Source organism: Chelon labrosus (assembly GCF_963514085.1).
Source record: "Chelon labrosus genome assembly, chromosome: 15".
NCBI classification, from domain to species: Eukaryota; Metazoa; Chordata; class Actinopteri; order Mugiliformes; family Mugilidae; genus Chelon; species Chelon labrosus.
The window spans coordinates 409,376-543,087 of record NC_140348.1 but is presented as its reverse complement, the minus strand read 5'-3'; the positions used below and the strand labels follow the sequence as shown (position 1 = coordinate 543,087).

The following is a 133,712-nucleotide window of genomic DNA, read 5'->3' as shown; positions in this document are numbered from 1 at the left end:
TGCGTTCCCATAAGATTGCTAACGTTGTAAACTAGCTTCCAAAAAATTCTCAAAAAGCTAATGATAGCAACAGAAACCACACCATACCTGAATTTGTTTTTTCACATTAGACCAGTAGTTCTCAAATAGTGGGGTCAGTATTACTGTCTTTATTAAAGGAGAACTCGGCGCAAAATGAACCTGGGGTTAATAACACATGTGTACCGAGTTCGACCGTTCTCTGGTATTTGTTTTCATGCATTTGTTTTGTTAGTCAAATGTGACCAGTTTTCTTGCAAACCGCTAATTAGCGTATAACGCTAGCCGTCGTAGCACACTTGCACATAAAAAGAAATCGCTATTTCTATACCACTAACAAGGCTCACAATATCGCCACACTTACACGGTAGCATAACTAGGGTCTCTACATGTAAACCGAAGCAATGAGAACTTTGTAAGTATACAGGCAGTTTATTAAAAAAGGAACACAGTACCGTTCATGTCTGGCTCGCAAATCCAGGCGGGCGCCATCTTGGGGAAACTGAACTGTCTGTTGCCGGAAGAAAGCACTGAGAGCATAGAGAAGCACTGAACGAAGAGAGTTCAGTTTCCCCAGGATGGCACCCGCCTGGATATGCGAGCCAGACGCCAACGGTACTGTGTTCCTTTTTTAATAAACTGCCTGTATACTTGCAAAGTTCTCAATGCTTCGGTTTACATGTAGAGACCCCGAAGGCTAGCGTTATACGCTAATTAGCGGTTTGCAAGAAAACTGGTAAAATTTGACTAACAAAACAAATGCATGAAAACAAATACCAGAGAACGGTCGAACTCGGTACACATGTTATTAACCCCAGGTTCATTTTGCGCCGGAGTTCTCCTTTAATGCTTGAACGATAAACAAGCCTCCAGTCACTACGTGGCAGCAGAGCTCAAACTAACCAACAGGCTGCCTGTTCAAAACAGTAGAAGAAGAACACAGGAAGCGCATTGTCGACTTTCCTTCCGATGCTCTAGTCATATCCAATGGTCATATCCGATCCGATCATGTCATGTCTTTTACGTCTTGTCATCCGTGGAAGTTAAAATAACGAGCCTGTTTTTCAAATATGAGGAGTAGAAAGTACAGATATTTGTGTATAAATGTAGGGAGTAAAAGAAATACTCAAGTAAAGTACAGATACCTGAAAAATCTACTTAAGTAGGCTACAGTAACGAAGTATTTGTACTTTGTTACATCCCACCTCTGATGATAACGCTAATGCATTTCCCCGTTGAGTCCGGAGTTACCGGTTATCATCCGGGGTCTGTAGACCCTGAATGATAATAACAGGCAACTCCGAACTCAACGCGGAATAGCACTAGCGTATCATAACAAAAATATTGGCGAAGACCTTTTTCCCTCATCTTTGCTGACTGCGTCACAGTATTTTGCATTTGGCTAGAGTCAGTGTCACTACTAGTAGCGTGAGGCGATACCTGGACCCTACAGAGTTTGCACAGGCAGTCCAACTCCTCCAGGATGGTACATCAATGCCATTGGCACCACAATGCCATTGCCAGGTTTGCTGTGTGTCTCAGCAGTCAAGAATATGTAGGATATTCCAGGAGACAGGGCAGTCACTTCAGGAGAGCTGGACAGGGCTTTAGGAAGTCCTCAACCCATCAGCAGGACCATCTGCTCTTTTGTGCAAGGAGGAATAGGATGAGCACTGCCGGAGCTCTACAAAATTACTTCCAGCAGGTCACCTCCATCCTGTGCTTTTTACAGATGAGCAGGGCCGTTTCTTGCTTCGTGGGAGCCCTAAGCAAGATGCTGTTTGGGGGCCCCTAGTTTGTCAAACTACCATGAAGAGATTCCTAACCCTTGGTCCACTAAGACGCCACAATCTATTACACTTCATGAGCAAAACGGGCTACAGTAAAAATTAAACATCTTAAGTTGAGCCCCTCAAGCCAGTTAAACTGATAAAAAAAAAAAAATAACACAAGGAAAACAACAATCCTCTATACGTCAATAAATAAAACAGATTTTGAGTGTTTATAAAAATGTTTACTTTAAATATTTAACATCACAGTCTCACACTTATCAGCACAACACCTAATATACTTTATCAAAGTAATAACAGTTTGTGTTTATGTGATGGTTCAGGCGGTTCCTGGTCAGAAGGAGGTCCTGAGGAATATGATTGACCTAGAGGTTCCTGGTCAGGAAGTTCAGGAGATCCCTCTGGCTCAATGTCTGGAGCTCCAAAATATTTTAGAATTGCTCCTGCAAAGACAAAGGTCCTTAGGTTATCAAGCAAAACACATCATTATTTTCTTATTTAAAGTAAACACTTTTATAAACACTCAAAATCTGTTTTATTTATTGACGTATAGAGGATTGTTGTATTCCTTGTGTTATAGTTTTTTTTTTTACCAGTTTAACCGGCCTGAGTGGCTCAACTTAATTTTTACTGTAGCCTGTTTTGCTCATGAAGTGTAATAGATTGTGGCGTCTTAGTGGACCAAGGGTTAGGAATCTCTTCATGGTAGTTTGACAAACTAGGGGCCCCAAACAGCATTGCTTAGGGCTTCCACAAGGCTAGAAACGGCCCTGATAACAGGTAACTCCGGACTCAACTGGGAATAGCAGTAGCGTATCATAACAAAATATTGGTGAAATGACAGAATTTCGCCAGTCACTCCCACTATATCGATAGACTTGTCCTTTCCAGGGTGTACCCCGCCTCTCGCCCAATGACAGCTGGAATAGGCTCTTTTTTTGAAAGATTCACATTATAAATCTTTCAAAACTACTGCCATTATAAAAAGAACAAGAAACATGTCAGATAAAGCACTCCCATAAGTGTAACTGAAGCCTATCCTCTGTAATTAATAAACACTGACCTAAAACTCATAATCACTTCAGGTAGCCTACATAGACTACAAAACCTTGGGAGTCTTATCCAAAACAAATTGCATGCAAAATGTATCCAAAAAAATGTATGTACTGATAGTAATTATTTATATATTTATTTTTATTTTCCTTCTTCCAGAGTTTGGATATGGGGCAGCGTTTGTAAAGTTGCGCACGTTAAAATGAATACGCAATTTTTCCCACGTTTAGCTCCAAAAACATTTTAAAAAATGAGGGTGAATTTTTTAATGTCACTTTTATATCACATTTACAGCAATATTTATGGATTTTTACACATTTACTGTTCTTCTAAAATACATATTAAATGTAAATGTAAATGTTAAATGTTATATAGTGCGTGGTGAAACTAAATATTTAGCTAATATGCTAATTCACGCTTATTCAGCATATTAGCTAAATGTTTAGTTTATTTAGATTAGAACATTTAACATACTAGTGCAGTGCCCGTCGGAAGTATGTAGGCCTATTCCTATAGTGGGAGCCTACAGGTGCTGTGTATGAGGATTAGTGGAAATATTAGAGCGGAGAAAACCTATTTTACCGATATATTTTACATTTCTTATCCAAACAACGTCAAACTTAGCAGTGCATATCTTCGTGCCCGTAGCGAGACACCTGCCCAGTTTCAAATCAATCGGGCCAACGGTTCGCGAGATATGCGTGCCACAGACAGACAGACGGACAGACAGACACACACACACACACAGACGCTTCTTGATTTGGCAACCGCTCAGCGTATCGGTACGGCAGCGCGGCGCTCTGACATTCATACGTGTGACCAATAAAAGCTCAAGACACAACCATTAGAGCACTAAATACTAAAATATGTTTACTGGTACAGCGTATAAGATGTAGCTGATTGAGTTTGACACCACTGTCCTAAACAACCAATCAAACCACAATAGTCTAATAAAATAGGCTATGCCCATGAACTGACATCTTCTGGTAAAAGCACAACCCGATAGGAAATCAATCATATCATAATGTCCCATACCGTATCAGTCTCAGAAGATGATTGGGGATGAAGAACGTTTTTTGAGGAGTATCGGGATGTAGAGGACATTTTTAAAAGGCGCGGGTTATGTGAGCAGCGCTGTGTGTGGTGTCTGTCTCTAGGCAACAGTGACAGGGGGAGTGGCTACAGTCAGACGGAGCAGAAGAACGGTAAATGAGTAAATGCTTGTTTTAACGATATCTTTAGTGTTTATGGTCCAAAAACCACGAAACTTTGCACTGCACTCCCGCGAACCATTGGGAAGATACATAGCAAATTTGAGGTAGATCGGATAAGTGGTTCGAGAGTTATGCGTGGAACAGACAAACAAACAAACCAACAGAGTGACACACAGACAGACGCTCCTTGCATTATTAGATAGATAGATAGATTTAACATTTAACGTCTAGATTTAACATCGAACATTTAGATTTAACATCTACATTTAGATTTAACATTTTGTAAATGTGATAAAAAAGAAGTGACTTTGAAATTTGAAATTCACACCTATTTATTTATTTAATGTTTTTGGAGCTAAATGTGGGAAACCGTGTTCATTTTAATATGCGTAACTTTACAAACGGCGCCCCGTATTTGGACTTATCATTTGAACTTCAACAACTCTCCACCTGATGTGCAAATCTGTGTCTTGTCTACTTCCTATTGTCCGCTCACAAGACAGGTTCATGTTTGCAGGAATGGAACACTGTACATCGTACAATCGAGGTTCCAACGAGGGGAAAACACGGCGTTTTATTTTGAAAATCCTCACCCAGACGTATTACATTTCGCTTCCGGGACAACAGTCCTCGTGCCTGCACTGAATAGTCTGTTCACAGTATATGGTAATTCGTACGGCTTTGTCGAGGTAGGTTACCATGTAACATACATAGCTGCGTCATATTAGAGTTGGCAGTTTTTGTTTGACAAACTGTTGTAACGATGTGTGTTTGGTTTTAGTGCTATGGTGTGTAATACTGAACCGTAAGTTGATGCCTTAAACTCTACATGAGGAGTCTTGTACGCGAGTCTTGGACCCGGACTTTACTGAAAACACAGCAAACACTACATAATCTGAAGGCAGCAACAATTACGTAGTGAACGCTATAGTTTACTTCCGGAATTATTGGAGAAATATTTGTCTAAGTCAATTTTGCATAGGCCCGTTGGTTTAGATCATAGGTCACTAACAGGCGTACCACGGTCCAGGTCTTTACCCAGACACCGTCCCATGCGGACCCGGACCTACAGCCAAAACAGAAGGTTACGATTTAAAACGAGGCACTTCAATTTTAACCGGCACAGTTTTCGGTACTCGGATGAGGAAACGTACAGACCAATTGCAAGCTAGTTAAGCCACCCCACGTGATAACGCTCAGCCAATCAAGTTTGTGCATTCTGGACACATAAAGAGACGCGGCTGGACATAAAAAGAGTGACAGATGTTGAGAAACAGACTAGTGAGACGGAGAAAGGAAAGATACGGACGAGTGTGCAATTGTTTAAGATGTGTTGAGATTTATTATCTGTAAAACTGGTTGATACTGTTGATTCAAGGTGTGAAACAGAAAGGGGAATATTTAAGCTTTTCCTCCTCTATTTTATTTTTCTGAAGTTAAGCACTTTATTTGGTCACTCACAATTTTCACAATTTATTATTTTTCTCTTATTTTGAAATGCACCTCACTTTTATTCAGTTAATGAGGGAACATTATACAAACACATCTGCAGTCATATATGTTAAGTTCAATGTTCTATATGACAATAAATATTGTCAAAACGTTTTCTAATCATGCTGAATTCATTAGAGTAAAATCTGAACTAAAAGGACAGATGCTGGGCCAAAGAAAGCGAACAAAGAATGCACTGTATGTTGCAGACGGGCATTGGGGAAAAGACAGATTTGTGTGAGTATTGCCATTATACAGGCAGACTTCAGTTAGTGCTGTGAGACTTTGGGAAACATGTCATTGCTTAATAAACTATTACTTGAACAATTAGTTTGGACATATTCTTGTAATGGAATACTCATTTGTAGCTTAGATCAACATTTTAACATGATGAGGTGACAGCGTAGTTCTGCCTTTGGAATGGGCACTGCGAAAACCAGTGCTAGCTTCCAAATCAAACACTTAAATCATACAAAGCCACGAGTATTATATTGAATTCTTTAGAAGAATGCAAATAGAAGTGCTGTTCTCATTTCATTTTAAATCAAGATTTGAAAGTCAAGATATAGCCTACATATTTAAGCCTGGTGATGCACCATAAATGTGTCATAAATATAAGAAATATTCTCAACTCTGGCTCACAGGCCTTTATGAGTTCACAGTGTGTTACAGCTGAAATCCTTTAAAATAGAGCATGTGAACAATGAGTTTAGGATATCACTTACTGAGGCCCGGTTCAGACCTTGCATTAACCAGTGACTAGCGTTTAGTACTGACTACACAGTTTGAAGGCAGCAACAGTTATGTAGTAAACGCTATAGCTTACTTCTGGAATTATTGGAGAAATATTTGTCTGACTAAGTCAATTTTGGATAGACCTGTTGGATTAGAGATCATAGGTCACTAACAGACGTACCATGGTCCAGGTCTGGACACAGAATGTGTTCAGACCTTAAGTACGTGTGTTCTCACCAGGCATTAAAATGTGTCTCCACTTGGGTCCCCAGCGAGCACTTGAGATCCAATCTCACTTTCGTGCTCTGTATGCTAATGAACACAGACATCATATTGAGCATACATAATATTGTATACAGCTGCTGTCTGCAATAAATCTCTACCATAACAGTAGAAGAACCATTGACGGCTGTTAATTGGAATAAGCTGTGCAATGTCTCTAGGCCTGTCAGAATAACAAATTTTGCTGGACGATATATTGTCCCACAGTTTATTGCCGATAAACGATATTATTGTCAACATTATTTTGAGACCATTTTTTCACTAATGTAATAACAATATGGCATAATAATGCAAGTACATCCTTACAAAAGCAATAAACTTTTATTTCTCAGGAGTATTTAACATTGTAATTGGAATGTCAAGAACTTTTAAATATCCTAAATCAGTGATTCCCAAACTTTTCCATGCCAAGGCCCCCCAAACAGCATTAGCTTCTGGCCGAGGACTCCCTTTGCAAACCCACAGACAATGCTACAAAATATGTAAAGAAACATCAACTATTAGAATGTTTTTTTCTTACTTTTATTCACTATTCACTATTACATTTGTTTACCATATGTGCTACCTCATATTTTCTGATTTTAGTTGGCCAGGAGTTCTTAGTTGTTGTTTTTTTTGCAGCAGTGTCCTCCACAGCAGGGCTGTTGGTCTGTTCCTTCAGTCTCTTTTTTGTCAAAAACCTGTCACAAACCGCCAGGTCTACACAGATTATGAGGTCATGAACGGAAAGATCAGAAAGATGAGCATGGCAAATAACATTTTGATATATCGAAATTATTATATTATTTTATATTTTATTATGCTATGAAAATGATTTAAAAAATAATTCGATTCTATTTTACAACAATGATTAAAAATAATTAGAGAGTGTACTCATGGTAAGTAACTTCATAAAGTACTATGTAGGCCTATTTAACAGCTTCAAGAACAAAATATTTTGTATTATATTTCATTACTAATGAACAGACATCACTTATGGTGTTTTCCCTTTTCAGGTGATCATTTATTAGTGTTTTTTCTGACTGAATGAGGCAAAACTCCGTTTGCACCTGACCACCTCTGGTGGGTAGGTTGCCCTTAATTTGACCCAGGATGCATTGTGTCAGACCCAGACCTCATTCAGATGTGATTTGAGATCAAATCACTCAAATGCATCTTCAATACATCTACTTTAGGCTGGCCACTTGCAATTGGATTGTCCAGAACGGATGTTAGTACAAGATCTGAAGTAAAAGTTCGGACTGTGGCTATGACTGGTTGCATTTTGTTGCCCATTTCATTGATCTCAAAATTGCATTAATGATAACTGATGTTCTCTATTCTCGTGCTATAGAATTATGTGATAAGAGTAAAGGTATTGTTTGGTATTTTACCTCTGCATCATTGTGTGCAGTTGCATTTGGCTACATAGAACAAAACTGCTTATAAGTTATCAGAGATTATATATTTATGTATATTACACTCTGTAACTGGATTTGGAGGGAAGTTAGAACATTACACTTTAAACTCTTGTTTTGAATTACTGTCCTGCTACAGGCTCAAAAAGCACAAGCATGAATAATCGAAGTGGTGGTTCCTTGGACAGTCGACTCAGACAAAGAGTGGAGCAGGTACAAGTTTATCTACATTCTTCTGAGGTCATATGTTATGAGTTCAATCAGTTGAACTCATAGGGTAATATGATAACCGTGTGGCTATTAGAAGCTTAAGTGACTTAAGTGACACTTAAGTCTTTTTTTTGCTCTTCATAAATTTAAGTTATTGTTCGTTTGTTTGTTTTCATTGTGACTGGGTTTGCATTTCTCATATCAATGTCCAGACATCTTGATTATGCTTTATTGTGAATACTATTCTTTCTTCCAGTATCTGGGGTCAAGCAGCAGTGAATATGTAGACATTTCAGCCATGGCTCTGGGTCTTCAAAAACAATACAGGCAAGTGATTTTTATTCTGGCTCAAGTAAAGTTGATTATTCTGCTTAAATTTCTATCTATCTATCTATCTATCTATCTATCTATCTATTGATGTAGATATTAAAAAAACTTAATGAAATATAATCAAATAATATACTGTATTATGTTTAGAATGGACTATGGCAGAAGAAGCAAGACAGCTTTCAGGATTCAAGTAGAGAAAGGTAAGACAAAAAAGTTGTTGTCTTTATGTAATTCTGGCAATAGTTAGATCTACATGTGCTTTCAGGTTGATTATTTGTATGTATGTATTTGCCTTTCATGGAGGTAACCACTTCTCTACAGCTTTTGGTGATTATGCACTTCTCTTAGAATACAGTTCTATTTGCACCTCTTCAGAATGCAATTACATTTCTGCATAAAATTTGTTCGTAACATGAAAGTCATGAAAGTAGTCAAAGAGAACCCAATCAAACAAAGGAAACTGAAATATTATACTTGAGCATTTATTTAGTCTATGTTATTAAAGATTTGTACATCTCTGAGTTGCAAAAGTGTGTGAACCCTTGTTTCCAGTGTTTGGTGTGACCCCCATATGTAGCAATAATATCAACCAAACGGGTCTGGTAACTTCTGATCAGTTGATTATAGTGACTTGGAGGAAGCCCAAATTTTGCCGAAGACGAGTCATACAAATGTTTGTATTTCCGAACCTCCCCAGTTAACCTTTCCTTGATGTGTTCCATCTTTGATCCAGAAACAATGAATTCGAAAATTGCAAAGATTGAAAAGCAGCCAGAAATACTAAAGTGGACCAATCACAGCTCTTGCGGTCTATGCGCCCAATTCCGCCGTGACGCATAGTTACATTTCTGGGGAGGTATATATATTCTGGGATTCTGCCCTAACTCTGGCGTCAGATTGATGCAGAAGTATAATCCGCGCATTAGTTACGTAGAAGTTCCTGGGTCCCTTGCAAACAAAGTTGCAGGATCCCTATTGATTTTGTTGCCATTTTTATTCTTATAATAATGATTTATCTTTTTCTGCGTAACTAAAGTGTCTGGACAAAGATAATGAAAAGTTCTCAAAAGAACTTTATTAGGCTTATTAATTACAAAGTTAATGGCCAATTAATTTTTATGGCGTACAACGGTATAACTCAAAAACTAATATTTTGTGAAGTATATACCCAAACTTAATCAAACTTCTTACCATTGATAACAATATGATTCTGTTCAAGCACCCCAACGTTTGTGACCCTTGGTTTCTAGGGGCGCTACAAAAGCAACATTTCAGTATCTCAAAAACTGCATCAGCTAACTTCATGAAATTTTACATACACAATCTGTAACATATGGTGTAGACGCCCATCAAGTTGCGTGACGTTACGTCTACGGGGGCGCTACACATGACACGCAAATATTTTACATGACTTTAAGGTCTATAACTTTTGAAGTATTCACCCAGTTCTTATGAAACTTAGCAACCATCATTATAATATGCTTGCGTACAATCATGCCGACTTTTGTGAAATTCGGGCTGTAGGGGGCGCTACAACCACTACATGTTTATATCTCACAAACCACCACAGTAAACTGCATTTGACAATAATAATCTGTGGATGACTTCTTACAAGCCCACCACATTTCGTGCAATATGGTCTATAGGGGACGCTACTGGTGACTTATACCGCCGCGTCCTGCTCGCGGATGCCTTCGCCACGGCATGGACCCCTTTATGATCGTTTGCGATCATCTAGTTATTCTTCTTCTTTGCCTTAATGATTAATCTCCTTCTGCCTAGCTAAAGGACCAACTGCAAGGGCGAAAGGCATCAGACCTGGTAGCTTGGTAGAAGTCCTGCCATTCCACTTTGCCAAGGTGTCGATACACATGTCTACGCCTAGGTGGCGCTATAATAAGTCACTTTTTGTTTTGGCTCAAATCTCAACAAACGTGTAGCCTGGTCGTTACCATCCTACGTTTCCGCCCAAAATTTGATTTCGATCTCGCACGTTAGTCTGGCCCAATGTAATAGGAATCTGTCTCCGTAATGGGCGGATGCTTATTTTGAGGTTTAAAATCATTTGAGTTCCCTTAACCAATCAGCAACGTTTGGTAATGACGTATATTGTGCGCCGGAGTTCAGGCTCTTACGCTTACCACTTCCGCTTCCAGTTAAATAAATCACACTTTTCCCGAAGCCAGTTGGAAGGAGAGCTACGACGTCCTTAGACAAGACAAGCCTCTTGTTCTGGTTTTAATTCCGTGATGCTCTCGAGAGTTGAGACAACTTCGCGGGTGGCTTCTAGCGTCTCTTCCTCCGTCGCCATTATTGCTATGCTGTTGAACTACAAGCTTCGCTGGACTACAAGCAACTCGGCATGCGAGTTCCGCGTCATCACTCAACTATTCGCTGATTGCCGCGGTTACACGCGAACCGCGGAAGTGCAATTTGGCCAGACTCCGTGCGAGACCGAAATCAAATTTTGGGCGGAAACGTAGGATGGTAACGACCAGGCTAACAAACGTGTGCCCTAGAAACAAAATTCTTTCTCCCTCTGATTCCTTATATAGCCCTGGTTCAAATGGACTAGGCCTCACATTATTCTTCGTCTTTTTCGCCTTCGCCTTCATTTTCTGCTTAGCTACAAGTGTCTGCCCAGGACAAACTGCAATGGCAAAAAGCATCTAACCTGGTAACTTGGTAGATTTTGTTGCAATTTTTAGGGGTCCATGCAACGACGTTGCAGGATCCCTATTGATTTTGTTGCTATTTTTAGGGGTCCATGCAACGACGTTGCAAAATTCATCAGAACAACTATAGGAGGGTTATTGATTACCAAGTTAATGGCTAATTAATTTTTACGGCGTGGCACAGTATAACTCCAAAGCTAATATAAGTATATACCCAAACTTAATCAAATTTCATATTATTGATAATAATATGATTCTGTACAACAGGGCTATTCAATTAATTGGGAATTGGGCCAGCTCATGAAACTGAGACAAACTAAGGGGCCAGAGAACATCAGTAATCACGGTAACAAATAAAGAAATTACAATAACACACCAAAGGAGTCAATATATTCTATTTTGTAAATGCATTATCAGCCTAGGTCAGCTATATATAGATATTTAAGATTGAACTCATTTAAGTAACAGGCAACACCAAATGTATCTGCACTGACAAAAATAAAACTAAAGTGCATAATACGGTACAGAACAGCATTACAACAACACAACAGTGCATGGTATTTTATCAGGCAATGGCAATGCATTTCAAATTGCACCCAGTTTAGGTGAGCCATATTAGTTATTTACATTTTCATTCATTTACCTGATAAACAGCTTAAATTCAAAGTGCACCAACAAATGCAAAACAAAACTACATGGTATGCTTCTAATAACAACATAACAGTGAATGACACTTTATTATGGCAAAACATTTCAAACTGCGTTCAACTATAATCACTTCACCATATTTTAGCCCTAACATGAGAAAAATAACTGTGACAGTCCCTTAGCTGACATCTCTTTACATTTTTTTCTTATCTGTCTATATTCAAATTGTAATCACCTGAATATGCAGTTCAGTTGAGCCATATCACATCAAGAAAAACATTAAGTACATAATATGAGGTGAATAACATGTTAATTGCATGATACTGTTCACAAACCAATCCTCATTACTGCTTGACTAACATATCTGTTACCTTGCATGTAGTTTGCCAACATTTGCCATCTAATGAAATGGCATTTTTTTGACTTAGCAAGAGCAGTGAAGTCAGGTGTATATGTTGTCAAATTTCTCTCGGCTGATTTTATGGGTCCAGAATTTTTCAAAACCTGCCTGCTGCAATGAGTGTCACAAGTCATCTGACACCTGAATGTCAATGAGTTCCAGTTTTAAACAACCCTCATCCAATGGTGGTACCAGCCCCTTTCCCTTTTATGCAAAGTCTGCCTCATCATTCACACATAAAGGGCTCTTAACAAATCTCATCACTTCACTGGAGATGCTGAGATCATCAAACCTGGTAGCAAAGTTGTCTTTCAATGAGTCAATAAAGCCTGGCAACACCTCAGTAATTTGCAGGCCAGATTTCCTTAATGTGGGGAAGTGGAGCATCTTCCCAGGACAAAGATCAGCAGAGAAGAGTGAGAGCTTTCTTTGAAAAGCATGACGTCTCTCCACAAGTTCTGTGACCGTTTTATCTCTGCCGTGCAACTCCATGTTAAGTTGGTTCAAATGATGGAAAACATCACTCAAAAAGCAAACCGTGGCATTAAACTAATCATTTCCCATCAGAGACAGAAACTTGCCAGATTTTTTCACTTTTAAAGACTGGAGAAACACCAGAATCTCCTTTTAGTTTACAAAAACGTTTCAGTGCGTTTGCTTTGCTAAGCCATCTTATGTCATTGTGAATGAGCAAATCTTTATATTCTGCAGACATGTCAGTCAACAGCTTGCGGAAAAGGCGGTGCTGTAAACTCGAAGTGCAACGGATAAAGTTTATAATTGCCATGACAGAGCCATGGTCTCTTTCAACTCAACAGCCAGAGCCGTTTCTTCCTATAGGCCAGTGGTTCCCAAACTTTCTGTGCTGGGCCCCTCTTTGGTACATAAGAAAATCTTCATGATTAGTAATTAATACAAACCTCAACCTTTTTTGAACAACTAAAAGTAAACTTTACTGTGTAATTATGTTCAGGGTAACAGGTTTGCATGGGAGCCCTTCAAAAACTTGTCCATCTCATCACTAGCAGTGTCCTTTATTGATTCATTCATTCCATCTAGAGGGTGACACTGGAATCAGTTCACATGTGTTCAGGGTCAACCTGTTCTCATCTGCAGAGCCGTTTCTTCCTAGACGAACTAGGCCAGGGGTCGGCAACCTTAACCACTCAAAGAGCCATTTGGACCCGTTTCCCACAGAAAAGAAAACTCCGGGAGCCACAAAACCCTTTGACATTTAAAATAAAGATAACACTGCATATAACGTTTTTTACCTATATGCTATGTATGAACAAACTATAGTATGTTGAATTTATGAAGTCAATGAACTGCTACAGAGAAAACAAATTTAATTTCTCCGTGCAACAAAAAAAAAAATTAGTTTAAGCTTACTTTTAAATATAATACTCAATGTCTATTTGAGTCCTTTTTTTTAAGCCGTCATCTGTCAGGTGTGAGCAATGTTTGTTTTTAATGCAGTTCATGTTAGAGAAGACCTGCTCACGTATGTGGATCCGATCGACAGGACTCCAAGAGCCTACCTTTTTAATGTTAACATTAAAGTCGGGGATAGTATCCCACGGGTCGAAAAGTTCAAGAAATCGCATGCCGGGGGTGTCGCATATTGGCGGTTGTGACGCATATAAAACTTTTTTTTACACGTTTTATTTTGATTTTACAAGATCACCACAATCTTTTAATGTAGAATTACATTTTAAAAACTAACAAACTAAAAAATAATTTTAATTAAGTACTGTATTTTCAAAAGCCACTGGGAGCCGCAGCAGAGGGAGGAAAGAGCCACATGCGGCTCCGGAGCCGCGGGTTGCCGACCCCTACTCTGGGTCCATTTTTTCTTTTTTTTTTTTTTTATATCAGTTTAACTGGCCTGAGGGGCTCAACTTAAGATGTTTAATTTTTACTGTAGTCTGTTTTGCTCATGAAGTGTAAAGGATTGTGGCGTCTTAGTGGACCTTCTAAGGGTTAGGAATCTCTCTTGACAAACTAGGGGCCCCCAAACAGCATCTGGCTTAGGGCTTCCACAAGGCTAGAAACGACCCTGGCAGAGAAACACCAGACTGCTCTTAAAAGTCTCCAACAATGTCATGCGATCACCCAGCTTTGTTCGTTGTTGCCAGGTCCAAGTACAGCCAGAGGCGATGTTACAGCCAGCTCTGTGCGAACTGCGCAAAACAAGGACTACCGATTCTGCTGCCTCATCGTCATCAAGTGACGTGCGGAAAATCTTTGGATCATCTGCAACTCTTAAAACATCTTGTGGATGTTAAATACTGTACCAAAGCATCACTCGTATAAAAGCAATGACGGTGATAGGGAACTTTTTCAGGCTATGTTTCCTGATCCAACCCTTTCCTAACGTCTCTCTCTCGCTGTGTTATAATCTGTTTAAAGTACACAGTAAACTCTGACGGCCTTAAATCACCACTGGCTCTATTATTGATCTATTCATTGTTCCTGCCAATATGGCCAACTAAATTTTGTTATTTTGAAAGTAATTCTGGGTCTCTGATTTTCCTTATTTTTCGTACTTTGAGTAGGTCTTAAATTTAACCCATAATGATCTTAAAAGTCTTAAATTTCACTTGCTTAAACCTGCAGAAACCCTGCCTATGACTCCCTCTAGTGGCAGAGTGAGGCAATGGCATCTGTGGAAGACTGCATACAAGCCCACCAAATTTGGTTGCTTCCAATCCGCCTGACTCTCATTCACTTGTCAGCCAAAGGATTCCTCTGCAGACACTTTGCCTCCTTTCAGGCCGTGTCCGACCTGCTTATGCCTCTGCGTCCCGCTTGGGGACGACTTCGCTATGGCATGGACCCCTTTATGATCGCTTGCAATTATCTAGTTATATTTCATTTTGTTTTGATTGGCTTCTTTTTGTCTACTACTTTTTGTCTTTCAAGACTAGTGTGAAAATTCCTTGATGTTTTGACCCATTGTTATGCAGAAATGTAGATAATTGTGAGAGGTGCAAATACTTATAGGCGGCACTGTATGTACTGTGAGTAGTACAGATTTGACTTGTCCCTCTGGCTCTGTTAGTATATGAAGCAGTCATGAAGGAATCTGGGCTAAATGACCTGGAGTGCAAACACTTGCATAAGAGAGCCAAGCACAGCCACAATCAGACTGGGTAAGGACACCGTTTACTGTCTGGTTAAATCTGCAGTATTATGCACTTCTCCTTAGGCATTTAACCAGCCCCCTTCTTCTGTATGTATACTCTCTTTATAAATGTACATGTGAAGTCATACAAACCTATGTGTTCACAGTGATGGTAGCAGCAGCAACTCAGAGGAGTCCTCTGACAGTGATGACCACATTCTGGAGAATACTGTAAGAAATTATGTTAGAAATTTAAATCTGAGAGCATTATGTGGATTACAGTAGAAGTCTGTGGCAATTATACTAGCTCTGCTGTTGGTGAAATTGGAGCTGCTGTAAAGATGAGCACATGACAGACAGCCTTTGACCCATTTTGTCCATTAGACAGGCAGTTCTTCTCTTGGCTCTATTAGACCAACACTTTATTTAACTCCTTACAACTGTGTGTTAGCCTGGCGTAGTGAGACTCAATTCTTATTAGAATATGAGTGTGGTAACACGTCATTTGGATTTCATTGGTGGTTGTGCTTGAAATCATACAGAGAAAAAATACTTCTGCTTGCAATTAGATTGTCCAACAACCAGTCAGAACCATTTTACTGTAAATAAATATAGTTCCACAGGACTCAGGTGACATGTATTGCTGTGTCTTCTGTCCATCACACCATAAAACCTGCCCAAACAATTTGATAGAGCATAATCAGTTCCCAGTTCCCTCAGACAAACTTTCTGTGGCAAAAATGTTTGAATTTCAGTTATCAAACAGAGGTAATTAAAAATAAGGAACTGCCCCAAACGCAAGTCTGCTTCAAATTAGGGCCATGTCCTAATCAAGTAGGGTAAATATAAATGATTTGTGTGGAAATTTGTTTGTTTTACTACATAATTCAACATGTGTTCCTTCATAATTTTGATGTCTTCAGTATTATTAATCTACAAAATAAAGAAAATCTATTGAATGAGCAGGTGTGTCCACATCTTCAACTTGTACTGCATGTAATTGTGACAGAAAAACAACTAGTATATTTCAGAATTAACAGTTAAGCTGAGCTGTAAAGTTATCAGGTATTTCAACTTTAGGTTGTGGATTTAATCTTCAGCTTAATTTAGAACAAAAAAGTCCCTTCTTTTTGTAGTTGTAGGCAAAAAACATCATGGACAGATATTGATATCCATTGTGATTAGATAGGCAGAAAACAATCAGATTTCCTTAATGGTTGACAATTATTATTCATATACTTTGACAATAAGATCTAATAATTTCTTATTGACCTTTTTGGCATCCACAGCCCACCAACCACATGAACAGCTCTCTTACATCTCTGTACCGGAAGACAAACCCTGCTGCTAGCAGTCCTGGCAGCACAACCACTGACCCAGGAAAGCTGCCTTCGACAGGGGGCTGGTTCATCGATAGAAATCGAGGCCCAGAGAGGGGCAGCATCCTTATTGACCTGTGTGAAGAGAAGCCAATAAATGTTTGTACTGTTACTTCTGTTGCATAGAATAAGTTCATTATATGTTTGTTATACTTACAAAAACCAAATCTTAAATTCTTAATATATTTTGCTTTATGCTTGTTTCCTAAATAAATATGTGTGTGTTATTTTGCCATTGTGGTAATTTAGCATGATTTAGGAAAAAAGAATTTTGAAAAGCCCTTGAATGAGTCAGTATTGAGTAGTCCAAAACTCTTATTGCGACTATAAATGTTCAGCTGACATTGTTCAAATCACTTGCTGTCACCAACCACCATGTATTTTTGTCACCAACAGGCAAATTTGTCCATGAAGCCTGAGAAGTTTCCCAAAACATCAAAAAAAGGGACAAAGAACTCAACTGAAACAACTGAGTTTGGCACCCTGAACAAGAAAGGTACTACCATGTCTAGTTTGTCAGTGTGACTAGGAAAGTATAGATTTTTTTGTATTTGTAATTTTGTTTATTATGTTTATTTATTTACAATACATAATCGTTTTATTGCTTTGTCTGTTTAACACGGAACAGACTTATATCTGTAACAAACTACCGTAACTAACAGCAAACTGCTGTAACTAATTTTCTGTATGATTTTTTTTTATTTTTTAAGCAAAAATGAAGTCTCCAGAGCTGCAGTACCCTACTCTGAAGTTTGAAGATGTAGGGGGTAATGAAGACACATTAATGGTTAGTTTCTCTGTCTGTGATTCTATATCAGACTGTCAGCACGTCAAGTATGGGGCTGGTGTGATCCCACTGCAAGATGTCTCTTGTTTACCATGTGGTGAGCGTATGTCCTATAATGCATATTTTTGTTTTCACTCACAATTATTTGACATTTCTGCAGGAGGTGTGTAAACTACTGATCCACATGCGTCACCCAGAGGTGTACCAGCAGCTAGGAATGGTTCCTCCAAGGGGTTTTCTCCTCCATGGACCTCCGGGCTGTGGAAAGACCCTACTGGCCCAAGCTGTGGCTGGAGTGAGTACTGGGCACGACATACTGAGTAGTACCATAAGTGGATATTTAAACACAGACTTTTAAAACTTGTTTCTGGTTGGTTATTATTAGTTTTATTGCATAGCTGGAAGTGAGCCTACTGGATCACATTAACTATATGGTCATCTTAACTACACCGTTTAGATCATTTGATGTCCTTGAGGTTCAGTGGGAAGATGTGCTACAGATTGTGATTGTATTTGTTTTAGGAGTTTTGCTTTTGGCCAAAGCCATCTCATCTACCTGTTTTTCTAACAAGGTGTCAAAGCTTGTGGGTGTTTTGTGTTATAGTAAATGTCAGGCTGTGTTGTATGTTTTTTTTTTAGGAGTTGCAGTTGCCCATGTTGAAGGTGTCTGCACCAGAACTGGTGTCGGGAGTGTCTGGGGAATCTGAACTCAAACTTAGGGAACTGTTTGACGTGGCTGTGGTCAGTAGTGGTTTTCCTCTTTTATATTACTATAAATGTCTATAATGTTAAGAGGTTATACACATGAAGGTTGTGTAGCACATGCAGTTCAGTTCAGTAATAAAAATATACCAGATAACATCTCAAGGCATTTCTACTAAAAGGTAATGTTCTCTTTTAGAAGGTATGGATATCAGTAGTACCTGACACCAAATGTACTAGGTGTTCTTGTGGTGAAGTGAGCCAATGACTAATGTCAACCTCTCTGAATTTTTTTTTCTTTCTTTACAGAGCTCTTCCCCATGTATCCTGTTTATTGATGAGATCGATGCCATTACACCTAAAAGAGAGGTGGCCTCTAAAGACATGGAGAGAAGGATTGTAGCCCAGCTACTAACCTGCATGGATGGTATAATACACTACTTTTGGAGTAACATATAATGGCTCTAAGAAAATGTATGCTTACAGAAACTTGTGCTTTTACATCTACACTGCCTATCAGTGGATGCACTTCTGAAAGTAGACAAAATGAACCCAGTCAAAAATGAAAGAGAAATATTACACTTGTGTATTTGTTTAATCAGGAAAATTTACCAATCTTACATATCTGTAAGGTGCAAAAATAAGTGTGCCTCTAGGATTATAAGTTAAAATATAGTAACATAATATAATAGTAATATAATAATATAGTAAATATAAGAGTAGTTGTACTGGTTGGTGACGTGTGTTCTCACTGCAAATAGATGTGTGTTGTCACTGCAAACAGATCGCTATATGGGGAGCAATTGCAAGCAGGCGGAGATTACTCTCTTTAACCCTTCTTAGCTGTGTTGATTTTCACTCTGTACTTCATACAATGGCGAGCAGAACTGAGCAACGCATGTTGGAGTTGAAGTTAATAAATGTGGATCAACAGTAACTTTCACTGAAATCACTGCATCACAGAATAAGAATAATAATTATATAATAATATTATCATTGTCAAGTAAAAGAACAACAAAATACAGTTTAGAAGCTCTCTGGTTTGGAAGGAATAAAAATAAACAAAATTTACAGTGTATATATACAGTAAGTTAAAGTAATTAGTACAGTGGTGAATGAAATAGAACAGTAAACTGGTATGGCAAAGCAACATCATAAAACAATATGTAAAAACAACTGTCACAGAATGGAAAAAAATTATTATTATTATCCATTATAGTGCAAATGTGCCTATAGTTGTGTGGATTTGTCTATGGAGTACAGGTGGATTAGGAGATGGATAGATGGATAGATACTGCAAGATTCCCTATCAAGACTCTATCTATCCCTCCATCCATCCATCCATCCATCCTGGGGAAATTCAGTGTCCAGTAGCTTCATCCCATAAAAATCAGATATGCAATAATCAAGATCCTTGCCTCTGCCACCGATGTCAGGGACTTCAGCTCTGCCCCTACCACAGAGCCCGCCTTATGTTGTATCAGTTTGTCTAGCCGCAAGGTTTCCTTCTTCTTCTCCCCAGCACACCACAGCATAGAAGTATTAGCCGACCAGTCCAGTTTGTGATCCAGCTGTAGACCCAGGTACTTATAGGTCTGAACCACCTCTACACACTCCCTGTTGATGGTTATAGGCTGCAGGTGAGGCATGGACCTCCGGGAATTCACTACCATCTCTTTAATTTTAGCTGTATTGAGCTGAAGGTGTATCTTTATCCAGGAGGTGGTGTGGTGAAGAGGCTGTATCCATCCGTGTTCCCTGGTAATGTGACTGGTAATGTGTGGCTTTCTTATAGACTTTAGACTCAGACGGACTTTAATCATCCACAAGGGAAATTGCTTGGTCACAGTAGCTTAGTTGCACATAAAAAACACTCTACTCTTGAAGACTGCAAGTAAAAAGAAAGATAAAATAAACGTACAAACGTAAAATGTACATAGTTATCATATGAACAAATGTACAAGAAATAGAGACAGAAGTAAATATTGTACATAGGAAGAATTAATAAGGTGCAATAATGTGCATTAACCTGAATAACTTGGAGTTATCTGTTGCAGAAAGTTGAGTTTTTGTACTGCTGGATAGAGTAGGGTATGAAAGAAGTCCTGTAGCATTCACTGGGGGAGCGAAACTGGATCAGTCTATTGGAGAATGAGCCCTGCTGCTTCTCCATAGTGCAGTGGATGTGACGGATTGTCCTTGATGGAGAGCTATCCAGCCTCTGGACCTTTTCTCTCTGTATACAGAGGGTGGACTGCTAAGTGTGTTTAGATTTCCTGAAGTCAAAGAGAGCAGCATCTCGGTTCCAGACCAGTAAGATTAATGTCATGGAGTGGCCAGCCCAATCATCAGACTTTAATCCAATAGAAAACTCATGGGGTGACATCAGAAATGTTGTATCTGAGGCAAAACCAAGAAATGAAGAGGAATTGTGGAATGTAGTCTAATTGTCCTAGTCTGTTCACAGGTGCCAGAAGTTGGTTGACTCCATGCAACACAGTTGGTTGACTCCATGCAACACAGATGTGAAGCGGTTCTCAGAAACAGTGGTTTCACAAAAAAATTAGTTGTTTGTGTGATTCACGGGAAAGCTAAATCTTTAAACATTCTTCAGTTTATGCTGAAGAATGTTCACTTTCTGTAAAGTAATAACAAATTTGATAAACTTTTACTCAAAAAAGTGAACTTTACTCACTTTTTTAAACACACTCCTATTATTTTTAACAAAACTGTGCTGTGCTGGCGATTGCTGGATTTCAGGAGATAAAAAATCCCAGTTTGTGTTGTCCTTAAAGTTGTGATAGTGGCTGGAAAACTAAACGTATTCCGATCTGCTGTATTGTTCGTGTATGGTAGCTAAAGTACAAACATACATGATCCTGTCGAAACCAGAGGAGCACTGGGTCACTGCTACCACTCTGCCATCTTGCTATAGTAGACAGTTTGTATGAGTCTGAAAAAAGGAGAACTTTCGGTGCTTGTCCAGTCGCTGAGTCACATGAAGAAGGATATGCATTTTAGTCAAATCCCAGCCATTACGGTCTGCATCATCACAACATGTAGTTATATTTCTGGGGAGGTGCACGCTAGATTAGGTACGGCATAGCTCCGGACTCTACGCCGTCGAACTTATGGAAATACAAGAAGGGCCAAAGTCGCCTCCACCTGCTGTGGAGACTGAGGTCTTTGGGGTGTGCAGCACACTACTCCTTTTATAACACTGTGGTTCCATCTGCAACCTTTTACGTTGTGATCTGCTGGTGGTGTTATCTGAGGTCGTATTAAGGAAATAAAAACATACCACTCACTAAAGCTTGTTGAACACAACATGGATTAAAGGTTTGTCATTGATGACATCAGATTTAGTTAGTAAAACTACTTTTACTCAACTGTAGCATTGTTACACAACCCAGAACTCACACCACTGTAAAAGATCAATTCAGGAGCTGGTAGGTGTGGTATATTATGCAAACTGTAAGGTGACAAGGGGGAATTTACTTCTTTAAGGTTTTTCTTGTTGCTTGCTTCCTGGCAGACTTGAATGGTCTGGTGACAGCTCAGGTCCTCGTCATTGGTGCCACCAACCGACCAGACTCCTTAGACCCTGCCCTTCGCAGAGCTGGACGCTTCGACAGAGAGATCTGCCTAGGCATCCCCAATGAAGCAGCTCGTTTAAGGTCAGGCATACATGATTATAGTGAAATCTTGAGCCATGCTATTAGACTAACTGTTATCAGTCTGACGCCTGACTCAACTCACATAACACAAATGACTTTACTTTAACTTCAGTCCTTTGACTTGGCAATTTGTTTCACCTGCTTTTTTAGCATCCCTGACAGCAGGACTAGCCATATTTGGTGATGAATGTAAACATTACAACACATTCTCAAAACTTAAAATTACAACATATACATGGCAGTACGTTGTGTTAACATGTTAATGTTACTTCCTTGACTGAAAGATCTACACATAGTGTATCCAAAGTTGATAAATTTATTTTGTCTATTCAGTTAAATTTTGTTTTTGTGGCGTCCATAACATCCTAGTTAGGGATATTCAACTATTGAGCGAAATTTATGGAAAATATAAAAAGTTCATGGCACAGTGATACCATGAAAGTAGGGCACTTAAGTAGCAGCATACAATAGTAATTTCTTCATTTTCAATAATTAATCGAAACAAAAGCTAACAACAGTGGTGGGTATACCAATACGTCAATGTCTCAATAACTTGTCATGTGTCCTTGAGCATCAATTACAGCTTCACAATGACATTTCATGGTGTTCACAAGTCAACTTATTGTCTGCTGAGGCATGGCATTCCACTCTTCTTGAAGGGCTGCACTCAGGTCATTGAGTTTCTGGGGTGCAGGGTTATGACTCTCTATAGGACGACCCAGCTAATCCCATAGAAAACCTATGGGATCAGCTGGGTCGTTGTGTAATCCCATAGAAAACCTATGAGATCAGCTGGGTCGTCGTGTAGAGGGTTGTGGTCTGGAGAAAGTGTAGGCCACTCCACTTGAGGTACCCCAGCCTCCAGCAGCTGTTCCCTGATGATGCAACCTTGATGAACTGGGGCATTGTTGTCCATGAAGATGAAATCAGGCCTGTGTTGCTCATGCAGAGGCACAATGACTGGATTAATGATATTCAGGTAGTAATGGCTTGTCACTGTACCATTCACAAGGTGTAGGGCAATTCTGTATTGACAAGACACACCTGCTCAGACTGTAACACCACCACCTCCAAAGGCCTGTCTGGTGATAACAGTGGCTGATTCATAGCCTTCTCCTCGACGTCTCCAACAGCGTTGGCGGCCACCTTTTCTACTTGCTGTGAATCGAATTTCATCAGAGAACAACACTGAGGCCCACTGGTTCCTCATCCAGCACAAATGCTCCCTGGCCTATGCAAGATGATGATGCCTGTGCCTGGTGGTGTGGTCAGGTACCCTTGCAGGTCATCTAGCATGCAGACCATGCTGATGTTAGCGGTTTCCCTTAAATGTGCTTGGAGTTGAATGGCATTCATCATCTGGCTACACAGGACACTGTTCAAAATGAAGCTGTCATCAGCATTGGATGTGGCCAAAGGACGTCCACTTCTATGCCTTACTCTTACATTCTCTCTGTGTCTCTGTTGCAATCTGCTGATGACACTCTAAGCTCAGTGGCAACTTCCCTCTGAGAACATCCCATTTGGCCAGGTGCTGTTGATCAATTCTTACGTGACGTCTTGGTCTCATGATGTCATGTGAACAAGCATTATGAAGAGGACTGTTTAAATACAAATTGTCATTGGGCCAGAACATCAGAACATTTAGTGGTCAATTCATGGATTCACCTGTTGTGATTTTCGCAGTTAATCACCTTGTTAGAGAACAGTATGTTATGCAATAAGTACTGAAAGATTGAACAGCTGGACATGTGCATTCAACAGTTTAGACATGGTAAAATTAAGTTTACCTGTAAAGGTTGCAGTGCATTTAAAGTGCATTCTGAATTTTCACATGGAAGTCTAATATCCCTGCAGGATGCCGGATCAGGATGTAGCCCACATCATATGCAGGCCACCACCTAGACAGCAAGCGATGGCATGATGACATATGGTTCAACATGCCATCACTGGTCAGGGCAGGGGTACAGAGAAAACTATGGCAAAGTTGCATACTGATTCACCATTCATTTTAGTGACCAGGTGTCATTATCGCCATGTTTTCATGGTCCACCAGCTTTGGCTCCTGGAAAGCGTTTGACTGCGGTCACTAGAGTCTCTAATTTCACTTTTCACTAAATAGAGCTGCCAATTACCAGAGTTGGTGTATCAGCAGGTGCCTGGTACCGTCACCTAGCTGCCCTGGCTTAGTGTAATCAGACTGACCTAATGTAAATCCTGTTAGCTGGCCCCTGGCTGCTCCTGAACCGTAGCTAACAGTTAACAGGACCTACTTTAGGTCGGTTGGTGTACACTTGGAGCAGTGGCCTGCCACCTGCCCAGCACCCGGGGAAAATCTGTTTTTAGAGGTGGGACGAGAATCCCAGACTCACCAGGTACACAAATTTTACAGCAAGTTTTTAGATTGCCCTTTGGCAGAAGTGCTATTGGTATCTCAGTCCATCATTATATGGTCAACCGAGTTACGCTCTGCCACCTTTTTGCTGAGCAGGTCCTCCTATGGTCCTCCTAGCTGCAGCTGTCCAAAAACCAAAGACATCCAATCACACATATAAACGGTGGACATACATGAAGGTGTTCAGGAGACATGTATTGTTTCTCCACCACATCTCTGAGCTTCCACAGTTGTACAGAACCAAGAGTTTGACTTTATAAGTGCAGCAACTCAGCTATTTTTGTCATTCCTGTACACAATAGCATCCATCCTCTCTTGGAAGATCCTATCTTCAGCTAATGATGAGGTCAAGTATCATGTTCTATTCTGTTCGACTCTCCCATCACATTTGTCTAGAAGCTGCTGATCGTTGGCTTATGAATATTTCCCAGGCATACTTCTCCAACCTCCACCCTCCCAAGTTAGCAGCACCTGCTGTCTGATCTTGTGAACTTGGAAAATCTCTCTTGCAAGAGTTATGCTTGAACACTTGGTGTTAGAATCTCTGAACAATTATTCAGCTCTTGCTGCACTGTGGTGGGACACAAATGAGCACTTTACAATCTAGACACTTGACTTGGAATCATTAAGCTTGTCTTCCTGATGTCTGTATCAAGTGTTGGTAAGGCTTTTTTTGACTCATAATGTCGGACATGAGCTGAGAGTGTGCAGAGTTTCTTTTCTCGTATTCATACTTTTTGAAGATCTGCTCATACTCTCCCTGTTGTAGAGTGTTACTGTGGAAGAGAATATCTCATTGGAGTTAAATACGCTGCCTGGCCAAAAAAAAAGGTTGCCACCAAAAAAAAAAAAAAAAAGGTCACACACACTAATATTTCTTTGGACTGCCTTTAGCTTTGATTACAGCACACATTCGCTGTGGCATTGTTTCAGTAAGCTTCTGCAATATCACAAGATTTATTTCCATCCAGTGTTCCATTAATTTATTACCAAGATCTTGTATTGACAATGAGCGCTGATCCACTCTTTCACAATTTGAACCCCATGAATCCTGGCATTGTCACCTTGGAATATACCTGTGCCATCAGGGAAGAATAGATCCATTGATGGAATAACCTGGTCATTCAGTATATTCAGGTAGTCAGCTGACCTCATTCTTTGGTCACATAATGTTGCTGAACCTAGACCTGAGCAACTGCAGCAACCCCAGATCATAGCACTGCCCCCACACTAGTAGATGAAGTCATGCAGCCATCATGCCTAGTGCCTGTGTGCACTACTTCATCTGCCTCTCTTCTTACCCTGATGCCCCCATCACTCTGGAACAGCGTAAATCTGGACTCGTCAGACCATATGACCTTCTTCCATTGCTCCAGAGTCCAATCTTTATGCCCCCTAGCAAACTGAACCCTTGTTTTTCCAGTTAGCCTCACTGATTAGGGGTTTTCTTAAGGCTACACAGCTGTTCAGTCCCAATCCCTTGAGCTCCCTTCACATTGTACGTGTGTATGCATTGTGTATGCCAAATTTCATGAAGTTGGCTATTGCAGTTTTTGAGACATTGAAATGTTGCTTGTGTAGCACCCCCTAACAAAAGTTGGGGTGCTTGTACAGAATCATATTATTATCAATGATATGAAGTTTGATTAAGTTTAGGTAAATATTAGCTCTGGAGTTGTACTGCACCACGCCTTTGTCCATAAATGATACATGCCAAGTTTGGTGGAATTGGATGAACAGGTAAGCAGGAGTTGATTTTGCTTTGAGGTGCAATTTTTTCAAAATGGCGGAAAGAAATGGCAGACGGAAATGGGCGTGGCCTAGTCCATTAGAACCGGGCCCGTGTAAGGAATCAGAGGAAGAAAGAATTTTGTTTCTAAGGAACACAGTTCTCAAGATATGAGCCGAAATGTAAATTGGTTTATTATAGCGCCACCTAGTTGTAGGCATGTGTATTGACACCTTGGAAAAGTGAAATGCCAGGACTTCTACCAAGTTACCAGGTGTGATGCCTTTCGCCCTTGCAGTATGTCCTGGGCAGACATTTTTAGATACGCAGAACATTAAGGCGAAGGCAATATAAAAATTGCATCAAAATGGACCCCTAAATAAAAACAGGGATCCTGCATCTTGTCTGAAGGTTCTCAGTCATCCAGGTCATGGTATATCCAACAAAGGTTCAAAAAAGGCAACTGGACTTGTAAAGTTTTTTGAGAAGACGTTTCACCACTCATCCGAGTAGCTTCTTCAGTTCTAGGGGACTGGTGAGAAGTCTGAGGTTTAAATAGGAACTCCTCCTGAAAAAAAATTGCTTGTTATGCTAATAACCAGAAACTGGTGCAGCTAATTTCCATTAACGATTGGGTACTTACCTGTTGTTGAGGTGGGACTGTTTTGTCCCCCTCCTCTTCCCTATGAATGGTGCTCCAACGACTCTTGTCCATCAGAGGCTCCAGTGCCCCAAGAAGTTTCAATCTCATTCACACCTTGACACTGGAGCCTCTGACGGACAAGAGTCGTTAGAGAACCATTCACAGGTATACCCTGCTGCTGGTAAGCCCAAGTCGTTTTCTCAACGTTTAGCTGTTTATTTAGCTCATGCCAGCTCAGCAAATAGGTAGACTACATGAGTTTGGATTTTTTTGTCTTACATCACAAAAAACATGCTGTGTGTAGACTTTTTTTTAATATTCCCAGTAAACACAATGTTTTGTGCTTTGACAGAATCTTGAAGACATTGTGTCGAAAGCTTAAGCTACCTGAGGACTTTGACTACCAGCAGCTGGCCCGACTTACCCCAGGTTATGTGGGTGCTGACCTTATGGCTCTGTGCCGCGAAGCTGCCATGACTGCTGTAAACAGGGTTCTACTGGAAAATATGGCATCTCCACAGAAACAAAGCCAGAGCTCTACTAAAGAAATATCTGAAAGCAGAGTTCAGACTGATGGAGTAACAGATGGAGAGGACCGTCAACAGCATGCAGCAGACATAAACCCAGTATCTAAGGAAGGGTCCGGACAGAATGACCTGCAGGTATGAGGAACTCCAGCTCGACAGGCAACTCAGTATGACACTGTACTTTTGACAACAAAAGCTCCCACTCAGTCGTGGTATTCATTCATTGTGCAGGCAGTTATTATTTAAAAATCAGATGGTAATTCCCAAATAAATTGGAAGTTAAGATTCTGCTTCTTATTGGAAATCATGTTTTATCTAATCACCTCAGAAAGGACTTTAAGTGGCAAGGGTTGTTACACATTCGGTTGTTGGTAGTGCTTCAGTTGTATTCATATAACAATAACAATCACAATTATCTTATGACATTTTACAGAACCAACAGCCTCAGAGCCCTCAGAAATTAGGAAAGAATTCCCCTTTAACTGGAAGAAACCTTTTGCAAAACCGAACTTGTAAGGGGCGATCCAGTGACATCTGTCAGGCAAAACTTACAAGTCATCACTTATGACCATAGTGATCAGGTCTCTCTCTCTGTCTCCCTCTTTCTTTCCTGCTCTCTCCCACACTCTCTCTGCCCTGTATATAAAGCTGACAACACACACACAGAGTAGAGAGGATTCAATGGAAAGGATGAAGCGTGCACTTTAAACCCTTTCTGCAGGGTTCTAAATGCTTTGGAACGTAATCACCTTTAAAATAATCTGAAAACAATCATTTATATTTACCATTATTCATTGCTTTGTTTTTGATAATCCCACTCCTCCCCTCAAGTTACTCTCTACTGATGACCACTGCTGCTCCCTTTGTCACAAATAATTAACTCCAGACCTTTAACCTACTTTGATTTCATCAAATTACTTTTTGTAATTTTGTAAGATGGGGCCACATTTTAGCTTCCTAAACCTGTTTCCCTATTTGGATGTGAATATCTTCAGATCTGTGCCGTAAATTAATTTTAAATAGCTTGAACTTGGATATGTTTGATAAACACCTAAAATAATGTTTTTCAGTGTCAGAATATCTATGGACATTGACACCAATGTGTCAATAACTCTACTCACTGTAAAGCTAAAAAAAAAAAAAAAAAAAATCCCCAAAAAAAGACAGAGATCTGTCTATAAATTGTCTGGTTCATACTTTTCATGGGTCACTAAAAACTGGTTACCATACAATCTGAATGGTGTCACTGAGAAATTTTAGCCAGGGTTCTGCTTATCACAGTACTGAAACCACACTAGTAAATAGTAATAAATTATCTCAGAATGAATCTGGTAAAAAGGTTTATATCAGAAGAACACTGCTCAGTTCAACACTGAGTGGTGTTCTTCTGATCCAGTTCTACGTTCATGTTAACATGTCAGGCACACATTAAAACTCTGTCTTTTCTGACAGTGGTGTCCCTGGGTGGCTCAGCATCATCTAAAACTGGGGTATGCTGTACACTGGGATATGTCATGTATACTTATGCCGATAAAAGCCCAGTTGATAAACTATCTTGTTGCATCAACCACATTAATGTGATGTTTATACTCATTATAGATGCCATTCATGATAATTTAAGTCTGCTGTTTTTTGATCACCAAACATTTCATATCATAAAACATATACATTATAATGCCACTAGCTATCTGTTCATTTATGAGTGAAAACATGTTTTTTTGGTCACTTTTTTACTGCTTCTGTGGTCCTGAGAAATTCTGTGCTATATCTGGCAGGGAGAGCTGTGGAACCTCCTATACCTGCTGAAAAACACAAAAATGCTGTCAGATGAAGAATTGGCTGGCCTGTCCATTACCATGACAGATTTCCAGGACTCTCTGGCCAGTGTCCAACCCTCTGCTAAGAGGGAGGGCTTTGCCACTGTGCCTGATGTCACCTGGGAGGATGTCGGAGCCCTACAGGACATTAGAGAGGAGCTTACCATGGCTATACTGGTAAACAACAAAGTTCTTCACATTTTAGATTTAAGGATTTAATTATTATTATTTTTTTTTGTCTTTTGTCATGCTATTGTTTCCTTTAGACAATAGAGCTTGAAAGAAAATTTATTATCCCTGAAAAAAAAAAATTTCTCATGTTTAAGTTCACTTTGATTTAAATCTTTTGTCGTGGTCATCCCTAGTCTTTATCTATTGTTCCATCCAAGTCTTTGACGTGTATTCATTGTGATATTATCCACAACTACATGATTAACTCACAGGGTTGTTTTGGAGTGCAGTGGGTGATTGACCCTGATATAAGCCTGGCCCATATTTGACCTAGTTCACTGTCAGTGGGCTTATTCTATAGAGTGTTAGCATATAGTAAATGAGCTGTTTATATGTGTGTCCCCTGCAGGCTCCGGTGCGCTCTCCAGAGCAGTTCAGAGCTCTGGGGCTCAGTGCTCCATCTGGAATACTGCTGGCTGGACCTCCAGGATGTGGAAAAACACTGCTGGCCAAGGTCACACTAGTATAATTATGGATTTGATTGGGATTTAAAAAACACTTCTGTGAGCTGAGATTAGGGTTTTTAGGGTTTTTGCAGTCTGTGTTTCTCTTTCATAAGAGGAAACCAGAAGAGCAACTGTTGACGCAGAGGCTCTAAATGATATAATTGCAGTTGCTGCAGTTGCTCTGTACAACGGTTTGCAGCTCGCAAACCGTTGTACAGAGCTGGCCTCTTATGAATCATACTGATCAGTTGGTCTACATTTTATTCATTCCATGATCACAATGTTGTGAAAATATTTTTGTATTTAAATATTCAGATTAGATGATGTTGAACAAATGAGGCCTTCTGTGAGCCCTTAGGGCTTTGTTGTTTTATTTACTATTGTCACTACACAGCCAATCAGAGAGATCGCTCTGACTCATTCCATCACCAATTTAACATGCTGAATTCTCTGAAAAGCCAACAACAGCACTCCAAATTGTGCCAAAGATGGGGGCACACCACAAAAACTACAGTCGACAGTGGTAAACGGCCAGCCATTAAGCATTTTAACACAAAACCACGCTATTCATGCCTTAACAGATGTGTTGCTATTGTGTTATAGTTGTGGTATAACTTTTTGGGAGATATTTATGTTTGATGAGAGAGGAAAAAAGGTGATAAATAATGTCTTGTGTGTGTCAATGGGTTGGGTATGAACCTGGAGGCTGGACATGTTTAACTTCTAAAGAATGACAGCTTCCCTGGCTCTGTCTTAAGATTGATTATCTCACTGTGTCTTATGGTATGTTACTGTGCTCTCTCTTGACAGGCAGTGGCCAGTGAGTCAGGCCTCAACTTCATTTCCGTCAAGGGTCCAGAGCTGCTAAACATGGTAAGTGAGGCAGCATGGACATTTCTGCATTGTCATGGAGAATCATAGTAAAAATAAAATAAAATAAGATAAGAAAAACCTTTATTTGTCCCACAATGGGACTCTACCATGTCTCTGAGAGGCTCATCAAGTTTGTCCTGCTTGGTTCCCTTTTATTAAGTTTCCCCTATTTCCCAACCTGTGTTTGCAGTCTAGTCCCAATTTTTTCTTCTCCTCACACCCAGACGTTGTAGAAGCCCTTGGAGAAATAAGTCATCCCTGATCCACTATTAGAGGGGTTAGAATAAGCTAATCCTGTCAGGCGGAATTTATAATAATAATAATAATAATAATAATAATAATACATTTTATTTAAAAGCGCTTTTCAAGATACTCAAAGACACTTTACATAAAAAGAACATCAAATCAGCGAAACAATGTTCAGCATTGAGTCCAGATTTTGCCTATGGCACTTGGATTGTAGGATTATAGTGTGGAGAGGACACGGAGCACAGTTGGAGATGGAATACGAACCTCTTCGTGTTCCATCTTTCTGATGTTGGCGCCTGCTGGTATCGCCACATCTATCACCACCGCCTTCTTCTGCTCTTTGTCTACCAGCTGGATAGTCGAGCGGTTAATGATGTGGACTACCACAGGCAGGGCAGGGTTCGAATCCCAGGTGGGGCAAAATGCCAGTGGGGGCAAAAACACAACTCCAGTGAGGAACCTTGGGCAAGATCCTTAATGTATCACGCCTACCTCAGGAACATGAGAGTACAGACAAATGACAGAGTCACACCGGCTCAGACGTCGTCCGGGTCAACAAGGTCCGCGTCAGGTGCTAGGGAACCAGGGCAACCTGGTGAGAAATACTGGGCTACTGGAACAAGACATAGATGGACAAGGGCGGAAAACACAGAACGGTTGGAATTCTCTCTCTCTCTATATATATACATATATATACATATATATATACAGTCATGGACGAAAGTATTGGCACCCCTGGAACTTTTCCAGAAAATGCACCATTTCTCCCAGAAAAAGTGTTGAAATTACAAATGTTTTGGTATACACGTTTATTTCCTTTAAGTGCATTGGGACAACACAAAAAAGCAGAAGAAAAAAGCCAAATTTGACATAATTTTACACAAAACTCAAAAATTGACTGGACAAAATCAATGGCACCCTCAACTTAATATTTGGTTGCACACCCTTTGGACAAAATAACTGAAACCAATCGCTTCCTATAACCATCAACAAGTTTCTTACACCTCTCAACTGGAATTTTGGACCGCTCTTCTTTTGCAAACTGTTCCAGGTCTCTCAGATTTGAAGGGTGCCTTCTCGCAACAGCAATTTTTAGATCTTTCCATAGGTGTTCTATGGGATTTAGACCCGGACTCATTGCTGGCCACTTCAGAATTCTCCAGCGCTTTGTCTCCAACCATTTCTGGGTGCTTTGTGAGGTGTGTTTTGGATCATTGTCCTGCTGGAACACCCATGACCTCTGATGCAGACCCAGCTTTCTGACACTAGGCCCTACATTACGGGCCAGAATGTTTTGATAGTCTCCAGATTTCATGATTCCTTGCACACAATCAATGCACCCAGTCCCAGAGGCAGCAAAACAACCCCAAAACATCTTTGAACCCCCACCGTATTTGTAAACAGTAGAATGACGTGCTTTGCTAAAAAGCTCTACCTTAGTCTCATCTGTCCACAAAACATTGTCCCAGAAGGATTGAGGCTTACTCAGGTATGTTCTTGCAAACTGCAGTCTTGCTTTTTTATGCCTCTGTGTCAGAAGTGGGGTTCTCCTCGGTCTCCTGCCATAGCGCTTCATCTCATTCAGACGACGACGTATTGTTCGAGCTGACACCGTTGCACCCTGAGTCTGCCAGACAGCCTGAATTTGTGTGGAAGTTGACTGAGGTTGTTTATCCACCATTCGAAAAATCCTGCGTTGCATTCTTGCATCAATTTTTCTCTTTCGTCCACGTCCAGGGAGATTTGCCACAGTTCCATGGGTTAAAAACTTCTTGATTATATTGCGCACAGTTGACAAAGGAACTTTAAGATCTCTGGAGATTGACTTGTAACCTTGAGATTGTTGATATTTTTCCACAATTTTGCTTCTTAAGTCCTCAGACAATTCTCGCCTCTTCTTTCTCTTCTCCATGCTTGGTGTGGCATACACAGGCAAACAACACAAAGGTTGAGTCAACTTTTATACATTCCAACTGGCTTCAGTTTTGATTTCTATATTGCCAGCACCTGTTACTTGCCACAGGTGAGTTTAAATGAGGATCACATGCTTGAAATGAAATTATTTACCCACAGTTTTAATAGGGTGCCAATGATTTTGTCCAGTCAATTTTTGAGTTTTGTGTAAAATTATGTCAAATTTGGCTTTTTTCTTCTGCTTTTTTGTGTTGTCCCAATGCACTTAAAGGAAATAAACGTGTATACCAAAACATTTGTAATTTCAACACTTTTTCTGGGAGAAATGGTGCATTTTCTGGAAAAGTTCCAGGGGTGCCAATACTTTCGTCCATGACTGTATATATAGTGCGTGTATATATGTGTGTGTATTTACTTGTAGCTGTCTTGGATGTCACCTATGTTGCCCTTTGGTAGGTCAACCCCTTGATCATCTTGCCTCTCTTTGAGACCATCCGGCTTGTCCAGTACGAATGTCGTTGCTGTAGATCCTGGTGGTGTGGATCAGTGAGTCGATTTCTCTCTCATTCCTGGCGTACAGCTTGATGTCATCCATGTAGAGCAGGTGGCTAATTGTTGTTCCACTTCGGAATTGGTACCCGTAACCACTCTTTGTGATGATCTGGCTGAGGGAGTTCAGGCCTATGCAGAACAGCAGTGGTGATAGTGCATCTCCTTGGTATATGCCACATTGTTGACATGCTGACTTGGGCAGTTGGCTTTGAGTTGGCCTATAGGGTTGTCTTCCACATTCCTATCGAGTTCTGGATGGTACTTAGGTTCCTGTTGATCTTATACAGTTCCAGACATTCCAGTATTCATGTGTGTGGCATTGAGTCGTAAGCTTTCTTGTAGTCGATCGAGGCGGTGCACAGGTTGGTCTGTCTGCTCTTACAGTCTCGGACGACTTCTCTATCGACCAGTAGCTGGTGCTTGGCTCCTCTGGTGTTGCTACCAATTCCCTTCTGAGCCCCGTTCATGTATTGAGCTACGTGCTTACTCATCTTAGCTGCGATGATGCCTGACAGGGCCTTCCATGTTGTGGAGAGACAGGTTATTGGCCAGTGGTTGGATGGGATAGGCCCCTTCTGGGGGTCCTTCAGGATTAGGACCGTCCTGCCCTGGGTTAGCCACTCCGGGTGGGACCCATCCCTCAGCAGCTGGTTCATCTGTGCTGCTAGGCGTTCATGGAGTGCCGTTAGCTTCTTCAGCTCTTCATCTTTGACATGCTTTCTTGGATGTCTGCCATTGAGGTGGTTACTGGTTCTTGTTCTGGGAGGTTGCTGTGGTCTGTTCTTAGGTCCACTAGCCATTGGGCATCTGGGTTGTGTGATGCCTCTTTTTCCCATATACCCTTCCAGTATTCTTCCACCTCAGCTCTTGGTGGGTCTGACCGGTTGTTATTTCCTCCCTGCCACTGAGAATGCTTCAGGTATGGAGAGCTTAGTGTACTTCCTGTACTTCCTATTCACCATGTTGCCTTTCTGCAGTTCTGTTAGCTGGCTAACTTCTCGTATCTTGTACCGTATCTTGGCCTCTAAATGTATTCTCCACGGTGGATGCTGCCTGTTATGGTTTGAGCCCATCTTGTAGCCAAGCATTTCTAGGATTACTGTTGCTGTACTGTGTATCAGCTTATTGGTCTCAGTGATGGTTCCCGTAGCAATTGTTGTTAGTGCAGCATTCACATCCACTAGTAGATCTTCTGAAGGTACTTTACAAGTCAGCTTCGGTATTCGTCAGGGGTTCCAGGTTTCTAATTGTGCCATGATCTTCATTCTCAGGTCAGCAGCTCTTGCACTGAGGCTGGTATCTGTTGGGGCTTGGTACCTAATCTCTGATTATGGGGGTGATGGTGGCATCCCCCCGCTGACCTGTCGTCCTGGCGCCCCCTTGCGGTAGCATTGTTGTTGTATCTCATCAATCTCTAGTTGTGATAGGAGTTCTCGAATTGCAGATGTTGGAACGCTGGGCTAACAGCTGTTTCGTTGTTAGCCTTGATTGTGGGTTTCAAAGTAACCATTGGTCCCACATTCGCTGCATGTATCCCTTCTCTCTAGGGTTGCTCGTATAGTAGCATTCCAACAGTTCTGTGTTTTCCGCCCTTGTCCATCTATGTCTTGTTCCAGTGGCCCATTTTTCATCAGGTTGCCCTGGTTCCCTAGCACCTGACGCGGACCTTGTTGACCCGGGCGACGTCCGAGCCGGTGTGACTCTATCATTTGTCTGTACTCTCATGTTCTTGAGGTAGGCGTGACACATTAAGGATCTTGCCCAAGGATCCTCACTGGATGCAGTTGTGTTTTTGCCCTCACTGGCATTTTTTTGCCCCAACCGAGATTCGAATATTGTATATGTATGTATGTATGTGTGTGTGTATATATATATATATATATATATATTTAAAAAAAAATCCTGTCCCCCACAATCCCGAGAGAAATACTCCCAAATCCCGTCCCGCTCCCTATGTTGTCTAAAGTTGGGCGCACTCACCGCATTGCAGCGTCATTTTTTAATTTAATCTCCAGCTCCGTCCCGCTCCTGCCCACTCCCGTTGATTATTTGCTCTATCCCGTCCCTATCACGTTACCAATAGTGAAATTGACTCCCGTGACCCGCGGGAGTAGGGCTGAACGATTTGGGAAAATAATCTAATTGCGACTTTTTTCCCCTCAATATTGCAGTTGCGATTTAATATGCGATTTTTTATTTTATCCTCTTTTTTTTCCCCAACAAAACATGATGAATGATTTAAATATGACACAATATTAGATACATTTAGTGTCAAATGTTCTTTCCCATAGGCTGGGCCTATTTGTTAGAATTAAATTAAAAGATGTATCACTTGAAATAAATGACATTTTTATTTAACTGCTCATTACAGAAACATCTGTGGCTCTGCCACTGTGCATTTAAAGGGAAACTACTGTTTTTTACAACCTGGACCTTATTTCTAGCATAAAATACCATCATTTACTCACCAATATCACTTTTGTTTCATTTGCACTTGTTCAGGATAATTAGATCAGCGTATATCCATATAGCGGGAGTGGTCAGGGCATCGAAACGCAGCCTCTAAATAATGCATTATCTGCCGCAAAAGTCCAGCGTTACTGTTATAATCATCCGGGGTCTGTAGATTGACCTACAGACCCCGGATGATCTCTTCTGACCTGGACGATGTCGTCTCTGAGCGGCGCGCGCACCTGCGACGGTCGGCTTGTTTACCTGTAATTTGCTACTGCTATGGTTTGTCCACAACCTCAGAGTCGGACAAATATTCAGCCGTGTTGCAAAAAACTAGCAGTAGCAAATTACAGGTAAGCCGACCGTCGCGGATGCGCACGCCGCTCAGAGACGACATCATCCAGGTCAGAAGACATCATATGCGTCGCCCACGTCACGTGACCATCTTGTAATCGCACAAGTTGCAGTTAGAAAATCGCGTTTTATCATATCGCGATATTATCGCAAATGCAATTAATCGTTCAGCCCTACGCGGGAGTCCCGAAAAATTGTCACCCTCTACTGTACAACATCAAAGTCTACAACATAACAGTATCCATAAACATATTCATATATTTAATCTCTAAATTCCTAGAAGTTTCCTCTCCATTTCTATCCTTTCTCCTCAGACATCGGCTTGTTGCCACAGAAACACCCCTTAGTGTGTTGGGCTTGAAAGTTAAACGTTTTAGAAGCCAGTTTTAATATCAATTGAAATGGTGTAAATTACTATGCGTCGATCTTGAGCACGGCTTCACTAGAAGTCCCAGTGATGCTCAGATGACCTGTACATCTGTGTTGCTGTTACTTTCTTCTTCTCTGAGTGGGATCTAGAATACAAATTTTGGTCGTACATAAGTACAAATGGAATGAAAGCAAGTGTTGATATAAATTATTTTCTTAAATTTTGTGCAAACAATTAAAGATTATATCTGTGCAGGCGCACAATTCATGAATGAGGCCCATTGCTTTGGTATCTGGCATGATATAATCCCAATTAAGAGTGTGTGTTACGGTATAATTTTTAGATCTTGCTGTGCGCTCATGTTTTAGGTTAGAGAGCAAAATATTATTAAGTATTAAGGTTTATTGGGAGTATTAAGGTTTCTTTTAAGTGTGTGATGCAACCTGATTCTAAATCAGCTAGGTCTAAAACTCTGTAATCTTAGCTAAGTTGAAATGATAATTCTATGTTTGTTTGTGCAGTACGTGGGGGAAAGTGAGCGTGCTGTCAGACAGGTCTTCCAGAGAGGACGCAATTCGGCTCCGTGCGTCATCTTCTTTGATGAGATTGATGCTCTGTGTCCTCGCCGCTCAGGCCACGAGGTGAGAGGGATGGGCTTCATGATTCTGATAGGAATGATTATTATTATTTTGACACATCAGATCTTAGAATACAGCGTCACCAGTCATGGGCAGTGGATAACGTGATGAACTTGATCATAACGACAGGGGCCTCATGTACAAAGGGTCTGTTCCGTATGCTCTTGTTCACGGATTTACATTTAAGAGTAGGGATGCACCGAATATTCGGCCACCGAAAATGTTCACCAAAACAACACAGGCAAAACAGGATGTTGTGATGATGCAAGCAAGAACCGCAGCCAGCACGGGCATGTCTGCCGTGTGGACGTATTTCAGTATATAAAGTATTATATAAATATTTTATAAACACCCACTGATAGCGATTTGCATTTAATATATCACCTGAACTCCAAACATCCAAGCAAGGAAGTTTCCCAGTGATGGTGCCAAGGCAAAAGGAGTGCCCAATACATCGCTCGCAATGACCAGGAGATCGTGAAGGCAGTGCGGGTAGATCTGTTGGTCTGATCACTTGTCTGCTGCACCTCCAAAACAAACAGCAAGATAAACGTTCATCTTTTTGTTTTGGTTTTTCACTTTTTATTGTGATGTGCCCCTTCAGCGACACACATCCACAGCCATTCGCACCTTAAATTAAGACTACCGTCTTTCTTAAAGGGACAGCGCTATTTTTCTAAAGGTGCAGTGCACTAATTTTTCTTAATAAAAATAAAAACAAATATGCTCAGTCTAACCGCACAGTGGATCGACGCTGATTTCCAGCTGCAAAAGCTTCTGCTCCATTATTATTTAACATGAGTGGGGTCAAGTTAAACATTTTGTTTTGAATTTTATTTTATATTGTGCATTGTTGGAATGTGCTAATATTTTCATCATTTTGTAATTTATTTATTCTTTGAAACACTAATATTAATTTATGAAATTGCAATGCCTTGATTTTAGTGAGGTTAGTACACAGTTATAGCCATGAGTGCAATTGTACTAATAATTGTCATAATAATTTCTTTCAGTGTTTCGGCTTTCAGCCTTGGGTTCTTCATTTTCGGTTTTCGGTTTCGGCCAAGAATTTTCATTTCGCTGCATCCCTAATCAAGAGTGAAATGACCGCGAACATGTATGTTCCTCATGGCTGGCAAATGCTGGCTTCTACAGCTGTTGATCCTTTGGCGACACTTAGGTGATGCTGGGAAACTGTCATAAATGTGAAAACAATTAACCCGACCGATCGGGACTATGCCGGTCGACCCTGAGCAGAGCCATGCCAGCCGTGTGGGACGGAATTATTCGTATGTCAGCCGGGTATATCAAATACCCATACAATGCATCTGAACAGGTCAACATTAAAGAGCAATTTGTAACGAGAACTGGTTTTCCGAATGTAATCTGAGCTATGGACTGCACACATAAAGCGCTATCACATGATGAATTTGTAAATGCCAACAGGAAACATTTTCATTCGATCATCATACGTGATGTACAAATGCATTTAACCAACATTGTGGCGTGCCAAAGAGTACATTTTTGTGCGCCTCCACTCTAGTGAGTAGCATCTCCAATTTGCTTTCTGTGAAGTTCTTTTTTCCTGTCTTACTCATTCTTATGTTTTCATTTTCTGATCGTGCACAGAGGGAAATCTCAGGTGCAGGGTCAATTTAAATGTAATTATGCTTCTGGCTCTGAGTGTTCGCCACGTTTCAGTAGGAAATCCATGCAAGTACATGAGCCCCCTGGTGACGTTCAGTGTATGTTTATATAAACAGAGTTTGTTTGCATTCAGTCAGGAGCCAGTGTGCGCGTCGTCAACCAGCTGCTTACAGAGATGGATGGCTTAGAGGCGCGACGACAAGTCTTCATCATGGCTGCAACAAATAGACCAGGTACATACGCCTGAGGGTAATTAAAACTGAACCCTGAACCAGACTGAGATGTTCCAGGTTCTTGGTTTGTCAGAAAGGGATAATTTCTTTCCCATTTTTTCATACCTTATACTTAATCCACAGAATGCAGTACTTCTAAACTACCACTATTAGATAGTAATTACAAACAAACAAATGTAAAATTCTTCATAACCAGTGTTAATTTTGACAGCAAATTTTGATTTAGTTTTAGTCATAGTCTTTTGACGAAAATATCATTTTAGTTTTAGTCATAATTCAGTCATCTAAATCATTTTAGTTTTAGTCTAGTTTTAGTCGACTAAAAATCATAGGATTTTAGTCGACTAAATATATAGTAATTTTAGTCGGCTAAAATATAAAGTGTTAACGGTAATCCATGTTTTTTAGATTAACTTGTATTTCTGAAGATAAAATAAAAAACATCTGTTATGGAATGGTATTAATGTTTAAATGCAACGCTTATTGGCATAGATTTCACTCATTCTATTTGAACAAACTGCTATGGCTAACATGCTAACATGCTGAGCTACAGCTCATTAACGTCATAGACGACATAGACGCCTCATTGAGCGGGTTGGCCCGTTGTTGCAATACGTCAACGTCGCCGCCATATTGGAGGAGGCAGCTCTGTCCTGCGAACCAATACGAGTCAATGGAGTGAACTTAAAACACTGAACAGCACACAGTAGTAGATACCGTAAACAGCCATGACATGCATTTTGGAGCTAACAAGCTAACTAGCATACCTTCGTATGGATTTCAGGATAACTCGCTTGCAAGTGTCGCTTCAAGTTCGTTGTGTTTTTACCGGCGATAGTAGGTCCACACGGTTTGCAATGCATCTTGTTTTCAGGAATGGTAAACTGGAAATGAGTCCATATATCTTGCCTCTGTTTTCTCCCCGGCTGTGACATATCGCGGTATTAATAAAAAACTGCGAGTGCATGTATATGATGACCCTTGTAGCAGTCTACCGACCATCAATGAGCATCTTACCGCTCTCCAGAGTTTGTTCTGATTGGTTGTCTTTCCAAGTCGTCCAGCTTCACCATCTAAAGTCGTTCTGATTGGATTTCGTCCTTGTCAAATATTTTAGTCTCGTTTTTATTCGTTGACGAAAATGTCAATAACTTTCGTCATAGTTTTAGTCTTTGAGCACATTTTCTATTTAGTTATCGTCTCATTTTCGTCAGAGAAAAAAAGGTTGTTGACTAAAACTATGACGAAATTTTTTCGTCAACGAAATTAACACTGTTCATAACTTGCGGTATAACTTTTTTTAGGTCAGATGGGTATCAGTAATAAGAAGCCAACAGTGTAAAGGTTTTGATGAAATCTCTTGTTCAGTGTATCACCACCCTACCTTGTAGCTATTCCCTTGTTAGCCAGACATGATAAACTGAACGTTGTTCACTTAGTGGCTGTCTGACATATTTGCTTAAATGTTCATTGACACTTCCGTAATTGTTTAACCTGCAGCAACACAGATGGTGGAGATAGACTCAACTACATTGTTCAGAAAAAATTAAAGGAACAATTAAAACATCAGGGCCCGTATTACTAAAGATTCTTAGCGCAAAGAGTTGCTCCTAGTGGCCAAATTCTAAGAATATTCTTAGAATCATAATGTTTTCTAAGAATTTCCCCTCAAAGTTAAGTGTAGATCTTAGTAAAGATAAAAGGTATTCCTAATTGAACGGCACTCTATGAACGCCTAGCAGCACAAATGAACCAGCTGCTATGGGATGGGTCCCACCCAGAGTGGCTAACCCAGGGCAGGACCGTCCTAATCCTGAAGGACCCTCAGAAGGGGCCCATCCCATCCAACTACCGGCCAATAACCTGTCTCTCCACGACATGGAAGGCCCTGTCAGGCATCATCGCGGCAAAGATGAGTAAGCATGTAGCTCAATACATAAACGGAGCTCAGAAGGGAATTGGTAGCAACACCAGAGGAGCCAAGCACCAGCTACTGGTCGATAGAGCAGACAGGCCAACCTGTGCACCGCCTGGATCAACTACAAGAAAACTTACGACTCAGTGCCGCACACATGGATACTGGAATGTCTGGAACTCAACTCAACTGCTAAGTCAGGGGTTGGCAACCTTAACCACTCAAAGAGCCATTTGGACCCGTTTCCCACAGAAAAGAAAACTCCGGGTACCACAAAACCCTTTGACATTTAAAATAAAGATAACACTGCATATAACGTTTTTTACCTATATGCTATGTATGAACAAACTATAGTATGTTGAATTTATGAAGTCAATGAACTGCTACAGAGAAAACAAAATTAATTTCTCCGTGCAACAAAAAAAAAATTTGTTTAAGCTTACTTTTAATATAATACTCAATGTCTATTTGAGTCCTTTTTGTATTTTTAAAAAAAAAAAAAAAAAAAAAAAGAAAAAAAAGCTGAACTTCAATCCATATTTATCATAACTGGTTAATCTGATTTCTGCTGCTGAACCTCAGCGCACAGCGCCTGCACATCAGGGCTGTACGACGTCACCTTCATCTTCACACAGGACTGTAAGCCGTCATCTGTCAGGTGTGAGCAATGTTTGTTTTTAATGCAGTTCATGTTAGAGAAGACCTGCTCACGTATGTGGGTCCAATCGACTCCAAGAGCCTACTTTTTCATGTTAACATTAAAGTCGGGGATAGTATCCCACGGGTCGAAAAGTTCAAGAAACTTTTAATATCCTAATATCGAGAAGACCTACCAATGGCTGGAAAAGGCTGGACTCAGAAACAGCACAGAGGCACTGATCATGGCAGCACAAGAACAGGCCCTAGGTACAAGAGCCATAGAGGCCAAGATCTACAAGAGTAGATCAGACCCAAGGTGCAGACTATGCAAAGATGCCCCTGAGACGGTCCAGCACATAGTAGCAGGGTGTAAGATGCTAGCTGGGTCAGCGTACATGGAGAGACACAACCAAGTGGCTGGAATAGTGTACAGGAACATCTGTACCCAGTATGGAATAGAAGTACCCAAATCCCAATGGGCCGCACCACAGAAGGTGGCTGAGAACAACAGGGCCAAGGTGCTGTGGGACTTCAGCTTCCAGACTGACAAACAGGTCCTGGCTAACCAACCGGACATAGTGGTGGTAGACAAAGAGCAGAAGAAGGCGGTGGTGATAGATGTGGTGATACCAGCAGACGCCAAAATCAGAAAGAAGGAACACGAGAAAGTTGAAAAGTACCAAGGGTTGAAAGAACAGCTGGAACAGATGTGGAAGGTCAAGGCGAGCATGGTCCCCGTGGTAGTAGGAGCACTCGGGGCAGTGGGGGAGTGGCTCCAACAGATCCCAGGAACAACATCAGAAGCCTCAGTCCAGAAGAGCGCAGTCGTAGGAACAGCTAAGATACTGCGCAGAACCCTCAAATTCCCAGACCTCTGGTAGAGGACCCGAGCTTGAGAAGGACACAGATACCACCCCAAGAGGAGGGTGAGAGGGAGGTGCGACAGATAAATGTTTTAGAATAACATCTAAAACGCGATCTACCCGCACTACCTTTGCAATCTACCGGTTGATCGCGATCGACGTAATGGGCACCCCTGCTCTACTCTATTCCTTTATTTTTTTTGAGCAGTGTATTTCCCAGAACTTCCTGATCTCTGGCAGCCTGTATATAATATACAATATATGAATACACATTGCTGGTTCAAACCAAATTATTGACAGCCAAGGGTCATTCTCCCAGTTGATATGTAAAAGTATTAGATTTTCCCAGTGTATGGTCACTTCTTAAGTTGCCTTTCTGCTCCCTCGGAAGCCCCAAAACCACCCTGACTTATGTCTTCTCTAATAATTAAAGAACGCATTGTGTGAAAAGACAACTGAACTTGTATTGAAACATCACACTTTACCTAGTTTGCTTGACCCATTGATACAATAATACTTCTGAAAGAAAATGTTTTTAAAAGGAAATGTTTCAGGTTGTTATAGCAAATCTGTGATCACAGATCACATTCCTGTGAAGCAATATAACTTAATTTTATTACTTTTAATATATTGAGCACCTATTAAATGCATGGCTTTTGCTAAGAGGATTTTTAAGTCAATATTTGTTGTTAATCTAAACACTGAATTATTGTTACTTTCTTGTTTCCAGATATAATCGACCCTGCCATACTGAGGCCAGGACGTCTAGATAAAACCTTATACGTGGGTTTGCCACCTCCAGCAGATCGCCACGCCATCCTGCTCACCATTACAAAGGTAATGTATATAATAATCAGATACCAGAAATTACCTCAAAGTGGATGGCTACAGGTAAATCTAGTCACAGTGGTATTTAAAAAAAAATTTTGTACAAGAATACATAAATTACAGCAACACACATCATTCCCATGCTTTCCAGTAATTACTCACACAATATTATACTTTTGTAAATATATTTAGATATATGAGCTCTTCCAAGCCTTCTCTCTCTCTCTCTATATATATATATATACACACACACACATACATTTTTAGTTTGTCTTCACCATGGAAAGGATTCTGAAAACATCCACCACTGTTGTCTTCTGTGGACGTCTAAGCTAAAAAACAAAACTGTTCTAAAAAATGCTTGTACAGTGAAATGTTTGGAAGGCCTCGCCGCATGTCAGATCAACTTTGAATGCATAGAAGTGAAATTACTGTCAGTCTTCTGACCTTTATCAACATTCATATGTTGAAAGGGGGGTGCAAAACCTCAGCTGGAGCAGGATGTCAGTCTTGAAGAGATTGCCTTTGATGAGCGCTGTGATTGCTTCACGTAAGTCCCAGCTGGAAACAGCAGTTTCCTTGGACATTTTAAAATGGTCTATATTCTTACTGTACGTTCAATATGATGCAATGATTGAAAGCTGATCCAGTCTAATTGTGCGTTATGTCTTTGATGCAGTGGAGCAGACCTGACTGCATTAGTGAGGGAAGCGTCTGTTAATGCCTTCAGGGCCTACCTGAAATCCCAACATTCTTCAGCTGCTTCTTGTGGTAACTTCACCCTTACCTCTGCATACCTGTTCAGAATTATCATTTAAAGATGGGACCATAAAACTATATGTGACTTGAACAGGTTTCTTTTCAGGTTACGGTATTTTTTCAAAAACAGTTTGTTCAAACCAGAACCTTAAACAATGATAATCAGTTCCTGTATTACATTAACCCCTTAACGCCTGAATTGATTTTTCAATTATATAAAGAAATTCATTATTTGTGTTTTTGCTTACCACTCCGACCGGTCCTACGAGAAACTAGTGCTTGCAGAAGGTTCCTAGGAATTTTTTAGAGTATTACATGCGTTATTTCAGCTGCAGGCTGAGCTGAAACAGTGCGTCGCGTTGAGGGGTTAATCCTCGTTCTGTCAACCTTGATTGTACTATTGATGATAAACTGCTATATAGAATAATTATTATATTACTATATTACATATTGTTTTGTAATTAGGAATGTAGTTTTTGTCAAGAACACTCAAAAATAAAGCTGTTTTAATAAGCTTTACCTGTGTACAGTGAATGTGCAGAACAGTGAATGTGATAGTCAAGCATTCTAGGTCTCTGGGTCTAACTGACAGCTGACCAGCGTCAGGACCCTTACCTACGGTAAAGACAAATGAGTGTAATAGACTAGACTGCAGACTGAGACTTAGAGATTTTTACACTTGTTTCTCAAGTAAGATCATTCTCATGTTGTTGTTCTTGTCTATGTATTTACTTATAGCTATGAACCAAAAACACTCATGTCTTCTGCCAATCCAAAATCCTTCATCCAGGCCCTCACCATCAACTGAAGTGTTCAAAGCAATAATTTCTTTATTTGCACTTGCTAGGGGAATTAAGTACTATTGTGCAAAAGAAGAAAACATGATTCCCACTTGTACAGTGAAATAAACTAAACAGTGTCTTTCAGCTCACATTGTGATAATTAGCTTAAAGCTGTTCATTGTCACACACAGGTTACACATTTGTATCCGGCACTGCTGTTGACATCAGAGTGAGCAAAGACAACTTTGAGGATGCCTTCAAGAAGGTTCGTCCTTCTGTGTCCAAAAAGGTAAGACAGTGTTAACAGTACAGCGATTACTGTGTAACATTTATAACCTGAATAGTTTTGATGGTAAATATAATGACCATTGGATCAATGAAATTGTAACACTAACAACTGACTCTACTCTCCTTCCTGTGTTGTTTAGTTTAGTTTAGTTTAGTTTATTTCGAACATGTGCGAGTAACATAACAAAGTAAACTGAAAACAAACAAATCCATAAGAATAGTCAAAACAACAATAACAATAGGTCAAAACAAAAATAATAATGTGAACCCAACCCAAAAAGAGTAGGATGAAGCATATGCTTATTTAAACCTACCCCTTCTTCACTACTCAATTAGCAATCTTTCTTGCCAAACATATATATGTTCTTTATGTACTCAATGATCAGCTGTTAGTTCTAAGAAGTGAAAAGAAGGGGTAGGGACAGCATTCTTTAGAGTCCACCCTTCTTTCAATACTTTTGAAGCTGTTCATTTTATTTATTTATTTATCTTTTTTTGTGAAATTACAAACATGCAGTGATGCTTGCTTGTTCTCTGTGCAGGACCAGAGGATGTACGAGCAGCTCAGAGATTCCCTCTGCAGATGACTGCCAGACCAAAACCATATCCAAACGTTGTTTATCTTTTACCATGTAAATACGCAATTTCTAATAGATGAATCACAATACTGTTTCCTAGTTTTACAATAAATCTTTTTTAATAAACTCATCTAGCATCCATTCTTTTTATCAAACACACATATCATCTACTCTCCTGCTCCCCACCTCTCACCACCCTCACCTATGTTTACTGCTTCAGTCTTGTGGAATCACATTCATCTACAGGGAAACTCTGGAAATTATATAATTGGCATCACTAGTGTTTTGATCAACTGACTTGAGCATGGACAATACGATGCAATCGATGCTTCCAGGTCAGTTTAGAAAACATAAAACTTGATTTTGTCTTCAGACTGCATTGAGAGTATATTTACTTAACCTATCCCATAACTGGGTAAAAACACTGACCTATAAATGTATACACAAAATGTACTACCACTGTAAATATGTGGATGAGAATTTAAATAAGACTGCAAATGCAACTAAATTTCTTTTCAACAGCAGCAATACTCTGGCAAAAAAAAATCTCCACCTGGATTTAACTAAGCAAATAGGTACGAGCCTCCAGGATAATTACTGCATGGGTGATTATCTTTCAGCTGGCAACAAGTTATTTAACCCCAACTATGTTTAATAATGAAAGTAAGAGCATTTCCACATGTGTAAGGGCATTTCCACAATGCAAAGCGAACTCATGGGACTGGGACTGAACAGCTGTGTAGCCTTAAGTAAACCACTTATCAAATCAAATTTTATTTATATGGCACTTTTCATACTTAAAAGCAATACAAAGTGCCTCACAGAGGCTAAAAACAGCAAGGACAAAAACCCAACCCACCCACCTCTGTAAAAACATGGAGAGACACAGAGACATACAGACACACACACACCCACACACACACACACAGGCTCACACTCCCTGCACACACGAGAGAGAACAGATAACAGGTAACAGATAACTCCATGTTATTAATGTTAATGGACACTACTGCACCTTACACCTTACCCTGTGTATATAATATATATTCTTCCGTCTCTATTTCTTGTACATTTGTCCATATGCTAATATGCTAATTTGTACATTTTTGCTTATACTATTTTATTTTATTTTACTAGATTTTATTTTACTTATTATTATTATTTACGGTAATCTTTCTTTTATTTGCGGTTCTTAAGAGTGTTTTTTATGTACAACTAAGCTACTGTGACCACGCAATTGCCCTTGTGGATGAATAAAGTTTACCTAAGTCTAAGAGACATGGCCGGGCACCGAGACCTGGAGCAAGGAGAAAGCCACCTTTGGGGGCCAACCACACCGAGAGGGCCTCCAGCCCACGGCTACAGGGAGCGCCGCCATAGAGACATCCCCGACCTGGTCAAACAGGAGGCCAGACACCAAGGTGCAGAGCCCTCCAGCCACCTGGGTCAGAGTCACCCACAGGACAGCACCCCCGTCAGTAGACCAGCAGCAACTCCCAGTGTGGTAGGCCCCCCTGAGGAGACACTGGGGCTAAAAACTGAGGGACTAAAACTGTAAAAATAGGATAAAAATGAACAAAATAGATAAAATGCTTTTCAGCTCATAAAATTAAAACATGTAGTTAAAGCATATAATTAAAATAGTACAGAACAGAGATTAAATATGATAAAAAGTCTGATTAAAAGGAATAAAAGAAATCAATTAAATCGATTAAAAGCCTGATTGAAAAGGTGGGTCTTGAGCCGCTTTTTAAAAACATCAACAGTCTCTGTGGTCCAGAGGTTCTCCGGCAGGCTGTTCCACAATCGGGGGCCATACTACTACAACTACAACTACCACTACTACTACTACTACTACTATTAATAATAATAATAATAATAATAATCAGTGAGGCTAACCAGAAAAATGGCTTCAATTTACTAGAGAGCATAAAGATTGGACTCTGGAGCAATGGCAGAAGGTCATGTGGTCTGATGAGTCCAGATTTACCCTGTTCCAGAGTGATGGGGGCATCAGGGTAAGAAGAGAGGCAGATGAAGTGATGCACCCATCATGCCTAGTACCTACTGTACAAGCCTGTGGGGGCAGTGCTATGATCTGGGGTTGCTGCAGTTGCTCAGGTCTAGGTTCAGCAACATTATGTGTCCAAAGAATGAGGTCAGCTGACTACCTGAATATACTGAATGACCAGGTTATATAGATTTTTTCTTCCCTGATGGCACGGGCATATTCCAAGATGATGTCAGGATTCATGGGGCTCAAATTGTGAAAGAGTGGTTCAGGGAGCATGAGACATTATTTTCACACATGGATTGGCCACCACAGAGTCCAGACCTTAACCTCACTGAGAATCTTTGGGATGTGCTGGAGAAGGCACAGTGGTCAGACTCTCCCATCATCAATACAAGATCGTGGTGAAAAATGAATGCAGTACTGAATGGAAATAAATCTGGTGACATTGCAAAAGCTTATCGAAACAATACCACAGTGAATGTGTGCTGTATTCAAAGCTAAAGGTGATCCAACTAAATGTGAGTGTGTGGCCTTTTTTTTGGTGGCAACTTTTCAGGCAGGCAGTGTAAAATATCAGTTACATACAATAAATGTTATTCCTGGCTTATTCCTGGAAATTTTGAATCTGCTCAGCAATTTATGCAGGGTTGGGGAGTAATTGCTTTTTTAAAATACAAAATATGCCCTAATGAAGAGGCTTTAGTGTACCCAAGCCTTTGAAAAGAGGTCAATCTCAACCCAACAACGCTCATTAGGAATAATGTCTTTGAGGCAGCTGTGGCTCAGTAGGTAGAGCAGTTTGTCCATGAACCAGAGGGATAGTGGTTCGATCCCAGAATGTACCACGTGCCAAAGTGAACCGCCAGTTTTTGCTAGTGTGTGCTTGTGTGAGTGAATGGGTAGATGTGTCTCTGACTGTAAAGCGCTTTGAGTACCAACAGGTAGAAAAGCACTATATCAAAACAAGGCCGTTTACCATTTACTTCCTGCACATTGGATTCTCAGAATAAGAGCTATTAATAGTTTTTGAATGTTTTAATAGCATATATTACTTCTGAGGTACAGAAATATTGCCCGCTGCCCAAACACCTACAGACGTAGGTTAGTGGACAGTTCAGGAGGCTCCGCCCTAGCAAAGCAGCCGGCCCAGATGGTCCCTGCTTTCAACTAGGACCTACCCAGTTCCAAAACCTAGACGTAACAGGGGTTCCTTTGCATTCAGTGACAGGCTGCTGTCTCTGCCCTGGTCCACTGACAGATTGAGGAGGTTGTTTGGGCCTCAGGCCGTACAGCTCTACTACACCACCCTGTGAGGACACAAGTGGACTGGTCTTATATATTTTATACATCATTTATATATCTTTATATATTCTCCATAAAATAAGCTAGATATTTGTATATAACACTTTATATCAGACATATATTTGTACTGTATATACATACAATGTACTGTATCTCATATTCACTCCAATTTTTTCTATTTTTATATATTGCGTTTATTTTATATGTACTCTTATAGATGGTTGGTTCTTGACAGGGAGGCGTTGTATAGTCTTATGGCCTGAGGGACAAACGACCTCTTCAACCTGTCCGTGGTGCAGGACATAGACAGCAGTCTGTCGCTGAACGAGCTTCTCTGCCTGACTACGGTGTCGTGTAGAGGTTTTATATTCTAATAGAGCAGTATCCCCTCAAAGAGACATCTGTTGGCTGGCTACAAACAAAGGCCAGTTATATTTTAAATGTCCACATTCAGCCTGAATGTCATGTCTGGGATAAGAGACAGACTAACCAGTTAAAGAACACCTTCTTCCCATGGGTAGTAAGATGTACACTGCTTCTTCCTTGCCTTCCTTAGCATGAAAAAGCATACTAAGTGCAGTAATATCCTGCCAAAAGCGAGGATAGTCAAATAAATTCCAGGAGGCAGAGCGAGTAACGCTGAATGCTATTTTATTTGAAACTGCGGGATGGGGATAAACATAATGTAAGATTGTTGTTCGTCTCACTGGTGACTAGAAAACAGTCACCAGTCACACTTGGTTATGCCAGTCAGAGGTCACTATATTTTTTTGTGTAACTTTGCCTAATGTGACCAGTGATGAGATATTTAGTTGTATCTCGTCATTTGAAAATATGGAAAACACTCTAGGAAAGCGTGGTCTGAGAAATTACATATATCGCAATTTGGTATGGTTTCATATTTAAAAAGCTCTCCTAGTTAATTTAATCAGTCTAAAATCTTTCATGGCTGCTGCTTCAAGATATGGTTCTCTGTATTTTTTCTTCACATTTTCACAGCAGTTCACAGCAGTTAAATTATTCTATATATTTATGTAAATAAATAAATCCATACATAGGGGAATAGTTATCTCTCAGCCACAACATTTAAGCCACTGACACAACAAGTAATTACACTGACCATCTTGTGACAATACAATGTTCAGCTGGGAAACTTCTGGACCTGGCATTCGTGCTTGATGTTACTTAGACATGTACCACCCACCTAGACCAGGCCAGGCACCCCCACCCCATAGCAATGACACTCCCCAGCAGGATGCAGCCTGACACAGGCACACACACAAAAACATGAAGAACAGCACAAGGTGTTGACCTGGCCTCCAAATTCACTAGATCCCAAACTGATCAAGTATCTGTGGGATGATCCACAGAGGCCCCTCCCCTCAACTCCAAGGACCCAAAAACCCCACTAACAACATTCTGTCGCCAGATGAGTCAGAACTGTTTTAGAGGCACAAGGGAGACCCACACAATATTAGGAAGATGGTCGTAATGTTATGCCTGATCAGTGTATACAGGGTTAAAGCGGACTGGTTCATCAGATTATCAGAGAACTTTATTTTTATGGGTTTATGAAGACAGGGAGAGTGCAACAGTGGCCTGAGGTTTTGAAAACTGGTTATTATATCCTTATTCTCTTACAGTTTGTATATTAAACTCATGGTTTAAAATCATGTTTTTTAGTCTAGGGGTGCGATTGGAGGTCTCTGCAAAGACTGTTTACTGAAGTTGATGAAGATATCAAAAGAGACTGAATGAACACATCCTCATGAGAATAATAGAAAACGCATTCCTTGGATTTCACACCCTAAGTCATGAAGCACCTGTTTCATGCATCCAATGTGATGTGGTCGTCAAAACATTAGCCAATTACACTGTGATAGATCAATGCCTGACAAGTGTGTGACAATTGTATTTAATTATTATTATTATTTATTTATTTATTTATTTTGAGGCCTAAGTTGAAAGTTTAATAAAAAATGATCTTTCTTTCTCTTTCTCTTTCAACCATGGAAACCACTCTACGAGAGATTTATTATTACCCATCTCATCGGGAGGTCTTTGGAGTGTGTCCGAGCTTTGCAATGCAGTCTGGCATCACACAGGTGTAACACCCTCACAAATCAATCAACTACAGGTGCACTGCACTAGAGTAGGGTTTGTTTTGAACTGAATGTTGTATGAGTTGCCTGTTAATTTATAGTCACATTATTTCTGTGTTTTCGCAATACATACATATGTCTGTGAAGGTTCTCAGTCATCCAGGTCATGGTTTATCCAAAAAAGGTTCAAAAAAGGCAACTGGGCTTGTACATTTGCAAATCCAAACATAAGGCTATATATTATAGGTCATGGGCTATTTTTCTAGTCTTATTAATGGGAGTAATGACAAATAAAGGCAAATAGTGCTTTGTCAATGTTGCATTTATTGTTTTTGACATGGAAATTGTTTTTACAGCTCCTTGGATTTCAGCATTTTAAAGTACAAATATTTAACTTTTACTGTTGAGAATCTCAAAATTGATCCAGTTACAACTGTTGACTTTCTGTCCATAGTGTTCGGTTTTGAAGTCAAGTGTTGTTATGGAATTGTTGATTTGATATTTACGTACCAGCCCAAAATGAAATTAAATTCTCTCACTATGCTCTCCATTTTAATGGGATTTATTTTTATATTTTTTTTATCTATAAAGAGGATTAGATGTCATTCAGACGTCACATGAATATAATCGAAACATTCTGTTTATTTTTTTGTGACAGATACACACGCATCCTCGGTCTTTAACATAATAAACTCGTTAACCCTCATGCCAGTTCTCTCTGGGGATTTATCATTACAATATTAGGGGTGGCTATTTTGACGTTGATGCAAATGACGGCTGTTGGACTGAGGGTTTTATTGAATATTCATATTTGCCAATTCCTTCGGCTGTCCAACTAGGTGAATGTAGTGCGAGCTACATGGCAGCACGCTGTAGTTACGCCTTACTGCTGCCATTGTAGAGGTGGTAGCCGGAAGCAGTAATCAGCTGATGGAGGAAACACTGTTGGTGAGCCATCTTCCCCCGGCAGACTGACACTTGGGTAGAGCGTGATCAAGAGGGGCACAATTATCTGTGGATCCCCTTATTTGGAGGCATAGACAGCTATAAAACACCAAGACCGACGTCGTCAATCGTGAAGCAAGAGATATGGAGTACTCAGTTGAATTTCTTCACCGTATCTGACTGAGGATATAGAAACTTTTCATGTCAGAGAATCATCTAACTCTGAGGACGGTAAACATAGCTTGGAGCGGGGATTAACATCGAAATATCCAAGCAAATATATGGTAGATAAATGCATAAGGTCTGAAGATATGCAGCGCAAATACGCATGTTGTCCTTATAGAGCGAAATGTGTACCGCATCGCCAGTAAATGTACACGAACAGCTGTTCAAGCTAGCTGAAGTTAGCCGATTGGGGGTTAGCGTTCTAGTGCTAGTGCAACAGCTAACGAAAGGTAGTCAAACCTAAGTAGAACGCAGGGAAATCTAACTGAACAAGCCCGTCGTCAGATTGAAAACAACATTTTATGTCCGTATAATTGTCTGTAACGGATGATGTGTGTTTGAGTTATCCTAGTTTGCAGTTATTTATAAAATGGCTATTTCAGCTAACGTCGGCTAATTGTTATTTCTCTTAGCAGCCTAGTGTATTACCATCGTTAACTGGCGCATTAAACGTGGGACAAAGGAGACATTTGTCAAAACTACCGGATCGTCTGTTTGACATCGACTAGTTTAAAACATTTTGTCGCGAGAGCAACGCCTGGATTGCTTTAATGCTACAATAGCTAATCTAGATATCTAGTGCAGTCCAGCAGGACGACGGGATGAAGAAAAACGACTTCTTGACTTCTTGACTTCTTGAAGATTACTGGCATTACTGGCATTGTTACCCCATACCGCGTTTGTGGGACTCTTTATTGTGTGTTCGTGTTCTTAGTTGCACAGTTAGTGGGTATTTTCTACTCTTAGGGTTGTTCGACACAACCATCGCTTATCTGGGGAGCTTGGCTTGTTTGCTCCCCCAGTTGTAGCAGTTATATATGCTCAAATACACGAAAGGGTCTTCTGTTCACAGGATCAGACAGTAAAGGGAGTTTCCACTTAGTGGAGTGTGTTTTAAATTCATCTTCTAGTTTAGTTTGATTGGATAATGGTAATATATGTGTGTATATTTTCCTGGAGGTTATTCAACACGCCACCCAATTTTCAGAGTTGGAATTATGTAGTTGTGTTTTAGGGCCAGGCAGAAAGAGTGAAGTAAGCTTCTCAGCTGTGATTTGGTTTCTAGTGACCTCCCATCCCCCAGTCTTGATACTCTTTGATTCTTGGACACTGTTTGTTGGGCTTCTCATTGAGTTTTTAGACCAAAGAAAATCTGTGACGTCAAGTCACAGTCATCTAAACTCTGGACCCAATCATCCGGATACATAAAGTGGATGTAATGGAACTAATGTTCGCCGAGTGGGAGGATGGGGAGAGGTTCTCTTTCGAAGACTCGGACCGGTTTGAGGAAGACTCTCTGTGCTCCTTCATCTCTGAGGCTGAGAGCCTCTGTCAGAACTGGAGGGGATGGAGGAAGCAGTCTGCTGGACCGAACTCACCTACTGTCAAGATTAAAGGTTTGAGAAGGACGCACACATACATATACAGTTACACACATTTCGAGTCTGTGTACACTGCAATGCCAGTTTAAAGCTGTGGGACTGGTATTTTCGACTTTAAATGGATTGGCAGTTTTTAAGTTTTCAATCGACTACTTCTCTAAGACTTACTTGCACTGACTCATTTAATCATTATAGCTTATGATGTTATGCAAGTGTCCAGAAAATGTGCTACAGGTGGATGCCTTTCTTGACTGGAAAACATTTTTTTGCTAGGAGCTCTGTGAAGAGCTCTTATGAGTGCAAGCAGAAAATCGATTGGTAGGGCACCTTAAATCGACCTGCAACACAAGTCACATTTTGCCCCATTTTGACTGTATTAATGCCAAATGCTTTGGTTATAAACAGACTTAATTTATAGAAATTATAATGTGCAATTTACTACTAAGGGGCGGCACAGTGGAGAGGTGGTTAGCACTGATGTCTCACAGCGAGAAGGTCCCGGGTTCGAATCCATGGGCCGACTGGGCCTTTCTGTGTGGAGTTTGCATGTTCTCCCTGTGTCTGCGTGGGTTCTCTCCGGGTACTCCGGCTTCCTCCCACCATCCAAAGACATGCTCATTAGGTTAATTGGTGATTCTAAATTGGCCGTAGGTGTGTGTGTGAATGGTTGTCTGTCTCTGTGTTAGCCCTGCGATAGACTGCCGAGGGTCCAGGGTGTACCCCGCCTCTCACCCGATGACAGCTGGGATAGGCTGCAGCAGACCCCCGCAATCCTTAACAGGAATAAGTGGGTACAGAAGATGAATGAATGAATTAATTAATTTACTACTAAGAATATGGGCAGTAGCATTACTGTAATTACAGTACAAGAACCACAGCTTAAAAATTCTGCATCCATACAGTCTAGCATGTGGTATCTGGCTAGTAAAAAAAAAAAAAAAAAAAGAAGAAAATAATACTTTCTTCTTCAAGCTGATGCTGTGTTTTTAACTAGTGTGTCATCCTTAAACTGTGCAGTGTTGACAAACTTTTGGTTCACACAACATACAGTACATATCCACACAATTCTATTCATCCACTCATTATAGGCTGAATCTAAATTGCCCTTAGTATTAGTTACCACAAAGTATGAGCACAACCTGTAATCAAAATGTGATCTTTTTAACCTTTTAAAACTTCCAAAAACTTAGTGTTCAGTGTAACATAACTTGAAATATTCCAAAAGTCAAATTTAACCTTACTCTAAAGTTTTGAAAGGAATCTACCTGTTTGGTTGCTTTCAACGTCAATCAAAACTTTAGTTTAAAGATTTTCTATTCTGTTTACAAGATAGGTTTTCTACCTAGATTAGTGGACTTGTTTTTCATCATGAAGAAAGAATTCAAATTTGCAGATTGCACATATACAGGTATTCGTAAAAATTCTCACAAAAATTTATTTGCAAAATTATTGCAAAATGCAAGTATCTGGTCATAGTCTAGGGGCTTGCTGTGCTCCTCTCAGGCTGCAATAAACTTTTTTCAATCAATTTGTTGATTCTTTTTTTTTTTTTTTCAATTTGTTGATTATTGATTTTTTCAATTAATGTATCAACTATTTTCTGAGTAGGCAACCAATTTCTTTGTTAACAACTAAAATATAACAGAACATTTCCTAATAAATGCTGTTCATACACAACAATGACATATTTGAAAATGATATCCACGAATAAAAAACATTTCACTTGAAGTTTTACCAAATGATACTTTTCTACAAAAAAAAATGTATTTATTGAGTGTAATTAGGAAATAGGTTTTTACTATATTCTGTCATTAATTAGATTACATTATTGTAATTGGAAATGCATCTGTGTTATCCTGTTGAGGGTCACCTTTCATGCTAACATTAACCTAACAGTCAGGTCTTGGTGAGAGGAAACACAGCAGAAAGAGGGAGCACATGTGAACTAATAGAAAATTCCCGGCCAGCCAGCAGGAACCCACAACCTTCTTGTCGATTAAAACCACTGCTAAGTCGCTTCCACCCACTTTACAGGTTTTTTGAGCAGAAACAAACTGCTTACTAAATAAATTTTAATAGTCCAAATATTCAGCAGCCAAACTACAGTTGGAATGGTTTGAATTTGAATGTGTATGCAACCACTTCGTCTTCTTTTTTAGTAGGGCTGAACGATTTGGGAAAATAATTATTTTTCCCCCCAATATTGCAATTGTGATTTAATATGCAATTTCTTATTTATTTTTTATTTTATCCTCTTTTTTTCCAACACATGATGAAATTATGTTACCCCGTGAAGTAGCAACGGAAGCACGGCATGCTCTGCACAATTCAGATTCAGATTCAGAAAACTTTATTTGTTCCCGGGGGGCAATTTAAGGCACAAGTGAGCAGCTTTAGCGCTGTGCAGCATCTTCTTTGTGAAACCAAAATAGTTCCACACCACCGACGTGCTGTTCCTCTTCGAGACTAAAGTCTCAGCTGTGTCAGTTTCTGACTGTTCCGTCGAGCCAGAGGCCATTGTGCAACAGATTAAAGGGCAGCATGAATGTTGATGCTGCCGAGTTCTCCACTCTTTCGCTCACGTCACGTGACCACCTTGTAATCGCTGCGGTTAGAAAATATCATATCGCGATATTATCGGACATGCAATTAATCGTTCAGCCCTATTTTTTAGGGGTTTTAGCAGTTTTGAGCTACTGATCATGTTGCTGCCCTCTGCAGGATAAATATTTTGACTACAACAAACATCTCTCAAGCGTCTGGGTTTAAAGAATTTTCTCACGAAATGTTTGGGTGATGACTTTTTAGTAAACATTGCAGCCGTTCAACATATTCTATGTATATCAATGTAGTCACGTTGTCGTCAAATTGTTGCAGCCCTCCAATCGTTTTGTTATTTGGCTTTACTAAGCCCAACAGATGTAATCTCACAGTGTTCACATAACAGTCTCAGTTTTCTCAATCTAACCTTCTGCATATCTATTGCAATCATGGACAAGTCTACCATGTAGAGCTTTACACATAATCCAGTACCAAGATTATTAACTTTCAAAGTTGCAAATTGCTTTGAAAGTTATTGTGTGCCTTGTGCTTGATAGTTCTCTTTCACCGTAAGTTGAAGAGAAGTTAATAGGGATGCACCGACTATTCGGGCACGAAGATGTGCACTGCTAAGTTTGACGTTGTTTGGATAAGAAATGTAAAATATATCGGTAAAATAGGTTTTCTCCGCTCTAATATTTCCACTAATCCTCATACACAGCACCTGTAGGCTCCCACTATAGGAATACATACTTCCGACGGGCACTGCACTAGTCTATCTATAAATCAAGAAGCGTCTGTGTGTCTGTCTGTCTGTCTGTCTGTCTGTCTGTGGCACGCATATCTCGCGAACCGTTGGCCCGGTTGATTTGAAACTGGGCAGGTGTCTCGCTACGGGCACGAAGATGTGCATTGCTAAGTTTGACGTTGTTTGGATAAGAAATGTAAAATATATCGGTAAAATAGGTTTTCCCTTGTCTAACTGATGACAGTTCTAAATTATTGCGCTGGCTCAAACGCTAGATGGTAACCATGGCAACGGAGACTCAACGTTATTTTACAGTTTATTCATCGCAACAGCAAGACAGACAAAACATGAGTGATTTTATCATCTATCTATAAATCAAGAATTTCTTTTAACTTATTTGGTGAGTTTGTGTGTGTGTGTGTGTGTGTGTGTGTGTCTGTCTGTGGCACGCATATCTCGCAAACCGTTGGCCCGATTGATTTGAAACTGGGCAGGTGTCTCGCTACGGGCACGAAGATGTTTACCAAAACCAGCCAACACAAAGACAGCTTCTTTCCCCAAGCAGTCACTCTGTTGAACACTATTTATTTTTTTGTAAATGTACATAGGCTACTGTATTTCTGATTCTGATTCTACATTTGTATTTTGTATGTTACTATGTGTATATACAAGTAAAAACACTACAATTAATGTCTTTGTGGGGAGGAGACATGGGTCACGACAATGGTCACAACTGAAAAATCTTCTTCAGCTCCCACTATAGGAATACATACTTCCGACGGGCACTGCACTAGTAGCCTAAAATACTGTAAAAATAGAACTAAAGTGTCAAAAAAGACTAAAATAAAAAATAATTTAGGCATGCTTGTTGCGAGTGTCATAAAAGCCAGATATTTTCACAGATTTTGCCTTTTTACGACTATGGTCACAGCCTGTTTAAGTTTAAATGCATTTTTTTTTATTTATTTATTTTTTTTAAATGCGGGAATCTTCGCTCGTTCCTCAGTACAGAACTGCTTCCGTTCTAAGATGTTGGTTGGTTTCCTCACAGGAACTGCTTGCTTCAGGTCTTTCCACAACATTTCTATCGGATTTAGCTTAGGACTTGGCCAGTCCACAAAATTAAATTTGTTTTTCTTTATGCATTCATATGTAGAACGACTTGTGTGCTTGGGGTTGTTGTCTTCCTGCATGACACAGCTCATAAGATTCGGCAGATGGACAGATGTCATGACATTTTCTTTTAGAATTTGCTGGTACAAGTCCAAATTCTTTGGTCTATTAATCCATCAAGTGATGTTTCATTTCCAAACATGAGCCTCTCATCTAAACTAAGCTTTCTACTTTGGTCTCATTTGTCCACAAAAAATGTCCAGGTGATGTTTAACAAACTGTTGATGGGCAGGAGTGTTCTTTTCAGAGAGCAGTGGCTTTGTCTTTTCACTCCGCCATGCACACCGTGGCTGTTCAGTATTCTTCTGATGGTGGATTTATGAACATTAATATTAGCCAATGGGAGAGAGACCTTTAATGCGTGTTTGTGTGCGTGTCTGCACTGAATACAGGTCCAAAAAGACAAGACTGCTGTATTGTTATGACAATGGCGTGTGAGAGGGGGACGGGAGGTGCACACAGTGCGTTTATTGCCTGTAAACGAGAAATTAGGACTTTGAACAAACACACACCAAATAAAGGGGAACTACTGTTTTTTTACAACCTGGACCTTATTTCTGGCATAAAATACGATCCTTTACTCACCCATATAACTTTTGTGTCATTTGTTATCCATATAGTGGGAGTGACTGGGGCACCCGAAACGCAGCCTCTAAATAACGCATCATATGTTGCGAAACTCGTTAATTTCATCAATATTTTGTTAGATATGCTAGTGCTATTCCGCGTTGAGTCCGAAGTTATCTGTTATAATCATCCAGGGTCTGTAGATTGACTTACAGATAAAGCGTTATTTAGAGGCAGCGTTTTGGTACCCCAGTCACTCCCACTATATGTGGATATATGTGGATCAAAACATCTCCCGAAGGACTACAAATGACACAAAAGTTAGATGGGTGAGTAAATGAGAGTATTTTATGCCAGAAATAAGGTCCAGGTTGTAAAAAACAGTAGTTCCCCATTAAGTCCTATCAGTAAAATATCAATCTACACAAGGCCTTACTTGTGCCATTCATTTCAGGTGCTTCTAATGTGTTTAGATTTCAGAGCAGGTTAGGGATGGGTTATAAGACACAGTTTCATTCATTTCACTTTTTTTTTTTTTTACAGTACCACGGTAGTCAATGTGCTTACAGGGTCCCACTGTCGAAAAACTAGACAAGAACTGGTCTACTGCGTTGAGTTTCACTCTGCACTCTGCAAAGGCGATGGGTCCTGCGTAGGGTCAAGGGCGACGCTGTAGCAAATTGATGCGCTAGTATAAGCCATGCATAATATCCACAGTAATGAAAGTCACACAAGTGAAAGATGGAAAAAAAAAAAAACCTGAATTATGTATTATGCTGAATTATGTGATTTAGTGCGTAGAACAGATAAAATCATTCTAGTAGGTGACTTAAACATTCATGTAGATATTGGCAGTGACAGCCTCAGCTCTTCATTTACTTAATTAAACTCAACTGGCTTTTCTCAGAATCCAAAAAAGGTTCAAAAAAGGCAACTGGACTTGTAGAGTTTTTTGAGAAGACATTTTTTTTTTATCACTTAAATTTTTATTGAGTTTTCACATGTATATAGGCAAAAAACAACAATACAGCAAACAAGGTACAAGTTAGAGTAACAATAATAACACTAACATACTGTCTGGAGATACTACTGTTCAGTCCACTGTTCCATTTAGCGTTCGTTCAGCTGGTGTCACGTCTCATGTAAATGTTCCATTTTTCCCAGTTTCTTTCAAATACGTTCTCTTTGAGTCTCAACAGGTACGTCAATTTTTCCATAACAAGGATTACCTGGACAATTTCCAACCACTGCTCCTGGTTTGGAGTATTCACACTGAGACAGTTTCTTGTGACCGCAAGTAATACTTTAGTCAAGTACAGATCTTCTTTCGTTGCAACCTTCTCAATATTCCCAAGATACATCACTGGACAAGTATTTGGGATTTCATATCCCAAAACATTTTTTACAACAGAGTTAACATTTTGCCAGTATATCCTGGAATCTTCTCCATGCTCTTGAGACTGTGCTGGAAGACACGGCAGACCTTCTGGCACTGGCACGTATGTGGGAGTCATTGGACCATCAATGATGGCAAGCCAACCTGGCCAAGATGCTGCAAAATGGGCCCCCAAGGACATAACCATAAGCTGACATGAGTACTTTGGTCTCATCTGTCCACAAAACATTTTCCCTAAAGAACCCTTTTGTGTTAATAAACATGATGACATTTTTTAGTAAGCAGGCTTAGTTGGAGGCAAAACAACCCACAGGAATACTATAGTTAACTCTGCCTAGCGGTTTGTGTTGGCTTGTCAAAAGTTTTTTGTCTTTTTTTTAATCAGAATATAGAATAGAATAGAAGCTTTACCGTTTGGCAGCATCACTTGTAGCAGCTACATGTCACAGGCGAAAGGGAAATAAAGGTAATACAAGTAATAAATATTAAGGTGCAGTAAAAATACTATATATAAATAGTCTGTATTTACACTAGTGCAAAACGTAGTGGTCCGTTTCCTGGTGTGGGAGGTTGTGTGGGTGTGGGTGTGGGTGTGGGTGTGTGTGTGGGTGTGTGTGTGGGTGTGGGTGTGGGTGGGTGGGTTGGTGGGTTGGTTGGGGGATCATGGTCCTGCAGCAGTCTTTTCACAGCCATGGATACGAAGCTGTGTTTAAGTCTGTTTGTGCGGGCTCGCATGACTCTGAGGGGCCGTCCACACGGAAACGCAAAAACGCAGAAACGCAGAAGTTTTGCATCGTTTTGGCCTTTCGTCCACACGTATCCTGTAAACGCATAGCCCTAAAACGCACTTTTCTGAAAACGGGTCCCAGGGTGGAGAAATTCGCAAACGCAACTCTTGCGTTTCTGTGTGGACGGCGAAAACGGCGAAAACGATGATGTCATCGCCACACCCCCGAGCAGGCTTCCACCTCCCGCAAGACGTCTCATAACAACATCAACAACAATGGCGGACTACATGCTAGTTTTCCTGCTGGAGACGATGTTGAGCCTATTAGGGTTACTCGGGCAAAATATCATGCTCCTGTGCCACCACGCTGAGCAAAAAAGGCGATTTGTAAACAGCACTCAAGATTTGTGCGCATGCTCCGCCTCTTCCTCTCCGTTTTTGCTGAATTTCTGAAACTGAAACAGCGCCACCTATAGGCCTGGAATATGAAGTAGCGTTTTCGGTCGTGCTGAAACGGATCTGTGTGGACGCGGATATTTCTTGAAACGATGCCCTCGAAAACGGAGAGGGAAAAGATCGTTTTCGTACGTGTGGACGTGGCCTGAGTCTACCAGAGGGAAGGCTGGAGTAGATCTCCTCTAGGCATGGAAGTGGAGAGCCAATGATCCACTGAGCAGTCTTGATGACCCGCTGCAGTTGTTTCTTCTCAGATGCAGTGCAGCTGGCATACCACAGGACACTCTCTATTGTGCAGTGATAAAAGTTTTTCAGCAGAGGTGGAGGGAGTTCTCCTCAGCATTCTCAGGAAAAAGAGACGCTGCTGGGCCTACTTGATAATGTGGCTTGTGGCCCGCTCAACTTCTTCCCCATTGATGCTCAGGCCTGAGTGCAGTGTGGTTCTCGACTTCCGGAAATCGATGATGAGTTCTTTTGTTTTCTTGGTGTTGAGGTTGAGGTGGTTGTCGCTGCGCCAGTGCTTGAACCTCCTCTCTGTATGGTGCCTCATCATCGTTGTTGATCAGCCCCACAACGGTTGTATCGTCTGCAAATTTGATGAGGGTGTTGGAGCTATGGGTGGCGACGCAGTCATGGGTGTACAGTGTGTACAAGACTGGACTCGGAACACAGCCCTGAGGAACTGCTCGAGGTTTCTTCCTGTTAAAAGGGAGTTTTTCCTTGCCACCGTTGCCTTCAGGCTTGCTCTGGGGGTTTCAGGCCGGGTTTTTGTAAAGCGTCTTGAGACGATTTGTATTGTTATTGACGCTATATAAATAAAATTGAATTGAATTGAATTGAACACCAGTATTAAGGACGATAGTGGAGGATGTGGAGGTGCTTATCCTGACATGCTGGGGTCTGTTAGTCAGGAAGTCCTTGATCCACAGACAGAGGGACGTTCCAAGTTGCAGCTGGTGCAGTTTGTTGATGAGTCGGCTGGGGCTGATGGAGTTAAATGCCGAGCTGAAGTCAACAAATAGCATCCTGATGTATGTTTGGGGGCTTTCAATATGGCTGAGAGCGGTGTGAAGGGCGATGGAGATAGCGTCGTCTGTGGATCTGTTGGACCTGTAGGCAAACTGGTGTTGGTCAAAAATGGGTGGGATGTGGGCCTTGACATGCTGTAACACCAGTCTCTCCATGCATTTCATGATCACTGGTGTCAGGGCCACAGGCCGGTAATCATTTAACCCTGTGATGGCAGAGGATTTGGGCACGGGGATTATGGTGGCAGTTTTCAGGCAGGTGGGGACTGTAGCTTGCTGCAGCGAACGGTTAAAGATGTTAGTGAATACTGCAGCAAGCTGATGGGCACATGGTTTCAGCCCCTTCCCTGGTACTCCATCCGGTCCTGGTGCTTTGCTGATGTCAATGCTGCGCAGGACTTGCAGTACCTGATGCTGTTGGATGGTGGGGGGCTGGTCGTGCTCTGATGGTGTCAGCTGTGTGTCCTCTGCCTGTCTGCTGTCCTCTTCAAAGCATGAGAAAAAGGTGTTAAGCTGGTCTGGGAGAGAAGTGTCGGTAGGGGAGGAGGTGCTGTAGCATTGTTTGTAGTCCGTAATGTGCTGGATGCCTTTCCACATGGAGCAGGGGTTGTTTTCCTTGAAGTTGTCCTCTATCTGCTTTCTGTACCTTGTTTTAGCAGCCTTGGTGCCTCTGTTCAGGTCTGCTCTGGCCTTCCTGTAGGCCTCGATGTCTTTTGACCTCAGTGCTGCATCCCTGGCCTGGAGTAGTGCTCTGATGTTAGTGTTAAACCAGGGGTTTTGGTTGGGGAATATTTTCACCTGTTTCCTTGTTGTTACATTGTCCATGCAGAAAGTGATGTATCAGAGTACAGGGGATGTGTGGAGTTCAATGTCTGGGTCCTCAAAGAGCTCCCATATGGTGTCCTCAAAACAGTCCTGCAAGGATGATGTGGCCTCCTCAGTCCAGCACTGCACTGGCTTGTACTGTGGCTTAGACCTGCAAATGAGGGGCTTGTAAGCTGGTATCAGGAACAGGGAAACATGGTCTGAGTGTGCGAGGTGAGGGGAGGGGCGGGCTTTGTAGGCTCCCGAAATGTTAGTATAGACCTGGTCTAGTGTTCTTCTCTTCCTTGTTTTAATGTCCACATTCTTGTAGAATCTGGGGTCACAGTCTTTAAATTGGTGTGATTAAAGTCTCCAGCCACAATGAAGAAGCCCTCTGGGTGTTTGTTCTGCTGCTTGCTGATGCTGTCGTGCAGCCTGCTCATAGCTATGTTAGCATTAGCACGCGGGTGGATATACACAGCAGCTACAAACACTTGAGTAATTTCCCTGGGCAGATAAAAGGGTCTGCATTTTAACAGTAAGAATTGTACGGCCTGCTAGCTCCACATCTAGGTCCGGGATGTTCTCATGCAGCCAGGTCTCCGTTATTACCATGATGCAGCTGTCTATCCGGTTGTTATTGTCCCGTAGTTTAAACTCGTCCATCTTGTTAACAAGGGAGCGGACATTGGCGAGAAAAATGCTCGGAACCACTGGTTTATGCGGAGTCGCGGTTAGCCTAGCTCTGATGCTCTGATGACGCCAGTAGCGGTTTTAGGCACGGGCGAACCGGGCAGCCGCCCGGGGCGACATTTTTCCATGACACAAGGGGGGCGGCATGAGCACTTGGAAAAAAATTAATAAAAATAAAAAATCTGCGCCGCTACATGGTTTTCTATTATCTGTCATATCTGTGTAGGGAATTGGAAAATTGTCGCCCCCTGCAGCTGCAGTCACCCCCTGCTTGTGAGAAAGGGAAAGGGGAGGGGGGCGCGGGGGACAGTTCACCTCTGGGTCTCTCCCAAATTGAACGGACGGTGGGGGTCCACTGTATAAAATGGCTAATGTCAGTCACACCTTGACTTTCTTCCATATAACGCACATTTCATTCATAATATTATAAATACAGGCCTATAAGTTCTGCACGTTTTTGTATTTATGAATTGTGTGAAATGGCCAAATAAAAATAGGTAATAGAAAACGATTATGTGGTCACCAAGGTGAATTGGTTGAGTCTTGACTTTTGGTCGTGAGTGACAGCGTTGGGGGATGGAAATCTGTTGATTGTCGAGTGTCAAATAAACGCAGAGATGGACAGAAAAAGGTCAAAGCCATCAGGTGACCAATTTAGGAAAAAAAAGAAAAGATAAAGGTATGCTATGTTCTCTGTGTGATTACAGTATCCATGACATGAATGAAGGGCTAATGTTAATTGTTGGTATACGTTTGTTAGCGCTCGGAGATGGTCTCGCCCGGGGCGTAATTCAATGTAGAACCGCCACTGGATGACGCTAATATTTTGTGAAGTATATACCCAAACTTAATCAAACTTCATATCATTGATAATAATATGATTCTGTACAAGCACCCCAACTTTTGTGACTCTTGGTGTCTAGGGGGCGCTACACAAACTACATTTCAATATCTCAAAAACTGCAATAGCTAACTTCATTAAATTTGGCATACACAATCTGTAACATATTGTGTAGATTCCCATCAAGTTGCGTGACATTATGTCAACAGGGGGTGCTACACGTGACATGCAAACATTTAACATGACTTTAAGGCCTATAACTTTTGAAGTATTCACCCACTCCTGAAATTTAGCAACTGTCATAATAATATGCTTGCGTACAATCATGGCAAGTTTCGTGAAATTCGGGCTTTAGGGGGCACTACAACGACTACATGTTTATATCTCATAAACCACCACAGTAAACTGCTTGAAGTTTGATGATAATGATCTGTGGATGACTCTTTACAAGCCCACCAAGTTTGGTGCAATACGGTCAATAGGTAATGGACACTTTGAATCCTACAGGTCAAAGTAAAATCCACATGAATGTCAGGTCCCAAAGTTTCCAAGTAGAACATTGCATTGTCACAAGATGCTCAATGTTATTTACTTCTCCTGTCAGTGGTCATAATTTTTTGCCTGATCGGTCTAAGTCAACTTGCAACTCTCAATAATATGACAGTAGAGTGAAGGAACATACCTTCTCCTGTCCAACTTAGATAATCTTCTTCTCTCCTGTGGTTTTCCTCAGATGGTCAAGTGATTCCACTGGTAGAGCTGTCAGCGAAGCAGGTAGCATTCCACATCCCATTTGAGGTGGTAGAAAAGGTCTACCCCCCTGTGCCGGAACAGCTTCAGCTCCGCATTGCTTATTGGAGCTTCCCTGAGAATGAGGAGGACATCAGGTAAGAATGTGCTAAGTAGGCATGGGTCGATGACGGTACAATTTGATGCGCTACTCATGATATCTGCTTTAAACTGATAAAATACATATAATTTGTCTCTTAAGAGAATTTGAAATTGATAAGGGAATGTCACAGTTACCTCAACTGCCTCAAGTCTGCGATTATTATTAGGGGTCCATGCCACGAAGTAGCAGGATCCCTATTGATTTTGATGCGATTTTTCTTCTTCTTCTTTGCCTTAATGATTAATCTCCTTCTGCCAAGCTAAAGGTGTCTGTCCAGGACCAGCTGCAAGGGCGAAGGTCCTGGCATTCCACTTTGCCAAGGTGTTAGTACACATGCCTACACCTAGGTGTCGCTATAATAAGCCAATTTACGTTTTGGCTCATATCTCGAGAACTGTGTGCCCTAGAAACAAAGTTCTTTCTCCCTCTGATTCCTTAGATAGCCCTGGTTCTAATGGACTAGGCCACACCCATTTCCACCTTTTTCCACCATTTTGAAAAAATTGCACTTGAAAGCAAATTCAACTCCTCCTAGCCCGTTCATCCAATTCTCACCAAAGTTTTCAAAAGTTCTTAAAAGAACTTTAGCAGCGTTATTGATTACAAAGTTAATGGCTAATTCATTTTTATGGCAAGGTGCAGTATAACTCCAAAGCTCATATTTTGTGAAGTATATACCCAAACTTCACATCATTGATAATAATATGATTCTGTACAAGCACCCCAACTTTTGTGACCTTTGGTCTGTAGGGGGCGCTACAAAAGCAACTTGCGTACAATCATGGCAAGTTTCGTGAAATTCGGGGTGTAGGGGGCGCTACAACGACTACATGTTTATATCTCACAAACCACCACAGTAAACTGCTTGAAATTTGATAATAATAATCTGTGGATGACTCCTTTCAAGCCAACAGAGGGCGCTACAGGTGACATGGACACATTTCATATGACTTTGAGCTAAGCAGAAGAAACACAAAAAGGCAAAGAGAGGCTGAATATTTGGACAAATAATTTATTCTGATGGTAATTGGTGGTCAGAGGCTGGGACTTGTCACTGTGCCCTTATCAGTTGTTTGTGAGACAAGAACTCAAGAGAGACTCAAGAGCTGATGGTAATTGCGAGCATGTCGGCGTTGCTTTCCAAAACATTTACAATTTGGAAGCAGATTGTTTCTGCACATATAGACCTATTAAACTAAATGACGTGAATTTTAATCAACTTTGCACTCTAAGTGGGTGGTGAAGGTTCTGTTTTTTAACCTGCCTATTGGCTGGGGTCTTCGTGATTAGTTTACTTAGTTAGCAATAGTCGTTCAAGTTATATCTTACTCAATGTATGCTTCTTAATGACAGGATATAAAAAAATATATATATATTTCGGAATGACACTCAATAAATTTTAACTTTTGTTGAATAAATAATTAAGTAAAACTTAAGTTTGTAAATGGGAAATGGGTTTTTTCATTCATAGATGTTGCATTTAAATAGGTCATCATTACCTTTAAATAAAATTAATTAGGAGAAGTTCTGTTATGGGCGGCACAGTGGCGTGGTGGTTAGCACTGATGCCTCACAGCAAGAAGGTTCCAGGTTTGAATCCAGGCCGCCTGGGGCCTTTCTTTGTGAAGTTTGCATATTCTCCCTGTGTCTGCGTGGGTTCTCTCCTGGTTCTCTGGCTTCAGACATGCTCTTTAGGTTAATTGGTGATTCTAAATTGGCACATAGGCGTGCATGTGAGTGCGAATGGTTGTCTGTCTCTCTGTACTACCTCGTTTTTTTATTCCGGCTACACTATCCTATGTCACAACATGCTGTGAATTACTAGAAAATTATATTGACGTGCCGATGTATAGACAATATATATCTGCAGCACACAGTATTAGGGCTGAACGATTTGGGAAAATAATCTAATTGCAGTTTTCTTCCCCCAATATTGCGATTGCGATTTAATATGCGATTTTTTATTTATTTTTTTATTTTATCCTTTTTTTCTCCAACAAAACATAATGAATGATTTAAATATGAACAACACAATATTAGATACATTTAGTATAAATGTTCTTTCCCATAGGCTGGGCCTATTTGTTAGAAATAAAATTAAAAGATGTATTTATGAAATAAATGACATTTTTATTTAACTGCTCATTACAGAAACATCTGTGGCTTTGCCACTGTGCATTTAAAGGGAAACTACTGTTGTTTACAACTTTGACCTTATTTCTAGCATAAAATACCATCGTTTACTCACCAGTATCACTTTTGTTTCAGTTGCACTTGTTCAGGAGATAATTAGATCAGCGTATATCCATATAGCGGGAGTGGTCAGGGCATCGAATCGCAGCCTCTAAATAACATTATCTGCAGCGAAACTCGTTCATTCCGCCAATACTTTGTTATGATATGCTAGTGCTATTCCTCGTTGAGTCCAGAGTTACGTGTTAACATCATCCGGGGTCTGTAGATTGACCTACAGATTTTTTATGTATTTTTCAGAGACATCGTCCAGGTCAGAAGCTTAGTATCCGCGTCGCTCGCATCACGTGACCACCTTGTAATCGCGCAGGTTGCGGTTAGATAATCGTGTTTTATCAAATCGTGATTTTATCGCAAATGCAATTAATCGTTCAGCCCTACACAGTATTGATAAGCTCATGTGTTTATGTTCAGTTCTGTTGTGTTCTATTAGTTGACATTGTTGCTGTGGTTGTAGAGTGCGTTTTTTTGGGGGGGTTTTTGTTGAGCGAGAGTTGCATTAGAAGTGTCAGACTGACGGTGCTTATGGTGTTGACATGGCCTACGGCCAACAGTAGCTCTTGTTCAAGCTTCATTTACCTTGCAGAAAAGCCTTTCCTAGCTTCCTCTGTGTGAGACGCTATGTATTCAGGTCAAGAACATAGTTTTCATTGTTACAAAGCATTACTTTCTACTATGTTTTTATGTTTGACGTCATCGACTTGTCACCGTCGACTCGACTTTCACCATATACACTACCAGTCAAAAGTTTGGACACACCCTCTCATTTAATGGTTTATCTTTATTATTTTCATGAGTATTTACATTGAAGATTATCACTGAAGACATCAAAACTATAAATGAACACATGTAGTAAACAAAAAAGTGTGAAATAACTCCAAATATGATTCATATTTTAGAGTCCTCAAAGTAGCAACCCTTTGCTTTGATGACATCGCTGCAAACCCTTGGACTTCTCTCAGTGAGCTTCATGATGTAGTCACCTGACTATATAGGATGGTTTACACTTCACAGTTGTGCCTTGTCAGGGTTCATTTGTGGAATTTCTTGTCTTCTTAATGGGGTTGGGACCATCAGTTGTGTTGTGCAGAAGTCAGATTGGTACACAGCTGACAGCCATATTTGATTCATATTATGGAAAGAACCAATCAGCTAAGTAAAGAGAAACGACAGTCCATCATTACTTTAAGAACTGAAGGTAAGTCAGTCCGGAAAACTGCAAAAACCTGGAATTTGTCCCCAAGTGCAGTTGCAAAAACCATCAAGTGCTACGACGAAACTGGCTCTCACGAGGACAGCCCCAGGAAAGGAAGACCAAGAGTCACCTCTGCAACTTAGGATAAGTTCATCCAAGTCACCATCCTCAGGAATCACAGTTAATTAGAGCCCAGATCAATGCCACACAGAGCTCTAGTAGCAGACACATCTCTACATCAACCGTTCAGGACTTTATGGTCAAGTAGCTGCTAGAAAACCACTACTAAGGAAAAGCAACAAGCAGATGAGATTTGTTTGGGCCAAGAAACACAAGGAATGGACATTCGACCAGTGGAAATATGTGCTTTGGTCTGAAGAGTCGTGTTGAAAAAAATGTGGTCTGCACACTGTGTATGCTCCAAGTGCAATTTATTTATTTTAAACAGGCAACGTTTCGATCCTATGGGATCTTCATCAGACAATGAGGGAAATAGTTGGGATGACTTATATCACGTGACCCCCCCCACAGGGCACCTGTCTAGAAAAAAGAGTGCACCACGTGAGGTGACAGTTGGCATAGCATGTGCTCAAAGGCACTGGCTTACATGCATTAAACCACAAGAATGAACAAAATTAGGTGTGTATCACAATTGGCAGACAATTAAAAAGACAATCAAAAGAAATTTTTGATAGTACACATTGATATATACATATATACACAAGTACATTACAAGCAAATTCATATATAAACTTTTGAATGTAGAGAGTGAGCAATCAAAGAAAAGGCCTAAGGTCAGACTCCATATTGAAGCCCTTAGGAGACAGTGTATTTAGCATATATATATAAAATGCCTCCCTCCTAAGGAGAAGATTGTCAATGTCTCCTCCACGTCTGGGGGTGGAAACATGTTCAATACCAATGTATCTCAAGGTAGACAAATTATGTTTAAAGGCATTAAAATGAACAGCCACTGGGTTCTTTTGGTCATTTGATCTTATGCTGCTTCTATGTTCTGAGATCCGTGTTTTAATGCAGCGTGTAGTCTTACCTATATAAGCAAGGCCGCAAGGGCACTTTATCATGTAGATCTCGTTCTTAGTGTTGCATGATATGACCCCTTTTATTTTTAGTGTCTTCCCTGTGTGTGGATGGCAGTATGTTTTACACTTATGAGTGAAATTACACTGCGCACACTGTGCGCACCTGTAATTTCCATCGGGAGGTGGTGGGAAAAACTGCGGGGGCTTATCGAGTGGTTGGTCTGCTCTGACGATCATATTGGAGATACTGGGTGAGCGCTTATAGGCAAAACGAGGAGGCTTTCCAAATGACGCATCCTTCAGAGTAGGATCGGAACTTAAGATGGGCCAGTGTTTTCGTAAAATATTTTCATATTCTCTACTTAGTGGAGAATATTGCGAAACACATATTAATCTATTGTCAGTTTTGGCCTGTTTTTTTCTTCCCAGACATTCCTCTTGATCCATATCTTTAAAATGGCCTAAGGCCGATTGGATCCAAGGCTCTGCGTAGTCCCTTTCTCTGAAGCGCTGAACCATTTGGGCATTGCGTAAAGCATATTCTTGGTATTCTGTTAAATTGACTGATCGGTAAGCTTCTTTTTAAACTGGTGGGATGGTAACTTCTCCCATGTAAAATAGTGTTTTTATCAGTAGTTTTTTTGTACAAATCGGTTTTTAAAGTATCACCATCTTTGGAGATCAAAAGATCTAGGAAACTGATTTCACTGTGGTTAAAATCTCCAGTGAACCTGAGGTGCTCACTTTTATCATTAAGATATGCTTGAAAAACAGACAGTTCAAACACTGTTTTACATAGGAGAAGTTACCATCCCACCAGTTTAAAAAGAATGCCAATTGTCACCTCACGTGGTGCACTCTTTTTTCTAGACAGGTGCCCTGTGGGGGGTCACGTAGGGTGACCAGATCCCAATTCACCAGATGTGGGACAAAGACTACGTTTGTGTGGGACAATGTGGGACAATGTGGGATGGCCTGCAAATAAAAACTTAACAAATATATATATATATACATTTTTTTTTTAAATGTAACTTCCCCAAGTTCTCTCATGTGAGAAAACATAGTAAGCATGGAGCTGTCATACTATTTCACCGTGCCTCTCAAGTTAACACATCTGACTGTGTACAATCAAACCGAACAGACAGTCAAGGCTACAATTGTTCTTTCAAGTATTGTTGTTTAATGTGCCTTTTCTCCAACAACAGAGAGCAACAACATAACCCCAGCACAACTCCAAACACCACATTAAAGTGTTTGCTCGAGTAGAACAATATACTGAACCACATATTCAAGTAGAACATGCACTGGATTAGGCTACATGGAGGACATAGCCTGTTTATCAAAACAAAACAAAACTCACTCAGCTTAGAATCACATAGATTAACTACACAAAAGAAATGCATTTGGAAATGATATGCATTTACCGGGCAATGTCAACTAAAGTCACTACAAAATAATAAATAAAATAAATAAAACCAGAAATACAAATCAAAACTGGTCAGGAGAAACAAAAACTTATATTAAATAAAATAATATTTTTTCAGTTTTGTCCATCATAGTAACACAATCAATGCTCTTCCAGCACCAAGGACAGCACCTGGCTGATTCAGTTCTCTCCATCACAGCAACAATTTCAGGCAGGCCGGACCCACACGGACAATGCACTTTCAGCACCACAGAAAGCACCTGCCGGTGAAACACAAGAATAGAGCACTGTCTTAAAATCTAGCACCACACTGGCTCCGTGCTCACAATATGCTAATCTATATCTTAGACAATGATCTTACCTTAGATGTTCTTGGCTTTATACTTTTTGCTTGAGCGTGTAGCTTCTAATAAGGCCTTCTGCTTAAGTGCATAGCTGTAGAATTCCTTGCAACTGTATTCAAAGTTGGTCTTGACTTGAATTTCACTCTTGATAAGCTCCACAGAGCAACGGTTCCTCTGATCAGTCCAGGCTGCAGTCATGAGGGAAAACACTCTCTCTACAGAAGCATTGGTTATGGGGATGCTGAAGAGAAAGGATGCAACAGCAGTCAGATTTGGTGTCTTTGTGCTTTTAAGCAAGATCGACCACTTCTCCACAACAGGAGCTCTTCTCTCCACAATTTCCTGCTGGCGTGGCAGAGTCACACAGTACTCCTCATACAGTTCATCCATGTCCAGTTTCCCCCCTATCTGTAGGGCCTCCACGGCATCACTGAGCTGGGAGAATGTGAAGCTGCTCTTCAGCGCCAAGCATGCAACATTCTTCTTTTAGTTGTTGTCTGTGAAGTCATACCATTTTTCCAGGTAGTTGAGTGCAGTCTTGTAGAAGTTGGAAAAATCATGTTTGATTGTTGCTGCCTTTTGGTCAGGAAACTGCTGGACAATAGCACTGGTCTCCATTCCAAAGAAGGAATCAATTTGTCGCTGTTGGAGCTTTGTCTTGAGAGTGAGCATTATGTCATATAGCTCGCAGATGGTCCCATCCTGTCCCTCCAACAGAAGCACAACATCATGGAAGATCTTCAGTATGTTATTGAGGAAAGCCAGGTAGGCCTGTAGCTCAAGGGGTTGCCCCTCACCATCCTGATCTGTTTTCAACAGCTGCCACAGTGCTTTTGGGCACTTACTTTCTCCCAGTGACAAGAAGTAGCTCTTGATAGCTGCCCAGCTGTCATGCAGCCTCTGGACGGCAGGCCACAGACTCAACCATCTTGTGGGTACATGTCTCCGTACAACATGATAATCTTCCTCCACAAAGGCAAACACTGCTTTCAATTCCTCTGTGCGCTGTGCAGACACTGAAAAGTGACTGAATATTTTGTTCACTACAGAGTCAATGTCAATGTTCAGCATGTCTCCAGCATGCTTTGCACAGTTGTGTACTATGTGGGCCATACAGTTTGCCTTGATGATGCCACTGTTGTCTGCCTTTAGCTTCTGGAAAACAGAATTGTTTTTCCCGTAGTTTACACTAGCATTATCAGCAGTATAAGCTGAAATCATGTCCAGTTGTAGGCCATTATCCTCTAACTTGCTTGTAATCTGGCGGTGTATGGTAGCAGCTGACTCATGGCTATCCTCATAAAAGTCCTCATAAAATGCTTTTCAAACCCAGCACTGGTGTCCAATATCTCAAAGACAGGGGAAAGAGTTTTGTAGTGCCATGATTAGATGCATCTGAAGCCACTGAAAAAAATGGCGTGTGGACTTTTTTATCACTTGGGAGCTCTTGAACCACTGGCGTTTTTAATTCTCTCAAACAACTCTCCACAGAGGCAGGTGCAAGCACATCTGTAACTATGGATGTTGCCTTTGTACGACCCCTGATGACAGCCCTCACTGCTTTCTCCAAACAGCTATTTGATAAATGCCAGATTATAAAACACGCATTTAAAAAAACTAGAGTCTGACTGTCAATAACAATGCGGGACAACGTCTCAATTTGCGGGACGTGTGAAAAGTAATGAAAATGCGGGACTGTCCCGCACAAAGCGGGACATCTGGTCACCCTAGGGTCACGTGATATAAGTCATCCCAACTATTTCCCTCATTGTCTGATGAAGATCCCATAGGATCGAAACGTTGCCTGTTTAAAATAAATAAATTGCACTTGGAGCATACACAGTGTGCAGACCACATTTATTCAATATATATCCTTTTTGTCTAGCACCTGAACTATTTTATTTGGATGTGCGCACCTGGATCCATTTTTGGTCTGAAGAGTCCAAATTTGAGATCTTTGGTTCCAACCGCTGTGTCTTTGTGTGATGCAGAAAAGGTGAACGGATGGTCTCTACATGCATGGTTCCAACTGTGAAGCATGGAGGAGGAGGCGTAATGGTGTGGGGGTGCTTTGCTGGCGACACTGATGAGGATTTATTCAAAATTGAAGGCACACTGAACCAGCATGGCTACCACAGTAACCATTCAGTTTGTGTTTAGTTGGACCACCATTTATTTTTCAACAGGACAATGACCCCAAACACACCTCCATTCTGTGTAAGGGATATTCGACCAAGAAGGAGAGTGCTGTGCCAGATTACCTGGCCTCCACAGTCACCTGACCTAAACCCAATCGAGATGGTTTGGGATGAGATGAACCGCAGAGTGAAGGCAAAAGGGAAGGCCAACAAGTGCTCAGCATTTCTAGGAACTCCTTAAGATTGTTGGAAAACCATTTTAGGTGACTACCTCATGAAGCTCATCGAGAGAATGCCAAGAGTGTGCAAAGCAGTAATCAAAGCAAAGGGTGGCTATTTTGAAGAATCATAGTTATTTCACACTTGTTTTGTTTACTATACATAATTCTACAGTTGAGGCCGAAATTATTAGCCCCCCTATGGAAATTTGATTCTTTTGAAAATATTTCCCAAGTGCTGTTAAACAGAGCAAAGATTTTTTTAACACACGTCTTTCAAACATCCTCCTTTTATTTTGGATGCTTACATTATTTTAATTTCCACACAGAAATGAAATTATTTCACAAAAAACAAAAATTACCAGGGTCAAAATTATTAGCCCCCCTGATGTTAATTGTCAATTGTGTATCCTTTTTGCTGGATAACAGCCTGTAGTTGTTTGTTGTAGTTTTAAACAAGTCCCTGACACGTCTCCTGAGGAATACTAGCCCATTCTTCTTTGGCAAATCTCTGAAGCTCTTCCAGATTTGATGGCCATCTGGCATGGACCTTGGTCTTTAGTTCATCCCCGTTTTTTCTACAGGATTCAAGTCAGGGCTTTGTGCAGGCCATTCAATAACATTCACTTTGGTCTTCTGGAGGTAGTTCTTCACCAGGAGTGACGTGTGTTTTGGGTCGTTGTCGTGTTGGAAGACAAAGCGATGACCCAGACCCAGTTTTGCTGCTGACTGCTTGACATTTTCTTTAAAAATCTTCACATATCCTTCTTTCTTCATGATTCCTTCCACCTTGACCAGATACCCAGTTCCAGATGCACTAAAGCATCCCCACAGGATAATACTCCTTCCACCGTGTTTCACTGTGGGGATGGTGTTCTGTTGGTTATACGCCTCACCCTTCTTTCCCCAAACATAAGCAATGTCTCTGTGGCCAAAGAGCTCTAGTTTCGTCTCATCTGACCAAAGGACATGCTTCCAGTATGCATCATCTTTTTCCAGGTTGTCCTTAGCATACTTCAGTCTGCCTTTAAGGTCTCTTCTGCAGAAGTGGAGTTTTTCTTGGTCTGCAACCTCGCAGTCCATTCCTGTGCAGAACTCTAGTGATTGTCTTCTTTGAGACTACAATTCCCGACAAGGCTAAGTCATTCCCGAGTGTCTTGGCGGTTTTTAGACACATCTCTCTTTCCAGGGTCTTTGAAATACTTCGCTTCCTACTAGGGCTGAACGATATATTGCATTTGCGATAATATCGCGATATGATCAAGTGCAATTTTCTAACCGCAAAGGCTGCGATTACGGCTGCGATTATACCCTGCTCACGTTGTAGCGCCCGCAAAGTCATAATCACAAAACACACCTCCATTCATGGCTTCCTCCGTCATCCACCCACATTCATCTCCTACTCCAATGGAGATAATCCACCGATTCCCGCGTAGTTTGAATCCGTCCTCCAGGAAGGACATTTATGATGAGTGCAAGTCACCGGTGAGCCCCCGCCGATACCGTTCCAGTGGAGCAAGTCCGACTCTGACTGACTGACTGACTACGTTAAAAAACTTTGGTACCGTGAGTACTCGGTGTGCATTTTTGTTTTGTATGTGCCGTTTGCTGCACCGCGACGAGAGGCGCTCCTTATTTTGAGTTATTTCCTTATTTTGTGTCGGAGCCCGCGGTAAAACCCGGAGCGGAGTTTTGAGTTGTTGTTTTGTGGGGGCGCAGGTACTGGACTGAACTGTGATTTTGCGGAACACTGAAACAGACTTTTCCAACCGGACTGAACTGAAATTAAGAGATGGACTAAGGCGCACCCTTTTTTGTTTGTTTGTTTTGGCACTGATGATCATAATTGTGGTTATTATTTTGTGTGGGTTGACTAATTATTTTTTTGTTCTGTTTTATTTTACGTTGTCAGACTTGACTCTGACTGGCACCCCAACATTAAAACGAGTCAAACCCGCTACAACGTGACATGCGCGTGTAAAACGTGTGAGCAAACGAGATTGTCTAATCACAGAGGCTGCACTCTGGTCACGTGACAGTATACTATTGTGTATGTTCAAAATACTATTGTGATTGAATTAGTCAAATAAAAATGTCAGTCATCAATTCTTGCATCACCTCATGTCATCATAACAGGTCTGGCTTCCAGGAAAGAACCGTTTCTTTTTAATCTAATACAGTGTTGGCCATACTATATAATTTATTGCTTGTCTTTGCTTAATAATACAGAAGACAAAGACCTTTAAAATCGCATATCGCATCGCAATCGCAATATTGGCATGAAAAATCGCAATTAGATTATTTTCCAAAATCGTTCAGCCCTACTTCCTACCTCTGCCAGGCTTGTTCCGTACAATGTGGCTCTCTTTTAATTTCTTGATGATGGTTCTCACTCCACTTCTTGACACTTGGAAACGCTGTGATAACTTTGTGTATCCTTCTCCTGCTTTGTGAGCATCAACAATTCTCTTTCGCAAGTCTAAACTGATTTCTTTTGTTTTTGGCACGATGCTTCCTCAAGTGCCAGCCAAAACCCTTACTGGAGAATTTATACTGTGTGTAAATTGGAAGATAACTCTTAATTTTAACTTGATTTTACAAGCTTTGAGCATTACAAAGTCAAAGCACATCATTGCACAACAGTGGTTTGTGCTATGGCTAAATAAAATGGTCAGTTCTTGAGGGGGCTAATAATATTGACCGTGGTAATTTTTTATTTTTTTTTAACAATTCTGTTATTGTGTGCAAATTGAAGTAATTTATGCTTTCTAAAGAAAACTAGTATGGTTAGAAATGCTATGTTGAAAATTCCATGTTCTACTAAAAAAGCACAAAAAAATTTAATTTCATAGGGGAGCTAATAATTTCGGCCTCAACTGTATATGTGTTCATTCAAAATTTTGATGTCTTCAGTGAGAATCTACAGTGTAAATAATCATGAAATTAAAGAAAAAACATTAAATGAGAGGGTGTGTCCAAACTTTTGACTGGTAGTGTACACCTGTTAAATCAACCTACAGATTTAACAGGTGTTTAAATGTGATGTAATTCACAATTAAATAACAATAATTAACCAATAAAGTCTTGTTTAAAAAATGAAATCTTTGCTTTGACACTGCTGCAGGTTATATTCCTGTCTGGCTAATGGGAGTCCAGATGAATTCCAGCGTGGAGAGCAGCTTTACAGGATCAGAGCTGTCAAAGATCCCCTGCAAATTGGTAGGTTGAATCCATAACTGTATATAGCATATTTTGTTCTGTATGGCATACCAGTTAAATACCTGTCTCTTTTACCAGGCTTCCATCTCAGTGCTACAGTAGTTTCCAGTCAGTCTGGTCAATCTAAAGGAGCCTACAATGTGGCGGTCATGTTTGATCGCTGCCGTATCACTTCCTGCAGCTGTACCTGTGGTGCAGGGGCCAAATGGTGTGCACATGTGGTGGCGCTCTGCCTCTTCAGAATTCACAATGTGAGTTTGTTTACATAAAGGAAGTATCTTTTAAATTATTGATCAGATAAAATAAGCAAGTTGAAGACGCATTCCTTTTTACTTTGCCCGGAAGTGTGGAAGACCACAGGGTCTTGGGTATATCTAAAACACAACTTCCAGTTTTTTTTTAAGTAAATAGCAATAATCTATTTGAAACACAATCCGAACTTAAGTGGCCAGTTTTCAGCACCTGTGGTCGAACCTGGACATGAAATTTGTCTACACATGCATCCCCATCCAGCATTGAGATCTAATCTCAGTTTTGCACCCTCTATGCAAATAAATGCTGGCATAATTTGCGGCGCAGTAGAATATTGGAACAGTTAACTGTCTACTACTACTCTACTGCTCCATCAGAACCTTGAAAAAGCTGTTTGTTGTGTGTGCACCATGACATGGGGAAATGATACATAATAACCCTGTGTGTGCGTGCATGTGTGTGTGTGCGTGTGTGTAGGCATCAGCAGTGTGTCTAAGGGCTCCAGTCTCTGAGTCTTTGTCTAGACTGCAGAGGGATCAGCTTCAAAAGTTTGCCCAGTACCTCATCAGTGAGTTGCCCCAGCAGGTAACATCCACATCCAAAATGAACCAGTTATTCTGTTTGTAAGGCAAAGCATTGATTAAAATGGCATTGATACAAACACTCCCCTCCAAAAGTATTGGAACAGTGATGCAAATTCCTCCTATTTTTTGCTGTTGACTGAAAACATTTGGATTTGACATCAAAAGAAGAATATGAAACACAAGATCAACATTTCAGCTTTTATTTCAAGGTATTTACATCTGGATCTGATGCACAACTTCGGAGATGGTACCTTTTGTTTTAAAAAAAAAAAAAAAAAAAAAAGTATTGGAACATGTCCCTAACAGGTGTGCTTTGTTGCCCAGGTGTGTCCTATTACATTGATCCCTCATATACGAAATTGCACTGGATGTCTATGCTCACTTTCAGATTTGGGTTTTGCTTTTGCAGACTGCATTTATAGTTAGAGGTGTAACCAACATGAAGAAGGAAGAAGAAGAAAGAAATCACTGGTGTACTAAGTAACAGACGTCGAACGGAGAGACCAAGGAAAACAGCAACACTTGATGACAGAAACTTTGTGAGAGCTGTAAAGAAATACCCTAAAACTACAGTTACTGACATCAGTAGCAACCTCCAGAGGGCAGGAGTGAATGTGTCACAATCTACTATTCGCAGAAGGCTTCACGAACAAAAGTACAGAAGCTACACTAGAAGATGCAAACCACTCATTCGCAAGAAGAATAGGAAGGCCAGGCTGGATTTGCCAAAAAGTACACAGACAAGCCTCAAACATCTGTGGAACACGGTGGCGGTAATGCCATGGTTTGGGCTTGCGTGGCTTCTTGTGGGACAGGCTCATTAATCTTCATTGATGATGTAACACATAATGGCAGCAGCAAAATGAACGCAGAAGTCTACAGAAACACAGGAGTTCATCAGTGGCAAAAAGTGGACGATTTAAGACTGGCCAAGTCAGTCTCCAGACTTAAACCCTATAGAGCATGCATTTTACCTGCTAAAGAGGAGACTGAAGGGAGTAACTCCCCAAAACAAACAACAACTGAAAGAGGCTGCATTGCAAGCTTGGAAAAGCATCACAAAATAAGAACGCAAACGTTTAATGATGTCAATGGATCACAGGCTCGATGCAGTTATTGCATATTGCAAGTCTATCTGTTCCAATACTTTTGCTCACCTAAAAATTTGGTGTTTCATTACAAATAATGATATCTCCTAAGTTGTGTATCAGATCCAGAAGTAAATATCAGGAAATATAAGCTTAAATGTTGATCTCTTGTCTCATATTCTTCTTTTGATGTCAAACCCAAATTTTTTTGGTTTACAGCAAAAATAAATATGGAATTTAACACACTGTTCCAATACTTTTGGGGGGGAGTGTATATGTCACATAAATGACAAAGGAAGTTTGCTATTAATTCTCTTGTGTGTCTCTAGATCCTACCCACAGCCCAACGACTACTGGATGAGTTGCTATCCTCACAGTCTACAGCTATAAACACTGTGTGTGGTGCTCCAGGTACAGTACAGCAAGAGAACAAATCTAAGCTGTGCTGTGTAGTTGAGTAACGTCATTTTCCACTACATGCATGCACGAGTTTATGCTACAAAGGGAGTCCAAGGTTGGCTGTGATCAGCTCTTAATCCAAGAGCAGCTCAGTGCTATTATCCCTTTTTGTGTGGCTGCAGCGGAAAGGCAAATCTTCATAGTGTGGCAAATAATATATTTCCACACAAACTCCAAAACAAAACTTTGTTAAAAATAACATGTTATATTTTTATGATGCAGGATATATTTGTGCAGCAAATGCTAAATTATTATTGTGTGAACTGTAATTGTATGTGTGTAGACCCAACGGCAGGCCCTTCAGCATCTGACCAGAGCACCTGGTATTTGGATGAGTCGACGCTCAGCGACAACATCAAAAAGACTCTGCACAAGTTCTGTGGGCCTTCGCCTGTCGTCTTCAGGTGCACACTGCTTGCCCCACATAATTCTTCTTATGTATTTCTTAAAGATTTTGGCAAAAGCCTTTTTAACCATGCACTCTATGGATATACTGCTCATTTTTCCCATTAGCCCTTTGTTTGAAAAAGACTCAAACTAAAAGATTTCTGCATTATTACTTATTTGTTTCATGTAACAATACCAAAACACTTACTAGTATTGTCTTCAGAAAGCCAAACCACTATGCAGCATATACCTTTAGTGTGTGTTATAGAAGTCCAGTAACTAATAATAACACAAAAATCCTAAAAATGTTTTTCTTCATTTTGATTAGCAGGATGATCATAGTTTATTCTACCTGTTTTTCCCCGATTGTTGTATAATGGTAGTTAACTAAGATCTGTTGTGTTTGTGTGTTATTCACAGTGACGTAAACTCTATGTACCTGTCATCCACGGAGCCGCCAGCAGCTGCTGAGTGGGCTTGTTTACTGCGACCTCTGAGGGGTCGAGAGCCAGAAGGCATCTGGAACCTTCTGTCCATTGTAAGGGAGATGTTTAAGAGACGAGACAGCAATGCTGCCCCACTGCTTGAGATCCTCACTGAACAATGCCTCACCTATGAACAGGTATGACACATAACATGAGCTCGAGACATGGAAAATAAAGCATTGCAAACGGAAGTAACTGGTGTCAGTGTAAGTGTTCACACTTGTGTGGGCATAAAATAGTGTTAATGTAGATATCGCTGAGGACTTCAGTGTGGGCAGTGCTTAACATTCTCAAAGCAAGTCACTCGAGGGAAAATAACGAAATGATGAAATTAATGCAAACTCAACTAAATCAGGAAATGTCAATGTCATTTTTTTTTTTTTTTTATAAAGTATTTATAAAAACACTAAACCTTGGCCAAAGTGCTGTACAAACAGCAGTCAAAGAATGCAAAGTAATATATAAACACACAGTCAACACAAAAACAAAGACATGGATGAGAAAGATGTTAAAATCACTGAACTAGAATTCTAACACAAAACAACACTCTCAAACTAAAATAAAAATGTATTTTCAGAAGGCATTTAAAAATAGACAGTGTAAGGGCCTGCCTAAAGTCCAGGTGCAAGCTGTTCCAAAGCTTGGGGGCTGCAGCCATAAAAGCTCAGCTAACACCAAAATCTTAAAATCAGTCCTAAAATGTACAGAGAGCCAGTGAAGGAAGGACAGCGCGGTGTTCTTGCTTGCATGTTGTTTGACGAGTTGCAGCATTCTGCACCACCAACAGCATGCATAAGAGAGGGGCCTAGCTAACACCAGCATATAGGACAACAGTAGTTTAGGAAAACATGTATGAGCTTTTCAAAAAGGCCTGACTTAAGATAGAAACTTCAACTGGGCTTGATCACTGAATTGTCAAATGTCAGCCATGAACCTTGTTGCCCCAGATCCTGATTTGAGTCTTTTCAATACTGTCTATCTGCCGAATAGCAGAAGTTTGTAAAGCTCTTTCTGAGGACATTCTTTGATCAGAATCAGAATCAGAATCACACCTGGCACTGAAATTGTGACTTGTGCAAATCACAATGGACTGTTGAGTACAGGTGCAATTGCAACCTCCAGCATGAAGCCAAAGCAGAAGTGCCAAACATAGCAGTTCCTCAAATAGTTACTTGACACAGGTTCCAAAAGCAAGTCAGTGTCCATAGACCAGAGTCCCCCGATTAATTTTACCCAAGGACCGAATATTGCGAAGCATGCCAAGCCAAGGGCCAAAATATCCCGGGTTTCTTTTCACATTGCGGCAAATACAGTTGTTTTATGCAGAGAGGCTGTTTTGCTGCTACTACTATAATTATTAGGGGTCCATACAAACAAAGTTCCCTATCGATTTTGTTGGTATTTTTCTTCTTCTTCTTCTTCTTCTTGTTATTATTATTATTATTATTATTATTGTTATTATTATTCCCCCTTGCTTAGCTAAAAGTGTCCGCCCAGGACAAACTGCAAGTGCGAAAGGCATCAAACCTGGTAACTTGGTAGAAGTCCTGCCATTCCACTGCCGTTGTTAGAGAATAATTTCGCTTCCCTATAGATAGTTTGTGTAGTTAAGTTAGATTACTGCTGGGGTCAGTTATCTGCCCTACTTTCTCTCTGAGGAACATGCCAAGGCCATGGTCCCTCTTTGGCGTCTTCAATCTCACTCTCTGGCTGTCTACAGACATAGCTGTAGAGTTAGATGATAACGTCCTCCATTCCTGGAAGACACTTTGTATTTCCTAGCTGGTATGAATCCTTATCTTTATGTTTATGCACTATAGCCAATTGGATGTTAACAACACCTCCCCTTTGCTGCCTTGGCCCACCTTTTTAGTATAAGAATCTGAGCTTTACTGTTTGACCCTTAAAACTGAGGTGGACTCATGCACTTATGTTGTGATGACGATGTTCTCCTCGTACGAGCCTAAATAAACTCCTTCAGCATAAGACATACAGGACTCCGGTACTTCTTCTTCTTCATTGGCATCACCACAAATTCCTCCCTAACAGCCATAACACCAAAACCGTGTGCCCTAGAAACAAAATTTCTCTCTCTGATTCCTTATATAGCCCTGGTTCTAATGGACTAGGCCACGCCCATTTCCGCCTGCCATTTTGTTCCACCATTTTGAAAGAATTGTACCTCAAATCAAAATCAACTCCTCCTAGCCCGTTCATCCAATTCTCACCAAACTTGGTATGTATCATTTATGGACAAAGATAACGAAAATTCTTCAAAAGAACTTTCACAGGGTTATTGTTTAAATAGTTAATGACAATTTTTTTTACGGCGTGGCACAGAATAACTCCAAAGCTAATATTTTGTGAAGTATATACCCAAACTTTATCAAACGTCATATCAATGACAATAATATGATTCTGTTCAAGCACCCCAACTTTTGTGACCCTTGGTCTCTAGGGGGCGCTACACAAGCAACATTGCAATATCTCAAAAACGGCAATAGCTAACGTAATAAAATTATGCATACACAATCTGTAACATACTGTGTAGACGCCCATCAAGTTGCGTGACATTATGTCTACAGTGGGCGCTACACGTGACACAGACACATCTCATATGACAAGGCCTATAACTTTTGAAGTATTCACCCAATCCTGATGAAACTTAGCAGCCGTCATTATAATATGCTTGCGTACAATCATGCCGACTTTCGTGAAATTCGGGCACTACATGTTTGTATCTCACAAACCACCACAGTAAACTGCTTGAAATTTGACAATAATAATCTGTGGATGACTCCTTACAAGCCTACCAAGTTTGGTGCAATACGGTCTACAAGGGGCGCTACTGGCGACTTATGCCTCTGCGTCCCGCTCAGGGATGATTTCGTCATGGCATGGACCCCTTTATGATCACTTGCGATCATCTCGTTAGGGGTTCATGCAAACGAAGTTGCAGGATCCCTATTGATTTTGTTGCGATTTTTATTCTTCTTCTTTGCCTGCCCCATCACCTTAATTTTCTGCGTACATACAAATGTCTGTCCAGGACAAACTGCAAAGCATGACATTATGTCTACAGGGGGCGCTGCAGGTGACACGGAAACATTTAATATGAATTTAAGGCATCCCGCTCGGGGACGACTTGGCCATGGCATGGACCCCTTTATGATCACTTGCGATCATCTAGTTAGTATAGTTATTATTGAAATTATCATTATACAACAATACGACTGCTAGCCTCAACCAACAAACCAAACTTCCAGTTTCATGGCCAGAATCAAATCCAGAAACAATTGACGATCTTGTACAGAAAGTTAGCTATTCACTAATATCAAACGTGCCTTGGGGACTTGTTTCCCTGAGGAGTTACATGTGTGCACAGCAGCCATATGAAGGGAATATCAATATCTTTATGGATTCTGTTATGTGCACAGTGGTTGGATTTGACGGAAATTCATAGCTTTTCAGTCTATAGTACATTGTATGTACTGGTTTAAACAAACAAAAAAAAAACTCAAATATTTTCAGATATAGATCTTTCACGTGAACATTGTTGGCTTTTATCACCATCAATAGGTCACATGTTCTGGAGCTGTCAGAGAATATCAGATTATAGCAATTGTGGGAGTTAATTAATCTTAACATGATATGACACTGTACAAAACGCAGTATTTTATCCTTTGTTAGCCTGCTGGCACAAAAGTTTTGCTCACGCAACTTAAAATGAAAAATTCAACCAGTACACTCAAACCTAATGAATGAAGTGATTAAATACCTGGAATTAGTTCTACCTATATTCTCCCTGAATGTGACCTTTTTGAAACTTTGTGTTTTGCTTGATGTTCATCCTGGCAATGTAGATTTCTGTTGTTACACAAAATCTATATGGGTAACAAAGGTTACAGTACTGTACATTCTTTTACACACACATCTAATTTTTGTTTGTGTATGTTCAGATCATCAGCTGGTGGTACAGTGTTCGGACATCAGCATCCCACAGCAGTGCCAGTGGCCACACTGGACGCAGTAATGGCCAGTCAGAGGTGGCAGCTCATGCCTGTGCTAGCATGTGTGATGAGATGGTGGTTCTATGGAGGCTGGCAGTGCTTGACCCCACCATGAATCCCTGCAGGTCAGCCCACTAACATAGACTACATACTGCTTAGGAAAGTGTCGGAGAATTTAGCCATGAAATATGTTACATGGGGATGTTATGTACTCAGGTTTAATATTAAGACGTTGTGTGCTCTTTTCTAGGCGTTTGGAACTGGCAGGGCAGCTGAAGCAGTGGCACTTGAAAGTTATAGAGATAGTGAAGCGGGGACAACATCGCAAGTCCCTGGATAAACTGTTTCAAGGCTTCAAGCCTGCTCTGGAGTCTTGCTATTTCAACTGGGAGGTGGCGTACCCACTGGAAGGCATCACTTACTGCAGTGTGGACAAGAAGAGTGCAACATTTGTCTGGTCCAGGGGACTGCCACACCAGAGAGGAGTCAAAGCTGCTGCAGTAGTGGGAGAATTTTCTGAATCAGCCGGAGGACCCAGAGCTGAATGTGGAGCTGGGGGAGACTATAAAGGAAGAGGTAGTGGTCACTTTTCGCAACAGGACGTGGCAGTGCGACCAAAAGAGACCATTCTGGCCAAGAGGAAGGGTCTATCAGTAAATGGAGGGGGAGGGATGTTAGTCCGCCTGGGAGGGAGCGTCTCACTGTCCCTAGAAGATGGAGGAGGTAAGTGTATGTACAAAGGGCCTGGCTCGACCTCTGGAGGGAAACTAAAGCTGACACAGGCAGGTGGAAAGGGGCCATGTGTAGGAGGTCCTGGAGGAAGTGGAAATTTAGGAAGCAGTAAACATGCAAGTGCCAAGCGGAGAACCAGTAGTGAGGACAGCTCCCTGGAGCCTGACCTGGCTGAGCTCAGCCTGGATGATGGCTGCAGTCTTGCTCTGGGTGCGGAGGCCAGCAACACTTTTGAGTTTCTCCCCCTACAATCAGAGATTCTTCCCTCTCCTAGCCCACTACTCCGAGACTTGCGAAAGCACAGCATCAGTGGAGGGAGCTTGATTTTTGAAACAAAGCGCATCAGCCATACCGCAGCTACACTTGCTGCAGAGCCTGCTTCAATGTGCCTCCCCTCCAAAGATTCCTTGGTGGTAGTTGTGGATGTGCCCAGTGGCATTGAAAAGGGAGCAGTGGTGGTGGAACCTGTGGCGAACACAGATGAATCTGTAGATTCAGGTGGAAGTAACCAGCCTTCTATGTCCATAATGACAGGAAAATCAGGCTCCATTCAACCATCTGCCAAGTTATCATGCAGTTGCAGAGAGATGGCGTTCACTGGATCAACAGCAGGAAGTGGTGCAGCTGCTTCAGAATCAGCTAACCAAGGAGCAGAAGCAGTAGGTGGAGCTGCAGAAGGAGAAGCTGTGGGTGAAGATGACTATCAGGCATACTACCTGAGTGTTGCCTCAGAAGAGGGAGCAGACAGACAGCTGGTGGACAACCACCTGGAGGAGGAGCCAGACATCTTTGCTGGGATAAAACCGCTTGAGCAGGAGGGACGCATGGAGGTAAGGCAGGAAGAACAAAGATCCACAGCAAGGGAAAGATCAGTAGGTCTGGGGTGCATAGCAAAAGGTGAAAAGAGTGAAGTGTAACATAAATCAGAGGTTGTGGGTCTAACAACAACATTTTTAACCAGTCACATCACTGGTCTAATTGCCCTTAAACTGCTGAGTCAGTCACAGGGACACGTGACAACAATTGCCCATAAAATCAAAAGATGCTTATCCAGAAAAAAGGACCAAACCTGACTGGGTAGCAACAACAAACTGCGGTTCCTGTATTAAAACTCCAGTGCATCAATGCTTATCTCCCCTAAAGAATGGGACCAATTGGTCCAGCATGTAGAGGGCTATGCACATTCATTCTGTATTGTATGTGTTTCACCTTTTAGCAGACTCCATGATCGGTGTTATGGACTTGGTCGAGTTCTGTTACGGATAAATATGTTTCTTGCGGGAACCCAAACATGGCTCATTAATTCTAAGAGCTGACAGGGTGAAATAAAAATTGTAAAAAATAAAAAAAAGTAAATCCAGGACCACCAGGAATATAATCCTAAATCTGTTTCTACATGGAAGGGGCCAAAAACAAGATTAGACCCTAGGCCAGTGTTATTCAATTAATTGGGAATTGGGGGCAGCTCATGAAACATAGGCAAACTAAGGGACCAGAGAATAAAAGTAATCACAGTAACAAATACAATTACAACAACATACTGTGAATGTGAACCTACAGTGAATGTATTCTATTTTGTAAATGCAGAACAACATATGCACATAGGGTTGCCAACTCCCTGAAAAATAAATAAGGGATACCTCACTGGCAGGGCCAGTCGACCTGATTGCCTTCACCCTTCCCGGCGTGGTGAATTCTTTTTTAGCCCTTTTTTGTGTGTGTGAAACGATTTTTTAACTATTTGACTCAAACCTGAATTGAATTAGATGTATATTTTTGAGCACGTCCAAAAGAAATTATAATTCAACAATTTATGTTTAATACAAAATAACAAAATTAACAGAAACCTGTCCTATTTAACATTCTTCTTGTAATAGTGCAATAAGAAAAGTGCAAACAAAAAGTGTGAGGAAAAGTTGTTTGCTTTGTTGTCTTCCAGTATCTTCTTCGTAAGCAACAGTACCTCGACCAATAAATAAATAAATAAATAAATAAATCCACATATGGACATCTACTGACCTCACTTTTGTCCTTTTTTAATATAAATCAGACAACTTAACAATCAATTGTGTTGAAATGCCTTCTCAAATTATACTCTTTACACACGACGAGGCACTCGTTGCAGATTAAGGACACAGGATTCGCATAAACGTCAATAAACATGTATTTCTCTGTCCATTCATTGTCAAACTGCCTGTTCTCGGAGTTAACTTTTTTTTTTTAAAGTAGAGAGAGACATTTTGTCTTTTTAGCCAACCTTCATGCTTGAAAGGAAGAAGTCAGAGTGTTGCACTAGAGTGCGAATTGAGTTTGATTGGTCATGTCAAATATATTTCCGACTTAATCGCTTTAATTTTGTTGTTCTTGTGACAATGACAATAAAGACCTATTCTATTCTAATCGTGTGCATACCACCTCCTACTGCACGAGAGAATGTACAGTTAGCCATAGTCATGCGCTGTATCAGACTATCCATATGTAAAAACTACACTACACTGTAAGGGCAGGAACAAAATTCCTCAGGGGCTGGACCCGGCCCGGGCGCCTCCAATTGAATAGCCCAGCCCTAGGCACTATGTTTGGGTGGAGGTGTAAATCCGTTCTCATGTTTCGTTGCTTAAAAAAAGCAACTAATTCTGACAGTACTGCAAGATTAAAGAAGGTAGTTCTAGTCACTTGTTCTATGTGCAAATTAAAGGACATTTACTGGTCAAAAATATCTTATAGATCTTATAGTTTCCGCTCTAATGCGTAGGTAGTGAGAGAGAAAAGCTCTGAGGAAATTGTTTATTACCCTCAGAAATTGGCAAGAGAATTAAACGTAAGTCACTTAGTGGTAAAACTTTGATAAAGAGACAAACTCATGCACAGATAAGGCAAAGAAAGAACTCTAACACCCTTCAAAAATGGCAACCAAAAGATAATGGATTTAACAACAAGAAGCTTATTGCAGGTGTTGAAAGACTAGTTGCAGTTATCTAGAGAAGTGGAGTTTATTCACTATTTTCAGAATAAAAGCTGTTATACGTATAGTATACTTGAAGAAACCAGAGTGTGCAGAACAGAGCACATTGCACACTGGCCCCCAATCTGATCTGAGAGGCTAGGTCACGGGCTATAGTAGTGACATATAACTTGTTATACCAGGCAAAACTAGCCGAGATCAGACACTTGTGCAATTGTTGTCTGCTCCACAAGCCCATTCTATATACCCCTTCTTGTGTTGGTATATAAGGTGACTAGTTGCAAAACAGCAATACCGTGTTATGTGACCCTCCCATAGGGTCACAGGTTCACCTTGACACATGTCCATGACTGAGGAGCCTTGAGTAAGCACCCAATGCCCAACGTTTGCTCCCCAGACGTTGCACAAAAGAGACAGCAGCTCACTGCTCCGAGTGTACACACTACTGTCTGAATGACTGGATGGGTCAAATGCAAGAAAATAATTTCAGTCAATAAATAATAATTATTATTATTAAATGCACATAGGATATTCGTAAAATGGTATTTCGAATGATAGGATAGATTGCCATACTATGAAAGTGAAAGTGTCTTGGGCATTGTCTTTAACTTTCTCACCTGATATTGGAAACTCAGCAGCACAGAAATGAAAGCCCTCCTCACATGCTTTTGCTTTGTGTGGCATGTTCAGGTACTATTTGCTTGTGCTGAAGCACTTCATGCTCATGGCTACAGTAATGAGGCCTGCCGTCTGGCCGTGGAGCTTGCCAGAGACCTGTTGGCCAACCCTCCGGACTTGAAAGTGGAGCAGCCACAGACTAAGGTAGATACAGTTGCTTTGACATGTGTCCCTCTGTTGTACAGTTTTCCAAACATTATCATCTTAAACTGTGTTGTGGCATGTTGAGCTCTTCATGAAGAAAAGCTACCAGATTTTTCTTATTTATATTTACGTTATTTTTTACGTTGATTTTTCTTATTTATGTTTACTCATTTTTAAATGAGTTACAAATACTTGCTATTCAGAAATTGCAAAATATGAGATGTGTCTGTCTGCTTGACAGAAGCAATTGGTTTCATCTTCTGACATAACTGTTATTTACCCCTTGGATCTAGGGCAAGAAGAGTAAAGTGTCAACAAGTCGTCAAACACAGGTGGCCACTAATACACTGTCAAAAGCTGCCTTCCTCCTCACTGTTCTTAGTGAGCGACTAGAGCTCCACAACTTGGCCTTCAGCATCGGCATGTTCTCTCTGGAACTCCAAAGACCACCGGCATCTACTAAAGCTCTGGAGGTCTCTTTCACTCACACAAATTCATATTCTGTATGCATATTTACTTCAATTCAAAAAAGTTAATTGCTTTGAAGTACTGTAGTTGCACTTATTGTCTGTTGTCAGTCATTTAACAATAAAACACAGTGTTTTTTAATCAATTCTTTATTATACAGTCATATCCAGTAAATGATTTACTGTATATGAAAGTAAATTAAATAATTTATATCAAGCAGTACATGGGTTGTACAATCCACTAGCATAGTTACCCTTTGAAGGCAGGATCTGCTGGCTTCTGAAGGGGGACAATATAACCACAAGGCTTGTAAGTCGATCATTGTTGGCTGATGATCTGTCACATTAGGAAGAGCTGCAACTGAAGAGGTGCAAGGGTGTTAACTTGGTGGGATTAGGTTAATGTGTGTAGGATAAACTACACTTTGGCTATGCATATTTACTCTTGTTCACCTGTTACATTAGATTAGTAAAAAAATAATCTCATAATCAGAAGTAGCAAATTCAAAATTATTGAATATATGACCAGGTAATTTTGATAATTAGATAAAAGCTGTTTACTTCATTTGGTGATGGGTAGTAGAGTAGTAGTAAGAGAGGCCTGTATGATTTAAAAAAAAAAAAAAAAAAAATACATTAGGGGTGCCTTTAGAACGTTATGCCACATCAGCACTCATCATAGTAACGTAAAGATTAGCCTACTTGTGCAATGTTGTTGGTGAGCTGGTTCTCTTCCAGTGATCCACTTTACATTTGCAACACTAGCAGCCAGCAGATTCTGCTTTCAAATGCCCTGAAGGGGAGAGGACGTGCAACAAAGATTCCTGGTCAGACATGAATGGTTGCAGTTTATGACTGTCTTCAAACATTATGCCTTAGTGAAGCAATTTTCTACTTAAAATCCAAACCCCATCTAGAGATGAAAGTGCCATAGACAGTGTCTTTTCTCACTAGTTGTTATGATGTGTGTGTCGGAAAATCAGGTGAAACTGGCCTACCAGGAATCTGAGGTTGTGGCTCTGTTGAAGAAGATTCCTCTGGGTCTGGTGGAGATGTTAGCCATAAGAGAGCGAGCGGAGCAGCTTAGGGATGGAAACTTCTGTGATTACAGACCTGTTCTGCCTCTTATGTTGGCCAGCTTCATCTTTGATGTGCTGTGTACCCCAGGTAAGCACCACCTATTTTTTTGTTTTGCTAGTCAGTTTCTAGTTCCTGCTTTACTTTCAGCAATGGCGACTGAAGCAGAATGTATCTCCAAACCTCCTCAGTTAACCTTACCAATTCTTTTTTGATCCAAAGCAATCAATCAAAAAATTGCAGAGTTGGAGAAACAGCCGGAAATATTAAGCAGAGACACATTATTACCAACTGGACCAATCACAGCTCTTGTGCTCTGCGTCTGCAAAGGCTCTACGTGTCTGCATTGTCGGCGTAGCCTCTGCGTCAACTTAACGCAGAAGCATAAACCGCCTATAAGATTCCAACACATCAATTCATTTACCATTGGAATGATTCATTTCATATTCAGTTTTACCTCAGCAGGAGATAAACGTGTATTTTGATGCCTCTCGTCTTGTCTCGTCTTCTTCCGCTTATCCGGGTCCGGGTCGCGGGTCGCGGGTCACGACCGACCGGTTAAGCATCCACATCACTGCAGATGCTGCTCCGATCCGCCTGTCGATCTCCCGCTCCCTCTTACCCTCACTCGTGAACAAGACCCCGAGATACTTGAACTCCTCCACTTGAGGCAGGGCCTCCTCAGGACCCTCCTCCACCCTTTTCCGGCTGAGGACCATGGCCTCAGACTTGTAGGTGCTGATCTTCATCCCAGCCGCTTCACACTCGGCTGCGAACCGCCCCAGCAGGAGCTGGAGGTCGTTGTTCGATGAAGCTAAGAGGACCATGTCATCCGTGAAAAGCAGGGACGAGATCCTCCAATCACCGAACACAACACCCTCCCCCACCCGGCTGCGCCTAGAAATTCTGTCCATAAAGATTATGAACAGAACCGGTGACAAAGGGCAGCCATGGCGGAGTCCAACCCTCACTGGGAACAGGTCCAACTTACTACCGGCTACACAGACCAGACTCGCACTCCTTTGGTACAGGGACTGAATGGCCCTTAGTAAGGGGCCATACACTCCATACTCCCGGAGCACCCCCCACAGGATGCTTCTGGGGACACGGTCGTAAGCCTTCTCCAGATCCACAACACACTTGTGGACTAGTTGGGCAAACTCCCATTTCCCCTCCAGCACCCTAGCGAGGGTAAAGAGCTGGTCCATGGTTCCACGTCCGGGATGAAAACCACATTGTTCCTCCTCGATCTGAGGTTCAACAATCGACCAGACCGTCTTTTCCAGCACCCTGGCATAGACCTTCCCGGGTAGGCTGAGGAGTGTGATCCCCCTATAGTTGGAACACACCCTCTGGTCCCCCTTTTTAAAAATGGGGACCACCAACCCGGTCTGCCACTCCAGAGGTACTGCCCCCGATGTCCACGCAATGTTGCAGAGGCGTGTCAACCAAGACAGCCCTACAACATCCAGAGCCTTGAGATACCCAGGGCGGATCTCATCCGCTCCCGGAGCTCCACCGCCGCGGAGTTGTACCGGTACCGGTCAGCTGCTTCAGGAGACCCACAGACCAGCCATCCCCTGTAGGCCTCCTTCTTCAGCCTGACGGCTCCCCTCACCTCTGGTGTCCACCAGGAGGTTCGGGCCGCTGCGAACAGCACCCTGCGGCCGCAACTTGCAACAGCCGCCTCCACAATGGCGGAGCGGAACATGGCCCATTCGGACTCAATGTCCCCCACCACCCCCGGGACGCGGTTGAAGCTCTGCCGGAGGTGGGAGTTGAAGACCATCTTGACAGGTTCTTCCACCAGGCGTTCCCAGCAGACCCTCACTACTCGTTTAGGCCTACCAGGTCTGTGTGGTGTCTTCCCCTGCGATCTGATCCAACTCACCACCAGGTGGTGATCAGTTGACAGCTCTGCTCCTCTCTTTACCCGAGTGTCCAGAACATACGGTCGCAGGTCAGATGATATGACTACAAAGTCAATCATCGACCTACAACCTAGGCCGTCATGGTGCCAAGAGCACCGATGAACAACCTTATGTTCGAACATGGTGTTAGTTATGGACAAAGTGCGACTCGCACAGAAGTCCAATAACTGAACACCACTCGGGTTCAGATCAGGCAGGCCGTTCCTCCCAATCACGCCCCTCCAGGTCACGCTGTCGTTGCCCACATGAGCGTTGAAGTCTCCCAGCACGACAATGGAATCCCCAGTCGGGGCGCTATCCAGCATCCGTCCTAGGGCCTCCAAAAAGGGCGGGTACTCTGAACTGATGTTTGGCGCATATGCGCAGACAACAGTCAGGACCCGTTCCCCGACCCGACCCTACCCCGCCCTTCCGCCTCTCACCCGGAGCAACTCCAGCAGAGGAGAGAGTCCAACCCCTCTCGAGGACTTCCAGTGTGAGGCCGACTATATCTAGTCGATAGCGCTCAACCGCTTCCACAAGCTCCGGCTCCTTGTTCCAAAAGCCAGCTTACATAACCGAGGATCATACTGCCAAGGCCCCCGCCTTGGTCTGCTGCCCGATCCACAATGCACCGGACCCTTCATAATCCTCCTGCGGGTGGTGGGCCGACAGGGAGGCGAGCCCATGTCTCTCGTTCGGGCTGGGCCCAGCCGGACCCCATGGGTGAAAGCCCACATTTTAAAGTGATATGTTTAAAATATTTAATGTATATGTAAAACAGCATTTAAGTCTCTTGTGAATTCACATTATAACCTTTTCTAAATGGCTAGCAATGGATGCCGATAGCATTTTACATCAGCCCCATTACAACCCATATCAACCCTGGTAACATATCGTAGTTTTCTGTTTATTGTAATGATGGGTTTACAACAGCATACAAAAGGGCAGCAAAAAAATATCGAGTAAAAAGTGTAGGGTATAAAAGATGAATTTAAAAAAAAAAAGAAGTCGCCGCCACCTGGATTTAACTAAATGGTAAATGGCCTTGCTTTTATATAGCGCTTTTCTACCTATTGGTACTCAAAGCGCTTTACAGTCATAGACACATCTACCCATTCGCTCACACAAGCACGCACACATTCACACACCAGTGCCACGCACTGGGAGCAACTGGGGGTTCAGTGTCTTGCTCAAGGACACTTCGGCATGTGGCACATTCTGGGGATCGAACCGCTAACCCTCTGGTTCGTGGACAACCCGCTCTACCTACTGAGCCACAGCCGCCCCTAACTAAGCAAATACGTACGAGCCTCCAGGTTAATTACTGCATGGGTGATTATCTTTCAGTTGGCAACAAGTTATTTAACCCCAACTGATGCAATGAGTAGCTTCTCATTTCTTAAACTACCACGTTTAAAGACACATCCTGTGGTCGTGGAAAAGATGTTAGTCTGTTTGAGAAGGGACAAATCATTGGCATGCATCAAGCAGAGAAAACATCCAAGGAGATTGGAGAAACTACTAAAATTGGGTTAAGAACTGTCCAACGCATTATTAAAAACTGGAAGGATAGTGGAGAACCGTCGTCTTCGAGGATGAAATGTGGTCGGAAAAAAATCCTGATTGATCATGAACGGCGATCACTTTAACGTTTGGTGAAATCAGATCGAAGAAAAACAAGAGTAGAACTCAGGGCTATGTTTCATAGTAAAAGTAAGATAATTTCCACACGTACAATGTGAAGGGAACGCAAGGGATTGGGACTGAACAGCTGTGTAGCCTTAAGAAAACCACTAATCAGTGAGGCTAACTGGGAAAAAAAGGCTTTTAATTTGCTAGGGAGCATAAAGATTGGACTCTAGAGCAATTTAAGAAGTTCATGTGGTCTGATGAGTCCAGATTTACCTTGTTCCAGAGTGATGGGGGCATCAGGGTAAGAAGAGCGGCAGATGAAGCGATGCACCCATCATGCCTAGTGCCTACTGTACAAGCCTGTGGGGACAGTGCTATGATCTGGGGTTACTGCAGTTGCTCAGGTCTGGGTTCAGCAACATTATGTGCCCAAAGAATGAGGTCAGTTGACTACATGAATGTACTGAATGACCCGGTTATTCCATCAATGGATTTTTTCTTCCATGATGGCACGGGCATATTCCAAGATGACAATGCCAGGATTGATGGGGCTCAGATTGTGAAAGAGTAGTTCAGGAAGCATGAGACATCATTTTCACACATGGATTGGCCAGCACAGAGTTCAGACCTTAACCCCATTGAGAATCTTTGGGATGTGCTGGAGAAGGCTTTGTGCAGTGGTCAGACTCTCCCATCATCAGTACAACATTTTGGTGAAAAATTAATGCAACACTGGATGGAAATACATTTTGTGACATCGCAGAAGCTTATTGAATTTCTTAGAGAATTTTTTATTACTTTCTTAAAAGTCAGAAATGTACATACATTTCCTTAGTATTTGGTAGCATTGCCTTTAAACTGTATGACTTGGGTCAAACGCTTTGGGTATCCTTCCACAAGCTTCTCGCAACAGTCTACTGGAATTCTGGTCCATTCCTCTTGACAGAACTTGTGTAACCGAGTCAGGGTTGTAGGCCACCTCGCTCGCACACGCCTTTTCAGATCTGCCCACAAATTTTCTATGGGATTGAGATCGGGGCTTTGTGATGGCCACTCCAAAACATTGATTTTGTTGTCCTTAAGCCACTTTGTAACTACTTTGGCAGAATGCTTAGGGTCATTCTCCATTTGGAATACCCATTTGCGCCCAAGCTTTAACTTCCTGGCTGATGTCTTGAGATGTTGCTTCAATATTTCCACATAATGTTCTTTCCTCATGATGCCGTCTATTTTATGAAGTGCACCAGTTCCTCCTGTGGCAAAACAGCCCCACAACATGATGCTACCATCCCTATACTTCACAGTTGGGATGGTGTTCTCAGACTTACAAGCTTCCCCCTTTTTCCTCCGAATGTAACGATAGTCATTATGGCCAAACAGTTCCACTTTAGTTTCATCAGATCACAGGAAATTACGGCCATCATCTTGACAAGGTCTTTAGCTTTTGTTCTGGGGTTGATTCGCACGTTTCGAACCAAAACACATTCATCTCTGGGACATAGAACCCGTGTCCTTCCTGAGCGCTATGATGGCTGGACATTCACATGGTGTCTGTACTTGCGTATAATTGTTTAAACAGATGAACGTGGCACCTTCAAGCATCTGAAAATAGTACCCAAGGATGAACCAGACTTGTGGAGCTCCACAATTCTCTTCCTGATATCTTGGATGATTTCTTTTGATTTTCCCATGATGTCAAACAAGGATGCAGCGTGTTTGAGGTGTAGCCTTAAAATACATCCACAGGTGTGCCTCCAATTAACTCAGATGTTGCCTGTTAACCTTCTCAGAAGGTTCCAAAGCCATGACATAATCATCAGGGCTTTCCTTCATTGTTTAAAGACATAATAATCTTTGTGTATGTAAACTTCTGACTTTAAAGAAAGTAATAAAAAATTCTCTAAGAAATTCTCTCATTATAGTGGCATTTAGCAAGTAGCAATTTTAGTTTTTGTTTTAGAAATTTTAGTAATCCTAAATGACCTTAAATAAATATATCTATATCTATATCTATCTATATATAGATATAGATAGATATAGATATATATTAAAAAAAAAAAAGGTCCCTCTCACCCTCTTGGGGTGGTGTCTGTGTCATCCTCAAGCTCGGGTCCTCTACCAGAGGCCTGGGAGTTTGAGGGTTCTGCGCAGTATCTTCGCTGTTCCTACGACTGCGCTCTTCTGGACTGAGGCTTCTGATGTTGTTCCTGGGATCTGTTGGAGCCACTCCCCCACTGCCCCGAGTGCTCCTACTACCACGGGGACCACGCTCGCCTTGACCTTCCACATCTGTTCCAGCTGTTCTTTCAACCCTTGGTACTTTTCAACCTTTTCGTGTTCCTTCTTTCTGATGTTGGCGTCTGCTGGTATCACCACATCTATCACCACCGCCTTCTTCTGCTCTTTGTCTACCACCACTATGTCCGGTTGGTTAGCCAGGACCTGTTTGTCAGTCTGGAAGCTGAAGTCCCACAGCACCTTGGCCCTGTTGTTCTCAGCCACCTTCTGTGGTGCGGCCCATTGGGATTTGGGTACTTCTATTCCATACTGGGTACAGATGTTCCTGTACACTATTCCAGCCACTTGGTTGTGTCTCTCCATGTACGCTGACCCAGCTAGCATCTTACACCCTGCTACTATGTGCTGGACTGTCTCAGGGGCATCAGTTGGCACCTTGGATCTGATCTACTCTTGTAGATCTTGGCCTCTATGGCTCTTGTACCTAGGGCCTGTTCTTGTGCTGCCATGATCAGTGCCTCTGTGCTGTCTCTGAGTCCAGCCTTTTCCAGCCATTGGTAGGTCTTCTCGATATCAGCCACTTCTTCAATTTGGCGGTGGTACATGCCGTGTCCTCTTCCTCTGCACTCTTATCGGATTTCAGTTTCCTGAGACATTCACTTAGCAGTTCGTCCTTTGTGGCCATTTTTCTGATGTAATCTTGGATTTTTGATGTTTCATCCTGGATAGTGGCCTTGATGCTCACTCGTCCTCGGCCTCCCTCTTTCCGCTTAGTGTGTAGTCTCAGGGCTAGTGTGTGTATATATATGTGTGTGTGTGTGTGTGTGTGTGTATATATATGTCATGTGGTATGATGATATATGTTTACAGTTAAAATCACTATTCAGTGAGAAATGTAGGTATGTTTGCAACTAATATCTCATGGCTGGATAAGTTTATATTCATGTGATGCCAAAACATGGATAAGAATTGACAATAAAATTGTCAATTTGGTAAAATGAAATAACCACATGCAATATTTTAACTTTAATGGCAGATTAATGAAGATATATCTGACAATCAAATAGATCTGTTTGTCTAGTTTTTCTACACACACACACACACCTTATTCAGGAATGAGAGGAATAATTACTCTAGGTCCAAGATGATTCCATGTCCAAACTGCACAGAGAAGCTTTCCTTTGATCTGTAAGGCTGTATGCCCACACTGTGTGGGGTTGCTGCTATTTATTTTAATTGTTGATGAGACTATTTTATTAATTTCAACGAAAATGCAAATCAAGATAAACTAAAGAATTCAAACTCTTTTTTTTGTGCTCTGTCAAACCAATTTGTACATTAGACACAAAATGAATTTGAGTCGCAGCTAAAGAGAAAAGAAGCTGCTGTATAAGTTCTGAGGACTGAATTGTGGTATTTTAAATGAGGACTTCAGGAATCCCTTTTTTGTTTTTCTATATTGTTTGTGCAGTTGTGTCTCCTACGGGTTCACGTCCTCCCAGCCGCAACCGTAACAATGAGATGCCGGGGGATGAGGAGCTGGGCTTCGAGGCTTCTGTCGCTGCACTTGGTAAGTTTGTTGTTTGAAGGAATTCTGTCTTTGTTTCTCAGTACCAATTTGTCAATCCTCTCCACTTCTCTCACATCTCCTGTATTGTATATTTGTGTTCATCATCTTCCACACACTTTCTACTGTATCCTTCTTCTTGTCTCCACTCTTTGTGCCCTGCAGGTATGAAGACCACTGTTAGTGAGGCTGAGCATCCTTTGCTATGCGAAGGGACTAGACGGGTGAAGGGTGACCTAGCACTGGCTCTCATGATTACCTATAAGGATGACCAAAGCAAACTCAAAAAGGTAGGCTGGGCTGTGGTATTTCAGACTTCCTTCTCAAAGGATAACCTCAAGAAGTTTCAACTTAATGTTTAACCTTATCTTCCTCATGGTTTTTAGTATAAAAGACAAGGATACAAATCTTTACAATTGTAACCAGCAGAACAGGTGCAGTGTAGTTGTTCTCATTGCTGGTTTTGAATACATTCTACACACTGTTTAATGTTATGTGTTGGTGGGATGCAGTCCTGTGCTGCTGTACGTTAGAAGGGTTATGTTGTATTTGTAGCAATGTTGTCATTCACTTCTTAGTTTTAGTAGCAATTTTTAGTAGCAATATCACACTTGATTTTTTATTTTATTCAACACAATCACACAACACTTACAGGACAGGGACAAAACAAATGGTTCAGAACATCTACAAAACGTAGAGAGTTATATGCTGTCTCTGGGTAAGGGTGTGCTGTGTTTTGTGGGTGTATATTGAGTCTCGAATGAAGTATATGTATGTAAAGGAGGAAAAGAGATAGAAAAAACTAAATAAATGCACGAACGAAAGACTAAAGAAAGAAAACTGCTGATTTGGTATTGTGATTGATATGGTGGTAATAGTACAGTAATATATGACATATGGCCCCTGAGGGCCATGTTTACTTGGGAGCGGTCGGTCTAGATGTAGGTTATAACGAAGAAAAATGTTGGTCTGGCACCACTACCTCCAATGCTTTTCAGAGAGGCCCCCAGAGAGACCGTGATATGGTAAATGGCCTTGCTTTTATATAGCGCTTTTCTACCTATTGGTACTCAAAGCGCTTTACAGTCACAGACACATCTACCGCTCACACAAGCACACACACATTCACACACTAGTGCCACGCACTGGGAGCAACTGGGGGTTCAGTGTCTTGCTCAAGGACACTTCGGCATGCGGCACATTCCGGGAATCGAACCACTAACCCTCTGGTTTGTGGACAACCCGCTCTACCTACTGAACCACAGCCTATGTGCTCTATTATGTAAATATAGGAATTGTTGTTGTTTGTTTGTTTGCCTTTGTCTGTGCCCACTGTGTATGCACCACACATATAATTTCTAGTCACAATATTAGTGTTAATGAGAAATAATGTAACTGTGGTAGTACAGACATTATATTGGTGTATATACATGTATAAATTCATGCATGCACACATACACACAACACAAACACATAAACAAAATAATAATGCACTATGTGTGCCTTCAGATGCAGGTGTCTGTTAGTGTAGTTGGGTTATAGAACGGTTCCCCGTGTCATTAAAGGGGAACTCCGGCGCAAAATGAACCTGGGGTTAATAACACATGTGTACCGAGTTCGACCGTTCTCTGGTATTTGTTTTCATGCAATGCATTCCCCAAGATGGCGCCCGCCTGGATATGCGAGCCAGACGCGAACGGTACTGTATTCCTTTTTTAATGAACTGCCTGTATACTTGCAAAGTTCTCAATGCTTCGGTTTACATGTAGAGACCCTAGTTATGCTACCGTGTAAGTGTGGTGATATTGTGAGCCTTGTTAGTGGTATAGAAATAGCGATTTCTTTTACTGTGTCGGTGTGCCCCGAAGGCTAGCGTTATACGCTAAATAGCGGTTTGCAAGAAAACTGGTCACATTTGACTAACAAAACAAATGCATGAAAACAAATACCAGAGAACGGTCGAACTCGGTACACATGTGTTATTAACCCCAGGTTCATTTTGCGCTGGAGTTCCCCTTTAACGGCTGATATATTACTTTTAGTACTTAGAGAAATAAGGAGTGGGTTTTTGTTGATTGAATTTGTTGCGATTTTTATTCTTCTCCTGTTCCTTCTACTTAGCTAAAAGTGTCTGCCCAGGACGAACTGCAAAGGCAAAAGGCATCAGAGTTGGTAACTTGGTAGAAGTCTTGGCATTTCACTTTGCCAAGGTGTCAATACACATGCCTACAGCTAGGTGGCGCTATAATAAGTCAATTTACGTTTTGGCTCTACACATGTGTCTGCTGTTAGTAACATGCCTCTGTTTTTTCTGAGATCATACTGGGCTTACCTGTACTCACTGGGGTTACCGGTGTAAAAAGCTGCAGTTCGTGTTCTGAGCATGGAGTGGACCCCTCCATTATCCCATGGTTTCTGGTTGGGATATGTCCATGTGGTCACTCATGGCACAACAACATTGTTACATTTACTGATATATCCCGTTACGTGTTCGGTGTATTCCCTGATGTTGTTGCCGGAAGCAGCTCAAAACACATCCCAGTCCAGGGAGCTGAAGCGGTCCTGAGGGTGGCGTCTGATTGGTCCATCCAGTGCTGTATTTGTATTGGATGGTAGCAGCAGGACCATAGAGTGATGTGATTTGTCGAGTACCAGGCGGGGCGGGCTTTGTAGGCTTGCCTGAACGGAGTGTAAATATGGTCAGGATGTTATCACCACAGGTTGGAAACTCCACATGGTGGTATTTCGGCAGTACTCTCCTCTGGTTTCCTTTGTTGAAGTCGCCAGCCTCGATAAAAGCAGCCTCTGGTTGTAAAGTTTCATGTTGGTCGATAACCCTGTACAGCTCTCCTAGTGCCTGTGTGGTGTCTGGGCAGGCCAGCACGGTGGGACAGTGAGTAGTGCTGGGGCCTCACAGCAAGAAGGTCCTCGGTTGGAATCCCCGGGCCAGAGAGGTCTCAGTGCCTTTCTGTGTGGAGTTTGCATGTTCTCCCCGTGTTTGCGTGGGTTTTCTCCAGGCACTTCGGTTTCCTCCCATCATCAAAAAGAAAAAACATGGATGCTAGCCGCCGGGTCAGGTTGGCTCACAGTGGCGGCGTGCGGTCGCAGCGCCTCAGGACTAACCCTCCATCCATCCATGCAATTTCGTTGTACGTTGTAGAATGACAAAATAAAGCACTTTACACTTTACTTTTACTTTACCTTTGGGGGATACAAACAGCCATGAGAACCACCGCTGTGAACTCCCTGGGCAAATAAAGATGAATGTGGGTGGATGACGGAGGAAGCCATGAATGGAGGTGTGTTTTGTGATTATGACTTTGCGGGCGCTACAACGTGAGCAGGGTATAATCGCAGCCGTAATCGCAGCCTTTGCGGTTAGAAAATTGCACTTGATCATATCGCGATATTATCGCAAATGCAATATATCGTTCAGCCCTAACTTACACCAGAGAAATGCTTACGAACCACTTATTCCTGTTAAGGGTTGTGGGGTCTGCTGGAGGCTATCTCAGCTGTCATTTTTTTCAGTAACGACTAATCTAATTAATTACTATTTCCGCCGTTACCGACACTGAAATGTGGTGCGTTACATTGCGCCGTCAGCCGGCCACAAGAGCTGCGAAGGTGTTTTTTTCCCTCTGGGGGGGGGGGGGGGGGGTAGTCGCATAAGTGATGATGATTGGCTAAGGTAGGGTAAGATTTCATGGTAAGCCAATCAGTGGCAGGGCAGTGTTCAGTTGGGCGAGTGTTTTTTACACACAAACGCGCACATAGCAGTATCACACAAGCGATCAGAGATAGTCTGCAGCAATGGAGAGATGGAGCATTCAGAGGTAAAGTTGAAGTATAGGCACTACTTTAACCTCATTGAGGTAAAAGGCAAGGACGTACACATAAAGTGTACGTTACGCTCAGAAAAAAAATCGAATTCGTATTTAAACATGTATTTTTTTTTTTAAAAAGTAACGCAATAGTTACTTTCCCTGGTAACTAGTTACTTTTATAGTGGAGTAATTCAGTTACTAACTCAGTTTCTTTTTGGGAGAAGTAGCTAATAACTATAATTAATTACTTTTTAAAAGTAACGTGCCCAACACTGGTGAGCACTTATGTGAAACAGTGGGTGGATGTGTCATTGTGACTATAAAGTGCTAGAGTGCCAATAGGTGGAAAACACTACATAAATACAGTTTGTCGTTTGATTTCTAACAGTTTATCAAGCATAGTGACATTAGTAATATTACACTGGGAATCCATTCTCTGAAGTCTTACCTGTCCACAGAAACTGGGACCATCCATACACACTATATTGCCAAAAGTATTCGCTCATCTGCCTTTAAACGCATATGAGCTGCAAACGAAGTGACATCCCATCCTTAATCTGTAGGGTTTAATATGACGCCGGCCCACCGTTTGCAGCCGTAATTTTTCCAGAGGCACATTTGTGAGGTCAGACACTGATGTTGGACGAGAAGGCATAGCTCACAGTCTTTGCTCTAATTCATCCCAATGTGTTCTATTGGGTTGAGGTCAGGGCTCTGTACAGGCCAGTCAAGTCAGTCCTTTCACTGGAACTAAGGGGCCAAGCCCAGTTCCTGAAAAACAACCCCACACCATAATCCCCCTCTTTCCCCCCTCCAAACTTCACACTTGGCACAATGCAGTCAGACAAATACCGTTCTCCTGGTAACCGCCAAACCCAGATTCATCCATCAGATTGCCAGATGGAGACGCGTGATTCGTCACTCCAGAGACCGTGTCTCCACTGCTCTCACTGCCTATGGCTTAAGCGGTAAATGCATCGAAGAGCTGTTCAACTGTCAAGCATGTATGCTTACATTGGATTGACTGACATGTGATCACACCAGGACTTGTATTGGGCTATACTCAATATTAAAATGATCAGGATCGGATTGGGGGCTGAAACAAACTCGGATCAGGCAATTTCCCCATTGCGGGACTAATAAAGGTTTTCTCAAATTTAATCGTCATAGACTTGAAGAAAAATGCAGCTTCACCTTTCACTTCTTGCAAGCCATCACCACCCAAGAACTCAAGTGTAGTCTATTGAAAACGTCACAAAAGAGGATGTATTTCCTGCTGCAACTGAGAAGCTTAACCTGCCAATGACAGTGGTGGTGCACTTCTACACCTGACTCATCAAGTCCATCCACATTTCCTCCATTGCTGTCTAGTACGCTGCTGCAACTACTAAGTACAATGACAGCAGTGCAAGCTTCGCTCTGTCCTCAAACTCTAGACACACTTGGTAAATTGTAAATGGTCCTGTATTTATATCTACCTATTTGTATTCACAGCACTTTGCACACATCCATCCATTCACAGAAGAGCACAAAAAATAAAAACGCAACTTGGGGTTCAGTGTCTCCCTCAATGAGACTTTGACATGTGGTTCGTTTACCAGGTATCAAATCACTAATTGTTACAACCCGGCTCTGGTAAGGGTGAAGGAAGTAACATTAAACCCAGATGGAAATGGCTTTAAGTCAGGTTTATTGCCGTGAAGCATTTTGAACAAAAGGTGCAGTAATAAGGCTGGACACTGGGGTGCTGAATAAAGCAAAGAAATTAGTAAAACAAAACGAAACTAAACATGCAGACCATGTCCTTTCTAAGAAATTAAATCTCAAATAAAAGTCTACCTCCCTACCCAAACAAAACACATCAATAAACAACACCCCAAACCTATATGTGACTATACAACCAAAAACCTAGCCAGAGTGAACCAAAGTAAGTGTGGAGATGCGGTCCAGCATAGACAAACAAAACTAAGTACTCAAATCAAAAGGTTTTCAGCCTGACTAAGTATCTTGGAACTATAAAGGTCAATAAGCACAAAATCACAGAAGTTTCAAAGTTTCAAGAAGACACCAAACGGGCAGACCAATATCCAGCAAGATAGGTGGGGGATGCTTCCAGCTTCTGAGTGTCAGGCACAGTCTTTAAATAGGATTCCTGACCAATCAGTTCATCCAGGGGCGTGGCGATGAATCTCCCAGATGAAATGTGCCACAGCTGTGTGTGGACGCCCGACTGAAATGGCAGGGGCCATAACACTAATCCTCTGGTTTGTGAACCTTCCGCTTTAACATCTGAGCCGCAGCTCAATCACTTTCCCCTGGCAGGTGGTTTAGGTCCATCAGGACTATAACCTCATGATGTGGTGGTGTCTTCCTTTCTTCCTGACTGGACTTTTAAACAAGCCCGCCCTCACACATACACACGCATGGACTCTTATCCACCACCATGAGTGAATATGCATTAACATTATAACATTAACGGACTTTAATATGCTGTTCATGCACAGTTTGTACAGTTCCTTTTCTATTTAAAACTGTTCCTTCTGTATTAACATCGAGGTTTTAACGGACCTTTTTTTTTTTTGTTTTTTCCCTCCACGTGTTTTTATATGTTTGACAAGCAAAAGTGCATACAGTGAGAGACAGGGATTTTTTTTTGTTTTCCTTTTCCTTCTTCTCAAAAATAAGACCTCCCCCATCCTACAGTAAAAAAATAATACAAAAAAAAATAAAAATTACAAATCCTTCCTTCAACTATTAGCAAATAAACAAATAAGTACACAGAAGATAGCAACATGTGGAGAAGTAGCATTGTCAATGGATTGAAATGAGGTAAAGAGATAAACGAAATAAGCTGACAAGATTGTAAGAGGTGAGCATTCCATTTTCCCTGTAACGTCCCCAGACAGAATCAAATTTTGCAGGTGTCCCCCACAGAGTATGCTTACACTACTCACAATAAGTTAGGGATTGGTATTGTCAGTAAGTCATTCCAAGTTCATCATTCAAACAGCCATGAACACACAACGTCACTTAACGGACGAGCAGCGCCACCTGGCCATAGCGTGCCTTCAGGTCGGTGGCAGGCAGTCAGATGTTGCACGTGAACTTGGTGTGTCTCAAAGTGTCATCAGCAGACTTGCATCAAGACACAGAACTACTGGCAGAGTTTGTGAGAGACCCAAGAGTGGACCCCCACGAGTGACAGACCGCAACGATGACCAGTACCTGAGGACCTATGCACTCAGACATCATTATGCAACTGTCACACAGCTGCAGGCCCGTTTACGAGATGTGAGGGGTACTAGGGTTTCCAGACAAACCACTCGCAACCGACTCCACCGCTTTGGCTTGAATGCCAGACGACCGTGCAGGTGATTCCACTGACACCAAGACACCGCCGTGTACGTTTGCAGTGGGCACAAGATCATGTGACCTGGACAATGCAGCAGTGGTCTACCGTCCTGTTCACTGATGAGTGTCGGGTCACCTTGCACAAAATGATGGTTGTCAGCGTTGCTGGAGAAGGCGAGGTGAGCGATACGCCGAGGTCAACATGGTCCCCAGGGTTCGCTTTGGTGGAGGAGGTGCAACAGTCTGGGCAGGCATCACCAGTCAGCGCAAAACAGATTTGGTTATTGTAGATGGCTCAGTCACTGCACATTCTTACCTCAGAGACATCATAGAACCCATCATCATCCCCCAATTCCGCCAGCACACCCCCAACTTTCTGTTCATGGATGATAATGCTCCACCACATCGTGCCAGAATTGTCACAGCTCGACTTCAGGAAGTCGGAGTGCCTCATATGGTATGGCCAGCAATGTCCCCTGACCTGAACCCCATAGAGCACGTCTGGGATCAGCTGAAGCAGAGACTGGATAATCATACCCAACCCCCACGTGACCTGGCAGAAAATTCAGACCAAATAGGAAAAGCACTCATGTAAATAACAATATCCCTAACTTATTGTGAGTAGTGTAATTGCTATTGTTAGTGGTATCCATAAAAGATATTTTTTGGCTCTTCCTTCTATGCCTTTTGGTAATAGACCCAGTATTGCCACCATTGGACCCATTGTAATATTTCCACCAAATATTCCATTAAGTGTTTCAAACACTTCTTCCCAATACATTCAGTTTGGGGCATGACCAAAGAATGTGAATCTGATTACCAATGTGTGGGCCACAATTTCTCCAGCATTTATTCGAGTATGTAGTGCCATTTTTTAAAACCTACATCTGATTTAGAGGGCACAAAATCATTTAAATATCCAATATTCGTAAGTGCTGAAATTGTTTTAGACAGGGCAAATGTGGATTTTATTGTCTGTCATATTTTAAACGTGATGTTGGTCCATTCTCCCATGTTTATTTTACTTGAATGGGTATCTAGGAATGGAGTTTCACATAAACTCTTTTCAGTTTCGAGCCAGCATGTATATGACAGGTCCTGAATCCATGTTATCAACGGTTTTAATTGCGCAGCCCAAAAGTCATATTTCAAATTTGGAAGTTTGAGCCCTCCCTTTGCTTTAGGTAACTGTAGCACTTTTAGTCTGATTCTTGGTCACTTTCTTTGCCAGATAAATATTGAAATTAGCTTGTCCAATTTGTCAAATGTGGTTCTGGGGATGTCAGTAGGTAACATTTGAAACAAACAAAGTAATTTGGGCAGCACATTCATGTGGACGCTCTCAACGCGGCCCAACAGAGATAGGGGTAGTATTGACCATTGGTCGAAATCCTTACTAACGTTTTCAATTAAACTTTTGTAATTGAAATTGTACAGTTTTTCCAATGAAGGTGGTATATGAATGCCTAGATACTTAATGCCATCTACTGGCCATTTAAACCCGCTCTGCGATTTAGTTGTATCCATTGTTTTGTCCACGTTCAATTTGTAGCCCGAGAAGTATCCATACATGAAAATGAGGTCCTTCAAGTATGGTATTGTTGTTATAGGTTTTGTGAGATACAACAGTATGTCATCTGCATATATTGAAATTTTATGGTGTTCTCCATTTATCGCAACCCCCTTTATATTATCGTCATCCCTAATCAGCTGTGCTAGTGGTTCAATACTGATATCGAATAAGGGAGGAGATAGTGAGCAACCCTGTCGACACCCGCGTTCTGGGGTGAAGCGGTATGAGAGAAACCCGTTCACATTCACTGCAGATTGTGGATCTGAATATAAGGTTTGTATCCATTTGATGAAGTTTGGGCCAAATTGTAATCGTTTCAGAGTTTGAATTAGGTATTGCCGGAATACTCAATCGAATGCTTTCATGGCATCTAAGGATAGTATCATTGACTCCTTTTCTTTAACTTTTGGGTTAAATTTAACAACCCTCTAATGTTGTCCCCATAGTACCTTCCCTTTATGAACCCTGTCTGATCTGGATGAATAATTTCTATAGTAATTTTATTGACACGTCTCGCTAGGATAGCTGTTAAGATTCGTAAATCTGTATTCAATAACGAGATCGGCCTGTATGATTGACATTTGACGGGATCTTTGCCATCCTTATGTATTACCACTATAGTAGCCTCTCTCCAAGAGGGGGCCATGGTTCCGGATTGTAATGCATGATGGTAAGCGTGTAGCAATAAAGGTGATATAATCTCTATAAATGCTTTATAAAATCCGTTGATAAACCCATCTGGGCCAGGGCTTTTATTATTTTTCAATGTGGCGATTATCTGACGTATTTCCAGGTCCTTAATTGGTTCATCCAATTCTCTCGCCATAGGTTCAGGTCTTTTAAAAATTGTGCTATTTCCTCATCATTTGTGCAGGTATCCGTATTTTGGTACAGAGTCTTGTAAAATTCAGCAAAAGAATTTGATATTTCGTCCGGTTTTGTGAGAGTTGAGTTGTTATCCTTTAATTGCTGCACTATGTTAGATGATTGTTGTTTTTTAAGTCTTAGTGCTAATAACCTGCTCGCTCTATTACCATTTTCGTGTATTTTTGGTTAGTAAACCTTAAATTGACCTCTATTTTTTCATTACTTAAGCTGTTTAGGTCTCTGCGTGCCTCTTTAAGATTATTTAATAAACTTGATGTTGGGTTTCTTTTGTGTTGCTGCTCAAGCTGCCTTATTTTGTCTTCTAGCGCGCGTTGTTTTCTTTCCCTCTTCCTTTTCCTGGCACTTGTAAAGGAAATGATTCAGCCTCTAATATATGCCTTTGCACAGTAACATAGAATGAGGGGTGATATTTCAGGTGAGGTGTTGGTATCAAGATAATTTTTTAATTTTAATTTTAATTCAGTTTTAAATTGTAGTGAATTCTCTGTCATTAAGGAGTGACGCATTTAATCTCCATTGTTTAGTTGATTGTCTGTTACCAGTGTGCCATGACAATACAAGAGGCGCATGATCGGACAATGTAATTGGAAAGATCTTTATGTCAACTACTCTGTAAGATTCTGCCTTAGGAGTGAAAAAGAGGTCTAATCTGGAGTAGAATAACTTCTACTCCAAACTTCTACTCCATCTATCAATCCATTCACCATTATAAATCTCCCTGCTAAGTCTTTATGAATTTTGGTTGGTGTAAAATTGACCTATGTATCAAAATAGATACACCTCTTTTCCTGCCAGATGGGTGTGATGAGTAATATACCTTGTCTGCCCAGGACTTCTTTAATTTCTCATGTTCTGTATCTGATAGATGAGTTTCTTGCAAGAATGCAATCTGACTTAAATACCACTGCACTACTGCACTTTACTCACATAGCTGCTTTCATTGCTGTAAATGTGTGTATGTATATGAGCTACCCCGCTCTAAGTTTACACTGAGTTTACAGTCTATACTTTATTTTTCTCGGTTTACATTTACACAATTGTTTACCTTGTGTGTTATGTGCAATTACTCTATCTATCTATCTTATATCATATACCAACATAAAAAGTCTGGTAAAGGACTTCCGGTTTGATGAGGTAGTGCGCAGACGTGTGAGCAGGGAGCTCCGGCCAAACTTTTTCATTTACTTTTCAAGTCTACCAAATTAACAGTGCTTTTCTTGGGGGCGACTCGCGTATTACTAAACATTTATGTGGGAAAGAGTACAGCGACATATTGAATACCTCAAAGTCGAAACGTCATCCGACAACAACAACATTGCTGCAGCCGCCGTCGCTTCAGAGCGTTCAGACCTGGGGGCCACTTCGACCCAGTCACCAAGATCGACCTTGAGGCTCTATTCAACAAACAGCGTAATAGCTTCAAAGCCGACATGGCTATCCTGATACAACAGTCAACTGAATCCCTGAAGCAGTCGTTCGATTCGTTAGGACAGCAGGTGACATCATTTAATAACCGTCTCACAGTTTTAGTGGGTGAAAATTTCGAAAAACTTACCAAGATGGAAGCTGTTGTTAAGTCCTTGCAATCCCAATTCCTGGAACAAGTGGATGATCTTGAGAATTGGTCTAGGCGCTCTAACTTGAGGATTATCAACATACCTGAAGGGAGCGAGAAGGACCAAGAAGGAAGGAAGCTATCGAGAACCCCGGAGACGCTATCTAGATTTAGTGCACGCTAAAGTGGATGGACATTTATAAATGATCAGTTAGGAAAAGATGCACCAGGAAGTCATTGGACATTAATGCACATCCAAGCCCGCATACATCCAAATAACCTGGTGTGGCACTAATGTGAGGTATGGATATGCAGTATGTGAGTCAGCTCTGTCACTGCAATCTATTGTTATTTTTTTCCCTTAAAGCTATTACTAGCTTTTCTATTGTAAGTTAACTTTTTTTTTTCCTTGTTTGATATGGACAAGACATAGTTTCTACTTACGTTTTTTTCTTTTTTCTTTTAGTAATTCGGATGCTGATATGGGTGAATTGTCACCCCCTGCTATTTCTTTTTATTTTGCGCCTATTGTGCATTGTAGACACTTTTGTAGATCTAGGAGGCCTGTCTGCTCAGTAAGTGATTAGTTCACAGATTTATGGTATACGGAAGTAACAGAGTTTATGGCGTCCCGCTTCTAGTTCTTGTTTCTGGGACAGGCTTAGGGAGGTTTAGGTATGTTTATTTGTTCCCATTTTTGAGGGTTTTTGTTTTGGGGAATTGGGATGGTAAATCCTACAGATTTACTTTTAATTTTATTATTGTCTGCGTGTTTCTAACGCTACTTCCTTCTACAAAGCATTGTATCTTTTCACCATATACTTACAAGTTTGATTATGGCTAATACAACAAATAAAGGGCATCTTGTTTAAGATTTGTCTCTTGGAATGTTAAAGGGATCAACAGCCCAGTTAAAAGGGGTAGAGTATTTTCCCACTTCAAACAGAAATTGTTTTCTTACAAGTGACGCATTTGATCACTAAGGATCATCACAGGTTAAAGGCTTCATGGATTGGCCAAAGTTTTCACTCCAATTTTAGTAGCAAAGCAAGGGGTACAGCGATTTTAATACATAAAAAATAATTCAGTTTAACCCAACAAATGTCGTAGCTGACCACCAGGGCCAGTTTGTTATAGTATCAGGCTCCCTTAATAATGAATCTGTTGTTCTTGTCAATCTCTATGCACCCAATTGGGATGACGAGGTATTTATTAAGAAGGTAATCTCACTTTTACCAGAACAAAGTTCCTATCATTTTATCCTTGGGGGTGACCTTAATTGTACAACAGACTCTGTTAGACAAATCCTGCCCAAGGCAGAATCCTCCTTCTAAAATGGCCAAAGTAATCTCATCATTTATGGATCAAACAGGTGTGGCCCCATGGCGCTTTCGATATCCTGATAAAAAAAAAACTATTTTCCTTTTACTCCCAGGTCCATAAGACATTTTCAAGAATTGACTATTTTTACATTGATAATTATTTTCTTCCTGTTGTCGATAACATAGAATACTCAGCGATAGTGTATCTGACCATGCTCCAGTGCTACTCGACCTTTCGTTTACACTCTTACAAAAAACACGCCCCCCATGGAGGTTGAATTGTACAATGCTGAATGATGATGGATTCTGCAAAACAATCTCAAAAGAAATTGACGAATTTCTTACACTAAGTCTTATGTCATACCCCCATCTTTACTTTGTGAGACATTAAAGGTGGTAGTCCGAGGAGAGATAATATCTTATTCTGCAAGACTAAATAAACTTAAAAAACAAAAACAGGAACACCTCATGGGAAACATAACAGCCTTGGACAGAAAGCTATCGGTATCTCCATCCCCTGAATTAGACAAGTAGAGACAATACCTTAAAATGAACTACAACCTACTGTCAACACAAGAAACTGAAAAATTACTCTTATGATCATGTGGATTTCTTTATGAGCATGGTGAGAAGGCAGGTCGTCACATGTCACGCCAAATTAAAAGCCAATCAGTATCCCAGCAAATTAAACAGATCAGAACCCCTTCAGGTGCAATTACAGTAATCATCGGTTATAAATGAAACCTTTAAAATATTTTCGCAATCCCCAACTGACAAAACAAACATGACAAGTTTTCTAGATAACCTGGAATTTCCACCCATTTCTTCTACTGAAAAGAGCAAAATGGATCGACCTTTAGAAATCCCCTGGCCCAGACGGCTATCCTATAGAGTTTTTTAAAAAAATTTGCTGATAAATTGATTCCTCTCCTTTTAGACATGTTCAGTGACTCTCTGGACCGGGTAGCCCTGCCTCAAACTCTCACAGAGGCGTCAATAACCTTATTACTAAAACCGGGTAAAGAGGATTCTGATTGTAGTCCATACCGCCCCATTTCTCTTTTAAATGTTGATTATAAGATTTAAGCTAAAGCGCTGGCCGTATAACTCGAATCGATTATGCCAAGCATCATCTCACTCGGCCAAACTGGATTCATGAAAATCTAACACTATTTCCCCATCATTCGTCGCCTCCTCGACATTCTTTTTTCCCCAGCATCCGAGGAGATACCAGAAGTGGTGGTCTCCTTGGATGTGGAGAAGGCTTTTGATCGGGTGGATGGGGTTATCTGTTTGAGGTCTTAAAGAGGTTCTGCATTGGGTCTAAGCATACAGTATATCTTGGATTACACTTTTATACTCTTCCCCTAAGCACTAATGGGATGAAATCCCGATATTTCACACTCAGTGGAGGAACCCGTCAAGGGTGCCCTTTGAGCCTGCTGTTGTTCGCCGTGGCCATCGAACCATTATCTATCGCACTTAAATCAGCCAGTTTTAGTAATGGAATTTTCAGAGGTGGTTTGGAACAATTTCCTTATATGCGGATGATTTATTATTGTTTATTTCAGATCCAAAAACTACCATCCCTAAGATAATTGAACTGCTTAACAGTTTTGGAACATTTTCAGGTTATAAATTGAACTTTGCAATGAGTGAATGCTTTGCTGTAAATAACTTGGCCCTTGGAGTATCTCCCATTAAAAATGTCTAAAAATAGCTTTAAGTATTTAGGTGTGCATATCTGCCGTAAGCTATCAGATCTTTACAAGAACAACTTTCCACCCCTAATCGACAAGCTTAAATCAGATCTGGAAATGTGGAATAATTTGCATATAACTATAGCAGGCAGAGTAAACTGCATCAAAATGAACGTGTTTCCATGCTTTCTGTATCTTTTGGACTCCAGGGATTGTCTAATCACAGCCCTATCCAAAACAATCATCTCTTCCTCCCTATAGTAATATTGCATGACATTACGTCAACAGGGGACGCTACAGGTGACACGGACACATATCATTTGACTTTAAGGCCTATAACTTTTGAGGTATTCACTCAATCCTGATGAAACAGCCGTCATTATACTATGCTTGCGTACAATCATGGCAAGTTTCGTGACATTCGGGATGTAGGGGGCGCTACAACGACTACATGTTTATATCTCACAAACCACAGTTAACTGCTTGAAATTTGACAATAATAATTTGTGGATGACTCCTTACAAGCCCAACAACTGTGCCCCTCTGATTCATTACATAGCCCTAGTTCTAATGGACTAGGCCACACCCATTTCCACCTGCCATTTTTTTCCCACCATTTTGAAAAAATTGCACCTCAAAGCAAAATCAAGTCCTCCTAGCCCGTTCATCCAATTTTCACCAAACCTGGCATGTATCATTTATGGACAAAGATAATGAAAATTCTTCAAAAGAATTTTAGCAGGGTTATTAATTACAAAGTCAATGGCTAATTTTTTTTTTACGGCATGGTGCAGTTTTACTCAAAAGCTAATATTTTGTGAAGTATATGCCCAAACTTAATTAAACTTCATATCACTGATAATAATGTGATTCTGTACAAGCACCCCAAATTTTGTGACCCTTGGTCTCGAGGGGACACTACGCAAGTAACATTTCAATATCTCAAAAACTAGCTGACTTCATGAACTCTGGCATACACAGTCTGTGAAATATTGTGTAGATACCAATCAAGTTACATGGCATTACATCAACAGGGGGCTACAGGTGACACAGAAACATTTCATATTTTGAAGCTGCAGGATCCCTATTGATTTTGTTCCGATTTTTATTATTAGGGGTCTATGCAACAAAGTCACCTGCATTTTGTCACCTGTCACTTGCAGTGACACCTCTAGTGATCAGTGTCTGTTGTCCTTAACAACAAGAAATTGGTAGGAAAGAGGGTGACAATATATCAACATTATGATTACAGCTTTACAACTGCCCATAGTGGCTACAAAATGATTGTTTTGGATTTGCACTAATCATTGTAAAACCCCTTTTGGTATTCCTTTCAAACTAATTTATTGTACATGAAACCATTGTCCCACCCCTTAAAACAGCAATCGTATCAGAAAAAAAACAATGTCATGAGCTGTTTATATTTTCTGTAGTGGATGAATGGACATACATTTATTCTGTGACATTTGAAAAAAAAAAATGTGTGTACACTGTTTCTGATAATCTCCCACATACTGTCTACATAAAGTTCTTTGTGTCTCCATCTTCAGATACTGGATAAGTTGTTGGACAGGGAGAGTCAAACCCACAAGCCCCAGACTCTAAGCTCATTCTACTCAAGCAAGCCAGCAGCTGGTAGTCAGCGCAGCCCATCCAAACATACTTCTGCCAGCCACAGTGGGGTTGGTGGTACCGCAGGGGTGGTCTCCAAACATGCCTCCTCATCTTCCCCTGCAGCCACTTTGGCTGCCTCTTCCTCCACCTCTTCCCCTGCTGTGGTACTTGCAGGGGAGGATGTGGTTGCCCAGCCTGAACTGAACCCAGTGCCGAACAGTATAGCAGGAGAAAGCACTGCCGAGACCAGGGAGCATGGTGAGAACCCAGACACAAGTCTAATTATACTGAGGGACACAAACAACATCTTCACATTTACAATAGTGTTATGAGACTTGATATATTGTCACTGTACAGCTATAGGTTTCTCCACATTGCATGAGAATGTATATGTTATAATTGAAATGGGTAGATATTCTACCCATATCTTTTGTTGTAACTAGGGCTGGGCGATATGGCTGAAAAATGTATCACGATATAAGTGTTTCATATCAGTCGATATCGATAATTATTGATTCGTTTTTTTAACCTGTTCTACCCAGACTTCTCAACTGTGCTGAAGTGCATCCGTTATTTCTTTATATTGCTTTGATGTTTTGTCATATGGCACTGCTGCCGTGTACCTCTTGATCAGAGGTTGCGCTATACTTTTTCATTGTCTGTCATTTTGACTGACAGGGTCATAAAAATCCCGTCATAACCCATTTTTACCCATCACTTTAATTTTTTGAATAATGATAACAATGACATATTCAATAGCATTTAATTTTCATTCATTTTTTATTAATATTCAGTAGCGGTGGAAAAAAAGTTTCGGTTCATATAACCAGCCATCAAAGACGACTCAAGAATCATGAATCTAGAGTCTATTTGACCGGCTCAGTTGAGTCCTACCACGTTTGATTGATATATAATCAATAAACGGCACCATTCAAACATCTTACATCTCACTCGGCAGAGAAACAAAACGTACTACCCAACTTGACTACTAGCAAACTAAGGCACTCAGACAGTCACTCAGTTACTCACAATACACAGAGAAACGAAACTTAACTGACTCATAACCACTGCTCGTGGATCCCTGCTTAACCGAGAGTCAGCAGCCGCTCACTTGGCCGGCACATAAACAAAACTTAACCGACTCTTACTACTAATCAAGAGAGACAAGAGACAATTAATATGCTCACTCTCCACCAAGTTTGCAGACAACATCGGTCTGACTTTTGTCTGACTTGAAATAACCAAAATATTGCCAAACTGGTGACATGACCTTTCATTTTTTTTCTACAATTTACTCTCGCGCTGTCACACTCATATTCTCTTTTCATTCCTCGTTTTTTTTTTTTTTTTGACGTTGTTGATGCGATGCCAAGGCTAAAGCCCTTCCTCTGCTGTTTTATCACCCAGACCTAGTTGTAACATACTTCCTACTTACCAACACAATATTCATTGATAAAAACAGACATCATTTTCTAACCTTGCAGTTTCAGATGGGCCTGCTACATCAAGTGACCAGCAGAATGAAATAGCTGCATTTAAGCTGGAGGCTACAGTGCCCAGTCGGCTGGCTCTGGGAACACGCTGTGGATATAGCCAACGCTGCTGGGGGTCACCAGTCCGGCAGAAGAAGAAACACACTGGTACACCTTTTGTCAATAATATCAATACTATTAATATCAGACAACATAGTTATTAAAATTGTTATTAGTAATAGCAGCTCTGTTCAAAAAAGGTTAAAAAAAAGGCAACTGGACTTGTAGAGTTTTTTGAGAAGACGTGTCACCACTCATCCGAGTAGCTTCTTCAGTTCTAGGGGACTGGTGGGAAGTTCGAGGTTTAAATAGGAATTCCTACTGAAACTTGCTTGTTGTGTGAATGGTGTTCTAACGACCCTTGTCCGTCAGAGTGTGAATGAGGTTGACACTAAGCATACACACACACAGACGTGGTGAAACGTCTTCTCAAAAAACTCTACAAGTCCAGTTGCCTTTTTATGAACCTTTTTTCGGATATACCATGACCTGGATGACGGAGAACCTTCACAGAGAATAGCAGCTCCGTTTTAGTTTTTTGTTTGAACAGAAAACTGCCTCCACTTGTTCAGACAATCAGCTTGACTATCTACATTTTCAGACTTGCATTTTGGATTTTTAGTTTGGCTTATATAGTTTATCTTGTTTTTCTTACAGGTTAAATACGTTTTTGTTCCCAAAACCATGCTACGTAAAACTGCTTTAATCAGGTCTCTGTAATAATTAATGTGTGCTTTAAGTGACAACTTTCAAGGAACTCTCAAAAGTTTACTGTTTAAAACAATTAGGAACATTTAATACACACTTACTTAAATGTAATTGGACAAATTCACCAAATCATTGGTAAAATACTCTTGTTTCTTTTGTCATATTATTTGCAGGCAGAACCCATACATAATATCACAATAAAATGAGTTTTCTCCTTTGTTATGCTTTGCCAAGCCTTTACTGCAGGTGTCTTTAGTATTTTTAGGGGTCCATGCAACAAAGTTGCAGGAACCCTTTTGATTTTGTTGCGATTGCGATCCTTCTGCTTAGCTAAAAGTGTCTGCCCAGGACCAACTACAAGGGCGAAAGGCATCAAACCTGGTAACTTGGTAGAACAGTAACTTGAGTATGATTTGGTAAACAGCTAAAATAACAAAAACAGTGTGTCCACACATATAGAGACCTGATTAAAGCAATTTTACGTAGTATGGTTTTGGGAACAAAAACATATTTAACCTGTAAGAAAAACAAGATATACTATATAAGCCAAACTAAAAATACAAAATGCAAGTCTGAAAATGGTCGAGTTGATTGTCTGAACAAGTGGAGGCAATACGGTCTATATCACTGTCCAACTGTGTGGTGGGAATCTTTTTTTGTGTTCCTGAGCTCACAAGTGAGTTTTTTTATTTTTTTCTCTGAATCTACCAAACTGTTGGGCCAGCTAATCCTGCTGTCTTTCTTATAGATCTGTTGAGTTTTTGCAGCCTGAGGATGGTTTCTTTCAAATACATTGAAAAGGACTTTGAACAGATTTTGTGGGTTCACAGGACGCGTTGACATCACCAGTCACACTGATTACTAAATATGTTATTTTACATCAAATGTGTTGACATATCGCAATATTTACGTTCATCTCATTTGCAGTGTTGGGCACGTTACTTTTAAAAAGTAATTAATTATACGTAGTTATTAGTTACTTCTCCCAAAAAGTAACTGAGTTAGTAACTGAATTACTCCACTATAAAAGTAACTAGTTACCAGGGAAAGTAACTATTGCATTACTTTTTAAAAAAAATATATGTTTAAATACATCTAAGAATTAGATTTTTTTTCAGAGTGTAATATACACTTCATGTGTACGTCCTTGCCTTTTACCTCAATGAGGTTAAAGTAGTGCCTATACTTCAACTACACTATATTACCAAAAGTATTCGCTCACCTGCCTTTACTCATTCTATGAACTGAAGTGCCATCCCATTCCTAACTCATAGAATTCAATATGATGTCGGTCCACCTTTTGCAGCTATTACAGCTTCAACTCTTCTGGGAAGACTGTCCACAAGGTTGAGGAGAGTGTTTATAGGAATTTTTGACCATTCTTCCAAAAGCGCATTGGTGAGGTCACACACTGATGTTGGTCGAGAAGGCCTGGCTCTCAGTCTCCGCTCTAATTCATCCCAAAGGTGTTCTATCGGGTTCAGGTCAGGACTCTGTGCAGGCCAGTCAAGTTCATCCACACCAGACTCTGTCATCCACGTCTTTATGGACCTTGCTTTGTGCACTGGTGCACAGTCATGTTGGAAGAGGAAGGGGCCCGCTCCAAACTGTTCCCACAAGGTTGGGAGCATGGAATTGTCCAAAATGTTTTGGTATCCTGAAGCATTCAATGTTCCTTTCACTGGAACTAAGGGGCCAAGCCCAGCTCCTGAAAAACAACCCCATACCATAATTCCTCCTCCACCAAATTTCACAGTTGGCACAATGCAATCTGAAATGTACCGTTCTCCTGGCAACCTCCAAACCCAGACTCGTCCATCAGATTGCCAGATGGAAAAGCGTGATTCATCACTCCAGAGAACGCGTCTCCACTGCTCTAGAGGCCAGTGGCGGCGTGCTTTACACCATTGCATCCGACGCCTTGCATTGCACTTGGTGATGTGTGGCTTGGCTGCAGCTGCTCGGCCATGGAAACCCATTCCATGAAGCTCTCTGCGTACTGTACTTGGGCTAATCTGAAGGTCACATGAAGTTTGTAGCTCTGTAGCAATTGACTGTGCAGAAAGTCGGCGACCTCTTTGCACTATGCGCTTCAGCATCCGCTGACCCCTCTCCGTCACTTTACGTGGCCTACCACTTCGTGGCTGAGTTGCTGTTTTTCCCAAACGCTTCCATTTTGTTATAATAGAGCTGACAGTTGACTGTGGAATATTTAGGAGCGAGGAAATTTCACGACTGGATTTGTTGCACAAGTGGCATCCTATGACAGTTCCACGCTGGAATTCACTGAGCTCCTGAGAGCGGCCCATTCTTTCACAAATGTCTTGTTTCACAGTCTGCATGCCTGAGTGCTTGAATTTATACACCTGGGGCCAGGCCAAGTGATTAGAACACCTGATTCTGATCATTTGAATGGGTGAGCGAATACTTTTGGTAATATAGTGTACCTCTGAATGCTCCATCTCTCCATTGCTGCAGACTATCTCTGATCGCTTGCCGATCAGAGATAGTCTGCCTGCCGCTGATTGGCTTACCATGAAATCTTACCCTGCCTTAGCCAATCATCATCACTTATGCGGCTACCCCCCACCCAGAGGGGGAAAAAAACACCTTTGCAGCTCTTGTGGCTGGCTGACGGCGCAACGTAACGCACCACATTTCAGTGTTGGTAACGGTAACGGAGGAAATAGTAATTAATTAGATTACTCATTGCTGAAAACAATAACACCGTTAGTAACGCCGTTTATTTTAACGCCGTTATTCCCATCACTGCCCATTTGTGAGTGGCTCCAACTCCCAGGCCAAACCACTTCAACACTATGTATGCTAATTAATGGCAGAATATGATGAACAACTTCTTTCTTATCTATACTAGGGAACTTGGTAAAATTTTAAGTTTGGATATAATTCCTTAATTTATAGATTTTATCTTAAATACTGTATGTTGTTCTAAATAAATATTCAAATTAAAGTTGAAAGCTTAATGGTGGATGTTATGGTTATTATTTAGTGATACTGTATTTTAACCAAAGGATATTTCTATTACTACTATAATAACTAGAGGTGGGACTTTTAATTTTAAGCATTTAATCGCAGTTTGAATTCCAAACAACGTGGAACTTTTGTCAGTGCACGATTTCCTGGTACACCGATTACACTGATGCACATGTGAGAGCTGAAAGTACGTTGTAAGAACTGATGGAAGGCAAATTTTATTTAAAAAAAAAAAAAACTACCTGATGGAAGCCTTGCTGAAAGCAGGTTTTTGTGCAAATTGTGCAAAAAAAGAGTTTGCATACCATCATTTCAACCCTACGGTATCATCTAAATGCAAAGCATGTTGCAGCACAGAAACCGCCGGAGCTGTTAATGCTAGTAGTCCCGGTCTGAGTACGGACAAGTGATGTCGGCAACACAAACATTTTTTTTTTTTTTTTTTAACCATTTAAAGTCAATACTGTTCTGACAAAGTACTTTAACTTTAGGTCTGTTTAGTTTTGGCCAAGGATATTTTCTTTCTTTTTCTACTGTTTTGAATTGAAATCCAATTAAATGCATTTTTCCACACTCCAGAAAAGAGCTTGAGTTTAAAATATTCATGTCTGTGTCTATTATTTGATTCAGTCGTCCACAAAAATCCATTTAAATTAAAAAAATTTGCTTTTTGGGGCAAATATTGTTATGTGATTAATCGAGATTAATTACAAAGCCTCTAATTAATTCGATGAATTTTTTTAATCAGTCACACCCCTAATAATAACTGAAAAGTAAATTGTCTAACTGAAAAAAATCATTTGTGGCAGCAGTAGTTCACAGCAACAATTTCTATATCCAATGGGTAAACTAAAATAACAAAAATTGTGCCAGTGTTCAAACGCATATGGGCTCAACTGTATAACTGGACTGGTGCATGTTGTTTGGACAGGCATGGCAAGCATCGACAGCAGTGCTCCAGAGACAACTTCCGACAGTTCCCCCACTCTCAGCCGACGGCCGCTCCGAGGCAGCTGGGCAGCAGCATCCTGGGGACGGGGCCAGGACAGTGACAGCATCAGCAGTTCATCATCTGATTCACTGGGCTCCTCCTCCTCTAGTGGCTCTCGCAGAGCAGGGGGTGGGGCCAGGTCCAAGAGCACTGATACCAGCAGGTAAACATGCACACCCTCCTTATCAAGGACTTCTGTTATAAAACTGTGTGTAGGATGTGAAAAAAAAAATAAAAAATCTGATATGAACAACTGTAAACATACAAGCTTGAATGCAAATTCAATATTTACATGCTAATCTACTTAAAAGTCCATCCACCCACATTCCTCTCACTGCACTCCCACAATTAACTATAAATCCTTGTTGCCAGTTTCTCATGAATGAGGAATAGAATGAATGTTGTTTTGACAACCAGACAGTAATGAATTACAGTAATCCAGCCTGGAAAACACAAATGCATGAACTAGTTTCTCAGCATCACGTTCAGACAGGATGTTCCTAATTTTGACGATGATATGCATGTGAAATAATATTCTGACTCTTAATTGTAAAACTTTATAAATAAGCTTCAAGTCTGCTTGGAGTTAGTCTCTACAGACTTTTCACACATGGATTTAGGATTTAGGTTGTTGCAGTTCTTCCTGGAAGGTCCCCTCAAGCTCTGTGACACTGGATGGCAACTGCTTTCTTAAGATCCCTTACAGTTGTTTCATTATGGAGGTCTGCTGAAAGTTCAATGGACTGCTTGGCTCACTCTATGACTTGCTGTATGAACTGTGGGATCAAATATACACACAAGCGTGTGCTGATCTAGACACTGCTCAATCAGTTCAGGTTGTCATGTGTGGACTTCAGTTCTAAACACATTTCAAGGGTAGTGTGAATAATGTCTCCCTAGAGTGCCACAGCTATTTTTAATAGATTTTCAAAAATGACCATTTTATCTATCTAGGACATAATAAATGTGTAAAAAGTGAAGCTACTACTCAGAATCCACTCTCTAAGCGTCTATAATTTGTCCATTTAAAATAAATGATTAACATGTCATTTCCCTGTATTCAGGTACAAAGGGCGACGTCCAGAGTGCCATGCCCCTCATGTGCCCAACCAGCCGTCCGAGGCAGCAGCCCATTTTTACTTTGAGCTGGCCAAGACGGTGCTGATCAAAGCTGGGGGTAACTCCTCCACCTCCATTTTCACCCAGCCTTCAGCAAGTGGGGGTCACCAAGGGCCCCATAGAAACCTGCACCTCTGTGCCTTTGAGATTGGCCTGTATGCTCTTGGCCTCCACAACTTTGTCTCACCCAACTGGTTGTCCAGGACCTACTCCTCCCATGTGTCCTGGATCACTGGTGAGGGGACGATTGTTTGAGAGAGACAAATAGTCACAGATTTTCAGATTCTTTTATTTTCTTGTCTGTCCTGCCTCACTTGACCCACTTCCCTAATATAGTATCGTCTTTCATTCTCTCAGGCCAGGCTATGGAGATCGGCAGCGCTGCCCTTAACATTCTGGTGGAGTGTTGGGATGGTCACCTCACCCCTCCTGAGGTAGCATCCCTGGCAGACCGAGCATCGCGGGCCAGGGACCCCAACATGGTTCGGGCTGCAGCGGAGTTAGCTCTGAGCTGCCTGCCTCATGCCCATGCCCTAAATCCTAATGAAATCCAGAGAGCCCTGGTGCAGTGCAAAGAGCAGGTACTGTGGGAACTGGATTACAGAATAATTGTTCAAGCTGTTGCTGAACACACTACATACTACTGAATGTGTTTATGTGCTTAGTCCCAACATAACAAGATTATTCCTCTTTTGACTTTATGTTCATAAAGGAACAGTTAGCATGGAATGTAAGCTTGGGTGTGTGGCACTCTGTTGAATGAAAAGTCATTGTGCCTGTGGAGTTGCTTTACATTTAACAAAGAAGGTATTAAAGGGGAACTCCGGCGCAAAATGAACCTGGAGTTAATAACACATGTGTACCGAGTTCGACCGTTCTCTGGTATTTGTTTTCATGCATTTGTTTTGTTAGTCAAATGTGACCAGTTTTCTTGCAAACCGCTATTTAGCGTATAACGCTAGCCTTCGGGGCACACCTACACATAAAAAGAATCGCTATTTCTATACCACTAACAAGGCTCACAATATCACCACACTTACACGGTAGCATAACTAGGGTCTCTACATGTAAACCGAAGCATTGAGAACTTTGCAAGTATACAGGCAGTTTATTAAAAAAGGAATACAGTACTGTTGGCGTCTGGCTCACATATCCAGGCGGGCGCCATCTTGGGGAAACTGAACTCTCTTTCCTATGCTCTCAGTGCTTTCTTCCGGCAACAGACAGTTCAGTTTCCCCAAGATGGCGCCCGCCTGGATATGCGAGCCGGACGCGAACGGTACTGTTTTCCTTTTTTAATAAACTGCCTGTATACTTGCAAAGTTCTCAATGCTTCGGTTTACATGTAGAGACCCTAGTTATGCTACCGTGTAAGTGTGGTGATATTGTGAGCCTTGTTAGTGGTATAGAAATAGCGATTTCTTTTTATGTGTAGGTGTGCCCCGAAGGCTAGCGTTATACGCTAAATAGCGGTTTGCAAGAAAGCTGGTCACATTTGACTAACAAAACAAATGCATGAAAATAAATACCAGAGAACGGTCGAACTCGGTACACATGTGTTATTAACCCCAGGTTCATTTTGCGCCGGAGTTCCCCTTTAAGTGGTTTATTGGAGTAAATCAAGTAAATAAGCATTCCATAATGTTCAGTACACTCATCAACCATTTTCACACCTCCAACTACCTTCCTCCAACTGTCCCTCTCTCTTTCAGGATAATGTGATGCTGGAGAAGGCCTGCATGGCTGTAGAGGAAGCAGCCAAGGGTGGAGGTGTGTATCCTGAGGTTCTGTTTGAGGTGGCTCACCAGTGGTACTGGCTGTATGAGCAGTCAGTGGGTGGGGGCTCAAGCCAGCTGCGTGAGACCTCTGGGCGCTGTGGGGCCAATGGTGGTTCGGGCAGAAGACCTCCAGAGTCCAGCTGTAGTGTCCTAGACAGTGGGGCGAATATGGAGTCTCCAGGAGTGGCAGCAGTCACAGCCTCAGTTACAGCAGCAGCCGTTGTACCTGTCATCTCAGTAGGCTCCACCATTTTCCAGTCGCATGCAATGCCTGGGCAGGCTATTGCTCATCCCCACAGCCAGGGCCTCCACCCCTACACCACAATCCAGGCTCATCTCCCCACCGTCTGTACCCCCCAATACCTGGGACACCCTCTGCAGCACATAGCCCGGCCCACTGTCTTTCCTGTGGCTGGGGCTGCATATCCACAGGTCAGAACTCCTTTTGACACAGTGATTGGGTATTTTGTGGAACCTCATTTCTATTAAGAAATCGCTATTTGGGTGTCTAAAGCTAAAATTTTAAAGTACAGTTCTGTCTACAAATTTTAAAGACTACAAACTACATGAGCACTCAGTGTACTTAGCATGACACATCTGACCAATTTTCAAGATGCTGAATGTTTTGAGGGTGGACTTTTGGAACAAACATTATTTTACTATTTTACATCTATTTTCTGATCATTTTCCACACTATAACTGAACGACTGATCATTCTGAAAAATAACCAATGTAATGACCACTGTAATTTAGTTGAGTCCAGTATATGATAAAACATGTCCAAAAAGCCAAAATAATGCAGTATTGTATGCTTAGCTCAGGTGGAACAATTATATGGAAAAGGGGAATAGGATAAAATTGGTGATCAACCTACATCAAAGTGTAGACAGATGTGTGCTCTTTCAGACAGTGTAACTACCAAAAGACAGGGGCTTACAGAATTTCACCTACTGTAGGAGTTTCAAAGTGACAGATACAGAGTACAGTTCAGTTGCTCTAAAGACTACAATACATACCGAAACACTTTTTATGCTTTGATTTCAACCTTTCAACACCAGGAAGAGAAACTTGCAGTGATGAGTACAGCGATGTACTGTAGTGCTCATGGTGTTAAAACTACAGCAATATGAGTAAAGAATTTTGTGTGAAGTTTCAGTGAAGTCTCAGTTTGACTGAGGAACAATGACATCATAACCATGGCATGTTCAACTGGCAGCCACACAGCTTATGGGCATTTAGGCCATAATATCTTTTCATCAAAATCTTTTAGAATTTCATCACTGTGCTGTCCACCATTTAATTTTCCTCCAGAACTGCTTTTTTGATGGGTTCTTTCAAGATTTTTAGCCAAGTGTTTAAAAACATTTCAGCTTTTTAGCTAATTCAGTATTTCAGCATTTCAAACGTATTTAGGTAGGGGAGCAGCGTCTAACTCTATTACATGGCACAATTATAATTACACCTTCAGCTCTATGATACATTTCAGCTTTTAGCTGTTATAGAAGATTCAGTCCATATTTCAGCATATTCAGCAAAGCCAAATATTTAAGCATTCATCAATCACATGATGAATAATGAATAAAATATTTTCTAGCTTATTGTAAAACATCTTTTTGCAAAATGGACAACTTATCTGCGTGCATGTTTGTGTACCTCGTCAGGGAATGCATCCAGCATTTATTGGTGCCCAGTACCCATTCTCTGTGGCCACCGGCCCCCAGCCATCTATGGCTGCCACAGCTGTTACCTTCCCTGGTGTTCCTGTACCATCGATGACTCAGATCGCAGTCCATCCCTACCACACTGAGACTGGTCTGCCCCTCAGCACCACTGTAGCAGGCAAGGACTATTATTTTATTTTATTCAGTTTAAGGACAGCATGCGCTTACATTAATCCTTTTAAAGAAAAAAAAAAAGATGGGCGCACCAGATTTAGCAGAAGCTTTAATTTCCATCTGTAGTCCTACATAAAACATGGAATAGACACCACATAAAAACAAAATGCATACAAGATAACCTTACATACACACTCAACCTAGAGCTAAACAACGAGTACAAGTACCAGCACTCAATACCACACATCATATATATATATACAGGACAACGCCACGTAGTAAAAATGTCATACATACATATGCCACAAATTCACTTGCACCTCATGGTAAGTATGAGATAAAACAACTACCTGTTATGAGTATATTTAAATTATGATTAAAATGTTTCATTTAAAAAAGAAAAAAATGAAGTTGGACCTAAGTACATTTATTGTTATAAGTGCCAATCCCTAAAGCAGGGATGGGCAACCTAAATGATGGAGGGGGCCACAATTTTTCATCAACACTACCAGAGGGCCACATAGGACCGCGCAATTAACCAGATATGACAAAACTGCCATTTTAAATATGTTTGTGTGTGTGTATGTTTATTGAAGCAAACAAAAAATATTATTTTTAATTAATTTGTGCATTTTTACGCTAAGAAAGAGTTTAACATTTTCCCTGTATACCCACTCTTCCTCACCACTACCTGCAGTGGGCACTGGTAAAAAGTACTTTTGACTTTTGATTTGAGGTCCGCTACGAGAGCAGCCCTTGCAGCTTCAGTATACTTCTCGTATTTAGCTTTGTGTTGTAGCGGCGACTTCAATTGAAAATTTTCATGGCAGATAACGTCTCTAAGCAGACTAAGCACATAGGTTTGTCTTTACATTCTGTGAACAGATAACCTTCTTTCACTTTAAAGACACGATTTTCTCGATCAAGCTTGACCGAGCCACTCCGCTACTCTGTCCGTAGTCTCAGATAGTTTGGCTACAACCTCGTCAGAATTTTTTCCATGTTGATTAAAACAGTATCATCAGCATACAATATTGTTTCTGCTACATATTATTATTGCTGTGCTTCTTATTTTATTGTATTTCGTTGTCTAGATTTTACAGGTCAGAGATTTATTTCATATTTTTGGTAGTCAGTGTGAATTAGTGTAATGTACTTTTCATGTTTTACAGTAGGTAGCATACACTCTGGCCCCACTATCCAAGCCATACAGGGTGCATCTCTGCCCTCTGTTTCTGCCCAGCCCACTTCATTGCTCAGCACTCCTTTCGCAGCAGAAGACGAGCAACACAACCAGCCAATCAGCCAACAGGGCCTCCACTATCTACATTCTGCATACAGAGTTGGTGAGGAGTTTCTGTCTCAATTTGCTTGGTATGAATGTAGTACAGTGTGTAGAACAGTCAACTGAATAAATGATATACATGATGTTCTTTTGTGGAAAGGCATGCTAGCACTGGAGATGCTGGGCAGGAGGGCTCACAATGACCATCCCAACAACTTTTCCAGAAGCCCACCTTACACTGAGGACGTCAAATGGCTTCTGGGACTTGCTGCAAGGCTAGGTGAGCCATTCAATTCATGCAACATTCTTTGGCTTTGCATTACTGAATTATGATTAAAATATTTAATACCACACTGAGATAATGAAATTATTAAATTAAAAATAACGCGAATAAAATGAAATAAAGTACCATTCGTTAATACACAGGATTAGATGTTACAATTCCTTGTGCCACAATCCCAGGCAAAACACATTTAGAGGCCCTGTCCAACTGAGAAACCCTAACAAACCTACGGTCATGAGATATGACGATTAAACCTACAATCTAAATGAACTAAGTAAGTGCTGCTGGCTTGTATGGCCCACAGAGCAGCAAACCTACGGTCATGAGATATGCCGATTAACCTATAATCTAAATGAACTAAGTAAATGCTGCTGGCCCACAGAGCAGCAGAGGATAATTCAGACCTTGTGAAATATAAGCTAACCAAATGCAGCAGCTAACCAAACAAAGAAATTTCGCAACCAACCAACATGAAGACATCAGATACCTGGCCTAGTCAACAGCAGTATGCAGCGAGTCATTGGGGTTGTCAAGTGGGCACCTACCTTCACCAGAACATAACATGAAATAAGAAAAGTAATAAATACCTTTTCTTCACACTTCTGAGAGAAGTGAGAACACTTAAGCAAGTTATGTCAGAAAGTAACATTTTTGCTATACAGTAACTTTCAAATGTATATTTTCAAGTGCTTTACAAATGAATGAAAGATAACCTGCAGGCCCAAGCAGGGATATAAGAGATTTTAAAGTTCACTGATGAGCTAGATTATTCAAGACCTCATAGATGATGAGGAAGATCTGAGATAATAGGACATAATTTTGCAATATACCATGGATGAAATTTGAGGAGTCTTAGGGTCTGACTGACACGTAGTGCTTCGCGTCATCAGTATAGCAATAATAAAACACAACTAAATCGTCATAGTGTCAGGAGGAGCATATATAAGGAAAATTAAACTGATCCAAGATTTTATCCCAGAGGCACCACACAAGCGCAGAGAGCACTCATTTCTCAAGTGGTAATGATATAGCTACACTGGTGGGAGGATGCAAAACGCTCCAAATCTGTCAGATTGCAAGGGCACCTGTGCACAGTCCTCTTCAGATCGCCCCACAGATTTTCAGTAGCCACAATCTTGTTTTATCATTGTTCATGTTTTTGTAATTTTGGGATTACAGTGTATTTCCTCCTTTCTACATTTCCCCTTAACTTGAAGACTGAAGAGGTTCTCTCACCCTCCATTTTCACTTTTTTCCCAATGTTTTGTTTTATTTTGCTTTTAATGAAACCACAGAGTGTGATTCATATTCCCGCTCCAATGTTCCTGGCATTATTTAACAAATGCTTGTCTCTGTGGATTTGAATCTTTGAAGTGTGTTTTGGTGAAAAACAAGATTTGCAAGGAAAAAGGATTTAATAAGAAAAGATTTATTTATTATTTATTGCCCCACAGATTTTCAATAGGATTCAGGTCTGGGCTCTGTCTGAGCCATTCCAAAACTTTAATCTTCTTCTGGTGAAGCCATTCGTTTGTTGACCTGGATGTATGCTTTTGTCGTTGTCATACTTAAAATTAAGTTCCTCTTCATCTTCAGCTGAAGCCTGAAGGTCCTGTGCCAAAATTGGCTTGTATTTGGAACTGTTCATAATTCCCTCCACCTTGATTAAGGCCCCAGTTCCAGCTGGAAAAAAAAAAAAAAAAACGCCCCAAAGCACGATGCTGCCACCACCATGCTTCACTGTGGGTATTGTGTTCTTTTGGTGATGTGCAGTGTTGATGTTCGCCAAACATATAATCAACATGTACATTTCGTTTCGTCAACTCTTTACTGACATATCAAGTACAGTTTGAAAAGGTTTTAAATCCATATTCAGAACAAATCGGATATACTGTGAAATCAAATTCCTCTTCCACACTAACTGTGTTTGTAAAGTGTTCTCACTTAATGATTTTACTTTTTTTCACATGGCTGAATATGCTCATTTACAATCAACTCCTTCACAGCAACTTCTGTTTTAAGATAACCTATAAAACAAATAATGATGCCACAATTGTTGTGAGTAACAATTATGTGACAAACAGGGCTAACACCTCAGTGACAGGGTTGACACCAGTTACAATTAACTGACTATACTGTTTGTTTAAATTAAAGGTATAGGTGCAATAACTCATCAGACCACATGACCTTCTTCCATTCCTCCAGAGTCCAATCTGGATAGCTGTCTCTTTAAGAAAGATGGTAGTCTTGAGTTGCTATGGATGTGTGCCACTGAACTGAGGGCATGTTGCAAATATACAGTAAAAAATAAATAAAGATGAACGTTTGTCTTGCTGTTTGTTTTGGAGGTGCAACAGATAAATGTTTTAGACGAACATCTTCGCGATCTACTGGTCGATCTACCGGTCGATCGTGATCGATGTAATGGGCACCCCTGGTCTAACGCATTATAAAAACTGGAAGGATAGTGGGGAACCATCGTCTTCGAGGAAGAAATGTGGTTGGAAAAAAATCCTGATTGATCATGATCAATGATCACTAAAACATTTGGTGAAATCAAATCAAAGAAAAACAACAGTAGAACTCAGGGCTATGTTTAATAGTGAAATTTAAGGGGATCTACTGTTTTTTACAACCTGGACTTTATTTCTGGCATAAAATACGGTCGTTTACTCACCCATATAACTTTTGTGTCATTTGTATTCCTTCGGGAGATAATTAGATCAGCGTAGATCCATGTAGTGCAGGGGTGTCGAACTGATCCGTGAAGGGCCACTGTGGCTGCAGGTTTTCATTCCAAGCATGCAGCACCCATGCAGTGGGTGTGGCTGGCAAGTTTTTGTTCCAATCAAGCAAGAGGACACCTGAAGTGACTGTGTGAAGGCAGTTCAGTTGATTGATTAAGCCAAGTCAGGTGTGCTTCTGCATGGTTAGAATGAAAACCTGCAGCCACAGTGGCCCTTTCACGGATCAGTCTGACACACGTGATGTAGTGGGAGTCGCTGGGGCTCTGAAACAAAGCCTCTTAATAACGCATTTGCCACGAAACTCCTTTCACCAATATTTTGTTATCGTACGCTAGTGCTATTCCCTGGATGATGTTGTTTCTTAACAAATTAGCAAATTTGCAAATTACAGGTTAACAAGCCGCTCAGAGATGACATCATCCAGGTCAGTAGGTCAACCTACAGACCCCGGATGATGATAATAGGTAACTCCGGACTCAACAGGAAAGCGCACTAGCGTACGATAACAAAATATTGGTGAAATGAACAAGTTTTGCGGCAGATAATGCGTTATTTAGAGGCTGCGTTTCGGTGCCCCAGTCACTCCCACTACGTGGATATACGCTGATCTAATTATCTCCCGCAGGAATACGAATTACACAAAAGTTATATGGGTGAGTAAACGACCGTATTTTATGCCAGAAATAAGGTCCAGGTTGTAAAGAACAGTAGTTCCCGTTTAAGAGCTCTTCCACACATGCGAAGGTAACTCAAGGGAATTGGACTGAACAGCTGTGTAGCCACTAATCAGTGAGACTAACTAAAAAATGGCTTCGATTTGCTAGGGAGCGTAAAGATTGGGCTGGAGCAATGGAAAAAGGCCATGTGGTCTGATGAGTCCAGATTTGCCTTGTGAAAGGATTTTCTCCTTTAGCTTGTTGCTTCCTATGTTTTGTATCTATATATCTAATTTTCTTTCATTCTCTTGTCTGTACATTTTGTCAGGAGTCAACTATGTGTATCAGTTTTGTGTTGGAGCAGCAAAAGGTGTTCTCAGTCCATTCGTCCTACAGGAAATCATCATGGAGGCTCTGCAAAGGCTGAACCCCGCCCACATCCACGCCCACCTCCGAACGCCTGCATTCCACCAGCTTGTCCAGCGCTGCCAACAGGCCTACCTGCAGGTACAACACATTCATATCTGTACTGCAGGAGTTGTAAAAAAATGTTAATATTCATAAATAATCTGGATTTTATACAGCATGTAAAAAGGGGGAGCATCCCAGAATTTGAGAATAGGTATTGAGTAGAACATCTTTAAAAACTAAATTAATAAATTGGAGTCTAAATAAATCTAGAAAAAAATAAATAAAAAAAACATATTAGTAAGGCAGAAATGATCCAGTTATGTAGTCATTATTCATGCCTTCAGTATCTAAGAGGGACTGTCTGAGATTATATTTTGCTGTAACTAATTCATAGTGTCTAACGTATCGTCCAGCAATTCAAAGGCTACCACTTGAGACATTCTTCTTTACCAGTCCAAGTCAAATTGAGACCACAATACTTATTACTTGAATTTTAACACTTGGATCTGACCTAAATTTGTACACCAGCAAATGTGTATCAATTAAATAAAATTAATAATAGTGAATGGTGAACATGGACAGAAGGATGTGCGTAAGGATGTTGGTTCTGGGTTGAGTGAATCCAGACTACATATTACAGTTACAACATCCTCTCTTTTTGCAGTACATTCACCACCGGCTCATCCACCTGACGCCTGCTGACTATGATGACTTTGTTAACATCATACGCAGTGCTCGAGGTGCTTTCTGCCTGACACCAGTGGGCATGATGCAGTTTAATGATGTGCTGCAGAACCTAAAAAGAGGCAAGCAGACCAAGGAGCTGTGGCAGCGCATATCCCTGGAAATGGCAACTTTCTCCCCCTGAACAGCACACTCAGAGAGAGATTGTGCTGGGTTTGAGCCTGGGTACACAGCTTGTAGCATTGCTACTGCTGCTGCACTGAGCCGCCAACATTCATGTTAACCGGTTCCTTAAGGGACCCTGCTCCCTGTTATGTGGACTCAAAAACCACACGTGCAGTACAATTGGCTCCCATTCCCCAACCTATTTTTTATCTGTGTGGACAAACGCACGGCTTCCTGCTCCCGGTCAACTTCCTGCTCTCCCCTGTTCCTGCCTGACTCCACAATCTTGTTTTATCATTGTTCATGTTTTTGTAATTTTGGGATTACAGTGTATTTCCTCCTTTCTTAATTTCTCCTAAACTTGAAGACAGAAGAGGTTCTCTCACCCTCCATTTTCACTTATTTTCTGATGTTTTGCAGTTTTATTTAATTTTGCTTTTAATGAAACCACTGAGTGTAATTCATATTCCCGCTCCAGTGTTCATGGCATTATTTAACAAATGCTTGTCACTATGGATCTTTGAAGTGTGTTTTGGTGAAAAACAAGATTTGCAAGGAAAATGGGTTTAATAAGAAAAGATTTTTTTGTCAGTACAGGTGCGGATTTTTTTTAGATTTGTTTAATTGGTTTTGATACTTAAGGACTGACTGAGAGGAAGGGAACCAAATGATTGAAAGTTGAAGGAGCTGTTGTGTGGGCTCCATAGGTACATTTCAGCCTACACGTGTATTGAACACGGCTCCAGACCAAAACCAGAGGCCCCCTTACAACTTTTTTTTTTCTCAAAACTCCTAGGGCTACATGACATTTTTAGTGTGTTATTCCAAGTAGATGCCACAAACTGTCTTGTGGTCAGAGAAGTTTTCTTATCCTGTCCTATCAGACAGATTTTCAGCATCAGTCTCAGAAAATGTCAATAAAGTTTTTGATAAATATTCATATGCATTAGAAAAGATTTCTTGACATTTAATAAAGCAAGCCAAATGTGTCACATATAGTTGGTTATACAGTCTTAGAACAGCAAGCATTTCAACACTCGCCCATCTTGCACCTTTTTCCTGGAGGTGGTGAAGTTAGCCAGATGTACATTTTTCAAACTAATCAGTCCCCATCATCATTCTTCCAGTGTGCTCCTTACAGTAAAACACAAGCATACAGTTTACACTTCTGATAAAACATACATTGAAATGTATCTTTGTGTAGTTTGCCCGTGTGCTGTGTCTTCTTTTCTTCATACAGGTAAGAGACACCCTTGATCCTTGTATAGGCCACTGCTACTACTACTACTTCAGGAAGTAGTTGGTTTGGTAAATGTACATCTTTGATGGGACTGTCTTAACTACTGTGTGGGCAGGGCTGATTGTTACTGTTCTTCTGCCATCTTCTTCAGAGACTGTAGTTTAAAATAACATACATGCCAGTTTAGAACCACTCAATCTGCTTGAATTTGTAGACTCCCTTAAGTCTTTATTTTGCCAATATTGATACAGAGGAGAGTCTGCAGTGGCTTTTTTGTGTATGCTGTTTCGCACATGTGCGATGCGGTTTTCCCTCCAAAGTCCATACCTTCAAAGACAACGATTTTGTAACGCAGTGGCCAATCAGTATTGCACTGCTGTGGTTTGGCTCTGGAGAGCCCTGCTTCACTGAGTCCAAACACTCAACCAGACTTGTCACATCTCGGAGAGAGTGGCCCCTTTCTTCAGTGTGTTTAGCTCTAGACCATGGTGCTGTTACTTTAACATGTGAATGCTCTCTGTCCAGGCAGCTGTTGTGATTCTGAATCTGCCTGTTTTATTGGTTGTGGACCTCACAGGTGAAGGTGACTTAGTAGAAAATGTACTGTGATATTTTTGTATTTCTCACAAGTGTAGATTGATTGCAGAGTTCTATATGTGCTGATTGCAAAGGGTTCTAATTTAGAGTGACAACATTAAAAAAATATATATAAAAGCAATACTAAGTGTGTACAGTTTACTTAATAAAGATAATTCAAAACACTTAACCTTCTTTGGCTGATGTGTAGGATTCAGTCTGACTTTTCATTCATTTCCCTTACTGAGAGCCAAGAGGTCCAACTGCAGAGTTAAGAGCAAATGTTTGTAGTAGAACACACAGGCTATGTCCACATTTTAGCTAGGTTATTTCAGGTCATATGCGTCCTACTGTTTGCACCAGTTACACTGACTTTTTACCATGGATGGATGGATGGATTCCTTTTTGTTTTTTGATCAGCCGTCCTTGTGGGACCATTTTCATGTAAACCTCCAGCCCTTTCTCTTCGACTGAAGTGAGGGTACACAATTACATATTTTTTAAGTCCATATACAGTATGCTTAGACACTGACAATGTTTTTGTTATTCTATTTATTTAACAAAACATACTGAAGTTACATAATGTATATGTCCTTAAAGTGCAGGCTCACATTCTCAACTTTAATTCAGGAGTATCCACACCCTAACTGAAGGAAAGTCAAGTTGAATGCATGCTTGATCAGACTGAGAGCAGGTGACTTACTCAGCTGAGGCAGAATATTCCAATTCTTTGACTGAAAAATAAAACATCCTGGTACTGTGAAGCATTCATCTTTGTGCCATTTGTGAGAACATGCAAATTCCACACAGAAAGGCCCAGTAAATCAGTATGTTCCTATACAGGAATTTATCCAGCCTGTCCTGTTATCTGTTACATCAACAATAAACAGGC

General features: G+C 41.1%; 2 protein-coding genes across 3 annotated transcripts; both read left to right on the top strand.

The window, feature by feature from the left end:
- The first annotated feature begins 4,445 nt into the window (after positions 1-4,445).
- Positions 4,446-45,759, top strand: nvl (nuclear VCP like). Its single transcript, XM_084561264.1, has 24 exons — positions 4,446-4,764; positions 8,120-8,193; positions 8,447-8,517; positions 8,668-8,720; positions 15,305-15,395; positions 15,535-15,598; positions 16,657-16,845; positions 17,143-17,242; positions 17,457-17,533; positions 17,694-17,828; positions 18,173-18,274; positions 18,545-18,662; positions 21,771-21,912; positions 27,032-27,341; positions 28,982-29,200; positions 29,604-29,708; positions 30,511-30,573; positions 36,988-37,107; positions 38,885-38,984; positions 43,132-43,238; positions 43,703-43,779; positions 43,909-44,000; positions 44,962-45,059; positions 45,601-45,759. The coding sequence occupies exons 2-24, from the start codon at positions 8,137-8,139 to the stop codon at positions 45,643-45,645; spliced, it is 2,535 nt and encodes an 844-aa protein (XP_084417390.1). The 5' UTR covers positions 4,446-4,764; positions 8,120-8,136; the 3' UTR covers positions 45,646-45,759.
- Positions 45,760-51,954: 6,195 nt separating this feature from the next.
- Positions 51,955-133,509, top strand: zswim8 (zinc finger, SWIM-type containing 8). 2 transcript variants are annotated; one of them, XM_084561089.1, is made up of 26 exons: positions 51,955-53,621; positions 65,314-65,467; positions 77,214-77,308; positions 77,387-77,559; positions 78,038-78,145; positions 79,562-79,643; positions 79,975-80,095; positions 80,499-80,700; positions 84,523-84,698; positions 84,824-86,135; positions 88,961-89,092; positions 89,386-89,565; positions 90,543-90,726; positions 97,891-97,989; positions 98,152-98,276; positions 113,753-114,074; positions 115,301-115,456; positions 119,982-120,204; positions 121,106-121,395; positions 121,518-121,741; positions 122,873-123,370; positions 124,600-124,777; positions 125,946-126,119; positions 126,219-126,338; positions 130,073-130,251; positions 130,820-133,509. In XM_084561089.1, exons 1-26 carry the CDS (start codon positions 53,444-53,446, stop codon positions 131,021-131,023), a joined length of 5,889 nt encoding a protein of 1,962 aa, XP_084417215.1. In that variant the 5' UTR covers positions 51,955-53,443; the 3' UTR covers positions 131,024-133,509. The 2 variants fall into 2 exon arrangements, with proteins under 2 accessions (XP_084417215.1, XP_084417216.1); XM_084561090.1 differs by lacking the exons at positions 124,600-124,777; positions 125,946-126,119; positions 126,219-126,338; positions 130,073-130,251; positions 130,820-133,509 and having other exon boundaries at positions 122,365-122,906.
- Positions 133,510-133,712: the final 203 nt, after the last annotated feature.

Coding starts and splice junctions, on each gene's coding strand:
- nvl (XM_084561264.1), top strand. CDS start 8,137: ATGAATAATCGAAGTGGTGGTTCCTTGGACAGTCGACTCAGACAAAGA. Junction 8,194..8,446: donor TCAGACAAAGAGTGGAGCAG/GTACAAGTTTAT, acceptor TCTTTCTTCCAG/TATCTGGGGTCAAGCAGCAG. Junction 45,060..45,600: donor GTCCTTCTGTGTCCAAAAAG/GTAAGACAGTGT, acceptor TTCTCTGTGCAG/GACCAGAGGATGTACGAGCA.
- zswim8 (XM_084561089.1), top strand. CDS start 53,444: ATGGAACTAATGTTCGCCGAGTGGGAGGATGGGGAGAGGTTCTCTTTC. Junction 120,205..121,105: donor AAGAGCACTGATACCAGCAG/GTAAACATGCAC, acceptor CCCTGTATTCAG/GTACAAAGGGCGACGTCCAG. Junction 121,742..122,872: donor TGGTGCAGTGCAAAGAGCAG/GTACTGTGGGAA, acceptor TCTCTCTTTCAG/GATAATGTGATGCTGGAGAA.